The 131315-nt window shown below is 39.9% G+C and overlaps 1 protein-coding gene and 1 long non-coding RNA gene across 3 annotated transcripts; one reads left to right on the top strand and one right to left on the bottom strand.

The window, feature by feature from the left end:
• Window positions 1–13463: 13463 nt before the first annotated feature.
• Window positions 13464–40911, bottom strand: LOC129638446 (uncharacterized). Its single transcript, XR_008707799.1, has 3 exons — window positions 40841–40911; window positions 14078–14160; window positions 13464–13579 (listed from the first exon to the last, which is right to left on the bottom strand). It is a non-coding gene; the product is annotated as an uncharacterized LOC129638446 (long non-coding RNA).
• Window positions 40912–62605: 21694 nt separating this feature from the next.
• On the top strand, window positions 62606–130828 carry ZNF280C (zinc finger protein 280C). 2 transcript variants are annotated; one of them, XM_055564096.1, is made up of 19 exons: window positions 62606–62739; window positions 71122–71167; window positions 71284–71337; window positions 84922–85065; window positions 87936–88090; window positions 93596–93710; window positions 97570–97731; window positions 97877–97986; window positions 99440–99654; window positions 105209–105366; window positions 106042–106142; window positions 106917–107063; window positions 113861–113992; window positions 118218–118531; window positions 119004–119141; window positions 125753–125815; window positions 129285–129403; window positions 129892–129927; window positions 130052–130828. In XM_055564096.1, the coding sequence occupies exons 3-19, from the start codon at window positions 71307–71309 to the stop codon at window positions 130060–130062; spliced, it is 2151 nt and encodes a 716-aa protein (XP_055420071.1). In that variant the 5' UTR covers window positions 62606–62739; window positions 71122–71167; window positions 71284–71306; the 3' UTR covers window positions 130063–130828. The 2 variants fall into 2 exon arrangements, with proteins under 2 accessions (XP_055420071.1, XP_055420072.1); XM_055564097.1 differs by lacking the exon at window positions 97570–97731 and having other exon boundaries at window positions 62607–62739; window positions 87909–88090.
• The last annotated feature ends 487 nt before the right edge of the window (window positions 130829–131315 follow it).

Raw genomic sequence — 131315 nt, 5'->3', positions numbered from 1 at the left:
GGAGGAGACACAAATAAAGATCAAGTAAACAAACAACCTCAGCATCAGGTCTGAGGTTGCCAGGCCCTGAAAGCATGGTTCAGTTCAGTCACTCAGTTGTGTCCGACTCTTTGCGACCCCATGAACCGCAGCACACCAGGCCTCCCTGTTCATCACCAACTGCCGAAGTCTACCCAAACCCATGTCCACTGAGTCGGTGATGCCATCCAACCATGTCATCCTCTATCGTCCCCTTCTCCTCCTGTCCTCAATCTTTCCCAGCATCAGGGCCTTTTCAAATGAGTCAGCTCTTCACATCAGGTGGCCAAAGTATTGGAGTTTCAGCTTCAACATCAGTCCTTCCAATAGAGCACCCAGGACTGATCTCCTTTAGGATGGACTGGTTGGATCCCCTTGCAGTCCAAGGGACTCTCAAGAGTCTTCTCCAACACCACAGTTCAAAACTATCAATTCTTTGGTGCTCAGCTTTCTTCACAGTCCAACTCTCACATCCATACACGACTACTGGAAAAACCATAGCCTTGACTAGACGGACCTTTGTTGACAAAGCAATGTCTCTGCTTTTGAATATGCTGTCTAGGTTGGTCATAACTTTCCTTCCAAGGAACAAGCGTTTTTTAATTTCATGGCTACAGTCACCATCTGCAGTGATTTTGGAGCCCAGAAAAATAAAGTCAGCCACTGTTTCCACTGTTTCCCCATCTATTTGCCATGAAGTGATGGGACCAGATGCCATGATCTTAGTTTTCTGAATGTTAAAGTTTAAGCCAACTTTTTCACTCTCCTCTTTCACTTTCATCAAGAGGCTCTTTAGTTCTTCTTCGCTTTCTGCCATAAGGGTGGTGTCATCTGCATATCTGAGGGTATTGATATTTCTCCTGGAAATCTTGATTCCAGCTTGTGCTTCCTCCAGCCCACCATTTCTTATGATGTACTCTGCATATAGGTTAAATAAGCAGGGTGACAATATACAGCCTTGACGTACTCCTTTTCCTATTTGGAACCAAAGCATGGTTAAGAAAGAGCAAATTAGAAGCAGAAAAGGGAACCATAAAAAGTTTTAGATAAAATGAAGAGTGGAATACTAACAGGGGAGTCTGAGAGTTAATCCGGACCTCACAATCAGCCAGCAAATGATAAGAGGCCCTGGTGACCAGCTTCAGGCTCTAGCCACCCCCAGGAACCAGAAGGGACAACTTCAAATCACCCTAGGTGATTATGTTAACCAATGGGCTACATTTTTAAGCCTCTTGCGTGAAGGATCCATAATCACACGGGAATACAAAATAGTATGGTTTAGATGTTGAGTAAAAGTCAATGCAAAGCACGTGGATCTAAATGATTATTTGTTAAATGAATGAATGTTCAGAATACCTTTGTTCCAAAAGAATCATTCTCATTTTAGTTCACATTTTGGTTTTTTGTCCCCACTTAAAAAATTTATTCAGGCGGCACACATAGTAGCAGCTGACACTATGGAATCCTTACCAAGGTGGTGCAAAAGCTTTCATGTGCACAAAACTACCCCAGGAGACAGGGGCTATTATTTCCCCCTTTTGATAGATCGGAAAAGTGAGGTCTTAAGAAGTTAAGAGAGTAACATGGTGAGTGGCAAAGCTGGTATTCAAATTCAGCTTTGAATTTGAGAGGCCAAGCTCTTAACCACTATGCAACACTGCTTTCAACTTTAGTACTAGCCTTGTTACCTTCAGAAACTTCCTTACTAAAAATAATGTGAGAAACCTGTACATGCATTCCGAAATGTGAATACCCTTAAATTTACATCTCAGCAAAGTACACTCTTCCAGCCAGACTAAGGGGGTTACAGCTTAGAGTCTTTCTAAATTGGAAGGACTATATAATGTCAGGTCCATGAATCAAGGCAAATTGGAAGTGGTCAAACAGGAGATGACAAGAGTGAACATCAACATTCTAGAAATCAGCGAACTGAAATGGACTGGAGTGGGTGAATTTAACTCAGATGACCATTATATCTAGTACTGCAGGCAGGAATCCCTCAGAAGAAATGGAGTGGCCATGATGGTCAACAAAAGAGTCCGAAATGCAGTACTTGGATGCAATCTCAAAAACGACAGAATGATCTCTGTTCATTTCCAAGGCAAACCATTCAATATCTCAGTAATCCAAGTCTATGCCCCAACCAGTAACGCTGAAGAAGCTGAAGTTGAACGGTTCCATGAAGACCTACAAGAACTTTTAGAACTAACACCCAAAAAAGATGTCCTTTTCATTACAGGGGACTGGAATGCAAAAGTAGGAAGTCAAGAAACACCTGGAGTAACAGGCAAATTTGGCCTTGGAATATGGAATGAAGCAGGGCAAAGACTAATAGAGTTTTGCCAAGAAAATGCACTGGTCATAGCAAACACCCTCTTCCAACAACACAAGAGAAGACTCTATACATGGACATCACCAGATGGTCAACACCGAAATCAGACTGATTATATTCTTTGCAGCCAAAGATGGAGAAGCTCTATACAGTCAGCAAAAACAAGACCAGGAGCTGACTGTGGCTCAGACCATGAACTTCTTATTGCCAAATTCAGACATAAATTGAAGAAAGTAGGGAAAACCACTAGACCATTCAGGTATGACCTAAATCAAATCCCTTATGATTATACAGTGGAAGTGAGAAATAGATTTAAGGGCCTAAATCTGATAGAGTGCCTGATGAACTATGGAATGAGGTTCGTGACATTGTACAGGAGACAGGGATCAAGACCGTTCCCATAGAAAAGAAATGCAAAAAAGCAAAATGGCTGTCTGGGGAGGCCTTACAAATAGCTGTGAAAAGAAGAGAAGCAAAAAGCAAAGGAGAAAAGGAAAGATATAAGCATCTGAATGCAGAGTTCCAAAGAATGGCAAGGAGAGATAAGAAAGCCTTCTTCAGCGATCGATGCAAAGAATAGAGGAAAACAACAGAATGGGAAAGACTAGGGATCTCTTCAAGAAAATCAGAGATACCAAAGGAATATTTCATGCAAAGATGGGCTCGATAAAGGACAGAAATGATAGGGACCTAACAGAAGCAGAAGATATTAAGAAGAGATGGTAAGAATACACAGAAGAACTGTACAAAAAAGATCTTCATGACCCAGATAATCACGATGGTGTGATCACTGGCCTAGAGCCAGACATCCTGGAATGTGAAGTCAAGTGGGCCTTAGAAAGCATCACTACGAACAAAGCTAGTGGAGGTGATGGAATTCCAGTTGAGCTATTTCAAATCCTGAAAGATGATGCTGTGAAAGTGCTGCACTCAATATGCCAGCAAATTTGGAAAACTCAGCAGTGGCCACAGGACTGGAAAAGGTCAGTTTTCATTCCAATCCCAAAGAAAGGCAATGCCAAAGAATGCTCAAACTACCGCACAATTGCACTCATCTCACATGCTAGTAAAGTAATGCTCAAAATTCTCCAAGCCAGGCTTCAGCAATATGTGAACCGTGAACTTCCTGATGTTCAAGCTGGTTTTAGAAAAGGCAGAGGAACCAGAGATCAAATTGACAACATCTGCTGGATCATGGAAAAAGCAAGAGAGTCCCAGAAAAACATCTATTTCTGCTTTATTGACTATGCCAAAGCCTTTGACTGTGTGGATCACAATAAATTGTGGAAAATTCTGAAAGAGATGGGAATACCAGACCACCTGACCTGCCTCTTGAGAAACCTATATGCAGGTCAGGAAGCAACAGTTAGAACTGGACATGGAACAACAGACTGGTTCCAAATAGGAAAAGGGGTACGTCAAGGCTGTATATTGTCACCCTGCTTATTTAACTTATGTGCAGAGTACATCATGAGAAACGCTGGACTGGAAGAAGCACAAGCTGGAATCAAGATTGCTGGGAGAAATATCAATAACCTCAGATATGCAGATGACACCACCCTTAGGGCAGAAAGTGAAGAGGAACTCAAAAGCCTCTTGATGAAAGTGAAAGTGGAGAGTGAAAAAGTTGGCCTAAATTCAGAAAACGAATATCATGGCATCCAGTCCCACCACTTCATGGGAAATAGATGGGGAAACAGTGGCAGACTTTATTTTTGGGGGGCTCCAAAATCACTACAGATGGTGACTGCAGCCATGAAATTAAAAGACGCTTACTCCTTGGAAGGAAAGTTATGACCAACCTAGATAGCATATTCAAAAGCAGAGACATTAATTTGCCAACAAAGGTTCATCTAGTCAAGGCTATGGTTTTTCCTGTGGTCATGTATGGATATGAGAATTGGACTGTGAAGAAGGCTGAGCACCGAAGAATTGATGCTTTTGAACTGTGGTGTTGGAGAAGACTCTTGAGAGTCCCTTGGACTGCAAGGAGATCCAAGCAGTCCATTCTGAAGGAGATCAGCCCTGGGATTTCTTTGGAGGGAATGATGCTGAAGCTGAAACTCCAGTACTTTGGCCACCTCATGCGAACAGTTGACTCATTGGAAAAGACTCTGATGCTGGGAGGGACTGGGGGCAGGAGGAGAAGGGGATGACAGAGGATGAGATGGCTGGATGGCATCACTGACTCGATGGACGTGAGTCTCAGTGAACTCGGGGAGCTGGTGATGGACAGGGAGGCCTGGTGTGCTGCAATTCATGGGGTCCCAAAGAGTCGGACACGACTGAGCGACTGATCTGATCTGATCTGATCTGATATTCTCTCCAGTGACATGAACCGTATATATCTAGCTGTAGCTGTGACCTGGGCCTGTCCCTCACATCCAGACTGCCCAACCTTGTAGAATTATAGCTGTCTTTTGACCAAATCACTCTCTTAGCTTTGCTACAAGACTGTACTGCACTTTTGTTGCCTCAGCCACTGCCAGTTAATCTCACCAAACACCTAGGTAAACTTCATTAAAAGAAGCATTGTTTTCAAATGACTTATTTTAAAACATCTACAATAGATTAATTTTAAAATAGCATTTGTAGAAACAACACTACAAACATAGCACACTTTTATTTAACACATTTGCTGTTTGCTTAGTTTCCAAAATTTTTTTTAACTGCAAATTAAAAAAAAAATTTAATTTGTCAAAGTTGGCCACTTTTTAATCACTTTCTGTGTATAGTCTCTACCACGTGACCCACATTTGAGTATACTCTGTCTTGGGTTATGCAGTAGTTGTGGGTGCCAGGAATGTTCAAATTCTGATCTCTCCAAGAGATCAGCTATTCAAGTGAATAGAATCCTTGAATCTTCAAGTCAGAAGGAGATTTAGAGCTCCCTTCTATAATATTCATTACAGACAGTTGTCCAGTCCCTGCTAGAATATTTCCACTGTAAGCCTAGATCACAAGTCAACCCATTAAGCTCTTCGATAGTTCTGTTTGAAAACTCTCACTTATGTTGAACCAAAAAGTGCTTTCATCTTTCTACTCTCCCAAGAGAAACACCTCGTCTTAAAAAAAATGAAAAAAGAATTTTATTTGGAGTCAGAAGCCCTTTTTTTAAATTAATTGAGGTGAAGTTCACATCACTAATACAATATTATGTCAATCATATTGCAATAAAACTGAGGGAAAAAAAGAAATAATATTGATAACATTTTTATTTTCATTAAAAGTCACAATTAAGAGTGAAAAGGTAAGCTCCAGGCTGGGAGAAGAGATTTTTAATCCATGTATCCCACCAAATCTCATATCCAGTATAAATAAAGAACTCCTAAACTCAGCAATCAAAAGACAGGCAACTCATTTTTTTTTTAATAGGAAAAATATTTGAAAGACATGTCATAAAAGTCTGGAGAGAAAAAGGAGGCAGGAGTGTCTTTTAGGGCTGTTTAAGAATCAGCTGTTTATCTTTCTCTATCTTACTTCATTTAGGAGACCTAGACAGTCTCTAGGTCCATCCATGCTGCTGCAAATGGCATTATTTCATTCTTTTTATGGCTGAGTAATATTCCATTGTTTCAGTGATTCTTAAACAGCCCTAAAAGACATTCCGTCCTCCCTTTTCTCTCCGGATTGTTGCATGTTATGCAATAATCTTGCAGTGACCCACCTGTAGTGACCGCCTGCCTCCTATCCTGTAAATAGCCAGTGTGTTTTTATCTCAAGACTTGACTGGGGAAGAATTCATGTCCAAACTCACTCAGGTTGTTGCAGAATTCACTTCTATGCAGCTGTACCACCAGGGCTTCACTTTCTTGCTGGCTGTTGGCCAGAGGCCACTCCCAGCCACTGTAGCAGGCCCAGTTTCCCGTGATTTGGCCCTCTCCATAGGCAGTTCACGGGAGAAGGCAATGGCACCCCACTCCAGTACTCTTGCCTGGAAAATCCCATGGACGGAGGGGCCTGGTAGGCTGCAGTCCATGGGGTCGCTAAGAGTCGGACACAACTGAGTGACTTCACTTTCACTTTTCACTTTCATGCATTGGAGAAGGAAATGGCAACCCACTCCAGTGTTCTTGCCTGGAGAATCCCAGGGACGGGGGAGCCTGGTAGACTGCTGTCTATGGGGTCGCACAGAGTCGGACACGACTGAAGTGACTTAGCAGCAGCAGCAGCAGCATAGGCAGTTCACAAGCGGTTCTACAGGCCACTTGTTTCTTCCAAGCCAGAAGAAGACGAGAGCCTAAGATGTGGTTTTATCAACACAGGATATAGTGGGACTATTATTTTCTGTGAGGCAAGAACATGCCTATTTTTCAAAAGTACAATAGCTTCTTTTTCTGATTATAAAAAAGTACATAATCATTTTAAAACTGTATACACAAAAAGTGAATTATACACAAAAGTCAAAAGATGGTATTTAGGGCTTCCCTTATGGCTCAGCTGGTAAAGAATCCACAATCTCCTGCAATGCAGGAGACCTGGGTTCCATCCCTGGATTGGGAGTGAAAAGATTACTGAAATAAATTACCTGAAATCCTAATATCCAGAGATACTCCTCTTAACAGGGTGGAGCACCTCTTCCTAGTCTTCTTTCTATGCCTACACATTTGCTTATTATACTATCATTCTTGTGATTTGTGTGCTCCTGTCACACGTTCCTCTGGGGTGGCCTCATGTGCTAAAGTCAGTGTTTCAAGCTACCTCTAATTTCTGGTCCCTCTACATTTCCCCAATTTTAAAAGTTATGCATCTTTATGGAAGAAAAAGGAAAATACAAAAACATATACAAAGAAGTACTGGTGGCTCAGACGGTAAAGAATCTGCCTGCAAAGCAACAGACCGGGGTTTGATCCCCAGGTCGGGAAGATCCCCTGGATAAGGAAAAGGCTACCCACTCCAGTATTCTTGTCTGGAGAAATCCACAGACAGAGGAACCTGGCGGACTACAGTCCATGGCATCACAAAGAGTCAGACACAACTGAAGCGAGTAACATTTCTTTTCACTTTCACAAAAATATAATACAAACGTCATCCCCACTACCTAGATACTGGCGTTAACATTTCTACATGTTTCCTTCCAGTCTTTCTATCTTTTATACACCTGTATACAAGCCACAAGAGTAAAGGAAAGGGAAACCCGGCGTGCTGCAGTCCATGGGGTCACAAAGAGTCAGATACCACTTAGCGACTAAACAACAATACAAGCCACACAAACCTTGTCTTAACCTCCTTTCCTTCTTATAGACCTCACTCCCTCACTCACCCACCTTGCTGATCCTGGAGAGCCAAAGTCTCCCTTTCTTATTGGCTTCATATTCTTTCCAGGCTGCCAAAGCAAGAAAATCCTCTTCTAATCCTTTGATACCCTCTAGTTATTGCCCAATCACCTTCTATTCACAGCCCTTGTAAAAAATTTAACAATATTTACTTAACCCAATATAACTAAAATAATATCATTTCAGAATGTAATCAATATAAAAAGTATTAATGAGCTGTCTTACAGTTTCTTTTCTTTATACTGAGTTCTTGTGTATTTTACACCCACAACTCATCTCAGACAAGATACATTTCAAATAGCTACATATGGTGATGTGGCCACCATAATGGACAGCAGAGATCTAATTCAATGCTCCACCTGATGGAGTATCACAGACCTTCTCCAGCATCCCCTCACTCCAAAGAATCATCTAGCTCCCTGCTATTCAAATTTGATCACTAGGCATCTTCATCATCACCTGGGGCTTATTAGAAATGCAGAATGTCATGCCCCACAGAGGACCTATTTAAATTAGAATCTGTATTTAAACACTATCCCCAGGTGATTCATTTGCATACGAAACTTAAGTCTGATCCACCTCCTGTTAAACACATCCAGTAGCATGGACTCACTCACTATCCCATCCCTAAGGAAGCCCATTCCATCTTCAAATGGTTCCAAGTATTAGAAATTTATTCGTAAGCGCAGCATTATACTAAGCACAGCACAAGAATTATCTCATTTAAGCCCAGCACTCTGAGACAAACATCCATATAGTCAAAGCCATGTTTTTTCCAATAGTCGTGGACAGACGTGAAAGTTCAACCATAAAGAAGGCTGAGTGCCAAAGAATTGATGTTTTCAAATGGTGGTGCTGGAGAAGACTCTAGAGAGTCCCTTGGACTGCAAGGAGATCAAACCAGTCAATTTTAAAGGAAGTCAACCCTGAATATTCATTGGAAGGACTGATGCTGAAGCTGAACCTCCAATACTTTGGCCACCTGATGCGAAGAGCTGATTCACTGGAAAAGACCCCGATGCTGGGAAAGACTGAAGGCAAAAGGAGAAAGGGGTGGCAGAGGATGAGATGATTAAATAACATCACCGACTCAATGCATATGAAATTGAACAAACTTAATCAACTCAGCAACTGAACAACAACTCTATGAAATAGCCTAATTTTGACTCCTTTTGTCATTGTTGCTGCTGTCATTGTTGTTTATGGTAAAATATATATAATTTATCGTTTTAATAGTTCAGTGCATTAAGTACATTCACAATGTTGTGCAAACAACACTGCATGCATGCTCAGTGGCTAAGTTGTCTCTGACTCTTTGCAACCACCTGGACTGTAGCCCACCAGGCTCCTCTGTCCATGGAATTTCCCAGGCAAGAATTCTGGAGTGAGTGGCCATTGCCTTCTACAGGGTATCTTCTCCACCCAGTGGTCAAACCTGTGGCTCCTGTTGCCTCTCCTGCATTGCAGGCAGGTTCTTTACCACTGCCACCTGGGATGAGTCACTATCAATTTCCAGAACTTCCCATTATTTCAAACATAAGCCCATTAAACAATCACTTCCCCTTCTACTCTCCCTGCAGCCCTTAATATCCACTGTTCTTTCTGTCTCTCTGAGTGTGACAGTTCTAGGTATCTCATATAAGTGAAATCATACAATATTTGTCCTTTTGTATCTAGTTTTTTTCACCTAGTATAAGGTTTCAATGTTAATCCATGTTGTACTCTATTTCAGAATTTCCTTCCTTTGTACAATAATTATTCCATTGTATATATGTACCAACATTATAGAGCAAGATTAATTAAGATGGTAGATGTGCGCTCATCTTCTCCTGTGAGAACGCCAAAACTACAACTCGCTACTGAACAACCATCAACAGGAGAATGTCGGGTCCCACCAAAAAAAGATACCCCATGTCCAAGAGCAAAGGAGAAGCCCCAGCAAGACAGTAGGAGGGGCAAAATTGCGTTTAGAATCAAACCCCTTACCTCCCAGAGACGCTCAGAGGGCTCAAACAAACCTTGTGCACACCAAAACCCAGAGACCCCACAAAGACTGAGCCAGAACTGGGTTTAGGTGTCTCCTGTGAAGGTACGGGTCAGCAGTGGCCTGCCGCATAGGCAAGGGCTCTGGGTGCAGCAGACCAAAAGTGAAAACAACACCCAGTTGTGGATGTGACTGGTGATGGAAGTAAAGACCGATGCTGAAAAGAGCAATATTGCATAGGAACCTGGAATGTTAGGTCCACGAATCAAGGCAAATTGGAAGTGGTCAAACAGGAGATGGCAAGAGTGAACATTGACATTTTAGTAAAAAGCGAACTAAAATGGACTGGAGTGGGTGAATTTAACTCAGATGACCATTATATCTAGTACTGCAGGCAGGAATCCCTCAGAAGAAATGGAGTGGCCATGATGGTCAACAAAAGAGTCCGAAATGCAGTACTTGGATGCAATCTCAAAAGCGACAAAATGATCTCTATTCATTTCCAAGGCAAACCATTCAATATCACAGTAATCCATGTCTATGCCCCAACCAGTAATGCTGAAGAAGCTGAAGCTGAATGGTTCTATGAAGCCCTACAAGACCTTTTAGAACTAACACCCTTTAGATGTCCTTTTCATTATAGGGGACTGGGATGCAAAAGTAGGAAGTCAAGAGATACCTGAAGTAACAGGCAAATTTGGCCTTGGAGTACAAAATGAAGTAGGTCAAAGGCTAGTAGAGTTTTGCCAAGAGAACGCACTGGTCATAGCAAACACCCTCTTCCAACAACACAAGAGAAGACTCTACACATGGACATCACTAGATGGTCAATACGGAAATCAGCCAAAGATGAAGAAGTTCTATACAGTCAGCAAAAACAAGACCGGGGGCTGACTGTGGCTCAGATCATGAACTCCTTATCACCAAATTCAGACTTAAATTGAAGAAAGTAGGGAAAACCACTAGACCATTCAGGTATGACTTAAATCAAATCCCTTAGGATTATACAGTGGAAGTGACAAATAGATTCAAAGGATTAGATCTGATAGAGTGCCTGAAGAACTATGGGCAGAGGTTCATGACATTGTACAAGAGACAGTGATCAAGACCGTCCCCAAGAAAAAGAAATGCAAAAAGGCGAAATGGTTGTTTGAGGAGGCCTTACAAATAGCTAAGAAAAGAAGAGAAGCTAAAGGCAAAGGAGAAAAGGAAAGATATACCAATTTCAATGCAGAGTTCCAAAGAATAGCAAGGAGAGATAAGAAAGCCTTCCTCAGTGATCAATGCAAAAAAATAGAGGAAAATAATAGAATGGGAAAGACTAGCAATCTATTCTAGAAAATTAGAGATACCAAGGGAACAGTTCATGCAAAGATGGGCACAATAAAGGACAGAAATGGTATGGACCTAACAGAAGCAGAAGATATTAAGAAGCGGTGGCAAGAATACACAGAGGAACTATACCAAAAAGATCTTCATGCCCTAGATAACCACGAAGGTGTGATCATTCACCGAGAACCAGACATCCTGGAGTCCAAAGTCAAGTGGGCCTTAGGAAGAATCACTATGAAGAAAGCTAGTGGAGGTGATGAAATTCCAGCTGAGCTATTTCAAATCCTTAAAGATGATGCTGTGAAAATGTTGCACTCAATATGCCAGTAAATTTGGAAAACTCAGCAGTGGCCACAAGACTAGAAAAAGTCAGCTTCCATTCAAATCCCAAAGAAGAGCAAATGCCAAAGAATGTTCAAACTACTGCACAATTGCACTCATCTCACATGCTAGCAAAGTAATGCTCAAAAATCCTTCAAGGCAGGCTTCAACAGTACATGAACTGAGAATTTCCAGATGTTCAAGCTGGATTTAGAAAAGGTAGAGGAACCAGAGATCAAATTTCCAACATCTGTTGGATCATAGAAAAAGCAATAGAATTCCAGAAAAACATCTACTTCTGCTTTATTGACTATGCCAAAGCCTTTGACTGTGTGGATCACAACAAACTGTGGAAAATTCTGAAAGTGATGGGACTACCAGACCACCTGACCTGCTTCTTGAGAAATCTGTATGCAGGTCAAGAAGGAACAGTTAGAACTGGACATGGAACAACAGACTGGTTCCAAACAGGAAAAGGAGTACGTCAAGGCTGTATATTGTCACCCTGCTTATTTAACTTATATGCAGAGTACATCATGCAAAATGCTGGGCTGGATGAAGCACAAGCTGGAATCAAGATTGCCAGGAGAAATACCAATAACCTCAGATATGCAGATGACACCACCCTTATGGCAGAAATGTAAGAAGAACTAAAGAGCCTCTTAATGAAAGTGAAAGAGGAGAGTGAAAAAATTGGCTTAAAACTCAACATTCAGAAAACTAAGATCATGGCATCTGGTCCCATCACTTCATGGCAAATAGATGGTGAAACAATGGAAACAGTTAAGACTTTATTTTGGGGGGCTCCAAAATCACTGCAAATGGTGATTGCAGCCATGAAATTAAAAGATGCTTGCTCCTTGGAAGAAAAGCTATGACCAACCTAGATAGCATATTCAAAAGCAGAGACATTACTTTGCCAACAAAGGTCTGTCTAGTCAAAGCTACGGTTTTTCCAGTAGTCATGTACGGATGTGAGAGGTGGACTATAAGGAAAATTGAGTGCCGAAGTATTGATGTTTTTGATCTGTGGTGTTGGAGAAGACTCTTGAGAGTCTCTTGGACTGCAAGGAGATCCATCCAGTCCATCCTAAAGGAAATCAGTCCTGAATACTCATTGGAAGGACTGATGCTGAAGCTGAAACTCCGACACTTTGGCCACCTGATGTGAAGAACTGACTCATTGGAAAAGACCCTGATTCTGGGACAGATTGAAGGCAGGAGGAGAAGGGAGTGACAGAGGATGAGATGGTTGGATGGCATCACCAACTCGATGGACATGAGTTTGCGTAAGCCCCGGGAGTTGATGATAGATAGGGAAGCCTGGCATGCTGCGGTCCATGGAGTCACAAAGAGTCAGACAAGACTGAGCAACTGAACTGAACTGAACTGATATATGTACCACATATTGCTTATCCATTCATATGTTGATGGACATTTGGGTTGTTTTCACCTTTTAGTCACTGTAAATAATGGTGCTTTGAAAATTGGTTACAAGAATCTGTTTGGCTCCTTGCTTTGAATTATATTGGTTGACTCCTTGCTTTGAATTCTTGGGCCTACACCTAGGAGTGGAATTGTTGGGCGATATGGTAATTCTATATTAAACTTTTCAAGGAACTACGAAACTGCTTTTCATAGCAGCTTCATTATTTTGTTATAGTTTTAAAAAAAAAAAAACAAGAACAGTTATTGTGGCTTTATTTCTGATCAGAACATTTTAAAAATATGCTCTTTTAAGAAAGCTGGAGTGCAAAGATAAGATTTTTGTAAAAATCTATAATCCCATATCCTATAAAACTCTTCACATGTTGATAAATGTTCTTTCTGAATTTCTTCTTATGACAACTGTTTCTCTAAATAAAGGTTTTGTTACCATGGAATTCTAAACATGTTTATGAAGGAATAGTATTTTAGAGTTGTGCTTGTCTTAAATATACACGATTTTTCAAATAATTTGCAGCCATCAGAAATTACGTTTATGAGAACCGTGTAATAATAATAGTAGTAGTAAAAAACTCTACCTTCTATTGACTACTATATTTCAGAAACTTTTCACATGCTGACTCTATTCCTTAACCCTGTTTAGGCTTTCCCACTGATGGGCCAGGTTTCACCAGCTGTGTGGTCTTGGACAAGTACACACCTTGCCTGTTCCTAAATTTCCTCCCCTGTGAAAACAACGTTCCTATTATCACCCACCTCCTGAGTTTCAAAGCATTCAAATGTGATGATCCATGTAAGGCACTTGGAATAAAACCTGGCACACCACAAGCATTCCAGACATGCCTTTTCACCAAGTAAATTCCAGGTCCCCTGAAAATTTAAACATGAAAAAGAAAATCAAACTATGACAGTAGTAGAAGAAAATTCAAGTGAACACTTTTATAACCCTGGGGCTGAAGAAGAGTTTCTAAGCATGCTATCAGAGGCAGAGACAACAAAAGAAAAGGATTATTAGAACTGACAACACAATAAAAATCATTTCTGAATGGCAGAAAACACCAAAAAGTTAGAAGATGAACAATAATTTAGGGAAAAAATTGTTAACAAATTTGACAGACTAAAAGCTCTTTAGTATACAACGAGCTTCATTAACTTAAAACAATACAAACGCTGAAAGGTAGTTTCCTAGAAAAAGTAGACAGAAGATAATAAGCAGCAAAGCAAGACAGTCTGATGTGGCCAGTTTTTCTGCGGGGACATTCTGATGAGCCCTGCTGACACAACTGCTCTAGTGCAGCTGTGGTTTCCCCAGGGTTCCGTCCCAATGCACAGTCCAATTCAGTCTCCAGGCCTGCTCTCTCTCCTCACCTTCAGTCCAGAGGACTTTCACTTTCCATCTGAGTCCTTTCTGCATTGCTTACATTTTCTTTTCTGAAAGTGTTACTTCTAATCTGAAAACAGTAAAAAAAAAAAAAATCATCTTTATAAAAGAGATTTTATGATACTACATATATTTGCATACTCAAATCCTGAAAGAAAAGTTGGCTTTAGTTGAGCTTTTTTCCTCTATAGTCTGGAGCTGAGGATAAAGAATCTTATGTTCTAAATGCTTTCCTTCTCTATATCTATGGATACATATATAAATACATCTAGATAGATAGACATATGTCTATATATCAGATTCATTCATTAATTCACTGATAAGTACCTACAAGCACCTACTGTATGCCAGGTACTCTGCTGGTCATGGGAAATCTAGTGATGAACTAAAAACAGACCCTCACACCATGGAACAGACAGTCTGGTTGAGGGAGGAGCAGGCAAAAAGGAAGGAAATATTCAGGTTAATAACATATTATTAAGTGTAAAGAAAAATGAAGCAAAGAAAGGACACAGAGAATGGCAGGGGCTGCTGTTTTAGATTAAATGGTCAGGAAGGCCTCTCTCATGAAATGATATTTGAAGAGAGGCGTGAAAGAGGTGAGAGAGGGAGTTCTAAGGATCTTTGAGATCATTCTAGGCTAAGAGAACAGCAATAGCAAAGGCCGCTAAGCAGGAGTGAGCCAGGTGTGTTTGAGGAACATCCAAATCACCAGAGTGGCTGCAGCAGATGGATAAAGAGGGACAGCAGTTGGAGATGAGCTCAGAAACATAAGAGTTGGGGCAAGCCAGGCAGGGCTGTAACATCCTGGTAACAACTTTGGATTTTATTCTAAGAGTCTGAGAAAGTTGACATTATCAGGAAAGAGCAAACCCACAAAAAACGGAGGTATCTATTCTTCACATTTTTAAATGAAGAAGAGAGTAATTTCCATTAAAACAAATGGCCCCAGGTTATATGTGATTATAGACTCAAATGGTGCCCAATCCCTGACCCTCTTTCACTGCCCCATCACTAATACCTGTGCCTCAAACTGCAGGAGTTAACAATAGGGAAATCTCATGCTTGCATGTTGTGGGTAGAGAGTTCACACAGCAGGCTTGGTAACTTACTCCTTGCCTGTCTCCAAGCCAACCCAAAAGAATGTGGTGTCAGAGTGTTCTTTATATCACCAATGGATTGATGATTTTGTTGTGTACACCTGGAGTAGCAGTCACTGTTATATCATCTTGTTAGGGTTGCTTTGCACAGAAATATCAAGATTGATGATGTGAACCCATTTTCATTGCTTAAGTCAACTAGAATGTTAGGGGGCTGAGTTTTCTGGTCATGGCAAGTTGTTGACAATGGAAAATTATGAACACACAAATAAGTAGACTTATTGTGGTGAGCATTTTACAATATATACAAATATTAAATCATTATGCTGTACATCTGAAACTAGTATGTTATATGCCAATTACACCTCAATAAAAATAAAAATTCTACAGCTAAAAAGAAAATGAAATCATAAAAATTTATAGGATGTAGCTAAAGCAATTGTTAGAAGAAAGTGTATAGCACTAAATGCCTATACTAGAAAACATTAAGGACTTGGAAACAATGACCTTAGCTTTCACATTAAAAAATTAAAAAGGATTTCCCTGGTGGTCTAGTGGTTAGGACTCTGTGCTTCCACTGCAGGGGGAATGGGCTTGATCCCTGGTCAAGGAACTAAGATCCTGCATGCTTCATGGTGTGGCCAAAAAAGAAATTAAGATAAAAAACAAATTAAACTTAAAGTAAGAAAATAAACCCAAAGTAAAGATGACAGAATTCAAACACTGTGAAAACAGAAAAACAAAGAAAAGCTGGTTCTTTGAGAATGTCAGTAAACTGTAATACATAGATCCTACAAATATTGTGTCTAAAATGATCCCCATTGATGCCTGCCTCCCAGTATCCATGCCCCTGTGTAGTCCTCTCCCCTTGAGTGTGAAGTGACCTAGTAACTTGCTTCTAACCAGTAAAATATGGCAAAGGCAGGGGGATGTCACTTCTATAACAAGGCTATGACTCCATCTTGCTACCCTCTATGGCTGACTTGAATGAAACAAGCTGCCATGCTGGAGAGATAACATGGCAAAGAACTGAGGGCCCCTCTGGCCAACATCCAGCAAAAAATTGAGGACCTCAGTTCAACAACCCACAAGGAACTGAATCCTGTTAACACTCATATGAGCATAGAATTGGATTCTTCCCTAGTCAAGTCTTCAGATGAGAACCTGGCCCTGGCTGACACTTTGATTACAGCCTTATGGGAGACCTTGAACTGAGGATCCAGCTAGTGAAAGTGAAAGTGTTAAGTTGCTCAGTCGTGTCCAACTTTGTAACCCCATGGACTGTAGCCTGCCAGGCAAGAATACTGGAGTGGGCTGCCATTCTCTTCTCCAGGGGATCTTCCCTACCCAGGGATAGAACCTGGGTCTCCTGTCTCCTACACTGCAGATTCTTTACCGTCTGAGCCACCAGGGAAGCCCAGCTAAGCTGTACCCAAATTCCTGAACTGCAGAATCTGTGAGATAATAAATATGTATTGTTTTAAGCTGTTAAGTTTTGGGTAATTTATTATTTAGAAATAGCTAAGTAGTATGAATGTAAAATGATAAGAAAATACTATCAACAGCTTTATGATAATAAATTTGACAATGAAAAGGATAAATGGAAAATTTTGTTTAAATACACAAACTATCAAAGCTCATTCAAGAAGAAATCAGGAGCTTCCCTGGTGGTCCCATGGTTAAAATCTGCCTTGCAATGCAAGGGACACCAGTTTGGTCCCTGATCTGGGAAGATTCCACATACCTCAGAGCAACTAAGCCTGTGTGCCATAACTACTGAGCCCAGGCTCTAGAGCCTGTGCTCTGCAACGAGAAGCCACTGCAGTGAAAAGTCCATGCGCTGCAATGAAGAGTAGCCCCCACACACTACAGCTAGACAGAGCTTGAGTGCAGCAACGAAGACCCAGTGCAGCTAAAAATAAATCAATAAATCTTAAAAAAAAGAAATCAGCAACAGACATATGGAGACTGGTGGGGAGGGTGGGATGAATTGAGAGACTGGTATTGACAAATATACACTGTACGATAAAATAGATAAATAATGAGAACCTACTGTATAGCACAGGGAGCTCTACTTAATGCTCTGTAGTGACCTAAATGGAAAGGAAATCCAAAAAAGAAAAAAAAGAGATATAAGTATACACGTGGCTGATTCACTTTGCTGTACAGCAGAAACCAGCACAACATTGTAAGGCAACTATACTCCAATAAAAATTAACTTAAAATATTTTTTAAAAAACCTCCAAAAGAAGAAATCAACAACCCAACTAGCCCTACAACTATTGCAAAAATTAATTTGTAGTTTAAAAACTTTTCCATTAAAGAAACTTTAGGCCCAGATTGCCAACATCCGCTGGATCATCGAAAAAGCAAGAGAGTTCCAGAAAAACATCTATTTCTGCTTTATTGACTATGCCAAAGCCTTTGACTGTGTGGATCACAATAAACTGTGGACAATTCTTCAAGAGATGGGAATACCAGACCACCTGATCTCCCTCTTGAGAAATCTGTATGCAGGTCAGGAAGCAACAGTTAGAACTGGACATGGAACAACAGACTGGTTCCAAATAGGAAAAGGAGTACGTCAAGGCTGTATATTGTCACCCTGCCTATTTAACTTATATGCAGAGTACGTCATGAGAAACTCTGGGCTGGAAGAAGCACAAGCTGGAATCAAGATTGCCGGGAGAAATATCAATAACCTCAGATATGCAGATGATACCACCCTTATGGCAGAAAGTGAAGAGGAACTCAAAAGCCTCTTGATGAAGGTGAAAGAAGAGAGTGAAAAAGTTGGCTTAAAACTCAACATTCAGAAAACAAAGATTATGGCATCTGGTCCCATCACTTCATGGGAAATAGATGGGGAAAGGGTGGAAACAGTGTCAGACTTTATTTTGGGGGGCTCCAAAATCACTGCAGATGGTGACTGCAGCCATGAAATTAAAAGACGCTTACTCCTTGGAAGGAAAGTTATGACCAACCTAGATAGCATATTGAAAAGCAGAGACATTACTTTGCCAACAAAGGTCCGTCTAGTCAAGGCTATGGTTTTTCCTGTGGTCATGTATGGATGTGAGAGTTGGACTGTGAAGAAGGCTGAGCACTGAAGAATTGATGCTTTTGAACTGTGGTGTTGGAGAAGACTCTTGCGAGTCCCTTGGACTGCAAGGAGATCCAACCAGTCCATTCTGAAGATCAGCCCTGGGATTTCTTTGGAAGGAATGATGCTAAAGCTGAAACTCCAGAACTTTGGCCACTTCATGCGAAGAGTTGATTCATTGGAAAAGACTCTGATGCTGGGAGGGATTGGGGGCAGGAGGAGAAGGGGACGACAGAGGATGAGATGGCTGAATGGCATCACTGACTCGATGGATGTGAGTCTGAGTGAACTCCGGGAGTTGGTGATGGACAGGGAGGCCTGGTGTGCTGTGCTTCATGGGTCTCAAAGAGTCGGACACGACTGAGCGACTGAACTGAACTGAACTGAACTTATGTCACTGGTGAATGTTCGTAAGCATTTAGTAAGAAATTATTGCAATTCTACACAAACTCTTCCAGAAAATAGAAGCTACCGAATTACTTTCCAGCCCATTCTGTGAGACCTGCATTACTCCAGAATCAAAATCAAAGACATTATAAGAAAGAAAACAAAGAACAAGATTCGTCAAGAACTTATATGCAAAAATTTTTAGCAAAATTTTAGCAAGTAAAGTCTGCTGCTGCTGCTGCTAAGTCACGTCAGTCGTGTCCAACTCTGTGCGACCCCATAGACGGCAGCCCAACAGACTCCCCCGTCCCTGGGATTCTCCAGGCAAGAATACTGGAGTGGGTTGCCATTTCCTTCTCCAGTGCATGAAAGTGAAAAGTGAAAGTGAACTGGCTCAGTCGTGTCCGACTCTTCACGACCCCATGGACTGCAGCCTACCAGGCTCCTCCGTCCATGGGATTTCCCAGGCAAGAGTACTGGAGTGGGGTGCCATTGCCTTCTCCGAAGTAAAGTCTAACAATATGTAAAAAGGATGCTTCATCATGACTACATGGTATTTATCTGAGGAATGCAAATTATGTTTGACTATCAAAAATCAATCACTGTAATCAAAACAGTATAGCACTGGCACAAAACAGACATATAAATCAATAGAAGAGGATAGAAAGCCCAGAAATAAACCCATGCACTTAAGATCAATTAATGCACAACAAGGGCTTCCCGGGTAGCTCAGCTGGTAAATGCAGGAGACCCCAGTTGGACTTCCTGGGTCAGGAAGTTCCCCTGGAGAAGGGATAGGCTACCCACTCCAGTATTCTTGGGCTTCCCTGGTGGCTCAGATGGTAAAGAATCCACCTGCAATGTGGGAGACCTGGGTTTGATCCCTGGGTTGAGAAGATCCCCTGGAGGAGGGCATGGCAACCCACTCCAGTATTCTTGCCTGGAGAATCCCCATGCAAAGAGGAGCCTGGCGGGCTACAGACCATGGGGTCACAAAAGAGTCAGACACGACTGAGTGACTAAGTACACAGCACAGTGTGCAACAAAGGAGACAAGAATATACAATGGAGAAAAGACAGTCTCCTTAATAAGTGGTGCTGGTAAAGCTGCACAGCTATATGTAAAAGAATGAAAGTAGAACAGTCTCTAACACCATATATAAAAATAAACTCAAAATACATTACAGACCTACATGTAAAACCTAGGGGATAATATAAAACCCCTAGAGGAAAACCTAGGCAGAAGACTCTTTGACATAAATCACAGCAACATTTTTTGGGGGGGATTGTCTCCTATAGTAATGGAAATAAAAACAAAAATAAACAAATGAGACCTTATTAAACTTGAAAGCTTTTGCACACCAAAAGAACCCATAAACAAAATGAAAAGCCAACCCACAGAATGGGCAGAAATATTTGCAAATGATGTGACCAACAAGTAGTTAATTTCCAAAATACATAAACAGCTGATACAGCTTAATATCAAAAAAACAAACAACCCAATCAAAAAATGGGCAGGAGATCTAAATAGACATTTCTTCAGAGAAGACATACAGATGGCCAAATGAAAAGATGCTCAATATCACTCATTACTAGAGAAATACAAATCAAAACTATAATGAGGTATCACTTCACACCATTCAGGATGACCATCATCAAAAAGTCTACCAACAATAAATGCTGGAGAGGGTGTGGAGAACAAGAAACTCTCCTACACTGTTGGTGGAAATGTAAATTGGTGCAGTCACTACTGAGAACAGTATGGAAGTTCCTTAAGAAACTAAAAACAGAACTACCATAGATCCCACAATCCCATTCCTGGGCATATATCCAGAGAAAACTGTAATTTGAAAAGATACAAGTACTCCAGTGTTCATAGTAGCACTATTTACAATAGTTAAGACATGGAAGCAACCTAAATGTACATCAATAAATGGATAAAGAAGATGTGGTACATACAAAATATTACTCAGTCATAAAAAAGAATGAAATAATGCCATTTGCAGCAACATTGATGGACCCACAGTTTATCATATTAAGTGAAGTAAGTCAGAGAAAAACAAATACATGATATCACTTCGTGGAATCTTAAAAAATTATATAAATGAACTTGTTTATAAGACAGAAATAGACTCACAGACATAGAAAGCAAACTTTTGGTTACCAAAGGGGAAAGTAGAGGGAAGGGATAAATTTGGAGTCTGGGATTAACAAATACACACTATTATATACTAAACAAATTAATAACAAGGACCTACTGTACAGCACAGGGAACTATACTCAATATTTTGTAGCAACCTATATGGGAAAAGAATCTGAAAAAGAATATATACACACACATGTATATATATAACTGAATAAATTTGCAGTACACCTAAAATTAACACGACATTAGAAGTCAATCATACTTCAATTAAAAAATCAATTAAAAACAAAAAATTTAAAGAATATGTATATGTATAACTAAATCACTTTACTGTACACTTAAAAATAATACAACATTGCAAATTATACTTCAATTATAAAAAGAAAATCAATCACTGTAATTAACTGTATTAATAAAAGAATAAAGAAAATACATAATCATCTCATTAGACACAGAAAGCATTGGACAAAAGCATAAAATTTCTTAGCAAAAGCATAAAATCTCTTAGAATAGAAGGGGTCTTCCTCAGTCTGAAGAAAATCCTATAGCTAGATTTTCATATTTAGAAAATCATATTTAATAAGAAACTGAATGATTTTCCCTTAACATCAGGAACAAATCAAAGCTATCCACTTTTACCACTTGTATTCAATATTATACTAAAAATTCTAGTCAGAGCAATAAGACAAGAAAAAATGCATCTAGGGTAGAAAGGAAAATGTTAAGTTCTTATTATTCAAAGATGATAAATTGTTGAAACTGAAAATTTTAAAGAATGTATTAATTAATACAAGAAAGCTACAACAACTAACAGCATATAAGGCTGTAAGGCTCATTACAGCATATAAAGTCAATATACAAGAGTCAATTGTATTTTCATATATTAGACAGACATTTAGATTTTCAAAATAATTTAAAATTGCATCAAAATATGAAATACTTAGGGATAGATGGAATGAAAAATGTGCAAGACCTAGACATTGAAAACTATAAGACTATGAAAGATCACTAAGCAAAATAGAAAAAGATACTCTCCTCATGAGCTAGAAGACTCAATATTGATATGATGTCAGTTCTCCTCGAGTTGAGGAATAGATTCAACACAATACCAACCAAAATCCTAGGAGGATTTCCAGTAAAAATTGATAAACTGATTCTAAAATTCAAAATTGATATGCAAAGGATCTAGAATAGACAATTTTGAAAAAGAATGGCAAAGTTAAAGACTTATATTATCTGATTTCAAGATTTATCATAAAGGTACAGTAATCAAGACATATTAGTACTGCCAGAAGGATAGACACAGTGATCAACAGAACAGATGGTCCAGAAGTTGACCCATACATGTATGGTCAACTGATTTTCCACTGAGGTGACAAGGATAATATTTTCAATAAATGATGCTGTAAAATTGGATAATCTTACACACAAAAAAAAATCACTTCACTCATTTTATGTTTCATATAGCAATAAACTCGCAATGAATCATAGACCTAAAGGTTAAATATTTCTTGAAATGTTATGTAGCAGTTAATTTTTGATACAAAAGGATTCTATGGTATAAAAAAATGTAAAGAATTAGATTATTCTCTTGAAGATGAATAATTTACAATATCCAATCAAAAACTGAGAAATTCAACAGTAAACAAATCTGCTTAATTTGGTTTCACCCAGTAATCACAAATATATTTAATCATGGAGCTGTGTGATACTAGCACACTAGTAATATTCTATAAAATACACCTTGGAAACCATGGTATTGTTCCAAACTTTTGCTTTACACACGAGGAATGGGATATCTAGATAGAGTGATTCACTTGACCAAGACCACTTGAATAATGGAAGATGTCTCCAGGCCGAAATCTTCTGCTCCCTGTATTACACAACAGATTATCATTTTATTTCAGTTTAGTGTATGCCTTGAAGGCTTCATTAAACAAGTGTTGCTTGTATTTCTGTGTTTCCACTACTCCATGGACTGTCTGTATTATATCACTTATCAGCATATAGTACAATCACTTGTCTTTCCCATGGACTTCAGCACTCCTGCCCAGGGAATGTGGACTAATCATTTTTCTTTTGTCCACACAGTTCCAGTGACTTGAATACAACAGAATATCAATAAATGTTTCACAAATGAAAGGAGGGGGCAGATTTCTATGTAAACAGTCCAAGGACAAGAGAACTTGTCCTTGGACAAGACTATCTAAGACTATAAGACTCCAAGATGGAAAAAAGGTACTGAGCAAAAGTGATACCACGGAGGGAGATAGGATTGGTGGGAAATTAAGAACAGCACAGCAAGAAATCAGGAAAAGAAGAAACAATTAGATACAGTGGTATCTTTAATTCAGAGAAGATATTTGGTTCAGGACAGCTGGTACCTTACTGCATAATTAGCTATGCTAAAGGCCAAGAAAATGCCTTGCTCCATGCAAAAAAAAAAAAAAAAAAAAGGCACAGTAAGACATAATAACATTAAAATAATCATTTCAGTTAGGTAACATTGGATATATATCATAAGTAGAGATTCAATATATTGAGGGAAATCATTTCAAGCTTGTTATTCTCAAAATAAAAGTATTAGAATATATGAAAACAAAAGCACATCACAAAAAGAAGGACTTCCCTGGTGGTACAGGGGATAAGAATCCGCCTGTCAATGTAGGGGACAAAGGTTCAATCCCTGGCCGAGAAGACTCCACAAGCCTGCAGAGCAACTCAAGTCCATGGACTACAATTAGTGAGCCTGTGCTCTAGAGCCTGCAAGCCACAACTACGGAGCCCATTTACCTAGAGCCCATGCTCCACAACAAGAGAAGCCACCCCAATGAGAAGCCCACGCACCTCAGCGACCAGTAGCCCCCATTCATCACAACTAGAGATAGCCTGCAGGAAGCAACAAAGAGTCAGTGCAACCAAAAATAAAGAAACGAAAGAAACTAATATTTATTGAGCCTGACAAACTCTTGACAGACATACCCCATTAGGCCTCATAACTACCCTGTGAGGTAAATATCTCCCCTTGCCTTTAAAAAGATTTGAGAAACTGAGGCGTTCTGTTTTCTAAGAATCTGCATTCTGCCATAAGAATCTGGGTTGACCCAGTTTTTTTCTCAATAATTCCCCAAACCAAGAAAAACCTCTTAATGTAGGGAGCTTCTCCAATGTCTCTAATTTTACAAACAGTTTAATTTTCCTGACTTACACAACCTTTGGTTGAGCACTTTAAAAAAATGGTTAAGAGGTCCATATCTTGCTCAGAACAAACTGCAGGAATTCAAAACAGCTGCCTCTCCAAGGAGCATCCAAGACTGTTGAGTTCCCAACATGGTTTGTATCAAAATCAATTTGTAACTTTTCATGGGAACAGAAGTAAAAAGAGGAATGAGTGTTTATAGAGTGCTTAATAAATTCCAGATATCCTACTAAACAATTTATAAAGCTTCTTTTATGTAATTCTCACACTCCCCTTACAGATAAGACAGACCTTGCTTCTGGAATGTTGATAAAAATTTACGTTTCAAAAGTTTGAAAAACAAAGTACAAAAAGGGGCTAAATGTTTAATAATGGAGTTAGTCATAAATACACAGAAAGTAAACTTCAAGACAGCACTACTCTAGGAATAAAAATCTCATTTAATTTTAAATCCAAATTTCTATTCATTTGTATCATTTATTTCATTAACATTTTAAATAATAGTCCACAAATATATGGCAAACGCATTGAGTGATAGTATTTCCCAACAATACGGTGGTTCTGTTTTGAAAAACTAGTCACTTACATGAGAGATTTTAAAATCATTAAATTTGCATTGTAATTTTTTGCCTCTGAGCTTCATTTCGGAAGAAAGAAAATCTCACTACATTTACTCTACATTTACATATATGCAGTCAAAATTGTGTCCAATGACACTACCACACACAGTAAAGATTCACCATATGACAGTTCGATAGAACAAGTCTTGGTTCTGCCTCTTATGCAGCAGTTAACAACAAAATTCAACCATTTAATAACAAAAAACATCAGCCAAAACCAAGGGGGTTTTAGGGTATTAAATTATTTCCTGTGTCAAAAATAAAAAGCCAAAACAGTCTTAAAATAAAAGTGCCCAGTTAAAACTGGCTGAAAATTCTAGCCCTGTACTTTCTTATAACTGACATCTTTCAGATGTCACCTGCATGCCTGCTAAGTCGCTTCAGTAGTGTCTGACTCTTTGCGACCCTATGGACCATAGCCTGCCAGGCTCCTCTGTCCATGGAAATTCTCCAGACAAGAATACTGGAGTGGGCTGTAATTTGCTTCTCCGGAGGAATCTTCCCCATCCAGGGATCGAACCGGGTCTTTTACATCTCCTACATTGGCAGGCAGGTTCTTTATCACTAGCGCCACCTGGGAAGCCCAGATAGCATTAACTGTATTAATCTGATCTTGGAGAAGGGAATTGAAAGGGATATTGAAAAAAAAAAAAATAACCTTTTTTTCAGATAATACCTCAAATACCTAAATTCCTAGTAAGTATCAGAGTCAGAGAGTGACTCATGATTTCACTGTTTTCAACTGGTTAAATCAAATGACCCCTCTGGCAGTCAAGTTTTAAATCTGCAAGTCTAGACATTACATCAAAATTCAGATGTCCGAGTCAGGGAAGCTGGACTCTGGCCCCGAGAACTACTGCTCAAAGCAGATGGAATTCAAGCTGCATAACCTCCAGATCGCTTTTTTCCCCCACTTTTTTCTTTCCTTTTTTTGTTTGTAAACTTCCGCAGCATTCCAAGATGCCGCGGAAAGTTCTCATAACGAAATGAAGTGGAGCAGGTTGTTCAGCTCCTAGGTCCCTACAGTGGCCACGCGCTGCTGCTGAGTTTCATCTTAGGACCCCTTCCAGCAGGTCCTAAACTGGGGAAAGAGGTTCAGTGAGAGACCACCAAAGCCAGAGTGGGGAGTGGGCAGATGGAGCAGGGCGTCAGGAAAGAGGAAGAAGGTTGGGGGCTCCGGGCTGATTCCCAAAGTCCCCTACTAGTTCCCAAAGCGGTGCGGGCGGGAGGCGGAAGAGCCCAGGCCGGGTGAGAGGTCAGTTGGGCATCCCTGCCAGCTGGGCAGCAGCGGCGGCGAGGAGAGACAAGAAGTGACCCCTTCGCCCCTCAAGGATAGAATGGCCCTGATGCTGGGAAGGCGCCTGTGGCAGGGCCAGGTCCGAGCGGCCGCCGGATATCCTTAACGGGGCCCTGGAGTCGGAAAGCGGGTCCAAGGAGCGTTGTTAAAAAGAAAACAACGTCTCGCTGTCGCCCAGCATCCTCCTCCCTTGGCTTGGCTTCCTCCCACTTTTGCCGTCGTGCCCGCGGCCGACCAGCTCGGCACCTACCGAGACCACAAGGCTCGCTGGGCTCGAAAACCGTGCTCTGGCCCACGCGCCCCCGAGCCCAGGCCCCGGCCCCAGACCCCCACGTCGCCCGCAGACTCGCGATCCCGGACTCACGGCCCCCATCCCTCCCCAGTGCAGACCGGGCCAGGGGTTCCCCGCGGTAGCGCGGGAGTGGGGGCGCGGGCCAGGGTCACTCCTCTCCCCGTCGCCAGCCCGAAACTGCCAGCCGCCCCACAGTCACATCCAGCCACCCGGATTCCAGTTCCTTGAGTGGGGAGAGCGCCTCTGGTTCACCCAGAGTAAGGGGCTCTAAGTCCAGGCGAGGGAGGCGGCCCACCGTCCGGGTCGCCCCTTCCTCCAGGGCAAGGGGGCCGTCCCCGGGAACAGAGCTGGTGGGCCGCCTCGGGCGGGCATTTTTGTCGCCGGGGTGGTCTCAGCACCGGTTTGGCCCCAGCGCCCGCTCTGGCAGGCCCTCTTCGCCTAGAAGAACCCCTGGTTAACCCATTAGTCCCCGCCTCGCTGGCGCCACCTGCGCGGGGGAAGTAGGGACCCGCCGGAGGCTGAGGGGCGGGGGGCGCAGAAAGGCCGGCGGGAATCTGAAGCGGGGGGGAGGGGAAGGGAGATGCTGCACAGCCGGAGGACAAAGCCGCCTGTAGGGGAGGGCGGGGCGGCCGAGAGGCTTGTAGGCCCCTGGGGAGTGCGGGGCGACGGGCACCGGGGCGCCTCCAGCCTTCTGCTCTTCCAGCTACTTCCTCTGTCCTGAAGCGGAGCCAGAAGGAGATGCAGCTGCGGACGCATCTGGATCCGCAGCCCAGGCCATTGATGGCTGCCGTCCCCGAGGCAGCGGCTCTGGCTGCTGGCGACTCAGGCCTAGGCCGGCTACGCTGCGCTTGGCGAAGAAGATGCGCGCATGAGTGAAGGGAGGCCAGGCTACCTCGGCCTACCCTCGGAGTAGGTTTAGGTTGATCACATTCGGTGCGGAGCCCAGTGCAGAATAAAGGGCAGAAACTCCTCAAACTCGACAAAGCAATGTGGGCTTCAGGTTTCCAAACACAGCACTCACTGAGCCCCTCACGCCCAGAATCATTTCCTCCCACCAGAATCCAACTTTTAATCCTTTGAATAACAATTGATTCAGAGGGAGAAATAGCCAGCTCCCCATAACCGCAGTCACTGGGACTTATGTGTGGGTACTGACTGGGAGAATTTTTCATAGTTAACATGTCACAGAACTTGCAGTGGGACCAGTCCTTGGAAATGGATCAGGACGGTCCTCTTCATTTTACCACGGAGAACGAGATAGGTTCTATCACATAGCCACTATCTGGCACAACTTCTGAACTTGGCTTGAGGAAGAACCCGAAAACGGAGGAGAAAGAAAAGATAACTGAACCTCCATTCAGTTCAATTCAGAATTCAGGAAGAAATACCAGTGACATACAGTCACCTTTGGGGTCAGTGAATTCAGTACAGAATGGTAAGGCCCAGGCAGAATAGGCTGCTGAGAAGGAAAACACATCCAGAGTAATGAATTCAAGAAACAGCATGGCAAGAAGGAGCCATTGGTACTCTGAGCTGGATGGAAACAAGGAGGTTGATCCAATGGAAAATATACTTTCTTAAAATGGGAATGGTCCAGCAGGGAAGGCAACTGTAGCTTTGTTGTTGTTTAGTCGCTAAGCTGTGTCCAACTCTTTGCGACCCCATGGACTGTAGCCCGCTAGGCTCCTCTGTCCATGGGATTTCCCAGTCAAGAATACTGGCATAGGTTGTCATTCCCTTCTCCAGGGGATTTTCATGATGCTGTCAACAGCTAACCCAAGACCCTGTACCAGACAGACCCTGTGGTAACTTCCCCAATATCCTCTCCTTATCTTGGTGGCCACCTCCTGTTCCTTAATGTCACATCCTTGCCCTAACTCCCTCCTGGAACGTATGATTCCAATCTTAGCAAATTAGCATAATTCAATCCAAATTAATCAGCCTTGTCCCATTCCTTGCCACTGGCTGGCTCTGAGCATAATCTAATTGGGGCAGGTGAGAGTAGCAATTTCCCGGGGCTTTGGAGGAACTTTTTCTTTCATTATCTGGAGGAGTGTAGAAGCAAGCAACCGCCTCCGCTTCATGTGCTCAAAGAAACAAAGAGCCCTTGAAAACTGCGGGCAGCCATGTATCGGTAGTAAGAAAGAGCCAAGTCAAAATAAAGCACACATCAAGAAGCACAAGCAGGAAGAAATCTGACCCTGGTGTCATTTTTGAGCCTCTGAATCAAGCAGCTTTTGAGTCTAGGTCTACCCTCATTGATTAGGGTAGTGAGATTTGAGTTTTCTGTTACATTGTCATTTTGCGTTTCTAATACAGGCCCAAAGATCATTTTTGATAGCAAAGACCCAAGCATCAAATGGGCAGATGGATTAAATAACTTTTGAGGCCCTATCCCAGTGATAAGAGACTACCGCATTTGAGTGGTAGAGCTAAAAGGAAATCCTGGAGAAGGAGGAAGCCTGTAACCTGATCTGAGGGATTCACGTCTGCTTTCAAGAGTAATGAACAGCCAACTTTTCACCCTTTACAGACAACTGATTCAGAAGAAGAAACAGCCATCTACCCAAATCCTCAGTCATGGCGAGTGACTCCTGTGAGGGACGGACTGGTAGAACTTTTCATAGCTATTGTGGCTCACAATATTTTTATTTTATACTTTCTTTTTCTTAGTATACTGCAAATCCCATGAAAGCTGGGGTTGCCAGGCATTTTTGTATAACATACTACAAAGCAGACACTCAAAAAAAGGGAGCTGGAATGAAATCTATCAATCATTTGACATTATAACAGAAAAAATTTATGCCACAATGCAGTCTTTGCATGTGTCATTTTAAAGTATTTTTAATGACACATTTTATTATTCCCACCAGGGGATTTCCTATAATAACTCTGTACGCTTGGGACTAGAGGGAACAATATGATTAAAAAAATTGTTTAATAGCAATCAAACCCTTCAGTTCATGACATGTCAGTTATCACTGAACTAAAATCCAAGATTTAGGGGGCTTCCCTGGCGGCTCAGTGGTGAAGAATCCGCCTAATGCAGGGGACACAGGTTTGATCCCTGATCTGGGAAAAGCCCACGTGCCAAGGAGCAATTAAGCCTTTGTGCCACAACTATACCCTATGCTCTAGAGCCTGGGAGCCACAACTACTGAGTCCATGTGCCACAACTACTGAAGCCCACATGCCCTAGAGCCCGTGCTCCACAACAAGAGAAGCTACCACAATGAGAAGCTTGTGCACCACAACTGGAGAAAAGCCCTCACAGCAACTATATATATATAAAAGAAGACTTATGAGGTCAGTTAAAAAAAAAATCCAAGATTTAAATCTACGTTATCATAAGCCAGTTGACTCCCAACTATTCTCCTCTATCAGCCAGCAAGAAAATCCCATCTCTGGGATTCCCTGCTATAAAACTTATTTAGATTTACTCTCTGAACATTGGTAGATACAAAGATTCCTGTAAACCTTGCTAGTATTCTTGTTTATTTTTATTAAGGTAAAATTCACATCACATACAATGAACCATTTTAAAGTGTTCAATTTGGTGGCATCTAGTACATTTACGATGCTACGCAGTCATCACCCCCATCCAGTTTCAAATCCTCTCATTATCCCAGAAGAACACTCCATACCTGGTAAACACTCACTCCCCATTCACCTCTCCATCCATGCCTTGGCAACCACTAATCTGCTATCTATCTTTATGCACTTGATATTCTGGGTATTTCACATTAAGAAAAATCATACAATATATGACCTTTGTGACCTATTGCATAGCACATGGAACTCTACTCAATGTTATATGCCAGCCTGGATGGGAGAGGAGTTTGGAGGGAGAATAGATACATGTGTATGTATGGCTGAGTCCCTTTGCTGTTCACCTGAAATTATCACAGCATTGTTAATTGGCTATGCCCCAATACAAAATAAAAAAGTTTAAAGTTTGAAAAAAATAAAAAATACATATGACCATTCTGTCTAGTTTCTTTCATTGGGCATTATAATTCAAGAACAAAAAGGTAAACAGTCACGTTAAAAAATGGGTAACGGAAAAAACTGGGCAAAGAACTTACACAGACATTTCACCAAAAATGGCTAATAAACACATAAAAAGATGTTTGACATCATTCTAATGCAAATCAAAACTACACCGAGACACCACTTCACATCCACTACCATGCATATTCAAAAGAAAAGAGAAAATAACAAGTTGGTGAAAATGCAGAGCAACTGGAAGACCTTTGCATTGCTAACGGGACAGTAAAATGATGCAGTCACTGTGGGAAACCAATTTGACAGTTCCTCAAAAGTTAACACATAATTATTTTCTCAGTCTGCTTGGTTGACTTAAACAATAGACATTTATTTCTCACCATTCTGGAGGCTGTGAAGTCCAAGATCAAGGTGCCAGGCAATTTCATTCCCAGTTAGAGCCCTCTTCCTGGCTCACAGACAGCTGCTTTCTTGTATTCTTCACATAGGAGGAGAGAAATCAAGAGGAGAAGGTTTCTTCTTATAAGGACACACTAATCTCATCATGTGGGCTATACTCTCATGACTTCATCTAAACTTACCTCTCAAAGCCCCCACCTCCAAATACCATCACATTGAGGGTTAGGGTTTCAACGTATGAATTTTAGGAAGACAAATATTTAATCCATAGCAAAGCCATACAATCCATCAATTCCACTTCTGTATATATGCTCAAAAGAATTGATAGCAGGGACTCAAACAAGTGTGTGTACACTCATGTTCATGATAGCGTTATTCACAATAGCCAAAAGGTCAAATATCCATCGAAGATAAATGGGCAAACAAAATATGGTATACATGTACAATGGAATATTATTCAGCTTTAAAAAACAAAGGAGGGGTACTTCCCTAGTGGTTCAGTGGTAAAGAATCTGCCTGCCAATGCAGGAGACATGGGTTGGATCCCTGATCCAGGAAGATCCCGCATGCTGTGGAGCAACTAAGCCTGTGGGGCACAACTATTGAGCCTATGTTCTAGAGCCCAGGAGCCACAACCACTGAGGCCCGCATGCCCTAGAGCCCCGTGCTGTGCAACAAGAGATGCCACCACAATGAGAAGCCCACGCACCACAACTAGAGTGTAGCCCCTGCTTGCCGCAACCAGAGAAAAGCCTGCACAGCAACAAAAACTCAACACAGACAAAAATAAATAAATACTTTTAAAAAAACGAATGGGATTCTGATACATGCTACAACATGGACAAAACTTGAAAACACTACACTAAGTGAATAAGCTAGACACGAAAGGACACCTACTATGTGATTCCACTTATATGAGTTACCTACATTACACAAATTTATAGAAAAAGAAAGTACAATAGAGGTTACCAGGCACTGAGAGGCAACAGAAATGTGTAGTTATTGCTTAAGGGTTACAGTTTTTCTGTTTGGGTTGATGAAAAAGTTGTGAAATAAGATAGTGGTGATGGTAACACGATAATATGAATTCATTTAATGCCACTGTATCATAAACTTAAAATGGATAAAATGGCTTTATGTTATACATATTTTGCCACTATTAAAAATAGCATAATACACCAAAAACCACTGTACGGTACTCTATATACAAATTACATCTCAATAAAGCTCTTTTGAAAAATCCATTATCACTCCTTCTAAAAAGGTATCATCAAGGAAAAAAGTACTTAAGAATATATTTATATATTTAATCAAGAAATGCAAGATTTGTACACTGGAAAATGCAAACTATTCTTGAAAGAAATTAACAAAGATCTAAATAAGCAGAAAGTCAGCCCAATTTAATAGAGAGATAATATGGTTAAGACAGTAATTCTTCCCAAATTGATCTTCAGTTTGATGAAAGAACTATCAAAATACCTTTTTTATAGAAGTAGATGAACTTATCCTAAATTTCATGTGGAATTCCAAAAGACCTTGACTAGACAAAACAATTTTGGAAAAGAAGAACTATGGTGAAGGATTCATACTACTCAATTACACAACTTAGTATAAAGCTGCAATAATCAAAACAGTGTTGTTTCTCTATAAGGAAGGAAAATATATAACAGTGAAATAAAATGAGAATCCGGAGGTAAGCTATATCAGCAAGGGTGACCCTGATTCAATGGGAAAAAATAGTGTTTTCTGCATATCATTCTGTGACAATATAGATACTTATATACAAAAGAACATACTGATATTCAGCCTCTACCTCAAACCATATATAAAATTCACTCAGATGGCTCAAAACCTGAAATATAATCTAAAACTATAAAAATTTAGAAGGAAACATAAGTTAAATCTTTGTGACTTTGGATTAGGAAATGATTTCTTAATTATGATACCAAAAGTACAAGCACGAAAAGAAAAAGTAAATGCCTTGGACTTCATCAAAATAAACAATGTTTGTTTTTATGAAGTTAATGGCCCCTGAAGATCCTTTCCTAGTTGTACCATTTCATTAAGGATATTAAAATGATGACATTCTATCATTTCTTCTCCGTTTATCAACTAGAATATTTTATAAAGAGAAACATCCTCTTATAACTCTGTGGTTATCCTCAAGTACAATATGCCCTATGAAAGGCAAGATAAATACATCCTCATTCTCTTTTATTTTCTAGTTTTTAAAATGAGTTGATTCCCTAGCGTTGTTTTACAGTATCAATCTGACCTAAAGCACTGAAATAGATTTGATACGTTTCAATCCAATAGAGTTACTATTCTCATTGATATTCAGATTTCCCCCTCTTTGAACAACAGGAGGAATCTTCAGGTTGCTCCTGAATTCTTTTTAGCAAGATCCAGTGATCACTGATACTTTTCTGATATGACAAGATGTTTCAGGATCACACTGTAATTTCCTGCTCCAATCCTAGAGACAACTATACCTCCAAGGAGACCTGGAAAAGATGATTTTTAATGGCTACATCTTTTGAATGTACTGCTTATTCAACTAGTCTGCTATTTGGAGGGAAAGAGCTTTAGATAGTTTCTGTAACTATTCTATATTATAAATTAAATACTGAGCTATTTTATAGAAATAGCATGTACAAGTGACTGATAATAACCTTATAACTGTTTTCTCTATTATTTAACATTGATATTTAACAAAAGCCTAGTCAATTGACCCATTTGGGGCCTAACCTATTGTTTTCCTGAAGTTAGCAGTCTCTGAAGATCTTTTCCTCCTTGTACCGCTTCATTAAGGATAACAAAATGATGACATTCTATCAATTCTATAATGATAAATATTTGTTATTATAGACATTCACCTACTATAGACATTTGCTTCTACAGTGGGACTTGCAAACAATGAATCAAAAGGTGGAAGAAAAAAATAATTAGGAAAATAAAAGGTAGCAGCAAACATGAAATAAAACCTCCAGAGAGGAAATTAAGTATATTTTAGGCCCTAATACTCATCAGCCTCGAAGGATATTCTGCTTTTTCCTGGAACTATAATCCCTCTAACAGCCCTGGACATTTCATCACCAGTCAAGAGGATAACTGTATGTGCGTGCTCAGTCATGTCCCACTCTGTGACCCCATGGACTGTAGCCCACCAGGCTCCTCTGTCTGTGGAATTTTCCAGGTAAGAATACTGGAGTGGGTTGCCATTTCCTCCTCCAGGGGATCTTCCCCACCCAGGGAGCAAACCCAGATTTCTTTATGTCTTCTCCATTGGCAGGTGGATTCTTTACGTCTAGTGCCACCTGGGAAGCCCACTACACGCTATAAGAAGGTCTAACATTGAAAAACTGATTGTACCAAGTGCTAGTGAAGTTGTGGAGGAGCTCTCATACATTGTTGAAGAGAGTGTAAAATCACTCAACCATTTTGGAAAATAGTTTGGTAGTTTCTTTAAAAGTGAAACAGGGGGACTTCCTTGGTGGTCCAGTGGCTAAGACTCTGTGCTCCCAATGCGAGGGGCCACGTTCCATCCCTGGTCAGGGAACTAGATTCCACATGCCCGAACTAAAGATCTCACGTGCCTCAACAAAGATCGAAGATTTCACATGTCACAACTAAGACCTGGTGCAGTGAAATATTTTTTGAACTGAAACATATTACTACCATATGAGCCAGCTATTCTACCCTATGTATTTACCAAACATAAAAGAAACCATATATCTACACAAAGATTTGTATACAACTGTCCCGAGCAGCTCTATTTGTAATAGCTTAAAACTGGAACAACTGAAGTGTCTAGCAGAATACTATTCAGCAGCAGGAAGGAAGAACTACTGATACATGCATAAGATTGAGTGAATTTCAAAATAAGTGTTGAGTGAAATAAACCATGCAAAAATGAGTACAGTAGAGGATAACACTGGGTAGGAATATAACTGAAAGGTGTTTTTTGTTAACCTTTATTGGAGGGAGCTCACTTCTTGTTCACCTATTCAAGAAGCTTTTACCTAGGAAACTTATCCCTTATTCTTAAGAATTATAAACAGAAAGCACTCTCTCCCAACCATGCCAAATTCCTTATTTGGTTGCTTGGCAATAGGTGTATTGGCTGAAATGTTAGAGTGAATTAAGCTGTCTTATACTTGAAGTACTCTCCAGAGGAAAGCCAGCACATATTTTCAAATTTTCTTTTTTTTTTACCATGTATTTTCTTTATTTAAGATTTGTTTAATCCATATTTTGAAAGGAACGCAAGTCCGATTCTATGGGTTAAAGGTGTTGGTCAAAGTTAATTAAGTATAAGTAGTTGCAATTCATAGGTCTATTGGGGGAAAAAAGACTTTATTCTATAGTTAAAAGAGAAAGCCACTCACCCCTCAAATTATAAAGACCTCAGGCTTGGAATGCTTGCACAGAACTCAGTGTGTTGGAAACTGTGTAGAGTTTACATGTTCTGCTGTTACGCTATTTATTATCTACCATGTCAAAACTGTTGTACATGTATTCCTCTCAGCCATTATGTTCATTTTCCTTTTTGTTCATTTTCTTAACTGCAGAGAGAGGGGCATGTGGATGAGCAGAGTTGCCAGATAAAATACAGGACATACTCATACTAAAAAAAGGAGTCATTGTTTATCTTGAAATTCAAATTTAACTGAGAGTCTTGTGTTTTTATTGGTTAAATCTGACAACCCTAAGGATCAGTAGAGAGTAACAGTGACTAATCTCGGGAAGTTAAAAAGGACTACATATTGTACAAGGTAGCGTAGCACTTCTAAAACTTTAATAGAGTGTACATATGTATTATCTGGAATGCTCGTTGAAAAACAGATTCTGATTCTGAGGATCTGCAGCAGAATCTGAATTTCTAACAGTTGATGCCAATGATGCTGGTTTCCGGACCACAGTTTGAGCAAGGCTCTAGTGGAAATTTGAGTGTGTGAGTGTGTGTGTGTGTGCATGTGCACGCGCGTGTGTGTGTGTGTGCACGTGCGTTTTGGCTGCCCAGCATATGAACTTCCTTTCTGAGCATAAGGAATTCACCAACATAATTCTTGAAGGAACGTGGAGCCTGGCTCTTACTATGAAAGCAGAAGGAAGGTGTCAAATACTCATTTTACCAGACTGCTTTGCAGCCTGGATTTAGTTCCATAATCTACACGGGGATTTAGTTCTATGATATACACAAAGCAAAAGGCAAAGGAGAAAGGAAAAGATATACCCAACTGAATGCAGTTCAGTTCAGTCGCTAAGTCATGTCCGACTCTTTGCCACCCCATGAACCACAGCACGCCAGGCCTTCCTGTCCATCACCAACTCCTGGAGTCCACCCAAACCCATGTCCATTGAGTCAGTGATGCCATCCAACCATCTCATCCCCTGTCGTCTCCTTCTCCTGCTGCCCTCAATCTTTCCCAGCATCAGAGTCTTTTCCAATGAATCAGCTCTTCACATCTGGTGGCCAAAGTATTGGAGTCTCAGCTTCAGCATCAGTCCTTCAAATGAATATTCAGGACTGATTTCCTTAAGGATGGACTGGTTGGATCCCCTTGCAGTCCAAGGGACTCTCAAGAGTCTTCTCCAACACCACAGTTCAAAAGCATCAATTCTTTGGCACTCAGCTTTCTTTATAGTCCAACTCTCACATCCATACATGACCACTGGAAAAACCATAGCTTTGACCAGACGGACCTTTGTTGACAAAGTAATGTCTCTGCTTTTTAAATATGCTATCTAGGTTGGTCATAACTTTCCTTCCAAGGAGTAAGCGTCTTTTAATTTCATGGCTGCAGTCACCATCCGCAGTGATTTTGGAGCCCAGAAAAATAAAGTCTGACACTGTTTCCCCATCTATTTGCCATGAAGTGATGGGACCGGAAAACAATAGAATGGGAAAGACTAGAGATTTTTTTTCAAGAAAATTAGAGATACCAAGGCAGCATTCCATGCAAAGATGGGCACAATAAAGGACAGAAATGGTATGAATGAAACAGAAGCAGAAGAGATTAAGAAGAGGTGGCAAGAATACACAGAAGAACTGTAAAAAAAAAGGTCTTAATGATCCAGATAAGCACAATGGTGTGGTCACTTATCTAGAGCCAGACATTCTGGAGTGTGAAGGCAAGTGGGCCATAGGAAGCATCACTATGAACAAAGCTAGTGGAAGTGATGGAATTCCAGCTGAACTATTTCAAATCCTAAAAGATGATGCTGTGGAAGTGCTGCACTCAACATGCCAGCAAATTTGGAAAACTCAGCAGTGGCCACAGGACTGTAAAAAGTCAGCTTTCATTCCAAACCCAAAGAAGAGCAAATGCCAAAGAATGTTCAAACTACCGCACAATTGCACTCATCTCACACGCTAGCAAAGTAATGCTCAAAATCCTTCAAGCTAGGCTTCAACAGTACATGAACTGAGAACTTCCAGATGTTCAAGCTATATTTAGAAAAGGCAGAGGAATCAGCGATCAAATTGCCAACATCTGTTGGATCATAGAAAAAGCAATAGAATTCCAGAAAAACATCTATTTCTGTTTATTGACCATGCCAAAGCCTTTGACTGTGTGGATCACAATAAACTTTGGAAAATCCTTAAAGAGATGGGAATACCAGACCACCTGACCTGCTTCCTGAGAAATCTGCATGCAGGTCAAGAAGCAACAGTTATAACTGGACATGTAACAATGGACTGGTTCCCAATTGGGAAAGGAGTACGTCAAGGCTGTATATTGTCATCCTGCTTTTTAACTTATATGCAGAGTACATCATGCAAAATGCCGGACTGGATGAAGCAGAAGCTGGAATCACGATTGCTGGGAGAAATGTCAATAACCTCAAATATGCAGATGATACAACCCTAATGGCAGAATGTGAAGAGGAACTAAAGTGCCTCGTGATGAAGGTGAAAGAGAAGAATGAAAAAGCTGGTTTAAAACTTAACATTCAAAAAATGAAGATCATGGTATCCGGTCCCATCACTTCATGGCAAGTAGATGGGGGAAAAAATGGAGATAGTGGCAGATTTTATTTTCTTGGTCTCCAAAATCACTGCAGACAGTGACTGCAACCATGAAATTAAAAGACACTTGCTCCTTGGAAGAAAAGCTATGACAAACCTAGACGTGTATTCAAAAGCAAAGACATCACTTTGAGGACAAAAGTCTGTCTAGTCAAAGCTATGGTGTTTCCAATAGTCATGTATGGATGTAATAGCTGGACTATAAAGAAAGCTGAGCGCCAAAGAATTGATGTTTCGAACTGTGGTGCTGGAGAAGGCTCTTGAGAGTCCCTTGGACAGTAAGGAGATCAAACCAGCCAATCGTAAAGGAAATCAGTCCTGAATATTCATTAGAAGGACTGATGCTGAAGCTGAAGCTCCAATACTTCGGCCACCTGATGTGAAGAGCCGACTCATTTGAAAAGACCCTGATGCTGGGAAAGATTGAAGGCAGGAGGAGAAGGGGGCGACAGAGGATGAGATGGTTGGATGGCATCATCGACTCAATGGACGCAAGCAAACTCTGGAAGATAGTAAAGGACAGGGAAGCTTGACGTGCTGCAATCTATGGGGTCGCAAAGAGTCAGACACGACTGAGCAACTGAACAACGAAAACATGGGGCCAATCAGAAGCACCTACATAGGAATTTAAGTCAAGAACTAGTAACAAATTAACTAGGAAAGCAGCGAGTTTTCTGTCTTGCAACAGCCCCAGTTGCGAACTGGCCAAATTGTAAACCCAAGGTGGCAGTGGTGATAAAGGAAGGGGCAGAGTCCAGGATACCTGGGAACATCAGGAACAGCAGTCTTCCCATTGGGTGGAATCTGCAGTGTGATTTTGAGCATTGTTCCTAGCTGCCCAGCTCTGAGCTTACTTCCTAATCCTCATAATGATTCTGTAAGCTATTCATTTCCTTTTCTTACCTTAATCACTCAGAATTGGTATTTGTTGCTTGAAACTAAGCACTCTGATCAAGTCAAAGGGTCTGCCAGAGGCTAGCTGGCTTGCACAGCCCCACCAACTGGTATGTGAGATGAGGTCTAGGTCACCACTCAAGTGAGATCTTTGCTTCACAGAGTGAAGACATTTCTGAAGAGGGGCAACCTCCACTTGTGATAGGGTATCTATTTCCTGACACACACGTCTCTGTCCCTTCTTTTATTAGTACCTCTGATGATGGCTGGACTTCCCAGGTGGCGCTAGTGGTAAAGAACCCACCTGCCAACACAGGAGACTTGGGTTCGATCCCTGGTCAGGAAAATCCCCTAGAGGAGGGCATGGCAATCCACTCCAGTATTCTTGCCTGGAGAATCCCATAGACAGGGGAGCCTTAACACACAGCAATTTAGCACACATGCACGCTGGTGATGACTGGTCTTGGTTTAATAGAACTAGATTCATTCACATGCTAACCTTGTCACTAACTAGTTAGTTATGTGATTTGGGGCAAATCACTTAGTCTCCATTTCCTTGACTGTTAAAGGAGGACAAGATTATCTGATTATTCACTTATTCACATTACTTCATAATTATTTTTACAACCTTATTGAGATACAAATTGCATATTCTAAAATTCACTCATTTCAAGGGGAATTTAGGGGAGAATGGATACATGTATATGTATGGCCGAGTACCTTTGCTGTCCAACTGAAACTATCACAACATTGTTAATTGGCTATACTCCAATATAAAATAAAAAGTTTTTTTAAACTATAAATAAAATTCACCAATTTCAAGTGTACAATTGAATGACTTTTAGTAAATTTACCAAATTGTTCAACCATCACCATAACCTAGTTTTAGAACATTTCGTCTCCCCAATAAGGTCCCTCAGGCCTGTTTACAGTTAGTTCATCCCCATATCACCCTCAGGGCTGAGCAACCACTAATTTATTTTCTGTGTCTATAGATTTGCTTTTTCTGGCCATTTTAAATAAATAGAACCATACAGTCATAATTATTTGTTACACAAGGTTTTTCTGCTCTACAACCAGTTTCCAAAAGGCGTGTATCTAAGGACAGAAATCAATAAAACTGAAAACAGGAAAACAATAAAGAAAATCCATGAAACAAAGAGCTGGGTCTTTTAAAAGATCGATCAAATTCACAAACCTCTACCAAGTCTGACAAAGAAAAGACACAATTACCAATATCAGGAATGAAGCAGGTAGTTATCACTACAGATCCTGCAGACATCAAAAGGAGAGAAAGCAAATATTGCAAGCAATTCTAGAGTTTAGGTGAAATAGCCCAATTGCTTGAAAATCACAAACGAAACTCATTAAGGACAAAAAAGTTACTGTGAATACTCCTATAACTATGAAAGAATGTTAATTCATAATTTAAAGCCTTCTCAAAAAGAAATTCCAGGCTCAGATAGTTTTACTGAGTAATTACGGGGGATTCCCTTGTGGTTCAGACAGTAAAGAATCTGCCTGCCAATGCAAGAGACCCAGGTTCGATCCCTGGGTTGGGAACTGAATAATCATACCAAACATTTAAGTGAAAATACCATTTCTATGCAACCTCCTCCAGAAAAGAAAACAGGAGCTTACACTTCTCAACTTATTTTATGAGGCTGGTATTACCCTAATACCAAAACCAGTCAACGAGCACAAAACAGAAACTACAGACCAATATCTCCCATGAATTTAGACACAAAAATCTTCAACAAAATCTTCCAACAATAGACTAAAAAATTATGAAACAAATTACAACCATGTGGGCTTTATTCCATGTACAAAAGGCTGGTTAAACATTTAAAGATCATTCAATGTAACCAGCCATGTGATCAGTCCCTCACTCCTGTTCTACTATTCGCAACCCCACGGGACTGTAGACCATCAGGTTCCTCTGTCCATGGAATTTTCCAGGCAAGAATACTGGAGTGGGTCGCCATTTCCTTCGCCAGGGATTCTTCCCGACCCAGGGATCGAACCCACATCTCCTGCATGGGCAGGAGGATTCTTTACCACTGAGCCACCTGGGAAGCCCCGTAATCAACCATATCAATAGGTTAAAGAAGAAAAATCCAATGAGCATGTCAATTGACATCGCAAAGCATTTGGCCAAATTTAACCCCCATTCATATAAAAAGGAATAGAGAGGAACTTTCTCAGTTTGGTAAAGAATATCTACAGAAACCTACAGCTAACATTATGCTTCACAGTGACAGAACAGCATACTTAACCATAGAAGAATGAATGCTTTCCCCGGGGTCGCTGAATCCACCCAGGAAGACTGCGGCACTAGGAGAGAAGCTGCGGTCCAGTCCACTCGCCTCCCTTTGCCCTAGCCTCTCAGAGAACGAGCCGCCCCTAAAAGGGGACTACTTGTCCTTCCGCCTGGTCCTGCGCAGCCGGAGGTATGAGGGTCTGGGGCCCAAGCCCAGTTGTCTGCCGGAAAGAGTGGCAGGAGAGTGAAAGTGAAGTCACTCAGTCGTGTCCGACTCTTTGCGACCCCATGGACTGTAGCCCCGCAGGCTCCTCGGTCCATGGGATTTTCCAGGCATGAATACTGGAGTGGGTTGCTATTCCGTCTCCAGGGGGTCTTCCCGACCCAGGGATCGAACCTGGGTCTCCCGCATTGTAGGTAGACGCTTTACCGTCTGAGCTACCAGGGAAGCAGGAGATTAGCATAGGGCTAATCCAGAATCGTCTCATACGAGCAGCCTCAACCCCCACGGACACTCCCCTTCCCACCAGCTTGTTTGCTTGCCTTTTTTCCTTTCTCTCTTTTTCTGTTTTTCTTTCTAACTTCCTCACCGATTCTCCTTTGAACCTTCTCCAATTGTTGACCCTGTCTTCTAAACACATTTATAATTCTCTCTAAAGTGAAGATGAATGAGCAAAAAGAGTGTTCGTTAAAATAGTAATTAGCATGTTTGTCAAGGTTTACACTAAGCATTCCACCACCGTCCAGGCTTTCCTAACAGACCACATGTAAAGCGGTGCCATGGACACTTCTCATTGAGGAAAAAGACTGTACCCTTCATAATTCTTTAGAGACTCCGTGGACTCTTTCAACATTCTTGAGTGTTGTCTTTTAAGAGAGTCTTAAATTGGTAAATTTCTCACTTGGTTTTCGGTTGTGGTTCATTCAGAACATTTGATATCTTGTTGTTTTTTTTTAATATCTGAGGGGGGAAAAACAGCACTACCACCTCTTGCACACATTTGCAGACCTATGAGGCAATTGATATACACGTTTGAAGGAGGCAAACACTAAATTGTGCCTTGTTTTCTCACTTGCATTATATTCTCCTGAGACTGTGGCTTACCTGTAGGCCCATGCCATTGGTATGGGTAATTAGCAGCCTAATAAGAGGGAGTAAAGAAAGTGCTATCAAAACAAGCAGGTACAAAGACCTAAATGTAAGGCTAGACTCTTAGAGGAAACATAGGCAGAACTGTCTTTGACATAAATCTCGGCAAGATATTTTTTGATCCACTTCCTAGAGTAATGGAAATAAAAACAAAAATAAACAAATGGGACCTAATTAAATTTAAAAGCTTTTGCACAGCAAGGGAAACTATAAACAAAACTAAAAGACAACCCATAGAATGGGAGAAAATATTTGCAAACAGAAACTAACAAGGAATTAATCTCCAAAATATACAGGTAGCTCAGGCAGCTCTGTGTCAAAAAAAAAAAGAAAGAAAGAAGTTAACCCAACAAAAAATGGGCAGAAGATCTGAATAGACATGTCTTCAAAGATGTGCAGATGGCCAAAAAGCACATGAAAAGATGTTCAACATAGCTAATTATTAGATAAATGCAAATCAAAACTGCAATGTGGTATCACCTTACACCAGTCAGAATGGCCATCATCAAAAAAGTCTACACACAAACCAAAAAAGTCTACAAACAATAAATGGTGGAAACGGTGTGGAGAAAGTGAGTCCTCATAACACTGTTGGTGGGAATGTAAACTGGCACAACCACTATGGTGACTAGTATGGAGGTTCCTTAAGAAACTAAAAATAGAACTACCATATAATCTAGCAATATCAGTCCTTTGCATATATCCAGAGAAAATAGTAATTCAAAAAGATACATGCACCCCAAAGTTCATTGCAGCGCTATTTGCAATAACCAGGACATAGAAGCAACCATGGGGTCGCAAAGACTTGGACGCGACTGAGTGACTTCACTTTCACTTTTCTTTTTTTTTTTCTTTTCACTTTTCACTTTCATGCATTGAAGAAGGAAATGGCAACCCACTCCAGTGTTCTTGCCTGGAGAATCCCAGGGACGGGGGAGCCTGGTGGGCTGCCATCTATGGGGTCGCACAGAGTCAGATACAACTGAAGCGACTTAGCAGCAGCAGCAGAAGCAACCTAAATGTCCATCAACAGAGGACTGGATAAAGAAGATGTGGTACATATATACAATGGAATATTACTCAGCCATTAAAAAGAATAAAATAACGCCATTTGCAGGAACATGGATGGACCTAAAGAGTGTCATATTGAGTGAAGTAAGTCAGACAGAGAAGGGGAAGTATGACATCCCTTATACATGGAATCTAAAAAGAAATGATACAAAACCTAACTTACTTACAAAACAGAAACAGACTCACAGATTTCAAGAACAAGCTTATGTTGCTGGGGGGGAAGGATAGGGGGAAGGGATAGTTAGGGAGTTTGGGATGGGCATGTACACACTGCTGTATTTTAAATGGATAACCCACTCCAGTATTCTTACCTGGGAAATCTTATGGACAGAAGAGCCTGGCAGGCTACAGTCCATAGGGTCACAAAGAGTCAGACAAGACTTAGCAACTGAGCATGCATGCACATTCTAAGAACAATATACTAGGAAGACACTGCTAATTCAATCAGGTTCCACACCTGCATGCAGTTTACATTCTGGTGGGGGAACTTTGTTTCTCCCACAAGACTTGACTTGATCTACAAACAATAAATGCTGGAGAAGGTGTGGAGAAAAAGGAACCCTCTTACACGGTTGGTGGGAATGAAAACTAGTACAGCCACTATGGAGAACAGTGTGGAAATTCCTTAAAAAACTGGAAATAGAACTGCCATATGATCCAGCAATCCCATGGCTGGGCATACACACCAAGGAAACCAAAATTGAAAGAGACATGTGTACCCCAATGTTCATCGCAGCACCATTTACAATAGCCAGGACATGGAAGCAACCTAGATGTCCATTGGCAGACGAATGGATAAGAAAGCTGTGGTACATATACACAATGGAGTATTACTCAGCCATTAAAAATAATGCATTTGAATCAGTTCTAATGAGGTGGATGAAACCAGAACCTATTATACAGAGTGAAGAAAGTCAGAAAGAAAAACACCAATACAGTATACTAACCCATATATATGGAATTTAAAAAGATGGTAACGATGACCCTATATGCGAGACAACAAAAGAGACACAGATGTAAAAAACAGTCTTTTGGACTCTGGGAGAAGGCGAAGGTGGGATGATTTGAGAGGGTAGCATTGAAATTTGTATATTATCATATGTGAAGCTAGTCCAGGTTCAATGCACAATACTGGATGCTTGGGGCTGGTGCACTGGGATGACCCTGGGGGATGGGATGGGGAGGGAGGTGGGAGGGAGGGTCCGGATTGGGAACACATGTACACCCGTGGCTGATTCATGTGAATGTATGGCAAAAACCACAATATTGTAAAGTAATTAGCCTCCAATTAAAATAAATTAAATAATTTTTTTAAAAGATTTGACTTAATAATCATGGCTCTCTCAGAGAGACCAGAATGGAGACAGAACCTAACAGCAATGGTGAGTCATAAACTCTATACAGTAAAAACCCATATTTTAATCCTTCATGAACAGCTACTATTATTAGTCTAAATTATTTTGATCTTGATATAATTCAGGTGGCATAACAGACTAAGGTTCAATTCCTGGATCGGGAAGATCACCTGAAGGAGGGCATGGCATCCACACCAGTATTCTTGCCTAGAGAATCGCATGGACAGAGGAGCTTGGTAGGCTACAGTCCATAGGGTCACACAGAGTCAGGCACAACTGAAGTGACTTAGCATGCACACATCACAAGTACATTGTCTGAGACTACATTTATCTTGTTGGAAACTATAATTGTCTGAAACAATGGCCTCAGTGAAAAATGTGATATGATATAATTCAGATATAATTCACATATATAATGCTCCAAGAATATTGGAGTGTGTTGCCACGCCCTTGTCCAGGTATCTTCCCAACCCAGGAATCGAACCTGTGTCTCTTACATCTCCTGTATTGGTAGGTAGGTTCTTTACCGCTAGTCCCACCTGGGAAGGTGGTACTTGTGGTACTAATGCTTTATTAACAATATGCCATGTCAACTGAGTGGGCTAGGCCATGGATGGGTGATTACAGCAAAAATGGTGCCTGTATGTGATCCAAGTTTATGTATAATCAGAGTCATTACCCTTTATCTGCTCATAGTCAGAAATCTACCAGATTATTCAGCAGAATGATTTGTAGATGCATCATCAGGCAATAAAATATTTACTATTACCTACCCTCCTTTGGCTACACTTGCTGGAGGATATATAGTAAAATAAAAGTTTGTTTTCTTTTTTTATGCTTCAACATTCACCCAGTTATCATTTCCGTTTTTGCTCTTAGGGAAACAATCTCCAGGGGAAAAAAAAAGGACTACACTATATAGAAATAAAAAACTGCTTTGTTGTATTTTGTACTTATAGTATTTCTGCTCCAGATAATATCATGGACCCTTGGTGTCTAATTTATCCTGACAGTGTCTAAAGTGGAAGTAAAGCATTTCAGAAATATGAGTCTGAGAAGGTGGATGCAGCAGAAGTGAAATGAGAACGTTTAAATGAAAATATAAACCACAGTCAATCTGAATGAATTCCTCTAGCACCTTGCTTCAGGAAAAAATCTGTAAGGGTCTTAATGATTGCTTCACTCACAACAAAGTGCACAACCCCACGTGAGTCACTTAATCCCTGTGACTTAGTGCCTTTGATTTTACAACAGGGTTAGTAGGACCAAAATGCACCTATACTTATAGGAGAAAAGAGAATCACACTATTTCTGAAATGTGCCTAATAATTGTCAATCAATTATCAAGAGAAATTTATGGAGCCCTGGATACATCCTTCATTATATGCCCAAGTCCTGGTAAGCACTTTACATATAAATGCTCAAGAAATCTTTATTGCATGTATGAATGAGAAAATAAATCAATGAGCCATCTACTATGTGCCAGGCATCTGAGATACATTCCTGCCTTCAATGAACTATTTAGTAATTATGTAGTCAAATAAGACATTCATAGATAATGTTATTTAGTAATTTAACATAGTAAACGCCAAATGAATGTTATCATCCATCATCTTCAAACTAGAATTTCCAGATTCTCAACTTCATTTTGAATTCTTCCCTAAAATTTACCAGCTTAAGAATATGCCTATGATTTTATCACAGAGAAATATTTGAGGATGTTTAAAGACTTTCAAAAATAGAAATATATTTCATGAGGATAAAATTCTGTAGAGAAATGGAATGAAAATGTAAGTTCAAAAGGAAGAAAGAAAAATATAAAACATTTCCATCATTCCCCAAAATTTCCTCATGCCTCAACCTTTTGAATCTCTCCTTCCATCCCCAGCTCAAGTACAGGTACTCATTGATCTGTGCATTCTGTCATTACAGATTCGTTTGCATTCTGGGATTTTAACCAAATGGAGTCATACTCTATGTATTTTTCTAATGACTTCTTTCAGTAAGCATGGTGGTTTTAAGATGCATTTATATTGTTTCATGCATTAATAATTGTTCCTTTTTATTGATGCTTTCTGTTTTGAGGATATACCCCAATTTCCATTGGATACCACAGTTTGTTTATCCATTCATCTGTTGATACACATTTGGGTTGTTCCCAGTTTGGGCTCTTACAAACAGAATTGCTATGAACATTTGCATACAAGTCAATTTGAACATATGTTTTCATTTCTCACAGATGCATATCTGGAAGTGGAATAGCTGGATCATATTGTAGGCTTATGTTAAAGTTTTTCAGAAACTGTCAAAATGCTTTCCAAATTGGTCGTAACCATGGTACATTTCCACAAGCAGAGTATGAGATTTCCAGTTGCTGCACATCCTTGCTAACACTTGATATGGTCAGTTTTTAAATTTTTGTCTATTCTAATGGATATGTGGTGGTATCTCAATGTGGCTTTTTATTTCCTTTCCCCCAAGACTAATGACTTCAAGTATTTTTTCATGACCTTATTGGCCATTTCTCTCTTCTTTCTGTCAAATGTATGTTGAAATATTTTTTGCATTGTTATTTTATCTTATTATTATTGACTGTGTGTGTGCATATTCTGGATATTTTCTTTGTTTGATACATGTATTGTGAATATTTTTCCCAGTATCTGGCTTGCCTTTTCTTTTTCTCAATGGTGCGTTTAAAAAAAAAAAAAAACTTAGTGGAGTTTTGCATTTGTGTTATACCTATAGATTTGGGGAGAATTGTCACTTAAACATTATTGAATCATGGTACATTCCTGTACTTTTTAATTTCCCTCAGTTTTGTTTTGCAATTTCCAAGTAGAGAAATTCAATCAGATTTATTTATAAATATTTTACATTTTAGTGCTATTGTGAATAGATTTGTTTTTTGAGTTTCATTTTCAATTGTTTGCTCTTGGTATTGTTGCTGTTGTTCAGTTGCTAAGTCATGTCTGACTGATGATCCCATGGAGTGCAGCATGCCAGGCCTCCCTTCTTTTACTATCTCCCAGAGTTTGCTCAAACTCATGTCCATTGAGTCGGTGATGCCATCTGAACAGCTCATCCTCTGTTGCCCCCTTCTCCTAATGCCCTCAACCTTTCCCAGCCTCAGGGTCTTTTCCAATGAGTTGGCTTGTCACAACTGGTGGCCAAAGTATTGGAGCTTCAACTTCAACATCAGTCCTTCCAATGAATAGTCAGGACCGATTTCCTTTACAATTGACTGGTTTGATTGCCTTGCAGTCCAAGGGACTCTCAAGAGTCTTCTCCAGCACCACAATTCGAAAGCATCCATTCTTCAGCGCCCAGCTTTCTTTATGGTCCAACTCTCACATCCATACATGACTACTGGAAAAACCATAGCTCTGACTAGATGGACCTTTGTCAGCAAAGTGATGTCTCTGCTTTTGAATACACTGTCTAGGTTTGTCATAGCTTTTCTTCCAAGCAGCAGAAGTCTTTTAATTTAGTGGTTTCTGTCACTGTACACAGTAATTTTGGAGCCCAAGAAAATAAAATCTGTCACTGTTTCCACTTTTTCCCCATCTATTTGCCATGAAGTGATGGGACCGGATGCCATAATTTTAGTTGTTTGACTGTTGAGTTTTAAACCAGCTTTTTCACTCTCCTCTTTAACCCTCATCAAGAAGCTCTTTAGTTCCTTTTGCTTTCTGCCATTAGAGTTGGTATCAGTTCAATTCAGTCACTCAGTCGTGTCCGACTCTTTGTGACTCCATGGACTGCAGCACGCTAGGCTTCCCTGTCCATTACCAACTCCCGGAGCTTACTCAAACTCATGTCCATTGAGTTGGTGATGCCATCCAACCATCTCATCCTCTGTCATCCCCTTCTCCTCCCACCTTCAATCTTTCCCAGCATCAGGGTCTTTTCCAATGAGTCAGTTCTTTGCATCAGGTGGCCAAAGCATTGGAGTTTCAGCTTCAGCATCAGTCCTTCCAATGAATATTCAGGACTGATTTCCTTTAGGATGGACTGGTTGGATCTCCTTGCAGTCCAAAGAACTCTCAAGAGTCTTCTCTAATACCACAGTTCAAAAGCATCAATTCTTCGGTGCTCAGCTTTCTTTATAGTCCACCTCTCACATCCATACATGACTATAAGAAAAACCATAGGACTACACTGACCATTTTTGCAAAAGTTGGTATATAAGGATGCAACTGATTTTCTACATTAACCCTGTATTCTGTGACCTTGCTAAGTTCACTTATTAGTTCTAACATTTGTTTTCTAGATTCTCTGGGATTTTCTACATTAATAATCATATCATCTACAAATAGGGATTTAAAAAATCTCAGTGCTTTCAATTTCTTTCTTTCTTTTCAATGCCTGGGACCTTCAATACCATGTTGAATACAAGAGAAGATAGTAGCATCCTTGCCTTGTTCCCATCTTAAGAAAGAACAATTCAATCTTTTGCCATCAATTATGATGCTAGCTATTGGTATTTCATAGATGCTCTTTATTCATTTGAAGAAGTTTTTTTTTTTTTACTATTTCTAATTTTCTGAAAATTGTAGTCATGAGTGGACATTGGATTTTGTCATATGCTCTTTCTACATCTAATGAAATGATTGTGTGGATTTTCTTTTCTATCCTGTTAATATGGTGAATTACATCGATGGATTTTTGAATGCTAAATTAACCTTGCATTCTGGAATAAACCCTACTTAGTCCAGAAGAGGTTGATGGGGTACAGTCCATGTGGTCACAAAGAGCGGGACACAACTGAGGGATTGAGCATGCCTGCAAGCAGAGTCTTGAAGTATGATTCTTTATTTAGTAATGTTTTGTTAAGGATTTTTGCGCCTATATATATGAAGGATATTGATATGTAATTTTATTTTTACAGTATCTTTCTCATGTCTTGGTGTTAAGGCTATGCTAGCCTTACAAAATGAGCTAGACGGTATTCCCTCTTCCTGTTTTCTGGAATGTGTTTGTAAAATTGGTGCTATTCAGTGATGAAGCCATGCACTTTTCTTTTGGGAAAGTTTTTAGTAACAAATTTAACTTGTTTAATAGATAGAGGGATATTCAGACTTTCTGCTTCTTGTGTCTATTTTGGTAAACTATATTTTTCAATAAATTTGTCCTTTTCATCCATGTTGAATATGTTGACATAATGTCATTCACAATGTTTTCTTATTATCCTTTAACCACTGTAGACTCTATGGTGACAACCTTTAGCTGTAATTGTCATTACTATATATGCATTATGCAATGTATGATAACGTGATAGATTTATTATTGTTAAAATTAACTAGTATATAAATATTTTTAAATTTTTAATATAAAAATGTTATAAGTAACTTAAATAAATAAAAACTCCTTGGTGTCTTCAATTAAATTTTTTAAGGTTGCAAAGGGCTTCTGAGAACCACTGATGTATATAATATTCCAATGTCTCTATGTGCCATTATTTATCTATCTATTCTATGGCTGATGGACAATTGGTTTTTCTAGAGGTTTTGGTTATTACAAATAAAATACGATGGGTATTTTTGTATATATCTCAGGGTGGATGTATATACTCATTGCTCTTAGATATCTAAAAGTGGAATGGCTAGGTCTCCTGGTATTAGTATTTTTAAATGGATAGTGGTGAATATCAAACTCTGTTGAAATCAGATTCGTTTGAATATATTTCAAAGATAATATTCTGTAACACATATTTATGCAAAGGGTGTCAGTTTTAAATTCATCTTCAGCTCATTGCTCTTCTTACTTGACACATTCTCCTTGGTGAGTTCATACACAAGCTGCTGCTGCTGCTGCTGCTGCTAAGTCGCTTCAGTCGTGTCCGACTCTGTGCAACCCCATAGATGGCAGCCCACCAGGCTCCCCCATCCCTGGGATTCTCCAGGCAAGAACACTGGAGTGGGTTGCCATTTCCTTCTCCAGTGCATGAAAGTGAAAAGTGAAAGTGAAGTCGCTTAGTCGTGTCCGACTCCTAGCGACCCCATGGACTGCAGCCCAGCAGGCCCCTCCATCCATGGGATTTTCCAGGCAAGAGTACTGGAGTGGGTTGCCATTGCCTTCTCCGCATACACACGCTAATCTGTCCCAAATCTTTTTCTCCAACTCAGAATTATCTCTTGAGTATTAGACTTCTATACATGACAAATTGCTGGACATCTCAATGTCCCATTCATGATCCACAGAGCAACAACCCAAACATATCTTAAATGGAACTTGAAACTGGCTATTCTTCCCATATTCTCTACCCAGAAGCCCACACTAGAGAACTGGGCCTCGTCTTAGGTTCCATCTTCATACTTAATCCCCACAACCAGGCAGTCACCAAATCCTCTCAGTTTTTCTGCCTAAATGTTACTTAAGTTCTTCTCTTCTGCCATCCTATTGTCACTGTCCTTTTTATTTCCTTCTACACCACCACAAAGGTATCCTAATTAGTCTCCAAGAATCTAGCCTTTTTTCTGCTATCTTAACCAATACTTTAATTTTTTTAAGTTACAAGTGTAAAATAATAGCAAAAGGGAAAAGAAAGATATCAGTTACTGAGTTTCTACACTTTATCAGGTACTGTGCTAGGCACATATTACCTATATTATCATATGTTATTTAAAAATGGTCCTGTGGAGTAGATCTTTTCCCCTATTTTAAAAATGAGGAAACAAAGACTCAGAGTAAATTACTTACAAATACTACCATATTACAGATGTGGATAATAACTAGGAGAGGTCTAATTTAAAATCAGGTCTCTGGTTGATGCATATAGCCTTAATTCCTTCAAGTCTCTCTTCCACTTTGAGTCCAAAGAGATCAAAGTAAATCACAAATCTGCACTTCATTCTTCCATAAAAATTTTCAATGGCTCCCTATGTCTGTCCACAGGGTTAAAGTCCAAGTTCCTGTGCAAGGTATTCAATGCCCTGGTTCATCTACCCCTCCCTCACCCCCATCTACGTCTTCATCTAATTTCCCTCCACTGGCCCTTACTCACAAGTAATACTGTGTGATTTCTCATTCTCTTGAATATATTTTGTGGCTTTGTGTCAGTTTAATCCCTTGGAAAAGCAAATGTCAGATGGGACTGGACATGCAAAATATTTATTGGAAGAACCATTTTTAAAGCATAAAAAGGGAGCAAGCAAGAAGAGGTGGGAAGAGCCTAGAAACCATGTTACAAGTCTGACACTTATAAAAGAAAAGAGGAAAGATCAAGTAGGAAGAGCCTTATAATGCGATGCAGTTGTAAGAAAGTCTTGGACAAGGTGGATGCGGAGTACTCAAGCAAAAATTGCACATTAAAAGAATCTCATAATAGGCAGGAATGGACTGGTACTAGTAACCATGCTGTGCCCAGTCATTTTCTGAGAATTCCCCAGGGGGAAGCATGGCCTGGTGGAAAAGCTGCAATGGACTCCAAGGTACTATAGCTATAGTCTGTCGGTCATCAATGATCTCCAAAGCAGGTTCTCTCACAGCGAGATCTGAGTGGACTATTGATGTGACTGCTACATGATCTTATTCCTATAGGATTTGTCCATTCTTCTCTCTACTACTATAATTTAAGCTGAGCCATCAGGTCCTTCAGGAAGCATTCCCTGACACACCCAGGCTGTGTCAGGAGCCTTCTTGGAGCATAGTTCTATTATAGCACTATTATACTTATGAATCTGTTTCTACTACTCGAACACAAGCAACTTGAAGGCAAGGAATGTGTCCCATTTTTCACAATATTCCCAACATATGACCTTGTGCTCACTTAGCATTTGTTCCATGAATGAATGAGTAAATTAATAAATAAATACCCAAACTCAATTCTCTTACCCCTGATGCATATCTGCTCTAAGCAAACTGGTCCATTGATTGAGTCATGGAAGCATTATTTTTGTTTATGTCTCCTTGTTTTCCTTCATGTCTCTCATCTTACATAATTCTCTTCTCTGTCTTATTGAGTTCTGTTCATCCTGTAAGACTGTGCTTTGTCTAAACTCAGCTTAAGACCAGGTCTTTCACATCTATTTCCATCTGCTCTAGTTTCCTATTCTCTGAATTCTCACTGTACTTGACAGTCTGAACCATATACGTGATCATAAGAGCTTTTGCATTGCTCACTAATTATTTCTGGGGTTTTGAGCCTAGTTTGCCAATTGGATGGTAATACCATAAGAGAAGGGTCTATGTTGTATCCCCCCTTCCCTATCCTCCCTTTAATATAGAGCATAATGCAAAGTACTGATTACAAAATTTTAAACCTTTCAACAAAGTCAGTCTCATACAGTTACCAGAGGAGTGTGAAACTCTCTTTTCCTAGAAATTACTGTATATAAGTGGGTTGACCATCCTTGAAACTTGTTCAAGAGCCCTCTACTGCCAAGTGGTTCGATCAGAAATGTGAAGGACACAGAAACACTTAACTGAGATCTTAGCTGCTGCTGCTGCTAAGTCGCTTCAGTCATGTCTGACTCTGTGCGACCCCATAGACGGCAGCCCACTGGGCTCCCCCGTCCCTGGGATTCTCCAGGCAAGAACACTGGAATGGGTTGCCATTTCCTTCTCCAATGCATGAAAGTGAAAACTGAAAGGGAAGTCGCTCAGTCGTGTCCAACTCTTAGCGACCCCATGGACTGCAGCCTCCCAGGCTTCTCCGTCCATGGGATTTTCCAGGCAAGAGTACTGGAGTGGGGTGCCATTGCCTTCTCCGCTGAGATCTTAGAGGCCTATGTAATTATATTTTTCCCACCAAAATTTATCTGACAAGAATGATTTTTTTCTTTTTTAATTTTTTTAAAATTTTATTTTATTTAACTTTACAATATTGTATTGGTTTTGCCATATATCAAAATGAATCCACCACAGGTATACATGTGTTCCCCATCCTGGACCCTCCTCCCTCCTTCCTCCCCATACCATCCCTCTGGGTCGTCCCAGTGCACCAGCCCCAAGCATCCAGTATTGTGCATCAAACCTGGACTGGCGACTCATTTCATATATGATATTATACATATTTCAATGCCATTCTCCCAAATCATCCCAACCTCTCCCTCTCCCACAAAGTCCATAAGACTGTTCTATACATCAGTGTCTCTTTTGCTGTCTCGTATACAGGGTTATTGTTACCATCTTTCTAAATTCCATATATATGCGTTAGTATACTGTATTGGTGTTTTTCTTTCTGGCTTACTTCACTCTGTATAATAGGCTCCAGTTTCATCCGCCTCATTAGAACTGATTCAAATGTATTCTTTTTAATGGCTGAGTAATACTCCATTGTGTATATGTACCACAGCTTTCTTATCCATTCGTCTGCCAATGGACATCTAGGTTGCTTCCATGTCCTGGCTATTGTAAATGGTGCTGCGATGAACATTGGGGTACACATGTCTCTTTCAATTCTAGCTTCCTCAGTGTGTATGCCCAGCAGTGGGATTGCTGGATCATAAGGCAGTTCTATTTCCAGTTTTTTAAGGAATTTCCACACTGTTCTCCATAGTGGCTGTACTAGTTTGCATTCCCACCAACAGTGTAAGAGGGTTCCCTTTTCTCCACACCCTCTCCAGCATTTATTGCTTGTAGACTTTTGGATTGCAGCCAGTCTGACTGGCATGAAATGGTACCTCATAGTGGTTTTGATTTGCATTTCTCTGATAATGAGTGATGTTGAGCATCTTTTCATGTGTTTGTTAGCCATCTGTATGTCTTCTTTGGAGAAATGTCTATTTAGTTCTTTGGCCCATTTTTTGATTGGGTCATTTATTTTTCTGGAATTGAGCTGTAGGAGTTGCTTGTATGTTTTTGAGATTAGTTGTTTGTCAGTTGCTTCATTTGCTATTATTTTCTCCCATTCTGAAGGCTGACTTCTCACCTTGCTTATAGTTTCCTTTGTTGTGCAGAAGCTTTTAAGTTTAATTAGGTCCCATTTGTTTATTTTTGCTTTTATTTCCAGTATTCTGGGAGGTGGGTCATAGAGGATCCTGCTGTGATGTATGTCGGAGAGTGTTTTGCCTATATTTTCCTCTAGGAGTTTTATAGTTTCTGGTCTTACATTTAGATCTTTAATCCATTTTGAGTTTATTTTTGTGTATGGTGTTAGAAAGTGCTCTAGTTTCATTCTTTTACAAGTGGTTGACCATTTTTCCCAGCACCACTTGTTAAAGAGATTGTCTTTTCTCCATTGTATATTCTAGCCTCCTTTGTCAAAGATAAGGTGTCCATAGGTGCGTGGATTTATCTCTGGGCTTTCTATTTTGTTCCATTGATATACATTTCTGTCTTTGTGCCAGTACCATACTGTCTTGATGACTGTGGCTTTGTAGTAGAGCCTGAAGTCAGGCAGGTTGATTCCTCCAGTTCCATTCTTCTTTTGATTTTTTTCTTAATGAGAGATTCATTCTAATTACTCTATTACACTTCTTCTACATGTAGGTAGCATTGTTTGATATTCCTCTGTTATTTAATATGCCCCCAAGAATCTCCGATCCCAGCATATACGATCTATTCAGTCATTAATTCATTCAACATATATTTGCTGAACATCTGAAGAGATAGGTCAGTATAATGGCTAAGGTCCCAGATACTAGAACCAGAATGTCTGGGTTCAAATCCTGGCTTTATCACTTCCTAGTTGTGTGAATGCAAACAAAGTACTTAGCATCTTTGTGCCATCTGTAAATGGGATAATAAAAAAGAATACATACATTGTATTGAATAATCAATATTATAAATTGCTGAGAACAGTGTTGGCACAAAACAAGTGCTATATATAATTTTTAGTTATATAAACTATTACAATTGTAATCATTACTATATACCCACTATTTTTACTGCTGCTTCTCCCTTCTTCTTGCATACAACTTGTTCCATTCACTAAAATGTTCTGAGAGGATATTTTCTCTAGAAGGCCCCTCTCTCATAGTCAGCATACATTACTGGGAACTTTGGTTACTCAATCAGATGTACTACTTGATATCTTTGTTTTTCTTCATACAATGAGAAACAGAACAGGAAAATTTTAATGTGTGACCATTGAGTACAAATAGGAAGAGTATTAATTAGATTGGAAATAAGGAATGTGAAAGTTTTAGTCTCTCAGTTGTTTCTGACTCTTTGTGACCCCGTGGACTGTACCCTGCCAGGCTCCTCTGTCCATGAAATTCACCAGGCAAGAATACTGGAGTGAGTTGCCATTCCTTTCTCCAGGGGATCTTCCTAACCCAGGGATCGAACCAGGGTGTCCTGCATTGCAGGCAGATTTTTACCATTTGAGCCACAAGTGAGTGTATGGAAATAAGGAGACCTCGGTTCTAGTACTTGTCCTGTCATTTTTCTCTGCCCTTTGTGCGATATTGGACAACTCTTTTTAATCTTTTCAATTTTCTGTTAAAAGAAGCAACAGTTAGAACCGAACATGGAACAAACTGGTTCAAAATTGGGAAAGGAGTACATCAAGGCTATGTATTGTCACCTTGCTTATTTAACTTATATGCAGAGTACATCATACAAAATGACGGGCTGGATGAAACTCAGGCTGAAATCGAGATTTCTGGGAGAAATATCAATAACCTCAGATATGCAGATGACACCACCCTTATGGCAGAAAGCGAAGAGGAAATAAGAACCTCTTGATGAAAGTGAAAGAGGAGACTGAAAAAGCTGGTTTAAAACTCAACATTAAAAAAACCAAGATCATGGCATCTGGTCCCATCAATCATGACAAATAGATGGGGGAAAAGTGGAAATAGTAAAAGACTTTATTTTCTTGGGCTCCAAAATCACTGCAGATGGTGACTGCAGCCATGAAATTAAAAGACACTTGCTCATTGGAAGAAAAGCTATGACAAACCTAGATAGTGTATTCAAAAGCAGAGACATCACTTTGCTGACAAAGGTCCATCTAGTCAAAGCTATGGTTTTTTCCAGTAGTCATGTATGGATGTGAGAGTTGGACCATAAAAAGGTTGAGTGCTGAAGAATTGATGCTTTTGAACTGTGGTGCTGGAGAGGACTCTTGAGAGTCCCTTGATCAGCAAGGCAATCAAACCAGTCAATTGTAAAGGAAATTGGTCCTGAAGGAAGGGCTGATGCTGAAGCTCCAATACTTTGGCCATCTGATGTGAAGAGCTGACTCATTGGTAAAGATCCTAATGCTGGGGAAGATTGAAGGCAGGAAGAGAAGGGGACAACAGAAGATGAGATGGTTGGATGGCATCACTGACTCAATGGACATGACTTTGGGCAAACTCTGGGAGATTATGAAGGACAGGGAAGCCTGACATGCTGCAGTCCATGGCGTTGCAAAGAGCTGGACATGACTGAGTGACTGAACAGCAGCAATTTTCCATTGACTCATTTTTTAAATTAGTTAGTTGGTCTAGAACAATAGTTTTCAAATGTTTATTATTTATTTGTATCAGTGGAAACTTTTTTCACATAAATATTAGATAGAAGGTCAAAATATAAACATGGAGTTGCTGCTTTAGTTAAAGAGAAGATGAAGAGCTTCCAGAGACACCTGTTAGTTAGGCATTGGGCCATAGGCACTGGAACCACAGAATTGAATCAGTGTTGTGCTAGCAAATCAGTTCTCCTAGAGAAAGTAAACCTTGATCAGTAATTTTCCTACCATAGCCAACCTTCAAGGCATAAGAATTGCCATGCTCTACTGTGTGCAAACACTCTTTAGGAATAAAACCAGTTCATGAGCCCAGGTCAGCTAATTACAATACCTACCTAGCAAAGAGCAAGTCTCTGAAGGTTATGCTAGAGGTAGGTGAGGTTTCAGAGAAAAATAAGGGCAAGCTGCTAAGCTGCTTCAGTCATGTCCAACTCTGTGCAACCTCATAGATAGCAGCCCAACAGGCTCCCCCGTCCCTGGGATTCTCCAGGCAAGAACACTGGAGTGGGTTGCCATTTCCTTCTCCAATGCATGAAAGGGAAAAGTGAAAGTGAAGTCGCTCAGTCGTGTCCGACTCTCAGCGACCCCATGGACTGCAGCCTACCAGGCCCCTCCGTCCATGGGATTTTCCAGGCAAGAGTACTGGAGTGGGGTGCCATTGAGGTAAGAATAAAAAGACATAGAAAGAGACAGTCTCTGGAGAAGGCAAACTCAGGTAGGTGTCATAAACACACAAAAGCATCATGAATTTCCAGGATACTGGAGTGTGTTGGCAGTAGGGGAAGAGACATGGAAAGGGAAGAAGAAAAAGGCATTGCAGGCAAACTTCTTTCACAATGTCACCATTTTGCTTGGAAATGGCCTTTTTTAACTAGTGGAGGGAAAATGGAATCAAGGGTATCCCACAAAAGATGCAACATTCAAATGTTTTTCTACTTGAATTTGGATTTTTTAAATTTACATTTGAATATATGTTGTAGGAGTTCTCTTGAAAGTAAATATGACATGACTCAGGAGAAGTTGAGTAACTAGTTTTCTTCTCCTGCTTTGCTATTCAATTACTTGCTGAAGCCCTGCTTCATGTTATCAACCATTATTTTTCAATGTGATATTTAATTTTTCCATAATCTCCATCAGCCTGCCTATTAGTAGCCACTCCTCCATTTGTATTGACAACTGACCTTTTCTCTTTTTTGTGTAGAGTGCAAAATCTAAAACCTACTTCCAACTAATAGTGTTGAGTAAGCCTCTCCTATATATAAATGGAAACTCAACTGCTCACTTGGCACTTCTTAGTATAGGAAGGAGAGTAATGTGAGATTGAAAGGATGTCTCAGACTTCCCTGGTGGTCCTGGATAGGTGTCCACCTGCCAATGAAGGAGACATGGGTTCCATCCCCAGTCTGGAAATATTCTACATGCCATGGCAACTAAGCAGGTGCATCACAGCTGCTGAAGCTCAAGTGCTCTACAGCCCATACTCCGTAAGAGAAGCCACTGCAATGAGAAGCTGATGCATCAAAACTAGAGAAAGCCCATGTGCAACAATGAAGATCCAGAGCAGCCAAAAATAAATAATATATAAATATATTTATAAATAAATATAAATTTACTTATAAAATAAATAAATAAATATTTTTTAAAGCAAGCAAACCATGAATAGTTACTTTAAATGACTCAATAAATTTATTTTTTAGAAAGAAAGTTTGTTTTTGTAGACAAACTCAATGAAAGGTATAAAGATATCCATGAAGCTGTGGATTAGGTGATTTAGGTATAAACCATCAGTACTCTTCTTATACTGAGGCTGTAGTTGCTCAATAAAGTTATTGATATCAGGACATTGAGAATATGTGCTAAGTCATGTCAGTCGTGTCTGACTCATTGCAACCCTTTGAACTGTAGCCCACCAAGTTCCTCTGTCCATGGGATTCTCCAGGCCTGAATACTGGAGTGCCCTTCTCCAGAGGATCTTTCTGACCCAGGGATTGAACCCGTGTCTCTTACGACTCCTCCATTGGCAGGAGGATTCTTTATCACTACCACCACCTGGGAAGGGAACAGAGAAATGAGGCAAGTGGGACAATGCTTAAGTGTTAATGCTTTATTTATTTATTGCAATCAGTGACTTTATTCAAACTCAAATTACCCTCTTTATGCTACTGCTGCTAAGTCGCTTCAGTCGTGTCCGACTCTGTGCGACCCCATAGATGGCAGCCCACCAGGCTCCGCCATCCCTGGGATTCTCCAGGCAAGAACACTGGAGTGGGTTGCCATTTCCTTCTCCAGTGCATGAAAGTGAAAAGTGAAAGTGAAGTCGCTCAGTCGTGTCCGACTCCTAGCGACCCCATGGACTGCAGCCCAGCAGGCCCCTCGGTCCATGGGATTTTCCAGGCAAGAGTACTGGAGTGAGTTGCCATTGCCTTCTCCGACCCTCTTTATTGCTATTGCTATTGCTAAGTCACTTCAGTCGTGTCCGACTCTGTGTGACCCCATAGACGGCAGCCCACCAGGCTCCCCCGTCCCTGGGATTCTCCAGGCAAGAACACTGGAGTGGGTTGCCATTTCCTTCTCCAATGACCCTCTTTATAGGAGAGGGTAATTACATATTACATATATATATTAACTACCATGTCCCTACCCACCCACTACCCCTCACCACAGTCCTAGGCTACCACTAGTCTACTTTTTAACTATGCATGGTAGTTTATATGTAGAGAATTTCTGGAAATTGACCATGGTGATGGTCATTGATATCTGTGATTATTATTCAAAAACTGAATTGTACACTTTAAATAAATGAATTGTATATGTGAACTGTATCTCAATAAAGTTGTTTTTTTTAAAAAGTCTTATACACCAATGTTCATAGCTGCATTAATAATAATAGACCAAAAGTGGAAACAACCCAAATATCCATCAGCTGAAGAATGAATAAACAAAAAATGGTACATCTATACAATAAAATATTATGCAGTCATTAAAAAGGAATGGACTACTGATACAGGGTACTACATGATGAACCTACCTCAAAAACATTATGGTAAGTAAAAGAAGCTAGACACAAAGAGCTACATACTGTGATCCCATCTATGTGCAATGTCCAGAATAGGTAGATCTGCAGAGACACAGAATTGTTCCTGGGGATGTGGGTAGAAGGGACTTGGGAGTGGCTATTAACAAGTATGGGATTTCTTTTGGGGGATGATGGAAATTTTCTTATTAGACAATGGAGATAATTATACAGTATTGTAAGTATATTAGAGATCGCTGTACTATACACTTTAAAATGGTGGATTTTACGTTAGTTTATCTCAGTTTAAAAACTGCCCGCAAAAAGGCTATACAAGAGTGAATCCTGATTAATGGTTAAGTTCAGTTTAGTTCAGTCACTCAGTCGTGTCCGACTCTTTGCAACCCCATGAATCGTAGCACGCCAGGCCTCCCTGTCCATCACCAACTCCCGGAATTCACTGACTCACATCCATTGAGTCAGTGATGCCATCCAGCCATCTCATCCTCTGTCGTCCCCTTCTCCTCCTGCCCGCAATCCCTCCCAGCATCAGAGTCTTTTCCAATGAGTCAACTCTTCGCATGAGGTGGCCAAAGTATTGGAGTTTCAGCTTCAGCATCAGTCCTTCCAGTGAACACCCAGGGCTGATCTCCTTCAGAATGGACGGGTTGGATCTCCTTGCAGTCCAAGGGACTCTCAAGAGTCTTCTCCGACACCACAGTTCAAAAGATTAATGGTAGTCCTGGGTGAAATAAAGGAACATGGGGACAGTTAGTCAAAAGAACCAGAAGCCTGGAGAGGAGTTTTAAGGACAGACTAGTCAAAATCATCCAAATAATTTCCCATGTGCTTATTCCATTCTCACCAGACATCTTTTTTTATTATAATTTGGTTTCTTATGTACATTTCCTTTTGAAAGAAAATTTGCTGATCAGAGTTTCCCAATCTTCTTTGCTATTATATTTTTCAATAAAATAAAGGATAAATTGGATTAGAATTTTGGTTTGGTTCATCCCTCTAAGGCAGATTGACTCTCCTTCCTCCTAATTTTAGTTTAGATGTGCAGGCTCAGACACTTATACAGAATTTGAGAAAATTTCATTATTCAAGGGACCCTCACAGAAAACACAGGGGCCAAAATGGTCAGGACTTTCTTGAGAGGCAGAGTGAGTGCATTAGGCCTTTATTGTCTCTAAGGGGTGGGACTCATTAGCTGTAGATTTGCAAGTTTTAAATTTCCCTCTTGCACCAAAGGAAGAAGCAGAGGGCTGGAGAGTTGTGAGTTTGAAATTTCCCACCCGCACTGAAAGAGAACGTACCATGACTGTAAACTTCCTAGTTTTAAATTTCCTGCTGACAACAAAGGAGAGGGCACTGAGCTTTCTTATCAGCCCATCGAGAAGGAGGGGCCACCTGTATGAAAATGGAAGTGTTACTCAGTCATGTTTGACTCTGTGACCCCAAGGACTGTAGCCCGCCAGTCTACAGGAGCCCACCAGGCTCCTCTGTTCATGGGAATTCTCCAGGCAAGAATACTGCTGTGAGTTGCCATTCCCTTCTCCAGGGGATCTTCCAGGTCTCCTGTACTGCAGGCAGATTGTTTACTGTTTGAGTCACCAGGGAGTGAAGTGAAAGTTGCTCAGTCCTGTCCGACTCTTTGAGACCCCATGGACTATACAGTCCATGGAATTCTCCAGGCAGAGTGGCTGGCCTTTCCCCTCTCCAGGCGATCTTCCCAACCCAGGGATCGAATCCAGGTCTCCCACATTGAAGGCATATTCTTTACCAGCTGAGTCACCAGGGAAGCCCATGGCTAATTCATGTTGATATTTGGCAGAAACCAAAAAATTCTGTAAAGCAATTATCCCTCAATTAAAAAATAAATTTAAAGTTAAAAAAAAAAGAGGTGGGAACAACCTATGAATACTTTAAGATTCTGGACCTTTAAACTTTAAACCGTGTTGGTTATTTTGATTATTTTCTGTCTTTCCTTGTAAAGCTTATTATCAGAACCAGTAGCAAAGAGCAGTATAGGTGAGAAAGAAGACATTTGCTCAAATAGAATTGGTACAGTTCAGTGGCTGATTAAACTTACATGCATAGTAGTTCCTTAACTATTGAGGCAAGGTTTTAAGTCTTGGTAACTCTTGTGAGGATGACCACTAGTGCCATAGACCTTATGAGGAAAATCGGGAGAGGAAACTTTATATACTGTTATACATTGTTTAGAATATGTTTCTGCAAGCAGAATCTTGGCAAGTGTTTTTCTTAACATTTTAATTATCATAGACATCTATATGACAGAGTTAGGAATAACTGAGAGATGCAACCAAAATCATATTTTAAAAACAAATTTAGTTAATCAATTATTTAAATAAATATTCCTCTTACTCAACTGGTTTATGTCTTCACCTCTTGGGTACAGTATTTTTCAAACTGGAGCGTCCAGCTCCTACACACTGGGAAGACCTAGAATTCACGTTTCCACGTGCTCAGATTTGATGCGCAGCCCTGATTTCCGGTTTGCAATGCGGGTTGGACAGTGGGCTGACCGAGGTGATCTGCTTCAGCCCCAGACCCTCGCCCTGACCCACGGCTTGTGACCCACAGCCCACCACCCACAAGCAGTGGACCGTTGACTTCGAGAATGTGTAAAGCCTTGCACATGTCTACACCCGCCCTCCCTGGTCAATTAGAAAAGAAACCCGGATGTTTGGGGGGCGGGGGGAGAAGCTGGCGTCTACCCATGAGGCAGTGCGCTTAGTTATATACTTCTGCCCTCTTCTGAGGCACTCATTCCGCTCTGAGAGTCGCCGCGGGCCGTCGCTGTGGCTGCAGTCGCCGCCTAATGTTTTCGCGCTCCTCCCTTCCCTCCTCCTCTTTCTCCTCCTCCGAGTCCCAGTCAGGCTGACCTGCCCCGCTCGCGGTAAGTGTCCCCCGCCTGCGCCGCGCGGAAGCAGGCAGGGGCTCTCCCGCGAGGCTGTGGCCACTTTGCTCTGAGGGCAGTTTAGGTGGCCCGGCTATGAGGACTGGGTCGAGGGTCTGGATGCTGGCATAGGTCGCCAGGCTGGCTCAGGGTGCGGGGGAGGGGACGGACTTGGCGCGGTGGCGGGTGGGCCACCATCTTGCGCCAGCCCGGCGGGGGAGGCATCTCGGAAAGGTAGTTGCTTGGCGGCAGCGTTTGACCACCCTCAGGCCGACAGCGTTTGGTCACCCTCAGGTCGGAGCCGCGCGGGTTGCTGCTGCTCCCTCCTCACCTTCGGGGGCCTAAGTGTCGGTCTGTCCCAGCCTGGTTTTGGCTTTTCTTTCTGGAGGCAACTCCCTTTGGTCTTTTGTACATATGATGCCGATGTTTGGCGAGACCCGCCCACCCTCAAGGCTCTTCAGTGTTGGGAATAGAGGGAAGAGAGGGTCCCGAACTTTCTGGCTCCTGGCCCTCTTGGGCCCCTCCTTTCTGTGCTGATTCCCCCCACCCAGGTTACTGGTCATTCAGTGCTTACACCCTTGTTCTTGCCAAAGGAACCTCTCTCCTCCGTCGTAGAAATCGTGCTCCATTCCGTTATTGTCTAGAGGAGAAGAGCCCTGAGGAGAAACGTGGAGTTAGAGACACAATTTTTTAACTGTGATCGTTGCAGGTTTTACTTAAGGAGACGGAAAAAATTATCTCATTCTGAGGTTTTATCTTTCTCTAGACACGGAGGGAGTTCCTCTTAACTTATCTCAAGTTTTAATGCTATTTTAAAAGGAGAGATCGGAGAAGAAAGTGTCAAGTGAACTAGCTTCTTCTACATCCAAGGAGTTCTCTTTGTTTGCGAGGATTTTTTAGGTTTGTTGTTGTTTTTTTTTTAATCTGTGAACTTAAATTTTGCTTTTATTATTTTTAGGTTTGAACAGTGATTTTTAATGTCTTTTAGTGCCATTAAATATAAAATTAAAACTGAGAGGTAGAGTTTTAACCACAAAATTCTCGTCTTAGCATTTGTGATGTGTCCTGCTTTGGGGGGTTACAGTGAAAATTCAAACTGTATCCTTAAGCAGAAACTTTACTAAGCCTATAAAGACACCCATTTGCTTATAAAATCAAAGCCCTTGATGTGTTAACATTGGTACAAATCCCACTACAGTTGTGTCTTGCATTTATGCATTTCATTGCCATCACCTCCTTTGAGGTGGGCTGCGGGGTGTTGATAGAACTGTTTTGAAGTTGAGGAAACAACCACAAGGAGATTTTACCCTTAGTCCTGTGGTTAAGAGTGATAGAACCAATTCTTGAACCTAGGTCTTCTGACTCCTTAGCCAATGCTCAGTCCACTGTATTATGATCCACTTTTTGTGAGAGTGAAGTGATTAAGGAGGAAAAGCAAGTAGACTCACCTAAAACATATAGGTAGCATTTTTCCATTTTCTTTTCCTTTATATTTAAAATATTTAAGACTTCATACCAAAACAACATTGTAAATCAGCTATACTTCAGTAAAAATTTGAAAAAAAGAATATGTATCTTTTCAACTTTTTAGTATTAAAATAGTATTATTTCCAAGTATGTTGAAAATTTGAAAAAAGTTCTGTGTTGAAGGGGTCCAAATTTCAGCTTCTCCTCTTCAACCCATTTTCATCAGTTCAGTTTTCTAGTCCAATCTAATTTTTTCAGCCTAGGGTTTTACTCCTTGGCAACAGCTTTTTTAGTGGAAAAAGAGTAGGGGAATGGATGTCTATTTCTGTACCTCCTCTTCTCTTCAATTTGTTTTCTTTATTCAAGAGAGCATTTAGAACCATACCCAAATATTTCTGTTGTTCTTATTGAACAGGGAAAATACCTAAATGATTAGCAATTTTTGTAAATAGAAAATAACCCATAGTTTTAGTGACAGATAAGATACTTATTGGATATTTATATTGAAAATATGTTTTATTTCAGAAGTGCTTTTTTGAAGGTCAGAAGTATTTCACATATTCACTAAATATGTAACCCTGAATATTTTTCTTTTTGCTTCAGAGAAGGACTTAAAATATACATGATTTTCAGTCAGGTTGTTTTAAATAGTGACTCAAGAAGGACTTGGTTTTCTCCATGATTTGTATCAAAAGTGTATCTAGGCCTTTTTAATTCATTCCTTGCAAAGCAGTTTTCTTTTAAGAAGTGTTTTTAATAACCATATATCAAGAAAAGTAGCCATCCCTACATACCATCTGGGTCCAATGGACTATTTTTCTTTCATCTTTTGTATTTTAAGTCATTTTAGAAATAATAGCATAAGAATAAAAAATAGTGAAACCAGTTTTATTAGATAAGTATTAACAAGACATGGTGTACTCCTTTGTATGTTCTTAGAAAAACAAAAAAACATTTCAGAAATTGCTAAAAGTATCCAATTGTGTTTTTACTAGGACAGATCCTAAAGACATTTGCAAAAATGTAAATCAGTGTTATTCTTATTAGATTTTTTGTTTTTTAAAATAGTTATTTTAATTAAAAGTATGTATATGGGCATGTGATGGGCTTTTTGTTACTTTAAATAAGTTATATATATTTAATTTTTTCCTCAGTTTCAGTTTCTAATATGGTAAGTATAAATAGATATAATCCACATAAACAAAAAGCTCATTGGAGTTGTCAGTAAGTTTTAAGAATGAAGAGTGGGCCTGAGATAAAAAGTTTGAGAACTACTAATCTGGCGTTCTTTATTTGTGACAATATTTTATCAGTTCTATACATGAACTAGAATTTTTGTTTCTTTTTAGTGTTTATATTCATCAACTTGTATGACTTTTAGTAAAGAAGGAAATGTTGAGCAAAATAAGGCAAATTACTGTATAATAATAATTTTTCATGTGCTTTATTTAATCTTCTAGTAGTGCTGCAAGGAAGGTATTACTGTTTTCATTTTACAGATAGAAGAACTAAGTTCAAAGAGATCAATTAAATATCCTATAGGTTTGGCAACCAGAAAGTGGTAGACTTCAAATTCCCTCTCAGTTGTTCAGCTCCTATGTCTAGTGTTCCCATAATTGTGCTCCATATCTTTACTTGATATTTTCCCTAGTGGTTTAGTTTTACTCCTATAAAATATGAATTAACAATATATACTTCTTGAGGTTACTTTAGAAATTAGTGATTATAGAATATCTTATGAAACTTCAATGAAGTATTTGTTATATAATTTGGCTTTGAAAGGTCCACTATGCACTAGTCTTTTCTCCAGGTTGTATCTTTTACATATGAATTGCAATAAAAACATCTCCTTATAGATAAAATCTTTACTCTGAATATGATATAAAAATTACTTTGCAGAAAGTATATTTTATTAGAATGGTGGTCCATCTCAAAAGCTAATGTTAAAATGTTTTAAAATATAGACAAGCTTTGCAAAATATTATGCTAATGATTTTAAATCTTAATGTCAAGTAGCTGTTTTCTACATATAGATGAATTATGAAAGTAAACTGAGACGAAAATTGAAAACTTAAATTAGGGAAGAAATATTAAAATTATTAAAGATCTGCTCAAAAATGTACATAGACTCAAAATATACCTGTGTTCAGGCTTTCAAAAAATAACTTCCACAATATAAAAACTTGGACAAAGACAAGATGATGAGTCTGTTTTTCTTCTAAATTATATGTGATTTGTTCCTAAGACCTGGTTTGAGAGTTTGAATTGTTTCTAGGTGCCAGTGAAGTTGTCTAATAAACCAAGGTATAATACAGTGTTTCTTGGATTTGAGTACAGTACCAATTAATTCCTATTATAAGGAAAACATTTTCACAGATACCCTCTTACTTAAAATATTTAAAAAATTTTAGAATTCTTGTACAGTCATAAAATAATCAGGACTGCAAAATCAATGCTATTCAAATCAACCTTACAACATTGAATAATACACTTTGGTGAAACAATGTCACTGACTACTTCAATTGAGTTTTTCACACCCATAATTCCTATCTATCTAGGCAGTAGCAAGATTTTTCTATTTAAACTTTTTCAGTACCTTCATTTCTCTGTACAAACTGTTATTTTTCCTTTTATTTAGTACAAATACATCATTTAGATATTCTTTCTCTCTGTTCTTTTATTAGGTACCAGCAGTAAAAGTAATAGTACTTGATGACAATGCAGTAGTAAATATAGACAAAAACATGAGTACTGATATAATAAACCAATTCAACTCTGAGTGTTTACCCAGAGGGCACAGAAACACTAACTCAAAAAGATATCTGTACCCCCATGTTCACTGCAGCATTATTATAATGTTATTATTGTAATAACCAAGACATGGAAAAATCTAAGTGTCTGTCTTTGGATGAATGAATATGAAATTTGGATGAATGAAAATATGGAATATTATTCAGCTATTAAAATGAAGGAAATCCTGCCATTTGCAACAACATGAATGGACCTTTAGGGCATTGTGCTAAGTCAGACAAAGAAAGACAAATAACTTGTGATCTCCCTTGTATGTGGAGTCTTTAAAACATATGCACACTTCATAGATACAGAACACAGATTGGGGGAGGGGAGGACAAAATTGGGTGGAGGTGGTCAAAAGGTACAAACTTCTAATTACAGAATAAGTCCTGGGGATGTAATATAGTGTGGTGTGACTACAATTAATAAGACTGTGCTGGGTATTTGAAAGTTGCTAAGAGAGCAGGGGGCTTCCCAGTGGTAAAAGAATCCTCCTGCCAATGCAGGAGATTCAGGTTCAATCAGTGGGTGGAGAAGATCCCCTGGAGTAGGAAGTGGCAACCAATTCCTGTATTCTTGCCTGAAAAATTCCGTGACAGAGGAGCCTGGCAGGCTACAGTCCATGGGGTTGAAAAGAATCAGAAACAACTGAGCACACGTGCTACTGCAAGAGAGTAGCTCTTAAAAGATCTCATCTCACACACACACACACACACACACACACTCACAACAACTGTAGTGATAGATGTTAGACTTACTCTGGTGATCCTTTTGCAATATATACACGTGTCACATCAGAACTTAATGTCTCCCTGTTCTACCTTCTTTTTATCTACTCTGTAATCTTATGGCTTTGCTATTTGTTGGTGTCTTTCTTAGGTAGTCTTTCTCCATGTAGTGATTTCCATCACCACCAGGCTTATATCCTATCAGCTCATTATATGCCTAACAGCTTTATTCAGCTATAATTCACATAGTGTACAAGTCACCCATTTGAAGTGTGCAATTCAGTGATTTTAGTATATCCACGGTGCTGTGCAATTATCACCACAATCAATTTTAAAACATTTTCATCACCCTGTGAAGAAACCTCATATCCATTAGGAGTCACTCATTTACCCCCAATCCTCCCAGCTGTAAGCAACCACTACTTCACTTTCTGTTTTTATGAATTTTCCATTTCTGGAGATTTCATATAAATGAAATCATACAATATGTAGTCTTTCTCACTAGCTTCTTTCAGTTAGTATAATCTCAAGATCCATCCATCCATCCATTTTGTAGTATGTACCAGTACTTCATTCTTTCTATGACCATATTATTCCCTTGTATAGGTATATCACATTTTGTTTCTCCCTTAATCAGGCATTTGTGTCATTCACTTTTTTGCTGTTATCAATAGTACTGCTATGAATGTTCATCTACATGTTTTTGCGTGGACAAACGTGTTCAGTTCTCTCTTGCTAGTAGTGGAATTGCTGGGTTATGTGTTAACTTTTCGCCTTTTCATACTGTTCAGGGGGAAAAGGGGGAAGAGGGCAGCAGAGGATGAGATGGTTAGATAGCATCACTGACTCAGTGGACATGGATTTGAGCAAACTCCGGGAGATAGTGAAGGACAGGGAAGCCTGTTGTGCTACAGTCCATGTTGTTGCAAAAAGTTGGACACGACTTAGCTAAGGAAACAAGAACAAATGTTAATTTTAAGTCTTAAGTTTGTGACTGCCAAAGTTTTTTCCACAGTGTCTGCATCATTTTATATTCTTACCAGCAATATATGAAGGTTCCAGTTTCTCCATATGCTGGCCAACACGTTAATTAATCTGTTTTTAGTTACAACCATCCTAGTGAGTATGAAATGGCATCTTAATATTTTCAAGTATTTCATCTTGTAAAATGCACATAACATACAATTTACTATTGTAATTCTTTTAATCCACAGATTTTTTTTTAATTTTTGTAGAATTAACTCTTAAAAGATAGCTGAATTTTAGATGTATAAGAGCTGAAACAAGAAATATATATATATATATATAAATTATAATTATTTATACATGCAGTCTCCAAAAACTGAATGGATTATGCTCCAAGAGGTCTTTCATTAGTCAGTTACTTGAAATTAATTTTCCCCCACATAAGACCAGTCTATTGAATTTGGGCATAGTATCCCTACCTGATGGAAAAGGCAGTGGCAGCCCACTCCAATACTCTTGCCTGGAAAATCCCATGGATGGAGGAGCCTGGTAGGCTGCAGTCCATGGGGTCGCTAGGAATCAGACACGACTGAGTGACTTCACTTTCACTTTTCCCTTTCATGCATTGGAGAAGGAAATGGCAACCCACTCCAGTGTTTTTGCCTGGAGAATCCCAGGGATGGGGAGTCTGGTGGGCGGCTGTCTGTGGGGTCGCACAGAGTCGGATACGACTGAAGCAACTTAGCAGCAGCAGCAGCATCCCTACCTGAGTCAGTAGCTGAGGTGGAGAGTTCTCTTCTGCTTATTTTGGTGTCAACTCTGGGTTGCAAAAAAAAAAAAAAAAAAAAACTCTGGGTTGCAGAACAGGGATACCATTTGGAGTTGCTATTATAGGAATGCTAAGATACTCCATACATATTTTGCTAGATATTCCATTTCTCTAACAAATGACTTAATTTCTCATAGAATTCTTTGCCTTGCCACCAAAGCTCTGAAGGGATGATCTGAGAGTTTTTTGTGGTGATCGTTTTGGGGAGGCTTAACTGCTTTATTGGGTAACGTAGCTTTAGACTGAAGTTATGATTCTAATGGCATCTGAGAGTGTTTATGAACATACTGATTGAGGCTCCTTGGTGGCTGCTATTGGCCTCAGAAACTATCTCTGTAGTCATAGGCAGTAGATATGACTTGTTTATATAGACTACTTGTACATTTAGTACTAATGTAGACCTTTTGTACCAAACAATGTTGTTTATGATTGTTTAATAAAAGGGTTCTGTTTGAATTTCAAAGGCTGTACAGTGGTGACTCTTAAAAAATACTTTCTATTCTTCATAGCAGTAGGTCCTTAATGCTGAGCAAGAATTGTCATGAATCTATCTACTTGACATATGCATTAACCTTAATTCTAGTTTAGGGACAAGCAATAACTATTCAAATAATTCAGTTCAGAGGTTTCAGTAGCCACACCTCAGAACTAGGGATTCACTAGAGAATTTTATAATGGTAATTCAGACATTTCTACCAGTTACTTCTTCTGGAGTTAGTTTTTTTTTCCTTTGATCTAATGATTAAAGGAAATGATTTGGAATTGGAAGAAGCAAGAAAGCTTGCTTTTGCTAGTCTGAGGATAAAGAAATATGTGGAGACTCAGTTAACTGTCTATCTTAATACTTTAGATTATTGATGTTTAAGTTTTAACTTTTTTAAATAGCTGAAAATTTTTTAAGCATACTTATCTTGTATGTAAAAAATATGGTATGTGCATGAGAATTCAGAACAGAAGTTACTGTTTTAAAAAACCAATTTAAATGTTTTTTGAAAATGTTTAAATATTTTAAAAAGCCCAAAGAAACATAGACATTAGGTCATAAACTTGTGAAAGTAAGTACTATGATTTAGCTATCAATATTTCCCCTAGAATTGAGCACATTATATTGAGTTCAGAAGGCAATGAGTAATTTTTTAATGAATTAATCTATGATAAAATGTGTCCAACTAGTTTTCTGTTCCTTTCAGTTAGCATTGGTAAGAGACCAAAAAAAGGCCTAAAAGTTTCTTTTGAATGCATTTTTAAAATAATATTATTTCTGAAGTGTGAAGAATAATAGTTAAAAATTAATGTTACTTACCATTTCAAACTCAGATTTACTAAAACATGTATTACAGGGTGATTACTCATTTTTATAGGATGCCTTTCAAAAATTATTTGTAATTAAATACTTTGTCAGAGTTCTTCAAGTAATAAATGCTATTTACATTCAGGATTTTATTTAAAATTTTTTCATTCATTCAGGAATGAACCAGTTATGAAAAGTGAGTAGTATGTATATATCAAACTCAAAAGGTAGACTGTTTATAGAGAAAAATATTTAATGTGTGAACATGTAACAAATCCACCCTAATAGTAAGTATCTTTACTTTGTAGGGCAGAAAACTAAGACCTAACTTGCTACCTTGTCTGGAGTCACACGGTGAGTTTCTGGAAATTTAAATTATACCCAAAGATTTTTGAAACCTGAATATCATGTTTCAGTATATTTGGTGTTACTTAAAGTGACTCATAAAATTGATTGATGTCATGTGTTAGTGCTTAGGTGACTCTGCAACTTGATGGACAACGACACCTCTTTTCAACCAAAAGGTAAGTATTGCTGCTGCAAGTGATACTAGTATTCTTGGCTCTTGTATTGATAACCTTGCTTCATGAGAAAATGTGAGAGACGGAGGTGGGCATATTGAAAAAAAAAATACAAAAAACCTCTTAAATTTATTGTAGTAATCTGTGTAGTTGCTAAGTCGTGTTTGACTCTTTGCAACCCCATGGACTGTAGCCTGCCAGGCTCCCTGGTCCATGGGATTCTCCAGACAAGAATACTGGAGTGGGTTGCCATGTCCTCTTCCAGGATTGTAGTAATACTATAGTAAAAAAAAAACTACATACAATAAAAATGTCAATAAAATAGGAATAAGGTGTTTCTTCCTCATCTCCAGAGTTAACTATTATATATGTTTGGTATACATAATCACAAACTTTTTTCTATGTGTAGACACAAATATAAATTATTTCTAAATAAGATCATAGTATATATACTATTACGTGCCCTTAAAATTTTTTACTCATCAATCTATCTTGAATATAGTGATAGTGTCAGTACCCAGTTAATAAAAATGTGGAAGACTTACGTATCTATATATTAAGACCATGGTATTAGCACAGATATAATTTTTTTATTTTCAGTATACATGGGTCTCTCATTTTTTTAAATTTGGCATTCCCTGACTTTGCCTAGTTTCTTACCCCTTATATTACCATATGTTAAGTGCTTATTGCATATCCAATAGACTGCTGTGTGTAGGAGGAAATGTAAAGGAAGAAGAAACTATGTTCTTTACTCCCAAGGAGCTTACTTTGGAGTTAGACATGTACAATGATGTATGGCAGAAAAGAAACCAATATTATAAAGCAATTATCCTTCAATTAAAAATAAATAAATTTAAAAAAAGAAACAGTGAGGGACTTCCCTGGTGGTCCAGTAGTTAAGAATCAACTTGCCAATGCAGGGGACACAGGTTCGATCCCTGGTCCAGGAAAATGGGGACAGCTAAGATGGCTCACCCAAACTGTTGAAGCCTGGGCCCTCTAGGGCCCATGGTCTGCCACAAGTGAAGCCACCAAAATGAGAAGCCTGCTCACCACAACTAGAGAAAGCCCATGTGCAACAATGAAGACCCAGCACAGCCAAATAAATAAAATCGATTAGATTTAAAAATAAATGAAAGATAAATTTTAAATAGCATTATCTAATGTAAAAAAAGGATATCATCATCTAAGTCAGAACTCTGGAGTTATTAGTTTGTTTTGTTTTTATCTTTTCAGAGTTGTCACCCCATCCACATCTCACTTCATATATCTAGCTAAGAGTGAGAGAGCAAGCAATAGAGGAGGTGTGCATACTGGGCCTCTGTACTCCCTGTTTTTTTTTTTTCTCACAACATCCACTTTCAATAGTTTAGTTGTTAGAAATAATTAATTCCATGTTTCTAAAATTTTGAAATACCACTGTCTCTTGAATCATCAGTTTTTGCCATTATCTAATGATTTTTCCATCAAGAAATAGCAGGATTTTAATTTTCTTACACTTAACCACCACCTAAGCATCTCCCAATGGCACCCCACTCCAGTACTCTTGCCTGGAGGGTCCCATGGACGGAGGAGCCTGGTAGACTGCAGTCCATGGTCGCTAAGAGTCGGACACGACTGAGCGACTTCACTTTCACTTTTCACTTTCATGCATTGGAGAAGGAAATGGCAACCCACTCCAGTGTTCTTGCCTGGAGAACTCTAGGGACAGGGGAGCCTGGTGGGCTGCCGTCTATGGGGTCGCACAGAGTCGGACACAACTGAAGTGACTTAGCAGCAGCAGTAAGCATCTCCCAATGTAGTTATTTCTCAATTTCTAGTTAAATCATATTTGATGTTTTTATTGTGATGCCCACATAACAAACATTGTTTGCTGATATATCCACCAAATTAAATTTTTTTGGTTTTTAAAATTCACTAAATTTTACTAGAATCTATAGCCAAGTCCTCTCACACCCTTCTGGCACCTCTTGATTTTCTACATGGTAAAACTTGTCAGATAATCTAACAATTTGATTGTGTGTGTGTGTATGTGTGTGCACGCGCGTGCATGCGTTTGGTCTCCTAGAGACATTCCTCCTGGGAGTAATGTTCAATTCTACTCTGGCTGGTTGCTCTGTAGACTTGAAAAAGCTATTGCCCTGGGACTTTCTTTGTCTTTGATTGTGTTGAATGTCATGTTTTCTGCATTCCGTTGTCTTCCTCCTTAAGTCTCATATTTTGATATGGTCTTCCTAAGAAAATAAGGGTGAATGGGAGGTAAATTTTGTGTGATGTTACTGGCCTTTATTCTTTTTTTTTTTTTTTTTTGCTATCTAATGCACATCCATTTATTTTACAATTACAAAAGAAGTCACCCACCCTCTGCCCCATCCCCCCAAAACAGTCTCTTTTTACAAACACATAAAAACTAAAACCAAATGAAGATAGACAAGTTAATTTCAGTACAATTATTTTTAATGAAGCTGTCATAATTAGAGTTTAAATTTCTTACAAGTGACCAATGTCCAAGTGCTGTGCTTAGTCGCTCAGTCCAGTCCGACTCTTTGTGACACCATGGACTGTAGCCCACCAGGCTTCTCTGTCCCTGAGGATTCTCCATGCAAGAATACTAGAGTGGGTTGCCATGCCCTCCTCCAGGGGATCTTCCCAACCCAGGGATTGAACCTGGGCCTCCCACATTGTAGGTGGATTCTTAGCGTCTGAGCCACCAGGGAAGCCCAATGTCCAAGTGACTTATAGGGAAATCCTGATTACAAGTTAGCAAATTCTAGTACAAAAATAGCCTGTGTGCTGGAATAGGCTTTCCTTTTACATAGGGACTTCCCTGATAGCTCAGTTGGTAAACAATCTGCCTGCAATGCAGGAGACACCGGTTAGATTCCTGGGTCAGGAAGATCCCCTGGAGAAGGAATAGGCTACCTACTCCAGTATTCTGGCCTGGAGAATCCCATGGACTGTACAGTCTGTGGGGTTGCAAGGAGTCAGACACGACTGAGCGACTTTCACTTACATAGGCCTCAGGTTAGTCTACATAATCCCCTAATGTCTCGGGGTTTTTTTCTTCACAAATGGTTCATTCATCATAGCTGAAGCAGTCTGGCACCCCTGATGGTGTCTGGGCTGGGTCTGCCTGGGCCCATGCTGAAGACAGCAGGCCTGGGCATGCATCACTGGTCTGGGGGAAGCAGGGCAGAGACCCAACTCCACTCCAAGCCCTGGAAGGAGGGAAGAGTTGTGGGCAGAGCTGCCTAGGACAGGGGCTCTGTGCAGGACAGCCCACCTCCTGTGGCCTTGGTGGCCAGTACAGCCCTGCCCTCTGTGTGCACGGAGGAAGTGGGCAGGCTACTTGTCCGTAAGGAGATTGAGCTTCTCCTGGCACTCAGTGAACAGGTGCTGGAAGCAGAAGTTCTGTGGACGCCCACTGACTTCAGTGAAACTGATCCAGCCCCAGTAAGTCCTTGCACTATTTCTGGGAGTTGGTATTCAAACCCTTTGTTCACAAGGTAATGCGTGCAAGAGGAGGTACTGTGAGAGAGGGGGTACCATGAGAGGGGGGAAGGGTATCACGAGAGAGGAGATACTACGAGAGAGAACGTATGGTGGGAGAGCGGGAACCAAGTGTAGAGGTGGTACTGTATGAGAGGACATTACTGTGCATAGCGGAGCGAGTGGCGGTACTATAAGAGGGGTGTACTGCGAGAGAGGTGGGTACCGTGAGAGGACATACTGCGTGAGAGTGGGTACCGCGTGTAGAGACAGTACCGTGTGAGAGGACATACTGCGCATAGGCCAGTGGGGCTTTTGCAAGAAGGGGGGGTACCTAGAGGGGGGGAGGGGTAGCGTGAGGGGGGGAGGGGTAGCGCGTGAGAGGAGATACCGCAAGAGAGAACATACCGTGCGAGAGTGGGAATCAATTATAGAGGCGGTACCGCGTGAGGACATACTGCGCATAGCAGAGCCAGTGGCGGTACCGCAGAAGAGGGGTATACTGCGAGAGAGGTGGGTATAGCGAGAGAGGATGTACCGCGAGACAGCGGTACCACGTGTAGAGGCAGTACCGTGTGAGAGGACCTCCTGCGCATAGGTCAGGGGTGCTATTGCGGGCGGTGGGGGGGGGAATAGCACGAGGTGGGGGAGGGGGAGGGCGAGAGGAGATACCGCGAGAGAGAACGCACCGTGCGAGAGCGGGAATCAATTATAGAGGCGGTACCACATGAGAGGACATACTGCGCATAGCAGGGCCAGTGGCGGTACCGCAGAAGAGGGGTATACTGCGAGAGAGGTGGGTATAGCGAGAGAGGATGTACCGCGAGACAGCGGTACCACGTGTAGAGGCAGTACCGTGTGAGGACATCCTGCGCATAGGTCAGGGGTGCTATTGCGGGCGGTGGGGGGGGGGAATAGCACGAGGTGGGGGAGGGGGAGGGCGAGAGGAGATACCGCGAGAGAGAACGCACCGTGCGAGAGCGGGAACCAATTATAGAGGCGGTACCACGTGAGAGGACATACTGCGCATAGCAGAGCCAGTGGCAGTACCACAAAAGTGGTGTACTGCGACAGAGGATGTACTGCGCGACAGCGGGACCGCGTGTAGAGGCAGTACCGTGTGAGGAGGCAGTACTGTGTGAGAGGACATGTGCGCATAGATCAGTGGTGCCATTGCGAGGAGGGGGGAACCACGAGGGAGGGAGCAGTAGCGTGAGGTGGGGGAGGGGTAGCGTGAGGAGATACCGCGAGAGAGAACGCACGGTGCGAGAGCGGGAATCAATTGTAGAGGCAGTACCGCGTGAGGACATACTGCGCATAGCAGAGCCAGTGGCGGTACCACAGAAGAGGGGTGTACTGTGAGAGAGGTGGGTATAGCGAGAGAGGATGTACCGCGAGACAGCGGTACCACATGTAGAGGCAGTTCCCTGTGAGAGGACATCCTGCGCATAGGTCAGGGGTGCTATTGCGGGCGGTGGGGGGGGGGGAATAGCACGAGGTGGGGGAGGGGGGGGCGAGAGGAGATACCGCGAGAGAGAACGCACCGTGCGAGAGCGGGAATCAATTGTAGAGGCGGTACCACGTGAGAGGACATACTGCGCAGGGGAGGGGGAGGGCGAGAGGAGATACCGCGAGAGAGAACGCACCGTGCGAGAGCGGGAACCAATTGTAGAGGCGGAACCACGTGAGAGGACATACTGCGCATAGCAGGGCCAGTGGCGGTACCGCAAAAGAGGGGTATACTGCGAGAGAGGTGGGTATAGCGAGAGAGGATGTACCGCGAGACAGCGGTACCACGTGTAGAGGCAGTACCGTGTGAGAGGACCTCTTGCGCATAGGTCAGGGGTGCTATTGCGGGCGGTGGGAGGGGGGAATAGCACGAGGTGGGGGAGGGGGAGGGCGAGAGGAGATACCGCGAGAGAGAACGCACCGTGCGAGAGCGGGAATCAATTGTAGAGGCGGTACCGCATGAGAGGACATACTGCGCAGGGGAGGGGGAGGGCGAGAGGAGATACCGCGAGAGAGAACGCACCGTGCGAGAGTGGGAACCAATTGTAGAGGCGGAACCACGTGAGAGGACATACTGCGCATAGCAGAGCCAGTGGCAGTACCACAAAAGTGGTGTACTGCGACAGAGGATGTACTGCGCGACAGCGGGACCGCGTGTAGAGGCAGTACCGTGTGAGGAGGCAGTACTGTGTGAGAGGACATGTGCGCATAGATCAGTGGTGCCATTGCGAGGAGGGGGGAACCACGAGGGAGGGAGCAGTAGCGTGAGGTGGGGGAGGGGTAGCGTGAGGAGATACCGCGAGAGAGAACGCACGGTGCGAGAGCGGGAATCAATTGTAGAGGCAGTACCGCGTGAGGACATACTGCGCATAGCAGAGCCAGTGGCGGTACCACAGAAGAGGGGTGTACTGTGAGAGGGGTGGGTATAGCGAGAGAGGATGTACCGCGAGACAGCGGTACCACATGTAGAGGCAGTTCCCTGTGAGAGGACATCCTGCGCATAGGTCAGGGGTGCTATTGCGGGCGGTGGGGGGGGGGAATAGCACGACGTGGGGGAGGGGGAGGGCGAGAGGAGATACCGCGAGAGAGAACGCACCGTGCGAGAGCGGGAATCAATTGTAGAAGTGTTACCACGTGAGAGGACATACTGCGCATAGCAGAGCCAGTGGCAGTACCACAAAAGTGGTGTACTGCGACAGAGGATGTACTGCGCGACAGCGGGACCGCGTGTAGAGGCAGTACCGTGTGAGGAGGCAGTACTGTGTGAGAGGACATGTGCGCATAGATCAGTGGTGCCATTGCGAGGAGGGGGGAACCACGAGGGAGGGAGCAGTAGCGTGAGGTGGGGGAGGGGTAGCGTGAGGAGATACCGCGAGAGAGAACGCACGGTGCGAGAGCGGGAATCAATTGTAGAGGCAGTACCGCGTGAGGACATACTGCGCATAGCAGAGCCAGTGGTGGTACCACAGAAGAGGGGGGGTGTACTGTGAGAGAGGTGGGTATAGCGAGAGAGGATGTACCGCGAGACAGCGGTACCACATGTAGAGGCAGTTCCCTGTGAGAGGACATCCTGCGCATAGGTCAGGGGTGCTATTGCGGGCGGTGGGGGGGGGGAATAGCACGAGGTGGGGGAGGGGGGGGCGAGAGGAGATACCGCGAGAGAGAACGCACCGTGCGAGAGCGGGAATCAATTGTAGAAGTGTTACCACGTGAGAGGACATACTGCGCAGGGGAGGGGGAGGGCGAGAGGAGATACCGCGAGAGAGAACGCACCGTGCGAGAGCGGGAATCAATTGTAGAGGCGGTACCGCGTGAGGACATACTGCGCATAGCAGAGCCAGTGGCGGTACCACAAAACAGGGGTGTACTGCGAGAGAGGTGGGTATAGCGAGAGAGGATGTACCGCGAGACAGCGGTACCACGTGTAGAGGCAGTACCGTGTGAGAGGACCTCTTGCGCATAGGTCAGGGGTGCTATTGCGGGCGGTAGGAGGGGGGCAATAGCACGAGGTGGGGGAGGGGGAGGGCGAGAGGAGATACCGCGAGAGAGAACGCACCGTGCGAGAGCGGGAATCAATTGTAGAGGCGGTACCACGTGAGAGGACATACTGCGCAGGGGAGGGGGAGGGCGAGAGGAGATACCGCGAGAGAGAACGCACCGTGCGAGAGCGGGAACCAATTGTAGAGGCGGAACCACGTGAGAGGACATACTGCGCATAGCAGGGCCAGTGGCGGTACTGCAAAAGAGGGGTATACTGCGAGAGAGGTGGGTATAGCGAGAGAGGATGTACCGCGAGACAGCGGTACCACGTGTAGAGGCAGTACCGTGTGAGAGGACCTCCTGCACATAGGTCAGGGGTGCTATTGCGGGCGGTGGGGGGGGGGAATAGCACGAGGTGGGGGAGGGGGAGGGCGAGAGGAGATACCGCGAGAGAGAACGCACCGTGCGAGAGCGGGAACCAATTATAGAGGCGGTACCACGTGAGAGGACATACTGCGCATAGCAGAGCCAGTGGCAGTACCACAAAAGTGGTGTACTGCGACAGAGGATGTACTGCGCGACAGCGGGACCGCGTGTAGAGGCAGTACCGTGTGAGGAGGCAGTACTGTGTGAGAGGACATGTGCGCATAGATCAGTGGTGCCATTGCGAGGAGGGGGGAACCACGAGGGAGGGAGCAGTAGCGTGAGGTGGGGGAGGGGTAGCGTGAGGAGATACCGCGAGAGAGAACGCACGGTGCAAGAGCGGGAATCAATTGTAGAGGCAGTACCGCGTGAGGACATACTGCGCATAGCAGAGCCAGTGGCGGTACCACAGAAGAGGGGTGTACTGTGAGAGAGGTGGGTATAGCGAGAGAGGATGTACCGCGAGACAGCGGTACCACATGTAGAGGCAGTTCCCTGTGAGAGGACATCCTGCGCATAGGTCAGGGGTGCTATTGCGGGCGGTGGGGGGGGGAATAGCACGAGGTGGGGGAGGGGGGGGCGAGAGGAGATACCGCGAGAGAGAACGCACCGTGCGAGAGTGGGAATCAATTGTAGAAGTGTTACCACGTGAGAGGACATACTGCGCAGGGGAGGGGGAGGGCGAGAGGAGATACCGCGAGATAGAACGCACCGTGCGAGAGCGGGAACCAATTATAGAGGCGGTACCACGTGAGAGGACATACTGCGCATAGCAGGGCCAGTGGCGGTACCGCAGAAGAGGGGTATACTGCGAGAGAGGTGGGTATAGCGAGAGAGGATGTACCGCGAGACAGCGGTACCACGTGTAGAGGCAGTACCGTGTGAGAGGACCTCTTGCGCATAGGTCAGGGGTGCTATTGCGGGCGGTGGGAGGGGGGGAATAGCACGAGGTGGGGGAGGGGGAGGGCGAGAGGAGATACCGCGAGAGAGAACGCACCGTGCGAGAGCGGGAATCAATTGTAGAGGCGGTACCACGTGAGAGGACATACTGCGCAGGGGAGGGGGAGGGCGAGAGGAGATACCGCGAGAGAGAACGCACCGTGCGAGAGTGGGAACCAATTGTAGAGGCGGAACCACGTGAGAGGACATACTGCGCATAGCAGGGCCAGTGGCGGTACCGCAGAAGAGGGGTATACTGCGAGAGAGGTGGGTATAGCGAGAGAGGATGTACCGCGAGACAGCGGTACCACGTGTAGAGGCAGTACCGTGTGAGAGGACCTCCTGCGCATAGGTCAGGGGTGCTATTGCGGGCGGTGGGGGGGGGGGGAATAGCACGAGGTGGGGGAGGGGGAGGGCGAGAGGAGATACCGCGAGAGAGAACGCACCGTGCGAGAGCGGGAATCAATTGTAGAGGCCGTACCGCGTGAGGACATACAGCGCATAGCAGAGCCAGTGGCAGTACCACAAAAGTGGTGTACTGCGACAGAGGATGTACTGCGCGACAGCTGGACCGCGTGTAGAGGCAGTACCGTGTGAGGAGGCAGTACTGTGTGAGAGGACATGTGCGCATAGATCAGTGGTGCCATTGCGGGGAGGGGGGAACCACGAGGGAGGGAGGAGTAGCGTGAGGTGGGGGAGGGGTAGCGTGAGGAGATACCGCGAGAGAGCACGCACCGTGCGAGAGCGGGAACCAATTATAGAGGTGGTACCACGTGAGAGGACATAACTGCGCATAGCAGGGCTAGTGGCGGTACCGCAAAAGAGGGGTATACTGCGAGAGAGGTGGGTATAGCGAGAGAGGATGTACCGCGAGACAGCGGTACCTCGTGTAGAGGCAGTACCGTGTGAGAGGACATCCTGCGTATAGGTCAGGGGTGCTATTGCGGGAGGTGGGGGGGGGGAATAGCACGAGGTGGGGGAGGGGGAGGGCGAGAGGAGATACCGCGAGAGAGAACGCACCGTTCGAGAGCGGGAATCAATTGCAGAGGCGGTACCGCGTGAGGACATACTGCGCATAGCAGAGCCAGTGACGGTACCACAAAAGAGGGGTGTGCTGTGAGAGAGGTGGGTATAGCGAGAGAGGATGTACCGCGAGACAGCGGTACCACATGTAGAGGCAGTTCCCTGTGAGAGGACATCCTGCGCATAGGTCGGGGGTGCTATTGCGGGCGGTGGGGGGGGGAATAGCACGAGGTGGGGGAGGGGGAGGGCGAGAGGAGATACCGCGAGAGAGAACGCACCGTGCGAGAGCGGGAATCAATTGTAGAGGCGGTACCGCGTGAGAGGACATACTGCGCATAGCAGGGCCAGTGGCGGTACCACAAAAGAGGGGTGTACTGTGAGAGAGGTGGGTATAGCGAGAGAGGATGTACCGCGAGACAGCGGTACCACATGTAGAGGCAGTTCCCTGTGAGAGGACATCCTGCGCATAGGTCAGGGGTGCTATTGCGGGCGGTGGGGGGGGGGGGAATAGCACGAGGTGGGGGAGGGGGAGGGCGAGAGGAGATACCGCGAGAGAGAACGCACCGTGCGAGAGCGGGAATCAATTGTAGAGGCGGTACCGCATGAGAGGACATACTGCGCATAGCAGGGCCAGTGGCGGTACCGCAGAAGAGGGGTATACTGCGAGAGAGGTGGGTATAGCGAGAGAGGATGTACCGCGAGACAGCGGTACCACATGTAGAGGCAGTACCGTGTGAGAGGACATCCTGCGCATAGGTCAGGGGTGCTATTGCGGGCGGTGGGGAGGGGGGAATAGCACGAGGTGGGGGAGGGGGGGGGCGAGAGGAGATACCGCGAGAGAGAACGCACCGTGCGAGAGCGGGAATCAATTGTAGACGCAGTACCACGTGAGAGGACATACTGCGCAGGGGAGGGGGAGGGCGAGAGGAGATACCGCGAGATAGAACGCACCGTGCGAGAGCGGGAATCAATTGTAGACGCAGTACCACGTGAGAGGACATACTGCGCAGGGGAGGGGGAGGGCGAGAGGAGATACCGCGAGAGAGAACGCACCGTGCGAGAGCGGGAATCAATTGTAGAGGCGGTACCGCATGAGAGGACATACTGCGCATAGCAGGGCCAGTGGCGGTACCGCAGAAGAGGGGTATACTGCGAGAGAGGTGGGTATAGCGAGAGAGGATGTACCGCGAGACAGCGGTACCACATGTAGAGGCAGTACCGTGTGAGAGGACCTCCTGCGCATAGGTCAGGGGTGCTATTGCGGGCGGTGGGGAGGGGGGAATAGCACGAGGTGGGGGAGGGGGGGGGCGAGAGGAGATACCGCGAGAGAGAACGCACCGTGCGAGAGCGGGAATCAATTGTAGACGCAGTACCACGTGAGAGGACATACTGCGCAGGGGAGGGGGAGGGCGAGAGGAGATACCGCGAGATAGAACGCACCGTGCGAGAGCGGGAATCAATTGTAGACGCAGTACCACGTGAGAGGACATACTGCGCAGGGGAGGGGGAGGGCGAGAGGAGATACCGCGAGATAGAACGCACCGTGCGAGAGCGGGAATCAATTGTAGACGCGGTACCACGTGAGAGGACATACTGCGCAGGGGAGGGGGAGGGCGAGAGGAGATACCGCGAGAGAGAACGCAGCGTGCGAGAGCGGGAATCAATTGTAGATGCGGTACCGCGTGAGGACATACTGCGCATAGCAGAGCCAGTGGCGGTACCACAAAAGGGGTGTACTGCGAGAGAGGATGTACTGCGCGACAGCGGGACCGCGTGTAGAGGCAGTACCGTGTGAAGAGGACATGTGCGCATAGATCAGTGGTGGCATTGCGGAGAGGGGGGGAACCAGGAGGGAGGGAGGGGTAGCGCCAGGTGGGGGAGGGGTAGCGTGAGGAGATATCATGAGAGAGAAAGTACCGTGCGAGAGCAGGAACCAATTATAGAGGCAGTACCACGTGAGAGGACATACTGCGCATAGCAGGGCCAGTGGCGGTACTGCAGAAGAGGGGTATACTGCGAGAGAGGTGGGTATAGCGAGAGAGGATGTACCGCGAGACAGCGGTACCACGTGTAGAGGCAGTACCATGTGAGAGGAAATCCTGCGCATAGGCTAGTGGTGCTATTGCGGGGAGGGGGGGGGCGGCAGGTAGGGAACCACGAGGGAGGGAGGGGTAGCGCGAGAGAGAACGTACCGTGCGAGAGTGGGAACCCTGTGTAGAGGCGGTTCGGTGTGAGGACATATTGCACTTAACAGAGCTAGTGACGGTACTTAAGGGTGGAGTGAAGGATTAGTGCAGCTGTGACATGACTGTCCAGGTAGGCTAGGGTGGTCTCTTAAAGCCCCATGTAAGGCACGGAGAAGAGCTAGACCGCCTGACTCCCCAGCAGGTGGAGGCGCGGCCCTGGCCTGTGGCTAACGGTCGGTAGTAGCACAGCATGGCGTCCAGGGCCGGCAGGCAGCTCCTGAAGTCTGCGCACTGGCGCAGTGAGTCCTGTTTGTCAGAGACCAGGTTCCACACGGACAGCGACAGGATGAAGTAGTAGGCCTTGCTCTCCAACAGGTTCATCACGGGAATCTCGTGCTGCATCAGCAAGACCTGAGACACCAATATGTCGCTTCCTGCCGGGATGGAGCAGAGCGACTCCTCGTTGCTAATCTTTATTTATTTTTTTTTAATTCTTGATGAAAGAGTATATAATTTTATGCTTGACAAAAATTGTGTCTGGGTATAGAATGCTAAATTGAAAAACTATTTTTACTAAGATTTTTGAAATCACTTTTCTAACGTTCTCCTCTCTCAGATTTTAGGATATTCTGTTTATCTCCAGCATTTTGAAATTTCATGACTTGTCCATCTACTGTAGGTTTTTTCTTGATTATTGTGCTAGGTGCTAGTGGGTCCTTATATTTGGAGAATTTATATCTTTCAGAACTGGGAATTTTTTTCCTGTATTTTTCCTTTTATTATGTTCCCTGTCCTTTTTTTTTTTTTTTTTTTCTGGGACTTCTATTAGGTGAATTGTAGTTTTGAAATGATTTATCGCAATTTTTATTCTTTATTTAGTATAGGTATATTTTTTGTCTTTTAGTTCCACTTATGGGCTATTTGGGGCTTCCCGGGTGGCTCAGCAGTGAAGAATCCGCCTACACTGTGGGAGCCACTGGAGAAATACCCTGGAGGAGGGCAAGGCAACCCCCTCCAGTATTCTTGCCGGGAGCATCCTTGGAACAGAGGAACCTGGGAGGCTACTGTCCATAGGGTCACAAAGAGTCGGACGTGATTGAAGCGATTTAGCACTGCACTGTGTGTGCATGTGCTGACAGCATGGGATATTTACTCAATTTTGGCACTTTATTTTTCTTCACTGAATTTTGGCTATTTTGTTTTTAATCTTTTAGCTTTGTGAATATTAATTTTCATGGCATTCCTGTCTTACACCTTTAAAATGTTAATTATAATCTCTAATTTTTTTATTGTTTTCAGTATTACCTGTGTTTTAATATCCTTTGATCTGTTTTATTGCTTTGGTCTTTCACACTGGAGATTTTAATCATACTTCTGGTGCTTATTGGGTGTCTGTCCAATATTTAAAAAGGAGACACTAAGGTGCCTCCTGGTAGGTCTTTGTGATTGGTCAGCACTTACAGACTGGTGGTACCCACAATACGTTCTTTACTTAGTTTTTTCAAGTGAGAAATGCTACATAGGGATGGAATAAGCCTCACTTGATTATCTTATTTTTGTTCCAGCACTTCATCCCTGTGTTGCCCTGTGCCTAGTATCCCTGAATCTGGTTCAGTTTTCCTAGTATCTCTCTCACCTGTTGCTGCTGCTTCTCAGTTTATCTCCCTTTTGTTACTATAATACAGAAGTGTCTGGGGTTTTTTTTCAGATAAGAGTTAGGTACCCTCTTTTGTGAATATAATTGTATTCTAGCAATAAAATTAAAACTCACTTTGACTGGATTTGATTGTTTCTAAAATTTATTAGCCACTAAATAACTACTGTCATCTATTATCTTCCTAGCTAGCTTAATTTTACTAGTTTTAGATCTTAGAGATTGGGTTCTGAGTTTCATACTTTTGTTACCATTTCTGACTTTTAAAATGTCAGTTCAATAATTGCTATTAGATTTAGTAAAGAACATCTTAAATATCATACTATGGATTACAAGAAAATATTTAGAAAAATAAAATTGGATTCTCTTTTTTAAAATTAGATAGTTCCAAAATGGCAGAACTGTTTATGGAATGTGAAGAAGAGGAGTTGGAACCATGGCAGAAGAAAGAAGAAACACCACAGGAAGAGGATGATGAGCTGATCTTTGTTGGAGCAGTACCAGGTTCAAAATCACCCACTTCAAGTAAGCATTTATTTTCAGTGAAGCAAAGTTTTAACATGTTGTTTCTAGTGGAAAATGTGGGACTGTCTTATATGTCCTTGCTATACTATAAGGTGCTGGACGTGAGAGGAGAATATAGTGGTCAGTAACAATTTGTGAGAATCAGAAGGAGAATATGGTTAGGAACTTGAAAAAGGAGGTGTGAGAGGTAAAAATATATGAGAGAAAAGGTAACTGAGTTACCTAAACGTTAAGATTGCCTAACAGCATTGTAGACCTTTTGAGATTAGAAATCATAATTTTATTGGAGCCAAGTCATCTATTTACCTGTTTATTTGTTAATATTTCTTTTTTTCCTTAAGCCTAAATGTACCTAGAAAAGGAAGTATTGGAATGCTTTGTTTAAAACATCAGACTACTAAATAAGTTTGTGTTAGTCTCTGATGGAGTTTCTGACACCCAGTCAACTGCCTCATCAGTGTTTTCTTGCTTCATGTCTACAAAATATAAAGGCTCTGGTTTGTATATCAACACGAGCAGTAGCTTCTGGCCACACCCATCTTTCAGCAAGTCCTGATTATATTCATGAAGAATATACAGTGGCTTGATTTTCAGCCAGTATACTAGGATGATGCAGGCAGTCAGCACACTTAATCCTCATGGCTCTGGGAGAATGTCAGATACCTTTGTGGATTTCTGTTAATTAGATTTGATGTTGTTATAATGTAAAAGTGAAGATATTAATGACACTTGTTAAATGTCCAATCAATTCCCTGGTGGCTCAGAAAGTAAAGAATCTGCCTGCAATGCAGGAAACCTGGATTTGGTCCTTGGGTTGGGAAGATAGATTCTCCTGGAGAAGGGAATGGCCATCCACTACTCCAGTATTCCTGTCCAGAGAATTCCATGGAAAGAGGAGCCTGGTGGGATATACAGTCTATGAGTGAGTGAGTGAAGTCGGTCTAGTCCAACTCTTTGCGACCCCATGGACTGTAACCTACCAGGTTCCTTCGTCCATGGGATTTTCCAGGCAAGAATACTGGAGTGTGTTGCCATTTCCTTCTGCAGGAGATCTTCCCGACCCAGGGATTGAACCCCGGTCTCCTGCACTGTAGGCAGACGCTTTACCATCTGAGCCACCAGGGAAGTCCAAACAGTCCATGGGGTCACCACAAAGAGTCGGACACAACTGAGTGGCTAATGCTAAAACTAACAACAACAAAAAGTCTAATTAGGATTGTGTAAAATTCAGAGGAACAACATATTTAGTTTTAGTGGCGAATGAAGGAACAGAGTCTTTCTCATATGTAATTCTGTTAAGCCAGGAGAATTTACTGAAGAATGTAGCCATCATACCAATATTTTATTATGGCTGTGCATATTAGTGTGGTTTAGAGAAAGATTAATTTTCTGAAAGCCTAGTTCTTGTTTCTCTGTCTCTAAACTTGGAATAGCACTTCTATTCAGTTATCAAAGGTAGAATAATTTAGTTTAATTCTTAGTATCATTTCCTGTGGCAAACTGAGAGATGCTAAGTGAAGTGCCACTTCAATGAAGTAGGCATGTTGATATATTTGCTGCTGATAGAGGAGCAGGATATTAAATTATCTTAATGTTTCCTAGTCACTGATGATTTTTATATTGAAGTATTAACCATAGTTAAAAGTTACTCAAATCATCTTATTGACATTGGATATATATCAATTGGAAATAACTGTTACTCAGCTAGAATAATGTGTATTAGATAATATGTATTAGTAGTGATTCTGTCAAAAAGAAATTTGACCCTGGTGAAATTTCTTTTCTAAATAACCCAGAATTTAAATGATTCTATTAGTGTCTTATGTATGAGTCATAAAATATTTTAGCATATGGAAATGAGCTAAATATTTTAAAAGAAACTACTATAAAAGGGGGAATAAAAACTTGTGTTTGATGGACTACAGTCACCAAAAAGTACTATAGAAATTCTTTAATGGCTTGGATAAATATACGTGTCTTGAATTTCTAAATGAAAACAATACCAACTTATTTGAATGAACAGATTTTTCTTCTAAAAGACTTTTGTAGTGCTTACTCATAGAGCACTTCATATGCTAAAACAGCCCTACTTTTGTGTGACTATACAATTATTTTATGAGATCTAGTTATTTTATACTAGGAGTGGAAAAGGTAAATTTTTTGATGTCTTATGGGATTTTTTTTCTGCTTTGTACCTTCTCTTGACTAGCAATTTTAGGTAAATCTCTACTCTTCCAAATTTTCATTTGATTCCTCAATAACCTAGAAGTTATGGGTTCACATGCATACAACAGTGAGCAATCTTAGACTGATCCAGAAGATCATGTCAGGCTCAAATTGACTTTTGGTGTAGTGAGTAGATATGAGATACTTTTATAAACTCTAGATTCAATTTAGTCTCTGATGGTATCCCTGTCAGTAGTCAAGAGCAGTGGTACAGATAATCCATCAGCTTGCCCATGATGAAACTTGCAGGCTTTTAGGGGTGTGAATGTGACATGGAGTTTGGGAAAGGGCTTGATTTCAAGTCACAGTAACCCAAGTCGGTATACAACCTTGTCAACCATTAAAAGAAAGCAATATGCTTCAAGTATTGCTTATATATAGATTTTTGGGGGGAAAGTTTTTCTATTATCATAATATATACTTTCACTGAAATAAATTTTTAAATAAAGATAATTTTCATAGATATTGTGAACAGGGGTAATCCCAGCTCATCTTCAAAGGAAATAAAGAATGAGACAGAGTCAAGGTATAGTATTGTATTACTTTAAAATTAAAGTAAAATATCATGGTAGAATTGTTGTGGAGAAAAATAGTATTTGTGTAATTTTAAAATACAGGTATTGCTGATGCTTTCATGCCTTTAGGTGAACTCGACGAAGACTCTTCAAGTCCAGAGGCTGCCTTTCCTAGATTTCATCCTGAGTCTCAATCTTCAAGTCCAGAGGCTGCCTTTCCTAGATTTCATCCTGAGTCTAGGTCTTCATATAACTCTGATATGGTTCAGAACGTGTCTAAACCTGTAAGTGTTTTTAAAACTACACAATTAGCACAGGGACACAATAGATGTTATAATACCCAGTTAGAATTGTGGACTATCATAGCTAGTCATCATCCCAGTAGAAACATAATCACTGTCAGAAAATGTCACCATTTTTATGATAGTGCAACTGATACCAAAATAATAGCATCAGAAACTATTCAACCTGTCAATAAATCACATAGTATGCTTAAATTGGTATAATATTGAAAACTATGCTATCTAAAAGTATAATCAGTAATGAATATTGCATAATGGCAAAATTCTTAAGATAGTAAGCTGAACTGGATATTCTTAATTGGGAAGATTACCTGTTTATTTTGAAAACATATTTGCATATGTTTTTAAACTTTTAACTGAAATAATCGATAATGGTAATATTTAACATTTGTTAGTCTGTCAGTATGGTTAAGTCTTAGTTCTAAATGCTGTATATAAATTAATCTGTTTTAATTCTTACAACTTCCTTATGAGGTAAGCACAGTTATTTCCCCCATTTTATAGTTGAAACTGAGGCTCAGAGAGTCTAAATGATTCATCATGGCTGGTAATGATGGATCTGGGATTTCAATCCAGGTTAACCCAAAGTTTTTAAAATATGCACATCCATACATGCATTTAAGTATATACTGGTGCCTCAAACAGTAAAGAATCTGCCTGTAATGCAGGAGACCCGAGTTCCATCCCTTGGTTGGAAAGATCCCCTGGAGAAGGGAATGGCAACCAACTCCACTATTCTTGCCTAGAGAATTCTGTGGACAGAGGAGCCTGATGGGATACAGTCCACGGGATCACAGAGGGTCAGACCCAACTGCACAACTAACACTTCTACTTTCATACGTACATATAAGTATATGCTTTTAAAAACAGAAGCATCTTAGAGTAGTGATGTATTTCACAGACCACTGGGGTTCCCTGGGACTCTTTCAGGAGGCCTGTGAGGTCAAAACCGTTGTCTTAGTAACACTAAGACCTTTGCCCTTTTTACTCTGTCAACATTTGTGCTAGTGGTGTAAAGGCAATGCACCTGAAACTGCTGGTGGCTTAATATGAATCAAGGCAGTGATACCCAACTGTACTAGTAGTTTTCGGACTGGTGATCACCAGGCACTCACAATAGCAAAATTTCACTTTCACTTAAGAATATCCTTGAAGAAGTAATAAATTGTTTCTAATTTTATTAACTTTTGACCTTTGAACATACTTCTTTTTTAAATATTCTGTGTGATGAAATAGGTAGTATGCATAAAGCATTTCTATATCTGCAGTATGAAGTTTCCCTTGAGGAAAAGCACTTGTGAGAATGAATCACAAACTGAACTGGCTGGTTGTTTTTTTTTTAAATAGAATTCAACTTTTACTTGAAAGGATGACTGACAAAGAACCATGCAGTTACTTACCGTTGCATAACAATAGCACCACAAACTTAGCAGCTTAAAGTGATATATATTTATTTCATGGTTTCTGTGAGTCAGTAATTAGGGTATGGCCTAACTGGGTCCTCTGCTGGAGCAGGCTGCAATCAGTGTGTCAGGTAGAGAGAGCTGGAGTATCATTTAATACTGCTTCCAGGCTTACATGGTTGTTGGCAGTATCCAGTTCTTTGTGGGTTGTCAGACTGAAGGCATCAATTCTTGCTGCTGTCAACTGGAGACTGTCCTCAGTTTCTTGCTGTGTAGGCCTTCCTAGCATGACTTGGTTGCTTCCTCAAAGCCAGCAAGGCAAAGATGGGCTTTATAACATAATCATGTACATCTTGTTGCTTTGGCCAAATTCTCTTGGTTAGAAACAACCACAGGTCCTACCCACACTCAAGGGGAAATTAGACAAGTGTATAAATATCAGGAGGAAATCATGGAGGCCACCTTTAAGATGTTTGGCACACACGGTGTTTCAGTACTCAGAAATACACAAAACCTGCCTCTCATGGAAGAAAACTGATAGTATTCTTGCCAATGATTAAATTTGGCCTTGCAAGCAAAAAAAAAATCATTTTTTGAAAACTAGTATCTTTATTCTGAAATTATCATCAGTAATAATATGAGCCCTGGACTAATATTCCAAGGAACCTGGATTGAGAATGAAACTCTAATGCTGATTCTGTCTTTGTTCCTAAGTAGAGCATTGTCACAACCTCTATGAGCCTCACTTTCTTCATTTGTAAAATAAGAACCTTTACCCAGACCACTGGATCTCAAACTTGGATCCTCTAAGTATCCACAGGCTGTTTGTTTTTTTTTAATGTGGACCATTTGAATTTGTTACAGATTTGTTTCTGTTTTATTTTGGGCCAAAGCCTTGGTTTTGGCAGAGAGGCCTGTGGGATCTTAGCTCCTGGACTAGGAATCAAACCCGTACACCCTTCATTGGAAGGACAAACCTTAATCATTGAACCACCAGGGAAGTCCCTCCACAGACTGTTCTTAAGAATAGGTGTACCTAAAGATTTCAGACTACAAGAAATGCAAAAATTATTTTATTTTAGCTAGAATCAGATGAATTCAGTAATTTTCTCATGCTCTAGTAAGCAGCTTGGCATTTAGGGAAAACAAATCAAGGAATTCTTTGGCAGTCCAGTGGTTAGGACTTGGCGCTTTCACTGCCATGAGCTGGGGTTCAATGCCTGGTCAGGGAACTAAGATCCCATAAGCTGCACAACAAGGCCAAAAAAAGAGGAAAAAACAAGGAAAAACAAACCACACACACAAAAAAAATAAGGAAACATTATTATTTAAATACAGATAGAGACTTCCCTGGCAGCCCGGTGGTTGAGACTTTGCCTTCCAATTCAGAAGGTGCTGAATTGATCCCTGGTTGGGGAGCTAAGATCCCATATATCTCCAGGCCAAAAAACCAAAACATAAAACAGAAACAATCTTGTAAAAATTTCAATAAAGATTTTTAAAATGTCCAAAAAAATCTGTTAAAAAAAAAAACACAAATGCAGTTATATGAAAATCATTCCTTTGTTGGACCCAGGGAGGAAGAATAATATGACACGGGTATCTTTTGTGTTACAAAAGTTAAAAACTAGAGCTCATCCAAACTCAGAATTTTTTGTTTCTGTGGACACAGTTGTTTAATCAGAGTTCCTTAATCAGGTTCACAATCCTAGGGAGCTTTTTAGAAATAGAGATTTTTGTCACTTGGTCTGGAGTGAGACCTGGGCATAATAGATTAAAAAAAAATAACCTCTCCAGGTGATTATGTAGCCACAGTTGAGGATGACATATATTCTCAAATGAATTGAGAATCCTGTGTAAGGGAATTTTCTCTGAAATTTTTAAACCTGTCTTTAACCTCAGTAACTCTTGGGGGCAGGCAGGGAGATGATTATTCCGTTTAAAGTAAGTGTGAAAAAAAGTGTGATATATTATAAACCGTTCAATATATTGTTGTTATTTTTGCTTTCAGAAGCCAATTATTTAAAGAATTTTTAAATAATAAAAAGTATTTTATATTTACCTACATTAAAAAAGAAAGAAAGTAAATGTGATATTGTTTAAGGCACAGACTTTGTAATAAGGCTCACTTGGGTTCTATAATCCAGCTTCATCAATAACAAGCTGGGTTGTATTGGGAACCTTACTTAACCATACTTAACTTTAATTTGCCTATTTATTTGTATAAATAAATGTAAATATTTATATAAATATAGGAGATCATTTTAGGTCTTCATTAGTACTGCTATGACAGCTGCTTAATAGAATACTTGTATAGATCTTCCTTGACTTATGATGGGGTTACATCCTAATAAACCCATCACAAGTTGAAAATGCGTTTAATACACTTAACCTTACCAAGCCTAGCCTATGTTAAATTTGCTCAGAACACTTATATTTGCCTACAGCTTGGCAAAATCATCTGACACAAAGTCTGTTGCAATAATGTATTAAATATCTGATGTAATTTTTTGAGTACTGTACTGAAAGTGAAAAACAAAATGATTTTAAGTATATTTGTTGTTTGCCCTCATGATCACGTGGCTGACTGGGAGCTGTGGCTTGCTGTCACTGCCCAGTCTTGAACCACATCTCGCTAGCCTGAGAAAAGATCAAACTTTGAAGTACGGTTTCTGCTGAATGCTTGTCACTGTCACAGCATCATAATGCGGAAAATCGTAGGTTGAACCATTGTAGGTCTGGGACGGTCTGTACTGTGAAAGAAGCAAGTATATTTTAAGTTAACAGTAATTGGTGACTTTTATTTCAGTTGCAGAAGAATAATTTGAATCTCAGAAGTGACTTGCCAAAGGTTCCACAGTCAAATAAATGGACAGGTCTTCTGAATCCCAGTCCATCACCTTTTGTACTTACTGATGTATTTGGTATCTTTCTGAACTGCTTTATGAGATGTTTAAAAATCCCAATCTGAGAATTATTTTAAAAACAAGTTATTTGTTGGTTTAAGAATGTATCTGCTCTCTGAAATGGTGGTGCTTAATTGACCAGAATTATCACCTAGGAAAGGACTTAAAGTACGAACTTTGGAAGAAATATTAAATAACTATTTGTGGAGTTGCTGGTGAATATTTTCCATATTTCTCCAAATATTTAGAGAAAACACCTTGGAGTAAGATTGTGCTTGGTTACAATTAAGTGATATGGCTATTACTGATTTTCTATAATAGGTTTTAAGGCTGAAATGCAGAAATCTGCGTGTTATGCCTCAAATTCTAGGAATGGAATGGTTTATGTAACTTTGATATGTCTCCATAACTTCTTAATAGTTAGTCTTTGTCAACAGAAAACTTGGTAGCAAAGTAAAATTCTTAATACCTGATTTGTCTCTCAACTTGTTAGCACAAAACATGCAAGCAAGATCCTTATATTCCCAAGATAAAGGTAATATATATGGGGTTTGGTGTTCGGAGGGGGAGGTTCAGAAGAAACAAGAAAATTTTGTTTTCTATGGATGGTTAGTATGATATATAGAGTCTGTTAATCAGGACTATATTTTAAATACAGGTATCTGTACCTTTTTTTTTTCACCAAACTTTATATTGGAAACATTTCTTTTTGTCATTGGCTATTTCTGAAAATCATAATATTGCATGATAGTTTATTTATGTAACCATTCCACCATTGTTGGACATAATTCTCCACTAAATATTTTCATTTTCTTAGCATGTATAAATGCTTGGAAGTGAAATATTTAGAATGATTGGCTCAAAGGATATAAACTCTTATAAAGCCCTCAGTAGATAACTGCCAAAATTTTCTTGCAGAAAAGTTGTACCAATATATAACCTTTACTTTGTTGGTAATATTATTTTTTCATTTTAATGGTTTATCTAAAACTAACTTAACTTCTAGAAAAATTACAAATATAATCCAGAGAGTTCTCTTGTACTCTTTACTCAGTAGATGCTGACTGTGACAGCAAGTAATAATTATTTTTGTTTTATAACTTATTAGTAATTGAATCATTAAGTGTATATTTACGGTATTGATGTACAGTTAAATTTACCCTTATAACTTATTGCAGGATTTTGCAAAGAATTCATCACAAGTTGAGTTAGCTGAGTCTTCAGACTTACCATTCTCCTGGAGCCAGAATACAGTACCACTGTCCCAAGATGGATCAACAATTTATATAGAAGGTTTGGTTTGGGCACTTTTTGTAAACATAGTAAAAAAGATACTTGATGAATATACCTATACAGTGAGTTTCTATTTTGAAGCCTATATCTTCATGTTACATTTTTCACATATTGTAAAATGGAATCTAGGGCTTCCCAGGTGGCTCAGTGGGTAAAGAATCTTCCTTCAATGCAGGAGACACAAGAGACACGGGTTCAGAGACACGGGGTTCTCTTCCTGGGTCAGGAAGATCCCCTGGAGGAGGAAATGGCAACCCACTCCAGTATTCTTCCCTGGAGAATCCCATGGACAGAGGAGCCTGATGGGCTGCAGTCCATAGGGTCACAAACAGTCTGATGAGCACATATGCATGCAGAAGGGACACTAACTGTTCCTGAATGCTTTTCTTGAGTGATTTTCTATAAAATCATATTTAATGATAGAATATTTTCTTTCTTTTTATTAAGTCGGCTAACATATATTCTTTGAGCACTTTGTCACTTGGAGCCAGCCATGCACTGAAAAATCTTAATATAATTTCTGTGAGTCAGGGAAGTCCCTGATACCCTAATACTGTAATTTAAAAAAAACATATTAGGTGGAAGACCATTAGTGTGAGAAAAAGCACATGGTTATAGGTGATTTCAATTAAAGAAGAATTACAGTTCTTCAATTTATACGATAACAGAGTTCTTCATTAACCTGAAATCGTATGCCATGAAGGAGTTTTACCTAGTTAAAAAATTCCCTGTTATCAAAGCAGTTATGTTAGCAAATTAGACGTATATCACTAAGTGGAGAAAGGTACACAGAAATTTTTGTGACTGTTTAAATTGTTTACAAACAAATCAGTATATATTTACCAAATCAAAATAGAAAAAATTTATAGTAATATGTGTGCCAAAAATATTTTCCCTTGACAATACTTGGTTTGATATTCACTTAGGCATCACTTACCTAGTTAGTAAAATAGCCAAGGGCCAAAATAAATAAGGAGATGAAATAGATGTCTGAATTTGGTTTTATGAAGCACCATAGTCTTTAATCATAGAAAAAAAAATCTGAATTCTTAAAGCTTCTACTCTCTCTCTCTGTTACCACACTGCAAGAGTGAAACTTTGCCCAGATGGTAAATGGGTTATAGTTGATTAGAAAGATAGAGGCTTGAGCCTCTGTATTTCTGTAGCCTTTATTAAGTCACCTAACTAATCTCTTTACACCTCAATTCTCTCATATTATTAAAATAGATATTTTTATTTTCTCACATAATGCATTCATTCTCCAGACCTGGAATCAACCATTTAGCTATATAATTTTGATTCTTGCTCGACTTATCTCGGGGCTTTTTTGAGGCTCAGATATGTGAAAAGTGAGAAATGCATTAGAGCTTTAAAAGACAATAAACATTGTTAGAATTGATGTCAGTGAGGCAGCAGTGAGTGGTGGCATGAAGTGAGATTGGAATTCCCTGCGCAGTAATTGAACCTGGGTAGCCTGGGTTGAAAGCCAGGAATCCTAGCCACCAGACCAGCAAGGGCTAGAGGCTAGAAGCTATTTTTCCTTGGATCTTTGTCCCCCAATGAAAAATGCAGTTATCACAGAGGCAAAAATATGCAGGTACAAAGTTTATTACTAGAGACAGTACAGCAACAAGTCAGAGAGCACATAGATAAACAGTTTGTTTAGTTGAGATGGAAGCAAGGCAGAGATGATGCACACCCAGAGAGAAAGAGTATGAGTATGTCCCCCTAAGGAGGAGGACCGCAGTAAAGAGGAGGTTAAATCATTTATATAGGTCAGTTCTTCTGGGTCTTTGTTTACCTTTAGCCAATTATCTGGTTTCTTTTTCCACACCTGACCTACCCTAGGGCCCTCCTCAATATACATTAGCAACTTTTTCCCAAGATGGTTTCTGGCCCAGATGCCCTTAGCATCACATACTGTGGGGTGGTGCCCTCTCCTTTTTGACCCCCAAGGAGCCTTTCTGTACATGTGAGATGTCTCCCTTGCCCGGAGGATGGGAAATATATGACCTCCTGATCTTTTAATGGGGTTTAGTTCCACTCTGTCCCTGCCAGTGTCTGGTTATTTACCCTCTTCTTGTTGCTGGTTTTTATATCATGGTTTAGAATTCAAAGTATAGATAGGAGTCCAGTTATAAATATGTGGTCCCAGAGCCTGTTTGTCTCTTGCTTCAGGAAGTGTAAACAAGGGCTAGTAATGAATGTCCAGCCTGGAGCTCATTATCTTCTCACCCCAGGAAGTGTGAACAGGGGACCAGTTATAAATGCCTAGCCTGGAGCCCATCTGTCTCCTGCCTTGGAATGATAATTATGATAATGTGTACAGTGTGTTCAGAATCATGCTTAATGGGCTCCTGTCTAGGATGACCATAGGTTCTTGGAGAGGGCTGGATTTGAACTTGATTTTGAAGGAGGAGAATAGTATTTTTATTGGTTCTGTTGAAGACAGTGAACAGCACAAGCCAAAGCCAACAGAGATATGTAAGTTGAATCAGAATTTAAAGCTTGAGCTCAGAGTGATCTTGTTTAACTTGGCGATTTATGCATGCTATAAAAATTATTATATATAAAACAGCCTGTTGGATAACAGTTGCCTAGTTCAAATAGCAGCGCCCGTTGGTTGTTCAGTTAACCTGAGCATCTGAGAAGAATGCTAGTGTGATTACACAGAAATTAGTTCTAAGTACCTGCAATAAAACTGTCAGTAATCATGTGTTTGAAGATGGGAAAGAATCATTTCTGTGTTATCTCAAAGAATGAAATGTAGCTTTGACAGAGGAACCCACTAATTCAATACTCTTTTCCTTGCATATTATCTATTCTGTTTCTCTTACTAGTATAGAGTTGGAAGCATTAAGTTAAATGCAGGTTTAGAATCTTTATCACAAAGTACGTTTGTGTATGCTCCGTCATGTTGGACTCTTTGTGACCCCATGGACTGTAGCCTGCCCAGCTCCTCTGTCCATTTAATTTTCCAGGCAAGAATACTGGAGTGAGTTGGCACTTTCTACCCCAGGAGATCTTCCCCACCCAAGGATCGAACCTGTGTCTCCTGCATTGGCAGGCGAATTCTTTACTACTGCTCCACCTGGGAAGCCCAATTATGTGGTATTTTCAAAAGGGACTTTTTCTGAATCTGGTTACAGCCTAAATAGCCCCACTTTTGCAAATACCCTCAATCGCATAATTCTTTAACCTTTAAGGTTATGGTTTTCAAACTCAGAGTTATTCTTAGCAATGAAATCTCTATTCAAACAAAATTTTTGCGTAAAAATCTAAAAAAATACGAGGACAATGTCTCTATCTGTGCCCACTCTATTCCCTAAAATGGAACCATTAGGCTCAGAGAAACATAGTTTGAAAGCTATCATACTAACTCCAAACCTTTTCATATGAATAACTGAGGTATCGACATTCAAAATATTTGAGATTAGTTGGTTCTACTTTGCCCATAGGAATTATATAGATAGTGTAAACTACCCATCAGGTTGTTAAGTGGGAAAAGAATCAACTCAGTTTTCCATTAGATATCTTGGGACTTTCTCTAAGTATCTTAAGGAGTTTCTCTATGTTTTTAGATTAGAATATAAGTTTATTTGAAAGCATTTTTAGAATTCTTTTGCATAAAAAGTTTATCTCATGAATTGTTCAAACTGTGTAATCCATAATGGCTGTTGTGCAGTTTCTATTTTGATCATTCTTTATTTTCAGTTGTATGATATCGTAGTTCAATTATATTACCTTTATTTCCAAAGTATTCTTACTTAATTTTAAGTGTAAGGCCATTTTAGTAGTAGTTGTAAGCAGTATTCTAAACCAATTTCAAATGTCTTTCCCACTATTTTAATCATTGTAGGTCTAGATGAAACTCTGCCTAAAATAAAACATTCTGATATTATTAAAATAATCACTGTTAATCCAAAGACCAGCGAAAGTGTTTCTGAAATAAATCCTTGTGCTTCACTGTCTTTAATTAATTGTTCTTCAGCAACATCTTCTTATCTCATGGGGTCAAAAGGTAAATATGAATCTGGAGCATAAAAAAGAAGCTGTATTATTTATACATAAATTTCAGAAATGATGATAAATTTTAAAACTGCTGTTACTGGTTGGATTTAAGGTTAAAAAAGAAGAATTTGAGTCATAAAACTCCTTTATTTTAGGTACACATACCTTATCAACTGCCACTAGAACTGGAACATTTTTTGTAAGAGCTTGTCCGAAGTGCAATGTTCAGTTCAATCTTTTGGATCCTTTGAAATACCACATGAAGGTAAAACATTTTTGAAATTTGATTTTTAAAAATATTCACAAATGTCTGAAAATTTTAGTATTAAAATATTAAGAATTGATGTATAGTAAATGCTAATTTGTCCAGATATTTAGATAAGAAATCTTCTCACTGGTATTTTCATATAACTTAAGTAAAAATTGATATTCATAAAGATACCTTTATAAGAGATTTAAAAATCCTTCCAAATAATTAAATTTTAAAAATTAGATTTATATATACTACATACTATAGTTTAATTTTTAATGAAATATATTAATCAGAATATTTTATTGATTAGATCATGCCATTCTTCAAATTTCTTATAAAACAGGTCTTTTTATTGATGCTCAATCTTCCATGTAATTTAATTCTTTTTTTTTACATTATTTTCTGTCCACGGTGATATATGTATGACTTTGAGCACTCAGCCATAAACTCCTTATGGTGGAGCATTTCATATGAAATGATAGCTTTAACTCACAGATTACAGTTTGTGTAGTGTTATAAATTAATTCTAGCTTTATATTGGTGTAAGAAGCTCTTGAAATTAAGTTTTAGGTAATTTTCAAAGTGCTAATGAAAATATTTTAAAAATATTTTAGTAGATACTGCACCATTCTATGCATCTGTGCAAAGACAGTCTGTATTCTTTTTGTATGCCCAGTATAAATGGCAGGAAGCGGAAAAGGAAGGAAGAAAAATGGCAGTGTAGAAAATAATGCAGGAAAGAAAATTGAGAAGAAAGCAAGGCAAAGGAAGCTATGTAGGAAAAGTTGTTGCTCACTTTTCGTTCAAATTCAACATTTTGCCAAAAAAATGTAGAAAAGAAACATCCTAGAATTCCAAATACAGTCTCTTTATTCTTGGGCAGAACTGTATTTGGTTTCTACCACTGTTCCTAACTCCCTGAGTATGACCTCTGTTAACTGGACTTTGGGCTTTGGTTTTTTAAGTAAAGAAGTAACTTCTACAATGTTTTCAGATTTTCTATTTATGCAATATTGTGTGGAGACACTTGGTGTTTTTATGTTTTTCATAATAAATAGAGAAAAGAAGTTTGTTATCTTTATTTAATTTGGGAGTAATATGGTCACATGATTCAAAAAGCATAAGAGGGAATACAGTGAAAAACATTACCCATGACTCCTGTTTGCCTAGTTCCCAGTATAGCTCACAAAGGAAATATTAACTTGTTTTGTATTTTCTTTGATTTTCTCTGCACATACAGGCACACATGAATGTTCTTATTTTTCATTTGTTGTTATACAGAAATCCTAGCATATTATATATACTTCTGCACCTAGGGAAAGTGGGAAACATTCTCTAACTTGTAGCTTTTATTTATTGTTTGTTTGTTTATTATTAAAACTATGGGAGACTATATTTCCACATGAGCAAGCCTGTATCTCACTTTTAAAAGAAATATAAATGAGGCTTTTTTTTTCTCTTTCAGGTTTGTTGCCCAGACATGGTAGATGTATTTATGGAAATGATTAAAGTAGAGCTTTCAAACATTGAAAAAAATACGACTGGTGCAGAGACAGGAAAATTGATTATGTTAGTTAGTGACTTTTACTATGGAAGACATGAAGGAAATTTTGATGACGAAAAGACTTACACAACCTTTAAATGCTTCAGTTGCTTGAAAGTTCTTAAAAATAATATTAGGTACGTAAATATTTATTTCTATTTCGACTTGAAAATTGAGTGCTACAGATGTAAATATTGTATTTCCTCTTCTGTGCCATCTTAGGAAGGCAATTTTAACTTTTTACTAAGAATAAAGGGAGATTTTCATGTTGAAAAGCTCATCCTTTCTTCCATGTTTAGGAGTTTGACACTTGGATCCATTTGGTTGTATTTCTTTCAGATACCTTAAGAAAGGACAAAATTTATTTTAAGCTAGGGGAAATTCTATTTATTTTTTAAATGCTCTGGTCTTACTTTTCCTATCAAAGGAAGAACTACTTTATCCAACTTGACCTCTCCATGTCTGTCTTATTTAATATTCTAATTTTACAATTCATATTTATAATTTTTAGTACATTTGCCTTGAGAAACAGTGATTTTTTAAAATCTTCTTTAAAGAAGTACTAGTTCTAAGTAGCATGTCTGCTTTGATTTTATAATTTAACACATTTTAAAAGTAGAGATTTAACTCTCAATGGAATTCTGAAATTATACATGTTTGCTTTAAATTTTAGAAACTTGTACTTTACAGTCTTTGAGTTATATGGCATATTACATATCTGTTATCCTAAGTGAGATAGTAACAAGGCTTATTGATTAGCATTTTTGAATTGGCTATATATCCTGACATTTTTCCAATATTATAAAAAATTCAGGTAGCAAAATGGAAAAAATTTAATGAACATACCTGTATATTTACCAACTCAATTCTACCATTAACATATTACTATATGTACATTGCTACATATCTATTTATCAATAGACCCATCTGATTTTTTATAATTTTCAGAGTGAATTGCAGACATCAATGCACTTCCCTTAGGTGAGATGCATACATGTATACGTATGTCGGTACCTCTATTGTGACACACATGCATATAAACTTTTAAAAATATTTACCCTTGAAAACCATAATTTATAACTAGCATCCCTAAGTATTCTATAGGTAGGTAATTTCTAAGCCTAGCATTTATTTTCTGCTGAATTCTTGGGTCCAAAATGAAGTACTTATAAAAACACTGGAATACACTGTTCAGTTCAGTCACTCAGTTGTGTCCGACTCTTCCAACCCCATGAATCGCAGCACACCAGGCCTCCCTGTCCATCACCAACTCCCAGAGTTCACGCAGACTCACGTGCATCAAGTCAGTGATGCCATCCAGCCATCTCATCCTCTGTCGTCCCCTTCTCCTCCTGCCCCAAATCCCTCCCAGCATCAGAGTCTTTTCCAGTGAGTCAACTCTTCGCATGAGGTGGCCAAAGTATTGGAGTTTCAGCTTTAGCATCATTCCCTCCAAAAAAATCCCAGGGCTGATCTCCTTCAGAATGGACTGCTTGGATCTCCTTGCAGTCCAAGGGACTCTCAAGAGTCTTCTACAACACCACAGTTCAAAAGCATCAATTCTTCGGCGCTCAGCCTTCTTCACAGTCCAACTCTCACATCCATACATGACCACAGGAAAAACCATAGCCTTGACTAGACAGACCTTTGTTGGCAAAGTAATGTCTGTGCTTTTGAATATGCTATCTAGGTTGGTCATAACTTCCCTTACAAGGAGTAAGCATCTTTTAATTTCATGGCTGCAGTCACCATCTGCAGTGATTTTGGAGCCCAAAAAAATAAAGTCTGACACTGTTTCCACTGTTTCCTCATCTATTTCCCAATGAAGTGATGGGACTGGATGCCATGATCTTCATTTTCTGAATGTTGAGCTTCAAGCCAACTTTTTCACTCTCCACTTTCACTTTCATCAAGAGGCTTTTGAGTTCCTCTTCACTTTCTGCCATAAGGGTGGTGTCATCTGCGTATCTGAGGTGATTGATATTTCTCCCGGCAATCTTGATTCCAGCTCGTGCTTCTTCCAGTCCAGCGTTTCTCATGATGTACTCTGCATATAAGTTAAATAAGCAGGGTGACAATATACAGCCTTGACGTACTCCTTTTCCTATTTGGAACCAGTCGGTTGTTCCATGTCCAGTTCTAACTTGCTTCCTGACCTGCGTACAGATTTCTCAAGAGGCAGGTCAGCTGGTCTGGTATTCCCATCTCTTTCAGAATTGTCCACAGTTTATTGTGATCCACACAGTCAAAGGCTTTGGCATAGTCAATAAAGCAGAAATAGATGTTTTTCTGAAACCCTCTTGCTTTTTCCATGATCCAGCAGATGTTGGCAATTTGATCTCTGGTTCCTCTGCCTTTTCTAAAACAAGCTTGAACATCAGGAAGTTCACGGTTCACGTATTGCTGAAGCCTGGCTTGGAGAATTTTGAGCATTACTTTACTAGCATGTGAGATGAGTGCAATTGTGCGGTAGTTTGAGCATTCTTTGGCATTGCCTTTCTTTGGGATTGGAATGAAAACTGACCTTTTCCAGTCCTGTGGCCACTGCTGAGTTTTCCAAATTTGCTGGCATGTTGAGTGCAGCACTTTAACAGCATCATCTTTCACGATATAAGCCTAAAACAATTATGAATGCTACATTTATGATAGCACTTTATAGTTTTGAGAGACCTTTGACATATATTATTCATATGCATTTTCATACTTCTTTACCTCCTTTTATCAAGCCGTACCAGCTATCAGTTGTTAAGGGTCCCAGTAGCTTTAATAGAAGAGAAGTTGTGGTTTGAGATATAACACTGAAACAATATTATGATAGAACTTTCTGACCTCCTTCCATATTATCACTCTTATAGTAAAATACATTAGAAAATAATGTTAGTAGATCTGGCAAAATGCATAGAAAAGTGGTTCACTAGTTAAGTTCCTTGTTATGTGTATGTGTATACTCAGTCATGTCTGGCTCTTTGCAGCCCCATGGACTGTATCCTGCCAGTCTGTCCTGTCCATGGGATTTCCCAGGCAAGAATACTGGAGCAGATTGCCATTTCCTTCTCCAGGGGATCTTTCCAACCCAGGGATCGAACCTGTGTCTCTTGCACCTCCTGCTCTGGCAGGTGGATTCTTGATCACTAGCGCCACCTGCAAAGCTGAAATATTATGTATCTGATATTAGAAGTTCTTCCATCGTTAGCTTTTTGGCTTTTCTTTAATGAGATTAGCCCATTTAATATTAACATGAAGTTTGCTTTGTTTTTTTATTTTCATTTCAAAAGACTGACTACAGATTTCTAGATTATCAGAATATCTGGAAATTTTAAACTAAGCATATTTTGTAAAACCTAGGAATGTTGTGGCATTTTGGACATACTTTTAGTAAATGAAACTGAACCAGTAAACACTGGATAACCAAAGATGCTATATGTATTAAGTAACATTATTTACCTTAATGATAAAAACTAGGATGGCAAATTGATGGTTTTAAAAGATGGTAGATGCTAACAGCTCAAGATTTTCTCAGCCCTGTCGAAAAATGGTAGGATATTTTTTCCTACAATGAGTGTCACCAAAACCAGTTAGAGCTATTTTATTCTGAGAATAGACTCATGAGGGGTTTTCTTTTTTTCATATCTCCACCTGCTGGTTTAAGAAGTGTGAGCTGCTGATAAGGGCAGGGTAATAACTAAGGGATAGCTAACTGGTTAACAGAATTTTTTTTTCTGGGTGTGCTGTGAAACAAGCAAGATCTTAATTCCCTGACCAAGTATTGAACCTGTGCCCCCTGCAGTGAAAGTCAGAGTCCTAACCACTGGACCATCAGAGACTTCCCAACATTATTTATACGAATAAATTTTACTGAAGTTATGAGCTGAAAAGTTAATGGCTAATGATCTTTAAATGTAAATTTTTAGGCAAGACTAGGATTTTTAAAAAATATTTAAATAGAGATTATGTTAAAATGAAAGGAGGACTAAACGATACTTCAAAGCAAACCATGAGCAACTAAACAGAAGTGATGTTTTATAGATGTGACGAGATAAATGTTAAAACCTCCGTAATGATTATTGTCTAGGTTACAGACATTATTACTTCATTTCATGATTATTTCCTTTGGGGACTCGGTGACTAGCTGTTAATATTTGACCCAGACTAAAGATTGTAATTTTGATTAAATAACTTTACTTTGAAATTCAATAAAACATTTCAGTAAGCCCTTTGAAATAGATAAGCCTGTTTATATTGTACTCTGTGCCATTGTAGGTCATAGTTGTCATAAGAAACCTTTTAGGGAATCTGACAGAGCAGAATGTAGAACTGAAAAATGGACAGTAGGTGCTACAGAGGGAACAATCTGCGAGTTAGAAAGAACCATTTGTTCTAACAGTAAATGTGTCATTAAATAAAAAGATTCTTGTAATTATAGGTGTTAAAATCGCTATTAACATGCATTTAGAAACCAAGACACAAATAAAAACACTAATAATTTGTCTTCTAAGCATCTGAAAGCTATTGTATATTGCTGAAGCCATCTCATGATTCTGTAGCTGCTTTTGGTGGTAAAGTTTCCATCTTTTAAGTATTTATTTTAAAATGTAGATAGTATTTCATGTACAGAAAAGAGGCCTGTTTTTCTTTACAAAAAAAAATTTAATCTGAAATAATGGTGGAGCTAATTAGTGGTTCAGTTCAGTTCAGTCGCTCAGTCGTGTCCGACTCTTGGCGACCCCATGAATCGCAGCACGCCAGGCCTCCCTGTCCATCACCAACTCCCGGAGTTCACTCAAACTCATGTCCGTCGAGTCGGTGATGCCATCCAGCCATCTCATCCTCTGTCGTCCCCTTCTCCTCCTGCCCCCAATCCTTCCCAGCATCAGGGTCTTTTCCAATGAGTCAACAAATCCAAAGTATTGGAGTTTCAGGGGGTTATTCTAAAACAAAAGATGCAAACTGTTTACTGATGCACTTAATGAAAGTGATTATTTGAAGTGCACACTTTGAGAGGACTCGAAGTGAGTCCCCAGAGCCCTCTGACATCTTCCAAAGAAAGGTCTTACATAATCAGGGTGCCACCTGAGAGCTCTGTCCCTCCCCAACTTAGTGGCCCACCAGAAACAAGTGCAAGTTATTACTAACTCGTGGTGAATATGAGTGAGTCCCTGCAGTTTACCAGTATAAACGACAGGATGGCTGTTAAAGCACTGGTGTCAGGCTCCGAAGCAAACCCACCATGGCCAAGCCGAAGAGACTGCAGTCCAGGAGAGCCTCTCACAAATCAGTGGAATGTAACTGAGAGATCAAAAACCAAGGTCCCTTACAAATTAACAGAGACCGGAGTCAGATGTTATAAAGGGTAGAAAATATCCAGCAGCTCTAGAGGAAACAAATTGCTTGAGTTCCCGCTTCAAGGAAGAGCTAAATCATATGTGATCTCTCTTGATTGAACTGCTAAAGCATTATATCAAAAAACAAGTGAAGAAAATGTGAGATTGTAAAGCTTTTGGAATTATGAATTGTAAAAGCAAATAATTTGAATAGCAAGTGTGAAAAAAATATCGAGAGGATTGATGGCTTTGGAGGTGTTATTTTGAGTAATGCACCTGCATTTTTAACATGTAAGTTCAGATACTTACTTGTGAGATTTGTCTTTGGTTATACATTTGAATATTTGTACCTGTTGACTATCGTGTGTAGGTTTATGAACCACATGAAGCATCATTTGGAACTTGAGAAGCAAAACACTGAGAGTTGGGAAAACCACACCACCTGCCAGCACTGCTACCGCCAGTACCCGACGCCATTCCAACTGCAGTGTCATATTGAGAGTACACATACTCCCCTTGAGTTTTCTAGTAAGTCACAGTTTTCTTAACTCTTGAACATGAATGATTTTGATTAGCTAACCTATCGGCATCCTTAAGAATTCTGATGGAAAAATAAGAATAAGAAATAGATTTGGTAATTTGGGGAAAGCTTGAAAGCATATTTTAACTTGTATAAACTTTTCAATACAATTACTTACTGAAGTTGAAGTCCTGCTTGTAATATCCTTGGCATAACTCATGCATTGTACATAGGTGGCAAATTAGAAAACTCAGATCCTCTACTTCGTGGGGATATGAAATAGGTGATTTTCATTTATATTCTAATAAGAAAAGTAACTGCCTATTGCGATAGTTAAAATCACAGAGTCTGGACTTAGCTTGAATTCAAATCTCAGCTCTGCCTCTTAAAACGGCTGTGAGATGACAGGCAAGTTACTTAATCTTTCTGGGCCTCAAGTCCCTTATCTGACAAAAGGGGATAAGGTTAACAGTACTGCTCTCAGTGATGGTATGAGAATAAAGCAAACTAATAATAAGTAAAGTCTTCAGAACAGCATCACAAAGTTAACAACTGTAAAATGGTTGGAACCACCGTCAACACTACTATTATTATTTGTTGTTGCTGTTGCTGTGGATGTACAAATTGAATCTTTGATTTATATACATCTTTAAAACGTGTAATGTGTGTTTTTCCACTTGCAGCTATTTGTAAAATCTGTGAATTATCATTTGACACTGAACATATTCTTCTGCAACATATGAAGGACACTCATAAACCTGGTGAAATGCCATATATTTGCCAGGTACACAGACATTTTATTGTATATCTAGGTATTTGTTTAATTTTCGTGAAATAGTACTGTTCTTTTGATTTTTTTTAACCATTTAAATAAAAATGAGTTACCAAAATGAAGAACCTCTTTAGTATTTGAAACTCTTGGTTTAACCCATTTATGTGTGGTGGTGGGTTGGATTTGATCGTTGGACCATAGTTTGCTGACCCCTGTACTAGGCAGACAAAAAGCCCTGCTGGAGAAAGACAAACATATAGGCTTTCTTACCCCTGTAGGGAAGACTATAGATATGATAGAGAAATAGGAATTACTGTTAGTTATGAGAAACTCAAGTAAAGGCTTTTAGGCCAGTATTTTTCCAAAATTTGAAGTGGTTCCCAATAAGATAGCAAGATAAAGATAAACTGCCTGTGTTATAATCTGTATGCTATTTAAAATCCAAAGAAGAGAATGCTCCATTTCATGTTAACAGGAAAAACTGTATAGATCAAGGGGTATCAGAGCTTGAAAATTCAAGTCAAGCTGGGGGATAGTAGATTTGAAAAGGAGGAGGGAATCTATGGATGTTTAGAAATATATTCCTAAACTTTGCAAGACAATTTTTCTGTTTCAGAAATCATCTGTATTACTTGTAGTATCGGGATCCGTGGTTGTATAAGCAGCAGAGCTGAATTTGTAGTACATAATATTATTCTAAACAAATGAGTTATTGTTCCTGCTTTTATATAATTGCATATCATTTATAATTTTTCAACTTAAATTAACTCTTCTTTATATTTCTAGGTTTGCCAGTTTAGATCATCATCATTTACTGATGTAGAAACTCATTTTAGAGTGTCCCATGAAAATACTAAGAACTTGCTGTGTCCATTTTGCCTCAAAGTTAGTAGGATGGCAACTCCCTACATGAATCATTACATGAAGCATCAGGTAAGATGCAGCAGTTCTTATTTGTTCATTTTGCCTTAGTGAAAAGGTTATATATCTAAAACTTAGAACATTGGTTAGATTCATTCTAGAAGGAAAGCAAGTGAAAGTGAAGTGAAAGTGTTAGTCGCTCAGGTGTCCAACTCTTTGCGACCCCATGGACTGTAGAGGCTGCCAGGCTCCTCTGTCCATGGGATCCTCCAGGCAAGAATACTGGAGTGGGTTCCCTTCGCCAGGGAATCTTCCCAACCCAGAGATCAAACTCAGGTCTCCTGAATTGCAGGAAGATTCTTTACTGTCTGAGCCACCAGGGAAGCAGAAGGAAAGCAAAGTTGTTCCAAATAACACAATTTACAATTTATGCTGAAATACTTGTGAAGCTTCCACTTCTTTTCCTTGTCTGCTTCCTGGTCATGATGAGGCTCACTAATAGTGAAATTTATAAAAGGTAAGTAGAAGTAAGCAGCCTAAAGTGGAGGGGAAGAGGAAAGATGAATGGAATATTTATGTTGGATATTTCAAGGGTTTAAGAATGGTAAGAATAGGAATGATTTTAAAGGTAGTTAATCAAGATCATGGGCTTCCCTGGTTACTCAGACGGTAAAGACACCACCTGCAATGTGGGAGACCTGGGTTCGATGCCTGGGTTGGGAAGATCCCCTGGAGGAGGGCATGGCAACCCACTCCAGTATTCTTGGTCTGGAGAACCCCATGGACAGAGGAGCCTGGCAGCCTATAGTCCATGGGGTTGCAAAGAGTTAGACATGACTGAGCGATTAAGCACAGTACAATCAAGATCAAGGAAAACGATAAGTTTTTAACGGAGGTAATATTGAGGATTCATAATATTCTGTTTTCCTCTTTTCAAACTTCATTTCCACTTTCTAACTCATTTTTTATTATGAGAAGACATGTGGTTGTCATCAGAGATCCAGAATGGTCTCTTGCAGCAGCCAGTGACAAAGGAAACAGCAGTGACACATTTGTAGATGTGAACTATAACAAAGAACTGTGTTTAGCTTGTAACTTGTTTCTTGGATGACTTTGGACACTTCTGTTTGGTAATTTCTGGGATATTGGTACTAGTGCTTGCTCCTTTCCCTTAAATTTTCATTTTATGCTTGCTGGTTCTTTTTCCTGACGCAATTAGACTATCTTTTATGTGGGCTGAAAACTTTGATAAAACAGTGAGCCTATTCTTAAGTGTCTGAAAGAGCAGTCACACATTTGCCAAAATCAGAAGTCAGTGAATTTACTGAATCTGATAATATAATCAAGTTTTTGTCTTCTCACTGATCAGTTCATCACATTTTCTTATTATCAAATGCATTATCCATGGTCATTTTTTTCAGCACTTGTGCTAATGTTGCTTTCAGTTCCAGTCATTAGATGATCATGAAATCAACTTATAGGTGTTAATTGGAAAAAAAAATCATAAAAACAGAGTATCCAGATACATTCAGGATCACCTTTGTTCTGTCAACACGCTTGGTTTTGTGTGTGTGGTGCTTTTTGTTTTTTTGTTTTTTTTGTCCTGGTATTTCACCTCACTGTTATTTGCTGTTTGGATAAGGTGTCCTACACTGGGTGTGACTGGTGGTTGGGTGATTCCAGGTCTTGTATTCAAGTGGTTTACTTTGTGTGAGTGAGTTCTTACTATTTGATACTCCCTAGGGTTAGGAGTGGAGAAGGCAGTGACACCCCACTCCAGTACTCTTGCCTGGGAAATCCCATGGACAGAGGAGCATGGTAGGCTACAGTCCATGGGGTCGCGAAGAGTCTGACACGACTGAGCGACTTCACTTTGACTTTTCACTTTCCTGCACTGGAGAAGGAAATGGCAACCCACTCCAATATGCTTGCCTGGAGAATCCCAGGGACGGGAGCCTGATGGCCCGCTGTCTCTGGGGTCACATAGAGTCGGACACGACTGACGTGACTTAGCAGCAGCAGCAGCAGGGTTAGGAGTTCTCTGGTTGTGTAGGGTCTTGGAGTCAGTGCTCCCACTCCAAAGGCTCAGGGCTGGATCACTGGCCAGGAACAGTGTTACAACAGGTGCTTTGTTATGGCATTAAGTTAGATTAAAATAAATATCCAAAAAAGAGAAACCAAAGGTTAACCCCAGACAAATGACAGTTACACTGTCACGCAAATAATAATTAAAATAATGGAATATACACATATATTCCAATACTGTTACAAACCTATAGCAAAATCTTTCTATTCAAGTTTCCCCAGCAGTGTTCCATCAGATACCAAGTAGATAGATGGTCTACTTTAAAACTGATCCTTGAAAAAGAAATTCAGTCAATGGCTGAACTTACAAAATAGCTTTTTATTTTTAATAGAATTTTTCAGAGCTTTTCACGTGCTAAAAAATACTTAAAAGATCATAAATTTCCAAGCAAAGAATACGGTATATATTGTTTCCAAAACTTATTTAACCATTAAATTCTTTATTTGCACAATACATTTTAATATCTCTTGAGGAATAGAGCTTGTGAAACACTGATCTTGGTGCTATTTTATCTTTTGACCTTTGATTTTGAAAGAAAGACTCAACGAACATGAGTTTGAGCATATTCTGGGAGATAGTGAAGGACACAAAAGCCTGGGGTGCTGCCCATGGGGTCTCAAGGAGTCAAAAACAACTTAGAGACTCAACAACAAAGAGATGTAAAGCAGTAGCTTTATTTTATTGTGAAACTTTTAACATAACTGTTTTTCCTGTCATTTACTAAGCTCCAGAGTGAGGTGTGGATGTGAAAAGAGTAATAGATGCTTAGAAAGGTAAAGAGATGGATAGGCCTGCTATGTGGACTATGTCTCCCAAGTGGTTTAACCTGATCTGTAATCAGTCTTCGTAGTGTGAGTTGTGTGTCTTAACTTGCCATGTAAATAGGAAAGTGTTAACCCAACAAGTCTGAGTTGCTCAAATCATGCACATTTTCGGAAGGGCCTACTTGTATAACTGGCCCTTGGCTAACTCCTGGAAACTGAGCCTTTGTTATTAACTGATAAGTATTTTACATGCCTGAAACCTTGAGCCATGTTGTACCAGCTTTTCTAGATCATTTGTGCAAGAATATGATTGTGGTGAATTCCTGCTTTTCTTCTGGGAGTCTGAAGATTTGGTGACTGAAGCTTATAAAAAACCTGGACTTTTAGACTCAAAATACCTTCCTTAGAAAACAAAACAAAACCCCAAAAAATTCACACTTGTTACTACAATTATTTGCTGGAGGATTGATGAGCATGTCCTGTGCAACTCCACTAGGAGAGGGCACTTGGAAACTGGTATCAGTATCCACCAGATTTCACCTCATGCACTTTTTTCCTGTATTAATCCTGTTCTGTATCCTGTCACTGTAATAAATCATAGCTGTGAGTATAACAACTTTTAAGCCCTATAAGTCCTTCTACTGAGTCATCAAACCAGGGAGTACTGACACACCACAGGTGCCCATTTGTTTTGTAAGTTTGGCATACCTACCAGGTAGGTGGTCAGCAGTCAGTAGAGGAAAGAATATATTTTAATAAGAAGGATCATCAGACATCCTTCCAAGTATTTGCAGTTTGTATAATTGTTCATGAAAGACTTGAAAATTATAGCTGAGCAAGTTTATAAGCTTGTAATTAAGATACTATTAGGGCAATTTTAGACAATAAAAATTGTTGAATTCTTGACATAAATATGGATCATTTTGTTCTTTTTGAAGACTTTGGTTGTAACCTTTTCCTTAAAATAATATGTTGTTACGTATTGAGTGATTTTAGAGCTAGCAATAGTTTGTACAACTTTTAAGAAATAATGAAGGATTTCACTTGTGTTAAATAGCCTCATTAGGTCTTTATAGTAATAACAAGCAGTTAACATTATCACTTGCTGTGTGACAGTCACTAGTGCTTTTACTTGGCTTATCTTGTTTAATCCTCACGACCACTTTATGAAGCAGGTATGTAATCATTTCCATTTCACATATAAGGAAACAAAGCTTTATAGAGAGTAAGTTAATTTGCCCAATGTCACATTCTCTAATAATTGGCAAAGCCAAAAATTGACCTATGTCCCAAACTTCTGAAGAGTCATTCTTTACTGGCATTAGATCTAATTATTATCTATTACAGATAGTCAGATAGTCAGAATTAGCCTTGAAGACCCTCAGATCACCCAGACAATATAATATCTTTGTCAAAAAGTTCAATACAGTTTTTTCTCTATTCCTTGGGATAGGTCACCATTTTTTGGTTGAACATCATGTTATTTTAAAAATGTACTGTATTATTCTTAGCACATCACAAGCATACATGTAATAAGAGATATGAAAGACTTGAGTCCAACTAAGGGAATCATCAGTGTCCTCATCTCAGGGCTCTGGGTAAATGCTCAATGAATGGAATGGCAGATATTTCAAACTAGTTTAATTGTGCCTGCTTCTCGTATGTACTGTCATTCTCTTGCTGCCTGCCTCACTGTTTATTTAACAGATATTTATTTAGTGCCTAATACATGCCAAGGACTGTTTTACAGAAGCGACCAAAACAGTTTGTGCCTTCTGAAATTTGCATTATGGGGGGGAAAGACAGACAAAAAGAGAATGCATATTATGTCTGAATGTATGTGTATTCAAGCACGTGATAAGTACCATAGGAAGGAAATACAGGAGGCGAGGGAATGCCAGGGCTTAAGAGGTGAAAGAGCAGTTTCTTGGGTTTTTTTTTTTTTAATGTATATATGGGGTGGTCAAAGAAGTCTCACCAGAGGAAATAAGGGAGTAAGCCATGTGGCCATCTGGAAGTGAATGTTGCAGGCAGAGGAACCAGTCGGCAGTGAGGTGAGCATATATCTAGATGTTCAAGGAGCAACAAGGAGGCCAGTGTGTCTGGCACATGGTAAACAAGTGAGAGGAAGAGTAGTAGGAAATGAGGTTGTAGCGAGAGAATGTGGGGAAGATATTGTAGGTCCTTGGAAGCCACAGTCAGGATTTGGGGGTGTTACGGAAAGCCATTAGAGTGTTTAAGCACATGAGAGATCATTCTGGCAGCCATGGAGAGAAGAGATTGTTGGGAGAAAAGAGTAGAAACCAGGAGAAGGTAGGAGACTGCCATGAGAGTCCAGGTGAGTGACTTGAACTGATCTGGTGGCAGTGGTAGGAGGTGATGAAAAGTGGAAAGACTATGGTTTTATCAATGGGGTGGTTGTGGGGCATGAGAGAAAGAGTTGAGTGACCAATTTCTTTCATCCTGAGCAGCTGCAAAAGAGTGATGTTCCCATATATTGAAATATTGGAGAGACTAGGGAAGGAACAGATTTTTTGCAGGGTGGATGGGGGAAAATCTGGAGTTTAATTCTGTCCATGTGAATGAAATGCATGCTAGATATCAAATAGTGATGTTGAGTAGGCAGTTGGATGAATGCTATTTGAAATCATGAAATTAGATGAGATATAAGTACAAGCAGAGAAGAGATTTTCGGCAGCTATATCTGAGCAGTTTTCTGTCATGTTGTCTTGCCATCTGCTTCTTTACTTTTTTTTCCCTCTTTCCCCTCTCTTGAGCACATACAGGTGAATTTATGTTGGCTGTACCTGTGATATGATCCAATTAACATTACTTCTAAATAAGATGAAATCAAAATAGTACTACAGATGCATTATAGTTACATAGTGCTTTGAACTTAGTAAAGAATTTGTATTTCTCCAATGCACCAGTAATGTCTAGATAGTTTCATATATGTGATTTCATTGGATTTTCGTAAATGGTTACTTGTGCTTTAAGTGGAAATGATGAGCCTGTGGAAACACACTTCTAGAGAAAACATTCTTTTGTATTTTTATGTTGTTCCAAATTTACAAATAAATATAAAATGCATCTTTTAATGGACAAGCGCATGTACATAAAAATTGCAATTGCTAATATGTAGTAGAAAAACCACTAAGTAGCTATGAGCAAGTGTCTTACATCTTTCTCGGGTCCTGTTTCCTATTGGTAAAATAATAAAAGGACCAGCTTTGAGAAGGAACATGGTCAAGGAGTTCTCAAAGAGTAGACTCAGATCAGTAGTTCTGATTTATGCTTCTATAGCCATGCTGTCCAATATCACTAGCCACATGTGTCTATTTAAATTTAAGTTAGTTTAAATTTAAAATTTAATAAAATGTAAAACTCCATTCTCTGTTGCACTTGCCACATTTCAAGTGCTCAATAACCACATGTGGCAGTGGATACCACTTTAGATAGTGCAGCTGTAAAACATCATCACTGTTTAAAGTTCTGTTGGACAAACATTGCTTTATACAACCATTTCTATAACGTAACTTTTTTGGGAGTTATCTGGTTAAATTTGCTTAATTTTAGAAAGTTCACTTTATTTTACCAACTTGCAAAACAAATGGAAATAACATTGTTGATCTTTTTAAAAATAAAATGTAATATAGCTAGCTCATTTTCACATGTCATATGTTTGAATAGTTTATACTTCACATTTATATTTAAATAAACTCATACTACAAATAGCATAGGACTTATCCCATTGTAATCTAATTGATATAATTATCATATTGATTACCTGTATGATAACAAATACTTTGAAACCAAAATACTAGGACTTTTTAAAGAAGTACTTTAAAAGAAGTACTTTTTAAAAATGAAATGTTTTGGTATTATTTATGATACAAAGTGGTAAAATTCTGGCTTTTAAATTCTTAAGCTCTTAGAATTAAGAGCAATTTCTGATCCTGGAATTTGTGGTGGTAGAAATTATTCTTTCTAATATTATTTCTAATATTTTCTGTAAACAGAAGAAAGGAATTCATCGTTGCTCACAGTGCAGACTACAATTTTTGACCTACAAGGAGAAACTGGTTCACAAGCTCGAACATCGGACATTTATAAAGCCTAAAGAGCTGGAGGGATTGCCTCCTGGTACAAAAGTAAGTTGTGTTTTTTCCCCCCTGGTGTTCTTTTTTTATAATGTTTATTTTTGGCTTCTTTATTTTTAATTGAAGGATAATTGCTTTACAATACTGTGTTGGTTTCTGCCATACATCAACATGAATCAGCCACAGATGCTGCTCTCTCCGTTTGTCCCACCTTCTCCTTTCTCCAGTGTCTGCAAGTCTGTTCTCTATGTCTGCATCCCCCAAAAAGTGAATTTTAAATAGGTTGTATTCTAACGTTATATGACAATAGAAATAAACCCCTTATAATATTAAAAATTGACTTCTGGTTGTCATCAAAAAATTTTTTTAGGTTTTATCATTCTTATGCTTAGAAAGAAAATTTTCTACCCATTGTTTTCTGAGTTGATTGAAATGTGCTATATTGGAGCATATTCATTTGTAGTGAGTGCAACTAGATTAACTGTAGACTGAGTCAGTGTGTTGTTTCAATATTCCATAGTCTGTTTTTGAGCTTTTCCAGTTGGCAGCTTATATGTCTGCTTCAGCTGTGAGGAATCATGTTTAATTTATCTTTGTGTCTCCAACATCTGTTATAATGCCTGGAATGCCACGGTTTGTTGAAGTTAGTATTACTGAAACTACTCTTAGAGAAGCAAGTTCTCTTGATTAACATTGCTGTGTTAAGTGAGCAAACATACATCTAACTACAAATTTCATTTTCCCTATTTGCCTTATGTACATCTGTTTTCTCTCACTTCTTTATATAAAGTCAGCTTTTGACTGTTTGCTCCAGTGGAGAGATACATAATCCAAAGTGAAATAATTCCCAAACCTTTACGTATTTTGAGTACTAACCTTTGAATGTGAGTATGTCTGTTGTTTGAGTTCATTAAAATAATGGAAAGCAGGGCTCTGAAGCTCTAGAGGGAGAGAAGCTATCCAGTATCTTTCCCTATAGGCCATTCATTCCATGCTGGAAGAAGACATGCAGAATTCTAATATTAGTATAAGCAGTGAAATCCTCTCTCATATCTTCCCTTATTAATAATAATAGTAATAATTAGTATAGTATAATAATATTAAAAATGATACTAAGTGTCTTGTTGAGTTTGGTCACTCAGTAGTGTACCAGTCTTTGTGACCCCATGGACTATACCATGCCAGGCCTCCCTGTCCATCACCAACTCCCGGAGCTTGCTCAAACTCCTGTCCATCGAGTCAGTGATGCCATCCAATCATCTCATCCTCTGTTGTCCCCTTTTTCTCCCACCTTCAGTCTTTCCCAGCATCAGGGTCTTTTCCAATGAGGCAGTTCTTCACATCAGGTGGCCAAAGTATTGGAGCTTCGGCAGGACTGATTCCCTTTAGGATGGACTGCTTGGATCTCCTTGCTGTCCAAGGGACTCTCAAGAGTCCCTTCTCCAACACCACAGATCAAGAGCATCAATTCTTCGGTGCCCCACTTGTTAGCACTTCAGAATTGCGTTTTCAGTGTGCTTTTTCATTCATTCGTGATTTAATCCCTGTAACAAACCAATGAGGTAGAGAAGGCAGGTATTATTCCCATAGTACAGATGAGGAGGCTTAGGATAAGTTACTTACTCAAGGTCACATGGCTAGGAAGAGGTAGTATTGAAAGTTAACCTCAGGTTTTTTGACTCCTATTTCAGCGCTTTTTGTATGATACTAAGCCACAAGTATTTCATAGGCCTTCCTCATTTGCTGTTCCTTAAGTACATGGCAGTAGTATAATCAAGTTATTAAAGAAAATGTTAATAGGTAACTGTTTTTCACTATTAATCAAATGGGTATAATCAAACATTTATTTTTCTGAATATTAAATGATAAATTTTTTATTAGCTCCAAGAAAATTGAGTATTAATTAAACTCTCCATGCTGTATGATGAATTGCTGTAACCACCACAGTAACCTTTGGAACCATAAATCCTGCTCGATGAACTCCCAGAGAGAGCAGGTCACATTTACTGTTCATTTGTTTTTAGAGGGGTGTAGGTACTTTTTTTTTTAATTGAAGTATAATTGATGTACAATATTATCTGTTTCAAGTGTGACAGTGATTCTGGAGATCTGTTTTATAGTTACCAAGGAATAATGCAGGCCTTTCCAGAGTTATCTCAGGATTTGAGATGTAAAATTTGACCTCTAGCTATTCAGTTATATCAGAACATAAAATAGCCATAGGATGAGCTCTTTTGACCTATTAAAATTTCTGTTAACATATAAATGCCATCAATACAAAACCAGTATTACAGCAGTAAATAAATACTGAGGTGAATTTCATTTAATTGGTATGACTATAGAATAAGAGCTAACTCATTGGAAAAGACTCTGATGCTGGGAAAGATTGAGGGCAGGAGAAGGGGGCTACAGAGGAGGAGATGGTTGAATGGCATCATCGAATCATTGGACATGAGTTTGGGCAAACTCCAGGAGATGAGTGAAGGACAGGGAAGCCTGGCATGCTGGAGTCCATGGGGTTGCAAAGAGTCAGACATGATTCAGTGACTGAACAACAACAAAAATTTAAAGTGAATGGGAGACTTCTTTGATTGTAGTTTATACTTAGGACTTCCCTGGTGGCTCAGATGATAAAGTGTCTGTCTACAATGCGGGAGACCCGGGTTCAATCCCTGGGTTGGGAAGATCCCCTGGAGAAGGAAATGGCAATCCACTCCAGTACTATTGCCTGGAAAATCCCATGGACAGAGGAGCCTGGTAGGCTGCAGTCCATGGGGTCGCAAAGAGTCGGACACGACTGAGCGACTTCACTTTATACTTAGATATTTAACTTTTTGTATGGCTGTGATTTTTTTTTCCGGTAACAGCTTTGTTAACATGTAATTCATATACCATGCATACAATTTACCCATTTAAAGTATACAATACATTAGTTTTTAGCATATTCACAGAGTTGTGAAAACATCACTACAATCTATTTGAGAACATTTTGTCACCCCATACCCATTAGCAGTCACTCCCAATTTCCCCTCCACAACAACAGACAAACTTTAACCTGTTTTCTGTCCCTATGAATTTTCCTGTTCTGGACATTTCATATAAATGGAATCATAATATCTACAATATGAGGTCCTTTATGGCTGATTTCTTTCACTTAGTATAATGTTTCTGAGGTTCATCCATGAGGTTCATCCTGTAGCTTGTATCAGTGCTTCATTCTCTTTTAAGGCTGTATTAGTACTTACGTATCAGTACGTTTATGGCTGAATATTATTCCATTGTATGTGTATACCATATTTTATTTATTCACTCATCAATTGGCGAGCATTTGGTTTGTCTCTATTTTTTGGCTATAATGAATAATGCTGTCGGGAAATTTCATGTGCAAATTTTTGTATGGACATTTCCTTTGAGTGAAATTGCTGGAAGTGGAATACCTAAGGGTTATATAATGATTCTTATGTTTAACATTTTAAAGAACTGCCAAACTGTTTTCCAAAGCTGCTGTACCATTGTACATTCCCACCAGCAATATATGCAGGCTGAAATTTCTCCACCATCCTGTCAGCACATGTTGCTACCTGTCTTTTTCATTATAGCCATTTAGTTGGTCTAAAGTGATGTATATTACTGGAGTTTTGATTTCCATTTCTTTACTGACTAATGATGTTGAGCATCTTTTCACATGCTTGTTTCATATGTATATTTTCTTTGAAGAAATGCCTATTCAGATCATTTGCCCATGTGTTAATTGGGTTGTCTTTTATTGAGTTGTAAGTTATGCTGTATACATGTCCCTTATTAGAGATACGATTTGCAAATATTTCCTCTCATTCTGTGGTCATCTTTTCACTTTCTTAACAATGTCCTTTGAAGTACAAAAGTTTTCATTTTTATGAAGTCCATTCATCTGTTCTTTCTTTGGTTTCTTGTGCTTTTAGTATCATACCTAAGAAATCATTGCCTAACCCAAGGTCATGAAGATTTACTCCTATGTTTTCTTCTAAGAGTTTTGCAGTTTTAGCTCTTACAATCTGGTCTTTGATACATTTTGGATTAATTTTTGTATTTAGAATGAGGTAGGGTCCAAATTCATTCTTTTGCAGGTAGATATCCAGCAGTCCTAGCACCATTTGTTGGTAAGACTATTGTTTTCCCCCTTGAATTCTTTTGGCACCCTTGTCAAAAACCAATTATGCTTTGCATAAAGTGTGATTTTTTAATATTAATGTGATGATTAATTTTCTAAAAGTATATATTACCTTTATTTTTATAGGTCACTATCCGAGCTTCAATTGAATCTCTTCATTCAGGACCATCAACTTCCAAGAGTATTCTATCTTCCAGTACTTCTTCAAGAACGTCTCTTCAGGTCTCACCTTCAACGTCTAAAACTACAATTACTGGAAGTTCTCCAAGATCTAATGCAAATGAATATAAGACAAGAAAGTTTCGTGCAACTACATCCACTGAAAGTAAGCCTAGTACAAGTAAGGAAGGTGCAGGTAAAGGCAGAGCAAGAACCTCTTACAAGCCAAAGAAAAAGCGCAACAGGAGAAATAAAATCAGCGTAGCTTTGAAGAACTTAAGGTAATATCTTCTATTCCTGATATACATTCCTATTTCAATATTAAATATTCAAGGTTATTTTAATATAGCTTACCATATCACCAGATAATGCACATTTACATGATAATCACTTATCTGGCATAAAGGCCAAGAAAATAAATAAAAAGATACTTCTTACTAGTCCTGAACAGAACTTGAATTACTGTACTTATTTTATAATTGCCATCTTCTACACTAATCTTATAATTTGTGCTTATATCTTATGATAGTTGAATTGGTTTATGTGATCCTTTTTATTCCAAGGAAACGTTAATTGATATTAGAGTTTTTACTTACTCTAGCTTATTGTTTCAAAGCAGATTTTCAAATTCCAAGTCTCTATTTAAAGATTTAGTTTAAACGTCTTGACTCCAATTAATACAACATGAATAAGTCTTTACCTTATTTTTTGGTTTTACAATATATTTTAATAATTTTTTTCTGTCTCCATAAGGTGTCGGGGAGTATACACGTGCATTGAATGTCATACCAAAATAAAAGATTTTGCAAGCCACTTTTCATTATTTACGCGCTGTAATTTTTGCAAATACAGCACTAACTGTAACAAAGCCTTTGTTAATCATATGCTGAGGTGAGTTAAACATGTACACGGCCAGTCAAAACTACCATTCAAGATAACTTGGTTTTTGAAAACAAAGCCACTTTGTCACATCAAGGATCTAAATAGATCTAGCAACAGGGAACTTCTAGGATATTACCCAATACTATTTTCCAGCATAATAACTCATGAAATTAGTGGGACAAAATTTTTTAGGAACAGTTAGGCTAATGAAATTAGAATAGGTTTGGTAGGGAAGTTATTTTTCTAAGTCTTTCAAAAAGTGATCCATAAAATTTCAAATGTTCCAAAATATCTTATCAAATAAGTGCATGTAACTATGCAGTGTTCCCCACTTCAAAGCAATCTCTCTTAGAGACCTCAGCTTTGTCAGAAATGCTAGGAACATCATCAGTGCTCACATGCTCACTCTCTTGTGTTCTTTATCTCTCATTCTCCCTCTAACCCTCTGTCCATTTGTTTTTCAAGGCCTCCATCTTTTCATTCATTTGATGAAATGTGAAATGAGACTGTAGGAATAGTCCAGTCATGACATTACTGTTGGAATTCTTTTTCATATGTCAATTATTTTACATTATTTGAGCACCTACCATGTACTCTATGCTAGAGAAAGACTTCAAAGCCCACATTACTTGCGTTTGAATCTTATTAGTACTTTATTCCTTCTTTCTAAATAAACAAAAATTGTTCAGATACAAATATGCTAAGTTGATTATTCAAATGGAGGTAGGTCCATTTATTTTCAGTCAGAAATAAGATAAAACCAATAAAAGTGGTTTCTTGGAGCTTATAATAAAGGTCAAGTACCTTTATTCTGCCTGTCTTACTTTATGGTCATAGTTAGCTACCACTTTCAAGAATTTGCCCACATTTTTTAATGCCTTCAGCACTTAACTCTCAGTGATTTTTTCCCCTTGATGATTCCCCAGCCCGACTTCATTGTACCTTGACTTTACTGCCAGCACTTCACATCCATCTGTAAGGCATTAAAAAATGCCACCATCCAATATTACCTTGTACATATACAATATTCATTCATTTTGAAATCTCATTACTTTTAGACTTTTAGTCTTGGCTCCACTTTTCAGTCCAGTATCACTAAATCTAATCTTATAGTTAACTTTAGCCTCAAAGTCATCTGTTGTGAATCTTGCTTTGTTTTTTCTTCTAGAATCCTTCATATATACAGCCATGCTTACCTTGCTATCCTTGACACTCTTACCCTCTTTGATCTCTCTCTTTGCTCAGTTCTAGACTGCGCTTGATTTAGTCAGCTTTGAATTTATGACCTTTAATTTTAATGTGGTCATCTCTCAAGACTACTTACTTGGTTTTGTCTACAACATCTGTGTAGATGCTTTTCAGTACTTTCAGGATTTTATTCTAGTCTCTCAGTTGTTAACCTTCAGTGCAGTTCAGTTCAGTCGCTCAGTCGTCCGACTCTTTGCGACCCCATGAATCGCAGCATGCCAGGCCTCCCTGTCCATCACCAACTCCTGGAGTTCACTGAGACTCACGTCCATCGAGTCAGTGATGCCATCCAGCCATCTCATCCTCTGTCGTTCCCTTCTCCTCCTGCCCCCAATCCCTCCCAGCATCAGAGTCTTTTCCAATGAGTCAACTCTTCGCATGAGGTGGCCAAAGTACTGGAGTTTCAGCTTCAGCATCATTCCTTCCAAAGAAATCCCAGGGCTGATCTCCTTCAGGATGGACTGGTTGGATCTCCTTGGAGTCTTCAAGGGACTCTCAAGAGTCTTCTCCAACACCACAGTTCAAAAGCATCAATTCATTGGTGCTCAGCCTTCTTCACAGTCCAACTCTCACATCCATACATGACCACAGGAAAAACCATAACCTTGACTAGTCGGACCTTTGTGGCAAAGTAATGTCTGTGCTTTTGAATATGCTATCTAGGTTGGTCATAACTTTTCTTCCAAGGAGTAAGCATCTTTTAATTTCATGGCTGCAGTCACCATCTGCAGTGATTTTGGAGTCCCAAAAAATAAAGTCTGACACTGTTTCCACTGTTTCCCCATCTATTTCCCATGAAGTGATGGGACCGGATGCCATGATCTTCGTTTTCTGAATGTTGAGCTTTAAGCCAACTTTTTCACTCTCCACTTTCACTTTCATCAAGGGGCTTTTGAGTTCCTCTTCACTTTCTGCCATAAGGGTGGTGTCATCTGCATATCTGAGGTTATTGATATTCTCCTGGCAATCTTGATTCCAGCTTGTGCTGCTTCCAGCCCAGCATTTCTCATGATGTACTCTGCATATAAGTTAAATAAGCAGGGTGACAATATACAGCCTTGACGTACTCCTTTTCCTATTTGGAACCAGTCTGTTGTTCCATGTCCAGTTCTAACTGTTGCTTCTTGACCTACATATAGATTTCTCAAGAGGCAGGTCAGGTGGTCAGGTATTCCCATCTCTTGAAGAATTGTCCACAGTTTATTGAGATCCACACAGTCAAAGGCTTTGGCATAGTCAATAAAGCAGAAATAGATGTTTTTCTGGAACTCTCTTGCTTTTTCCATGATCCAGCAGATGTTGTCAATTTGATCTCTGGTTCCTCTGCCTTTTCTAAAACCAGCTTGAACATCTGGAAGTTCATGGTTCATGTATTGTTGAAGCCTGGCTTGGAGAATTTTGAGCATTATTTTACTAGCATGTGAGATGAATGCAATTGTACGGTAGCTTGAGCATTCTTTGGCATTGCCTTTCTTTGGGATTGGAATAAAAACTGACCTTTTCCAGTCCTGTGGCCACTGCTGAGTTTTCCAAATTTGCTGGCATATTGAGTGCAGCACTTTCACGACATCATCTTTGAGGATTTGAAATAGCTCCACTGGAATTCCATCACCTCCACTAGCTTTGTTCATAGTGATGCTTCCTAAGGCCCACTTCACATTCCAGGATGTCTGGCTCTAGGTTCAGTGATCACACCATCGTGATTATCTGGGTTGTGAAGATCTTTTTTGTACAGTTCTTCTGTGTATTCTTGCCACCTCTTCTTAATATCTTCTGCTTCTGTTAGGTCCATACCATTTCTGTCCTTTATCGAGCCCATCTTTGCATGAAATGTTCCCTTGGTGTCTCTAGTTTTCTGAAAGAGATCTCTATAGTCTTTCCCATTCTATAGTTTTCCTCTATTTCTTTGCATTGATCGCTGAGGAAGGGTTTCTTATCTCTCCTTGCTATTTTTTGGAACTCTGCATTCAGATGCTTATATCTTTCCTTTTCTCCTTTGCTTTTTGCTTCTCTTCTTTTCACAGCTATTTGTAAGGCCTCCCCAGACAGCCATTTTGCTTTTTTGCATTTCTTTTCCATGGGGATGGTCTTGATCCCTGTCTCCTGTACAATGTCATGAACTTCATTCCATAGTTCATCAGACACTCTATCTATCAGATCTAGGCCCTTAAATCTATTTCTCACTTCCACTGTATAATCATAAAGGATTTGATTTAGGTCATACCTGAATGGTCTAGTGGTTTAATTACTAATTACTCAGAGGTCATCTTCTTCATTTTTCCCAAGGTTAACCTTTTTCTACCTCAAATCTTTTCCCCTTCATCCAGACATTAATCTCAGAAAAAGACATGCCCACTTTTTCAAAGTTTGTTTTGCCCCTCATCTCCTCTATTTCCTCCATAATCTTATGCACCCTCATTTCATCTTTTTCTCTGTACCACATTCCTTCTGCCTACAAATTTTTTCAGGTTGTTTTTTTTTTTTTTTTAGTATGAGGGAGAGTTGCCTTTAATTTGCATATTTTCTTGTCTTCCTTTCACTGTCAACATTTGTAAAACGTATTCTTTTATATCTTATGTTGTCATTTCTTTACCTGTTGTAATTTGAGTATCACCCCCATCTTAATCAGTTCAAGCTGCCCCTTTCAAGATTATCAATCATGTCCTAATCACTAAATGTATTCACTGCTTTTCAAGAATACTTTTTTATGACTTCTTTGAGTATTTGATACTTTTGATCACTCACTTGTGAAACTCTTCTCAAGTTCTCCTAAATGATTACCACAATTTTTTTTCTTTTTTGCTGCTCCTCTATTTCATTACTTTTTCTTTCTTCAGCTCTTCTTGCCTCTTTGCATTTCTTTTCTTGGTACCTTAACCACTCTGAGAGTTTCATATTTTACTTTTCAACTGTAAATCCTCCAGTGTCAATGCTGAGTTTTCCTGAGATCCAACTCTTCATCTAAAACTATTGGATAGATCACGGGACACAAATGGTCAAACATTTTTTGTCTGTCTAGGATCCAAGCTATTATTACCCCCTCCCCTTTAAGCTCAATCTATCTCAGTGCATCATTTGCATAAATGTGGAGCATCACCTGGAAATAATACACTTTTAAGTTTCTGAAGCCTATGGTGTTCTCTTGATGTGGCACCATTCATCATGGCTTCCTGAAAATCTATCTTTCCATAATTTACCACTCTGCCTCACGACTACTGCAGTGGTTCTGCACCTATGCCTCAGTTGTTCCAAACCAGACTCCAGCCACCCTTTCTCTGAGTATACTGCTGGGGGGAATGCTGGTCTCTTATTCTGTGCCAAACACATGGCTGCTCCAACAGGGCTTTAATTCTGCCCTGAATTTATAGGAGATTAAATTGAAAATTATCTTTGGTGTTCCTTAAGTTCGTGGATCATTCTGTCCTCTCCCATTTGCCATAGGGTCCTCAACTGTATTGTGGGACCTCTGGCCCCATTCTACCCCCAAAATATCCCCAACTGGCCCTAGGCTTCCTTCATAAACTTACTAATTTCCAGTGAGCCCCAAGCCTGTACTGCATCATCATCAGGCACACTTCCTCATCGTTCGGCTCATATAGAACTGAAATTGTCCACTTCTACTCTTCTAAGGGCTTTGTAAGTCTCTCTGTGTTTCCCCCCTACTTCATTCATGCCTTGCTTCCTTGGTTGCCTCAGGTACCTCCCCTTAACTGGATACCCTCACTCTGCCTCAGTGTGGACTTTTGTCATAAGATTGAGCCCTGTACATACAGAAGCTTCGTTTTCTCAGAGGTCAAGTACCTTTATTCTCAGCCCATACCAACTCTGTATGGGCCCCTCATACAGGGCCCCCTCAGAAGTCAAGCCCCTCAAAATAATTGATCTTCTCCAATGTATAGTTTGTCCCATATTCCATAGAGTGACTTTTTCTTATTCTTCATTGTTGTTTGGCATGCTCCTCTCCTTCCCTCTCATTTTACCTTCTGTGAAGTATCTGATCACTGTGGCCCCTCATAGGAATCAGTTGTTATTTTTTAAGTTCTATACTATTCAGCTATTCTGCCTCATATTAAATATGTGTCTGTCTTACCTACCTGAGAGAGTGGTTCTTTGTATTCACCATGGCATCTATTCTGAGGACTTTTTCTTGGGGGGATAGGTAGTCATTCTTTTCCCATGTATACATGGTATGTTGATGGATAGTTAACATGTGTTTAAGGATATCCATTGAATTGATGTGTTGCCTAGTTTGGGTCTGTCAGTGCAAACTAGGGTTAGTACAATTTCAGTAAGTTTTTCAGATGATTAGTTTGTGTAAGAATCATCTGAAAAACTTATTGAAACTGATTTCTGGGCACCACCGCCAGAGATTAATTCAGTAGGTCTGGAGTGGGAGCTGAGACTTTGTATTCAGTATTTCTAATAAGCTCCCAGGTGATGCAGATGCTGCTGGTCCTATGGACCACACTTTGAGTAATACTGTGCTATGCCGAAAGAAAATGAAAGTGTTAGTCGCTTAGGCATGTGCGACTCTTTGCAACCCCATGGATTGTAGCCTGCCAGGGTCTGTCTATGGACTTCTCCAGGCAAAAATACTAGGGTGGGAAGCCACTCCCTTCTCCAGGGGATCTTTCCAACCCAGGGATCAAACCCAGATCTGCATTTGCAGGCAGATTCTTTGCCTTCTGAGCCACCAAGGATCCTGGCTAATTCTGCCTGACTTTCTAATACAGGAAAGCTTTCCTTATCAACTTAAAAGGCAATATAGAAGCTGTTAACATTGACTGCAAAATTTTGTTAGTGGTTTTCTGTTCTGTGCATAGAGGAAGTATTGTTTTAACTCGAGTTCTGCTTCCTTTAATTGATGTTCTTTAAAAGCTCTTCCAGTAATTGCAGAAGATTCTTTAAGTGTTTAATTTTACTGATGGTAGTGTCACTTGGCCTAAGAAACAGTTTCTTCCAGGGTCCCCAGGCTAAGTATATTGATTAGAAAGTAATAAATAATAATTATTCCTAACAGTTTATATTACAGCAAAATATATCATTAGCAAGTAACTTTTAAATTGTTCTCAACTCTTAAGTGAAAAAATTAATTTGATGCTCTTTGCATGTTTAACTCAAGTTATTTTTTTTATAGCAGGGAAGTATAATTTAAGATTATTCTCAGGGAAATATGTTAAAAATATTTAAATACAATGATAACATGAAATGTAAGATAAAAATCTTGAATTAAACAAATGCTAATAGAATTTTATAATTTAAATTGTGGTCTTTTATTCAAAACTAGGAAACTAAGCATAGGCTTGAAAAATTATGAAATTAATTAATGACTTACTGTATAATAAAATTTCATTTGTTTCTTGTCTTTCTAGCTATCATACCAGCCAGCCAGCTAAACGAGTCTCTATTTTTAAGAAGCGTTGTAGAACTCTCAGGTAAGTAATTTTTTTTTTAATTCTCTCTATAGTAACTTTTTAACCTGATGCTGGAGTGCCTAGTTGGGAAAATGATTGCTAATGGATATAATAGAGTTCTATTCATTATATCCTTAGATCAAAGAGCGGATTACCTAATATTCTCCAGCTAAACTTTGTTTCAGTGATATTAGGCATTAAGATGAAACTTTCATGAATTTGCATTATAAGATTTAAAAATAAGGCTCTCCAGAAATATTTGAATATTTAAAAGACTTTTAAGATAGTTGACAAAGTGACTAACACACTTTTATTTTTGAAATAAAAATACACAACTTGTTTACTATTCTGAGGAATTGTGAACATTTCTGAAAGGATTGATAATTAATGTTGGTGCTACCACACACAATTAGCTCAGAATTCACTAAGGACCGTTTTTTCACATTCTTCTAATTCCTTTTCACTCCATTTTCCTTTGGTTAATTATTTTGTTATTGCTATCATTGCTATTTGAGATACCAGTGTCAAAGTCTTTATATTGATAGCATCAGGCTAAGACATAGACTTAAGTTTAGCCAACACTTGTTTTAATGCTTTGGGTTAGTGGAAAAGGAGAAGAGGGGATGCTGTGACTCAGGATCTTATATTTTGATCTCTTCTGCCTCATTTGCTCTTCCCCAGATATCTGCATGGGTAGCTAGCTCTGTCGCCTCCTTTAGGTCTCTCCTAGACCACCCCATTTAAAATACCATCCTTTCCCCAGCCCCACTCCTGACACTCCCTATCTCCCTTTCTTGCTTTGTTTTTACTTCATGGCAACTTTTTACTGTTCAATAGATTGTATATTTCATCCTCTTGTTTACTGTCTGTATCTTCTCACTAGAATGTGTATGATTTGGATATTTGGCTATGCCAGACATTTGCTGGGCATTCAGTAGTGGCCTGGCATATAGTAGGCTTCTGTGAATATTTACTGAGTAAATTAATATTGAAAGTGACATATGTGGAGTGTGTAGATGATAGACCAATAATAGCTCATAGGAAGAGAAAAGTTTTATTCCATTTTTTAAAAATATATCAGTGAAATTTTAAAACTATTGCTAAATTCAAGGAATTAGGAAATACCAATTAACTTTATCTAGATGTTAACATTTACTAAAAAATTTTTATAATAATGAAAAGGATTTATTCTAAAGATGAGAATTTAATTTGATTTTTATCTCACTATTGTCAAACTGAGTTGTGTGCTTGGTTCTTAGATTTAATTGTATGACTTTTTTTCTCACATAGGGTGGGTCTCAAATATAAATAGAAAATTGGTGATTTTCTGTGTATGGGAATTTTCATACTTAAGATTTTAAGAATAGTCAATTTATAATTATTTTATTAAAATTCAGTGTTCATTTTTAAATTCATTGTACATCTATCATGTATAACACAAGGTAGCAAATTCTGTGAAGATGACAGTGATGAAGTAGGCTTGGTACCAACCTTAAAGGAATGTACAATTTATAAGATGTGAACATAAGTAACTACAAAAATTAATACAGGGAGGTTTGTAATAAGTGTAATGAGAGTTACTGATTTGAAGAGAAAGAGACGTTTCTACTTTTAAGAACAGGCACAGGGGCATTTTGGTTTGAAAAACAGCATGAATGAAAATTAAGAAAGGAAAAAAGCAAATGATAAACACAGTGAATGACAAGTAGTACAGTTTGGATGAAGCATGAAGTTCATATAACATAGTACTAAGTTCAGAGTCTGGGAATAGTTTAGAGCTTAGATCCAGATTGTGGAATCCTTGAAAAAGCCTAGGGAATTTGGACTTAATTTGAAGATGTTGGGAAAGCCATTGGTACTTCATGTGGAATCAAGGATACTAAAGGAAGATCAATTTGGAGGGGTATACAAGGTGAGTTGTAGCTACATGAGGCATGTGCATTCTTCGTCGCTCAGTCGTGTCCAACTCTTTACAACCCCATTGGCCTGCCAGGCTCCTCTGTCCACGGAATTTTCCAGGCAGGAGTACTGGAGTGGGTTGCCATTCCCTTCTCCATGGATCTTCCCCACCCAGGGATCAAACCCGTCTCCTGCGTCTCCTGCCTTGCCAGGCAGATTCTTTACCACTAAGCCACCTGGGAAGCCCATGTGAGGCACATAGACTGATTAAGACTATTGCAGTAGTTAAGACTGATTCAATAAGATAATCTGGGTTGAAGTGGTATCACACCACATTTAAGAATATGGGCTCTAGAATCAAAAGGTTCAGTTTCAGACCTGGTCCTGACCTTGGTAAGTTATTAAACCTGAACCTGTCCTCTATAAAAAAAAGTTAAAATTACAGCACCTACCTCTTTGGGTTGTTACATGATATAGGTGAGATGATATATCTAAAACCCTCAGCCTACACAGAGTAAGTGCTCAATAAACTGCTAATATTGAATATTATAAAATTTTTCAAATAGTGACTGTCTTAAGGAAAAAAGAGTCAGAAATAGCTACAGTTTTGAGCATTTATGTCAGGGGCATGGCATCGTTAAGGAGACCAGTCAGGAGGAATGACTTTTCCCAGGTAAGGAGGAAAGTACATGACTTTAGTTTTCATGAAGATCATTTCTAATGTGACAACTCAAGTGTAAATATCCAGCAGGCTGTTAAGAGTAGAGCTGCAAGGGAGAAGTTAGTCTAAACTATGCTATGAATTTATTCCTATACAGGTAAAGTACTTAATTTTAAAGTATTTAAGTTTAAAACGAACTGCAAAAGTATATTTATGCTTTGTTAATAAGCTGATAATTGCATGATTTATGTTTACATAATTTATTTTTAAGACCTCATTTCTTCTCTGATTTTATCATTTAAATAGGACGTTAGATTGTAGGCTTCACAGAGTATCCTTTTTTGTTCATTCTTATGCTTGTAACACAAATACATTCTAGTGGTACAGAGTATATAAAGAAGGTTCTCAGCAAATGTATAGTGAATGGATGAATCTTGCTTTGCTGATGGGCAAAGGCAGAGAAAGATTGTGCCTTGCACAAGTTATACAAGTTGTTAGTGGAGTCCTGACTGGGTTTTAGTTCTCTCTTCACTCATAGCTTTTAGAAACCACATGAGAGGGAACTGGAGAAGGAAATGGCAACCCACTCCAGTACTCTTGCCTGGGAGATCCCATGGACAGAGGAGCCTGGCGGGCTATAGTCCATAGGGTTGCAAAGAGTTGGACACAACAGAGCAACTAAACAACAGCGAGGAGAGGGAACAGCATATAGAGCATTAAATGTTCACATAATATAGACATAGCTATGCCATTTTCTAGAGACATAGTTATACCCTTTCATATGTATTGGGCTTATATAACAAAATTTGGAAGTGGTGGTCACAACACACACACAAAAAAGTTATTATGTGGAAAAATAATAATTGAATTTGTGTATGGATTTTTTTTAAAAACAAAAACCTTTTCTTTCTGTCTTATTTTTTTTAATAGGGGCATTACTCTAGTGTGCCTTAAATGTGATTTCCTGGCTGATTCTTCTACTCTGGATCGTATGGCTAAACACTTAAGTCAACGTAAAACTCACACTTGCCAAGTTATTATAGAGACTCGTAAGTATAGATAATTGTGTTACTTTAGATTTCTGATATTTATTCCAGTGGTTTTGATCAACCACAGAACAGGCTCTTACATATTAATAGTTTCATTCCTCATACATTCTTTAAAAACATTTTATTTTATATTGAAGTATAGTTAATTTACAATGTTATAGTAGTCTCTGGTGATTTAATTATACATATATAATTAATGATTTAATTATACATATATATACACATATATTATACATACACATATATAATTGACTGATTTAATTATACATATATATAGAGAGAGAGAGAGAGATTCTTTTCATTACAGTTTATTGCAAGATATAAATATAGTTCCCAGTGCTATACAGTTGGAACCTTGTTCTTTATCTATTTTGTATATGGTAGTTTATATTTGCTAATCCCGAACTCCTAATTTATCCTTTCCTTCCCTTTCCCCTTCTCATTCCTCATATATTCTATTTTAAATGTAGAACTTTTTCTAATTTCAGTTCCTGAAGGTACCTCAGCTGTGAACCCATTTCTGCGTAAGTTTAATATTCATTCAGTGCATTTTTCTTTGATGGATTTTAGCAGTATTGCATTTATTGAATGTATCACTAATAGAAATGAAAAATATTAAATATTTTGTTTCTGTTTTTGTTTTTAAAGCCTCTTGTTGAAATAGATTCCTGCTCTATGGAGCTCGTGCAACCTGGTGCAAGAAAAGTTGGAATTTCCTAAGTTCAAAGTTCTGATGTGTTTTCTCATAAAAAAGCAATTAAACAGCAAAGTTCATGACACTAGTTCTCGTTATTCAGCTCTTTTCAGCTGTCGGATGGCACTAGAATCTTATTCCACCTTATCTTTGTGTCAGGTTAACATACCTTAACATAACCTTTTTTCCTGTTGGCTCTCTTCAGAAATAACTTTTGTTGCTATGGTCTTTTCTTGCTTTGCTTAAAATAATTCGTGTTTTTCTCCGCTATACTTGCTTTCAGAATACTGCATTCCAAATGATGTGACTGTTCATCTTTTTTGTCTGTTTTGTCTGGTTTCTTAGTTAGTTTCTTAGGAGATTGCATTGCATTTTTAGGTCAGATAGTTATCTTTTTCTTCATTCCTTGTCTGTCATTGTTCTATTTTTCATATCTTTCAGATGCAGAAGCAACACAGAAATTTCAAATAAAGTCCAGGGTATTCCTGGTCCGTGTCCCCCTTCGATGGACACGTCTGATGCCTGTCCTCTCTTTCCAAGGAATGTGAATTATTTGACTGTGAGACCTCCTCTAGATTTTGGCCTTAAGAAATCAAATCTTAGGGAGAGTCCCTTTCTTCATGACTGGCCTCCTATAAGACTGATGCTAATTTGGCCAGAGATGACCTCAAGGCCCACCAAATAGAGCACAACTTTCTGCTGGGGGCTTTGGTTCTTGATCTTAAGCTCATGGGTTGATTCTGACCAAGAAAAGCCCATCAGATCAATGCTTCAACATCCAAGTTGAAGTTGGATCATTCTGGCTGCTGCTCTTTTATCTTCCTCTAGTGTGCATGCAGTCCAGGGAATATAAAAACTGGTTATATAGGGAACCAAGGTAACTTTTACTTTCATGTTCTTGAAGTTTCTGAAGTTACAGTTCCAAAATCAGTTAGTTTTACTGTTGTTTAAAGTTTGTTCCAGTATTAGACTTATTCAGCAATACTACTATTCAATTTTTTTTATTTTTTTAGTCTAATTTAATTTTGTTATCTTTGTTTTATGTTGTCTTTGCCAAATTTATTAATGTCTGTTTTGTTATATCCTCTTTTCTTTCTTCTCTTTAAAACTTGTTTTGTGTTCATTTTCTTTTGTTAATAACTCAAAAAAATCCTTTGAATTCCCTACAGATTTTATGTAGCTACCTATTGGCAGCTTCTTAATTTGGTAATTATTCAG

Source organism: Bubalus kerabau, chromosome X (genome assembly GCF_029407905.1).
Source record: "Bubalus kerabau isolate K-KA32 ecotype Philippines breed swamp buffalo chromosome X, PCC_UOA_SB_1v2, whole genome shotgun sequence".
In the NCBI taxonomy this organism is placed as follows: domain Eukaryota; kingdom Metazoa; phylum Chordata; class Mammalia; order Artiodactyla; family Bovidae; genus Bubalus; species Bubalus kerabau.
Note: the sequence above shows the minus strand (reverse complement) of the source record. Positions and strands in the feature narration are given on the sequence as shown.

Coding starts and splice junctions, on each gene's coding strand:
- ZNF280C (XM_055564096.1), top strand. CDS start 71,307: ATGGACAACGACACCTCTTTTCAACCAAAAG. Junction 85,066..87,935: donor TTCAAAATCACCCACTTCAA/GTAAGCATTTAT, acceptor TCATGCCTTTAG/GTGAACTCGACGAAGACTCT. Junction 93,711..97,569: donor ATCAACAATTTATATAGAAG/GTTTGGTTTGGG, acceptor TAATCATTGTAG/GTCTAGATGAAACTCTGCCT.